The sequence below is a fragment of the Phalangium opilio genome, unplaced genomic scaffold (genome assembly GCF_054372755.1).
Source record: "Phalangium opilio isolate 3A_F unplaced genomic scaffold, DU_Popi_V2 ptg000021l_1, whole genome shotgun sequence".
Classification (NCBI taxonomy): domain Eukaryota; kingdom Metazoa; phylum Arthropoda; class Arachnida; order Opiliones; family Phalangiidae; genus Phalangium; species Phalangium opilio.
Genome location: NW_028324153.1, coordinates 2412732 through 2536989, shown reverse-complemented (window position 1 = coordinate 2536989; position 124258 = coordinate 2412732). Strand labels below are relative to the sequence as shown.

At 41.3% G+C, this 124258-nt stretch overlaps 1 protein-coding gene, 1 long non-coding RNA gene and 37 other non-coding genes across 41 annotated transcripts in view; 38 read left to right on the top strand and 1 right to left on the bottom strand.

Annotated features, from left to right (window-relative positions):
- The first annotated feature begins 40716 nt into the window (after positions 1-40716).
- On the top strand, positions 40717-40800 carry TRNAL-UAA (transfer RNA leucine (anticodon UAA)). Its single transcript has one exon. It is a non-coding gene; the product is annotated as a tRNA-Leu (tRNA).
- Positions 40801-42127: 1327 nt separating this feature from the next.
- Positions 42128-42211, top strand: TRNAL-UAA (transfer RNA leucine (anticodon UAA)). The gene has a single exon. It is a non-coding gene; the product is annotated as a tRNA-Leu (tRNA).
- Positions 42212-42839: 628 nt separating this feature from the next.
- TRNAL-UAA (transfer RNA leucine (anticodon UAA)) lies at positions 42840-42923 on the top strand. The gene has a single exon. It is a non-coding gene; the product is annotated as a tRNA-Leu (tRNA).
- A 1104-nt stretch (positions 42924-44027) lies between these two features.
- On the top strand, positions 44028-44111 carry TRNAL-UAA (transfer RNA leucine (anticodon UAA)). The gene has a single exon. It is a non-coding gene; the product is annotated as a tRNA-Leu (tRNA).
- Positions 44112-44263: 152 nt separating this feature from the next.
- On the top strand, positions 44264-44347 carry TRNAL-UAA (transfer RNA leucine (anticodon UAA)). The gene has a single exon. It is a non-coding gene; the product is annotated as a tRNA-Leu (tRNA).
- A 1102-nt stretch (positions 44348-45449) lies between these two features.
- On the top strand, positions 45450-45533 carry TRNAL-UAA (transfer RNA leucine (anticodon UAA)). Its single transcript has one exon. It is a non-coding gene; the product is annotated as a tRNA-Leu (tRNA).
- Positions 45534-46859: 1326 nt separating this feature from the next.
- On the top strand, positions 46860-46943 carry TRNAL-UAA (transfer RNA leucine (anticodon UAA)). The gene has a single exon. It is a non-coding gene; the product is annotated as a tRNA-Leu (tRNA).
- A 627-nt stretch (positions 46944-47570) lies between these two features.
- TRNAL-UAA (transfer RNA leucine (anticodon UAA)) lies at positions 47571-47654 on the top strand. The gene has a single exon. It is a non-coding gene; the product is annotated as a tRNA-Leu (tRNA).
- A 1563-nt stretch (positions 47655-49217) lies between these two features.
- On the top strand, positions 49218-49301 carry TRNAL-UAA (transfer RNA leucine (anticodon UAA)). The gene has a single exon. It is a non-coding gene; the product is annotated as a tRNA-Leu (tRNA).
- A 627-nt stretch (positions 49302-49928) lies between these two features.
- TRNAL-UAA (transfer RNA leucine (anticodon UAA)) lies at positions 49929-50012 on the top strand. The gene has a single exon. It is a non-coding gene; the product is annotated as a tRNA-Leu (tRNA).
- An 866-nt stretch (positions 50013-50878) lies between these two features.
- Positions 50879-50962, top strand: TRNAL-UAA (transfer RNA leucine (anticodon UAA)). The gene has a single exon. It is a non-coding gene; the product is annotated as a tRNA-Leu (tRNA).
- Positions 50963-52287: 1325 nt separating this feature from the next.
- On the top strand, positions 52288-52371 carry TRNAL-UAA (transfer RNA leucine (anticodon UAA)). Its single transcript has one exon. It is a non-coding gene; the product is annotated as a tRNA-Leu (tRNA).
- Positions 52372-53696: 1325 nt separating this feature from the next.
- TRNAL-UAA (transfer RNA leucine (anticodon UAA)) lies at positions 53697-53780 on the top strand. Its single transcript has one exon. It is a non-coding gene; the product is annotated as a tRNA-Leu (tRNA).
- A 1325-nt stretch (positions 53781-55105) lies between these two features.
- Positions 55106-55189, top strand: TRNAL-UAA (transfer RNA leucine (anticodon UAA)). Its single transcript has one exon. It is a non-coding gene; the product is annotated as a tRNA-Leu (tRNA).
- A 628-nt stretch (positions 55190-55817) lies between these two features.
- Positions 55818-55901, top strand: TRNAF-AAA (transfer RNA phenylalanine (anticodon AAA)). The gene has a single exon. It is a non-coding gene; the product is annotated as a tRNA-Phe (tRNA).
- A 1780-nt stretch (positions 55902-57681) lies between these two features.
- Positions 57682-57765, top strand: TRNAL-UAA (transfer RNA leucine (anticodon UAA)). Its single transcript has one exon. It is a non-coding gene; the product is annotated as a tRNA-Leu (tRNA).
- Positions 57766-58155: 390 nt separating this feature from the next.
- TRNAL-UAA (transfer RNA leucine (anticodon UAA)) lies at positions 58156-58239 on the top strand. Its single transcript has one exon. It is a non-coding gene; the product is annotated as a tRNA-Leu (tRNA).
- An 847-nt stretch (positions 58240-59086) lies between these two features.
- TRNAL-UAA (transfer RNA leucine (anticodon UAA)) lies at positions 59087-59170 on the top strand. Its single transcript has one exon. It is a non-coding gene; the product is annotated as a tRNA-Leu (tRNA).
- Positions 59171-60968: 1798 nt separating this feature from the next.
- Positions 60969-61052, top strand: TRNAL-UAA (transfer RNA leucine (anticodon UAA)). Its single transcript has one exon. It is a non-coding gene; the product is annotated as a tRNA-Leu (tRNA).
- A 611-nt stretch (positions 61053-61663) lies between these two features.
- Positions 61664-61747, top strand: TRNAL-UAA (transfer RNA leucine (anticodon UAA)). The gene has a single exon. It is a non-coding gene; the product is annotated as a tRNA-Leu (tRNA).
- A 152-nt stretch (positions 61748-61899) lies between these two features.
- TRNAL-UAG (transfer RNA leucine (anticodon UAG)) lies at positions 61900-61983 on the top strand. Its single transcript has one exon. It is a non-coding gene; the product is annotated as a tRNA-Leu (tRNA).
- Positions 61984-63772: 1789 nt separating this feature from the next.
- Positions 63773-63856, top strand: TRNAL-UAA (transfer RNA leucine (anticodon UAA)). Its single transcript has one exon. It is a non-coding gene; the product is annotated as a tRNA-Leu (tRNA).
- Positions 63857-65418: 1562 nt separating this feature from the next.
- Positions 65419-65502, top strand: TRNAL-UAA (transfer RNA leucine (anticodon UAA)). Its single transcript has one exon. It is a non-coding gene; the product is annotated as a tRNA-Leu (tRNA).
- Positions 65503-67066: 1564 nt separating this feature from the next.
- Positions 67067-67150, top strand: TRNAL-UAA (transfer RNA leucine (anticodon UAA)). Its single transcript has one exon. It is a non-coding gene; the product is annotated as a tRNA-Leu (tRNA).
- A 612-nt stretch (positions 67151-67762) lies between these two features.
- TRNAL-UAA (transfer RNA leucine (anticodon UAA)) lies at positions 67763-67846 on the top strand. The gene has a single exon. It is a non-coding gene; the product is annotated as a tRNA-Leu (tRNA).
- Positions 67847-67998: 152 nt separating this feature from the next.
- Positions 67999-68082, top strand: TRNAL-UAG (transfer RNA leucine (anticodon UAG)). The gene has a single exon. It is a non-coding gene; the product is annotated as a tRNA-Leu (tRNA).
- Positions 68083-68924: 842 nt separating this feature from the next.
- TRNAL-UAA (transfer RNA leucine (anticodon UAA)) lies at positions 68925-69008 on the top strand. The gene has a single exon. It is a non-coding gene; the product is annotated as a tRNA-Leu (tRNA).
- Positions 69009-69624: 616 nt separating this feature from the next.
- Positions 69625-69708, top strand: TRNAT-UGU (transfer RNA threonine (anticodon UGU)). The gene has a single exon. It is a non-coding gene; the product is annotated as a tRNA-Thr (tRNA).
- Positions 69709-74329: 4621 nt separating this feature from the next.
- Positions 74330-74413, top strand: TRNAL-UAA (transfer RNA leucine (anticodon UAA)). The gene has a single exon. It is a non-coding gene; the product is annotated as a tRNA-Leu (tRNA).
- A 152-nt stretch (positions 74414-74565) lies between these two features.
- On the top strand, positions 74566-74649 carry TRNAL-UAG (transfer RNA leucine (anticodon UAG)). The gene has a single exon. It is a non-coding gene; the product is annotated as a tRNA-Leu (tRNA).
- A 3850-nt stretch (positions 74650-78499) lies between these two features.
- TRNAL-UAA (transfer RNA leucine (anticodon UAA)) lies at positions 78500-78583 on the top strand. The gene has a single exon. It is a non-coding gene; the product is annotated as a tRNA-Leu (tRNA).
- Positions 78584-79199: 616 nt separating this feature from the next.
- Positions 79200-79283, top strand: TRNAT-UGU (transfer RNA threonine (anticodon UGU)). The gene has a single exon. It is a non-coding gene; the product is annotated as a tRNA-Thr (tRNA).
- An 852-nt stretch (positions 79284-80135) lies between these two features.
- Positions 80136-80219, top strand: TRNAF-AAA (transfer RNA phenylalanine (anticodon AAA)). The gene has a single exon. It is a non-coding gene; the product is annotated as a tRNA-Phe (tRNA).
- A 2741-nt stretch (positions 80220-82960) lies between these two features.
- Positions 82961-83044, top strand: TRNAL-UAA (transfer RNA leucine (anticodon UAA)). The gene has a single exon. It is a non-coding gene; the product is annotated as a tRNA-Leu (tRNA).
- Positions 83045-83405: 361 nt separating this feature from the next.
- Positions 83406-83489, top strand: TRNAL-UAA (transfer RNA leucine (anticodon UAA)). Its single transcript has one exon. It is a non-coding gene; the product is annotated as a tRNA-Leu (tRNA).
- Positions 83490-83642: 153 nt separating this feature from the next.
- Positions 83643-83726, top strand: TRNAL-UAG (transfer RNA leucine (anticodon UAG)). The gene has a single exon. It is a non-coding gene; the product is annotated as a tRNA-Leu (tRNA).
- Positions 83727-84105: 379 nt separating this feature from the next.
- TRNAT-UGU (transfer RNA threonine (anticodon UGU)) lies at positions 84106-84189 on the top strand. The gene has a single exon. It is a non-coding gene; the product is annotated as a tRNA-Thr (tRNA).
- Positions 84190-119410: 35221 nt separating this feature from the next.
- Positions 119411-121763, top strand: LOC149696417 (uncharacterized). 3 transcript variants are annotated; one of them, XR_016382414.1, is made up of 3 exons: positions 119411-119957; positions 120047-120152; positions 121451-121763. It is a non-coding gene; the product is annotated as an uncharacterized LOC149696417 (long non-coding RNA). The 3 variants fall into 3 exon arrangements; XR_016382413.1 differs by having other exon boundaries at positions 119917-119948; XR_016382412.1 differs by having other exon boundaries at positions 119411-120152.
- Positions 121764-123638: 1875 nt separating this feature from the next.
- The window catches only part of LOC149696416 (uncharacterized), a 1024-nt gene continuing 404 nt past the window's right edge, over positions 123639-124258 (bottom strand). Inside the window, exons 3-4 of the mRNA XM_089867384.1 lie at positions 124117-124258; positions 123639-124055 (exon numbers count right to left, since the gene is read on the bottom strand). The exon at positions 124117-124258 is cut by the window's right edge and continues 58 nt beyond it. Of these exons, the coding sequence (XP_089723510.1) occupies positions 123639-124055; positions 124117-124258 (559 nt within the window). The remainder of the gene's footprint in view (positions 124056-124116) is intronic.

Sequence of the window (124258 nt, the reverse complement as noted above, 5' to 3'; positions counted from 1 at the left end):
AATGTTGGTTCAGATGATGCCAATGATTTAGATGACCCTGATGTCTTTATTGCATTTCTAAATGATGAAAAATCAACATCAAACGTATTTAGGGAAAATATAGTTTACTATATGAGTGGTTTCGTAGTAAAGAAATTGCAAAAAGAACTAAAATGCAAAATATGCTTAGGCGCCAAAATTGAAAGTGAAATTGAACCAAATAACCCATACAAGCTTTTCTTACATTTGAAAGACAACGGTGGGCTTCGTCATCCCTCAGATGATGTAGTAAAGATTTGTGGTTTAACAGAGAAAGCGTTGCGGTATTTTGGTCCAATTAAAACTGCGGCAAAAAACATTGACTTGAGAATTGAGTGCTTGGTTTTGAGGCAACTCCTCAATACAGACATATTTTCATCATTAGCCGAACATATGTTTGACGATGAATTGGGCTCCCAACATCATATCAACGCTTTAATAAAACGAATTGTCAAAATTTACTTAAAAATTCGTTTACATAAAATCAGCAAAGACATTAACAATGAACTTAAAAAAGAAGCTGTAAGGAAAAAACTTACCAAATTAATCCTTTTTCAAGGGCAGTAAAGTGTTGCAAAGGCTAACAGTTTGTTAAAGAATAAAATATATATTCCTCTCTCTCCCCAGAGAAACACTATTATAGTTGCTTTCCATTGATTTCATTTTTATCTTGAACATAAATATATAAATTAATTCGAAAATTTAATTAAAATAAATAATACCCGGGCCAACAGCATAATTAAACTCCACGTGTTCCAAGATCCGTTTCCTCTCTCCGCATTTTTCGTTCGTGACGCTGGTGCGCATGACTTAAATAAGTTAACCAATCATATTCCAGCATTAAATTAAAAAAATATATTTTAGTTACCGCCGCCGCCGCAGAGTGTCGCATGGCCTTTTTTCCCCATATGACGTAAAATACATAAATGCTGTGACGTCAGCAACAATTGGCCTCAATTGCGGGAATTCAACAGTGACTCTATGTATTTCTATGTTACACGTATTTGAGGCTAAGGCCTAGAGGGCCGTGCACTCGAGCGTAGCGGTTAGCGCTTTCGCCTCGCAGCAAGAGGATCCCGGGTTCGATCCCGGACTGTGGCACCGGGTGAAAATCTGGGAACAAATCCTTCTGCGTAGAGTTTGCAAGTTCTCTCCCCACTTGTTAAAAGGAGTTTTCCTCCGCGGTCTAACCCGGTTTCTCCTTTCCATCAAAACTTGCCGAGGTTAACGGTAATAGTTAGTATAGAGCGCTGTAGGTTAGCTGTGGCATAGGGGCTAGCCACCACTCCTCTATGTATTGTAAAGGGACCCACCTGTAAACAAGCCACAGGCTTAGTGTGGAAATCCCTTCATAGACAAAGCTTAGATTATTATTAAATTCTGAAGATCCTGAAGTTTTTTGTCTCTTTGCGGTTGCTGACAACCGATGTTGTAACAGAGTATATACAGAATACACCACTTTGACATTACCTAGGGCGCCACAGCGGGCTACTGCGAACTAGTACTTATTAAGATGGGCAGGGAAAAACCGCGTGGGGTTGCGCTTTTGCTAGTAGGGATAACAAAGAGCAGTTTCCAGTCTTTCCCCTTGAGGCGCTTCGAGCGCGGGGCATCGGGCATGCGCACAACAGAATGTCGAAGTGGTGTATTAGCTGTCGTTCGAGATAGGGAGTTGCCTATCCTATGGCGTGAAAACTAATTTCCTCACGCGCATTCTTTATCCATGGTCACACTAACAGCTTCTAAAAAAAGGATCCCGTACCTTTGAGAGCAGGGCAATCCCTTATAAAATGCCCTTGTTTTTTACACGAGTAACACACTCGCGGACGCCTCCCCCACGTTTATCAACACCTCCTCGACCGCCGCGACCACCTCGAATTCCATTGTTTGTTACGTAAACGTTACCGCCTATCTTCCAGTTGTCCATTTTCTAAGCCTTGGCCGGTTAACAAGGAATTAAAAAAATCACAATTTAACAACAAAAAGTGCTCCCTATCAATTTTCAAACTAGATCATATAAATAAACTTTTAAGTTGTTAAATATATGATTTAGCTTAAAAACAAATTAAAAACAAAATAATTCTTAAATAAATTTTGGCATAGAACTCACTTTCGCTCCTTAAAATTTGAATGTTGAGACACTGACTATAGCCCACTCGATCACGCACTCCACCGTCGTGGAGCGCGTGATCGAGTGGGCTAGCACTGATAGTGTTAAATAAAAGAGAGGAATAATAATAATAATTAAAAATTTAAATATTTGTGTGAATGCTGAGCTCCATAAAGGAGCCGCCCTGTGTTTTTAAAACTATTATGGGACATTTTAAAATTTTATTGGACAATGTCCAGTGTCCTGTGCTTATTTCCGGCCCAGCCTATAAATGTTCTTGTGCTTATTTTCGGTCCTGTACACAACTGTGTCTTTTTAACTAAGCCATTTTTATGTTAAGCGCCAGTGCGCCACGTTTTCGGGTGCCTTTCGGTGTTTTGGACTTTTGGTACGTATTCTCCAACACATTTTCCTCTGCTACTACTAAGACTTACAATTAATTTCGTTTCTAATTAATCTTTTAAGGGTTAATAACTGCTTTTATTAGTTCCATAACTTTACAACGTCTGTATTAAATTATTTACATTTTTTCTCTTGTTTAATTTTTATTCTTTTTTCCCTTCACGTTAAGCCTAATAATTTTTATTACATTTCACTGTATGTTGTTTTTATTTAAGAGTGTATATAATTGTACTTCTTTGTGGTTCCAAAGGGTTCTTTGTGCAACGCTTTATTGGATTTCTTTCCGGATCAAAGGTGTTCTTTGTGCAAGAGCTAATTCGGGTTCTTTGCAAACACAAGTTGAAAATTGCTGCGTGGAATTAAAATCAGTTTCATAAATACAGAACTGTGTTATATTTCTTTACGAATATTCGAAATGGTTTCTCGAGCAGAACAAAAGAAAATATATAAGCGCTTAGTAATGCGAAAAAAAAGAGCGGAAGGCAAGTTAAAATCGCAAGTTCAGAGTAAATCATTGAAACATGATAAAACTAACAAACTTAAGTGTAAACGGTACTATCTTAAAAACAAGGCGTTGTTTAAGAGAAATAGTGCAAAAAACAATGTGGAGCGTAAATCTCTACTAGAGACAGGGAAAAAACCTAAGAGAACTATGCCGCCAGGTGGAGACGCTAATTTGCGCTCAAAAAATAGAAAACCAAATAAACGGGATAAATTTGTCTTTGCGAAAAGACTCCTTAATGCGGGGATTTTCAAGACGAAAAACAAGAAATTTATAGCCGAAAGTTACAAACGGTTTCTAGTCACACGTTGAACTGAAAGGCTGGCAGTATTGAAGTCTTTTGACGGTGAGACTAGTAAAAGATGCACCAAATTTGTCTCTTACAAGCAAAATGCCAATTGTTAGCTGGTAAAATATTGCATTTGAAAAGACAAATGTATTCGGCATACCACGCCCAACTATCAGGGAAGGTTAGCGAATTTAAGGATTTTGTCAAAAAAAATCAAAGAAATTGGGTCAGTCACTTGTGACAATTTGACGGAAGTTGTGGGTGGGAAAAGGCTTCACAGTAGCCTAAAAGAAGCCTATTTTCATGAAATTACCTATTATGCAATTGGGAATAATGGCAGAATACTGAAAAATGACGAACAGTCACGCTATACCAAAATTTTTAAATTGAATTCTGATGGTAGTGTACGAAAGGTTCTGAGAGACCGTGCTTCCAATTCGACTAAAGAACTGTTAGTTGATGAAATGGGAAATTTCGTTGAAATAAAAAACAATGACAAAACTCATGTCATTGAACGAGTCTTACAAATTAATGAGTCGGGGGTTGTTACGAATCTTTTCAACGTTGTTGAGAATGAGGAGAAGAACCCCAAAGCAAATTTAGTGATCAACGGAGATGGGTTCATTGAAACCCAACCCAAAACAGTTTATTGGGAATGCAGTCATATTTGTAAAGTTAGAAATCAAGCCATTTCAAAAGTACTAGCTTTCGTAAACACAGTTGCGACTGCCAATGAAAAATCTTTGACTAAAATTTTTCAGTCAGATTTGGACCTTTGCGAATTAAGAAAGCAATTTTGCGCAAAATCAAACGTGTCTATACCACCAGATGGGGACGAAATAGTCGTGAAAATAGTTCCGTTTCTAGGACACGCTGCTTACTGCGCTGATACCGAAGAGTGCCAAAGTCATTTGCGTTCTTTCGCTGAACTCGCTCCTCATTATTCGGGAATTAGAAGTATTCTGAATAATATTTATCGCGTCAAAGCGTTGCTCAACGCTTTAACTAAAATTTCAACTGAAATTGAACATGGTGATTACGAGTCTCTGACAAAAGTCATGGCGGAATTGAGAAAAATCCTTGTCACACGTGGAAAAAATTTGAATAAGGAACAAAACGATGCTCCTACAGGAAGCGTTAACGCTCCTCGGCCGAGTCTCGATGAAAGTGAAATCTTGAGTCTTTACGAGAATCAATTCGCTCGGGCAATGCTACATACCAACGAATTTCACGATACACCCTGCGACTGCTGTTTTAGATTACTGAAAAAATCTGATTTAAGAGCGGTAGAAAAACTGGTAAACAGTGCCGTTTTTGATAACGAGGCCTATTTGATTTTAAGAGCTGGTTGGATAATGAATAATTCCGACACGAGAGAAGCAGACATGCTTCTATGTCGTTACTGCGCCACGGATTTGGGAAAGGGTAAAGTTCCCATTAGATGTTATCTGAACAACTTGGCGGTTGACAATCCTCCGCCAGATTTCACCTCTTTGAACATGTTTGAGAAAGTTTTAATTCAGCTTGTGAAGCCGTTCCACACTGTGGTGCGGTTAGGCACCAAAACCAATTCCAACATGCAGTTTGGTACGGTTAAAGCTTTAAAGGGAAGAGTAATTTATCTTCCAATACCCGTGGAGAAAAATTTGAAGATGATTCCTAAGACGTTGCCCACAAATCACGAACTGCATATCTTGGTGAATGGCGTTCCCACTGCGGACTAAAAAGTTTGGCAGCAGGTTGTTTGCCTCGAAAAAGTGTTGAAAGCATTCAAAAAAAAATTAATCCTTTTTACAAAGACATTGATATTTCGGCAATGAATCTGGATTATATTTGTGGGACGCAAAATGTTGATGGCGGAGAAAATTCATTGACTCCCGATGAATTACTGAGCGTGACAGATCCACTAGCGCTGATCAACGATGGCTGTGATGCGGTGCCACGTGCTCCCCCTGCGCTTCCAATGGAAGCGGTGAATAGCGGTTACGACATGCAAGCTGGCCAAAACGCTTCAATTATGGGCGTGCAGGGTGAAAATCACTTGAACCTTGCAGCAGACGACGCCTACGCAATTTTAACGCAGCCCGATGCTTTGTTGCGAAAACTTTCCGAATACGAAGCCAATGATCTGTACGATCCGGTGAACGTCCAACCACCGAAGGATTTATTGGGTACTTACCAAATGAAGCGCGTCGAAGCCGAGCCGGTTAGCACTTGGGACAAAAAACTGGAATACATGAGCTTCGTTCATTTGTTCCCTCGGGGTCGCTTTGGCAAGCACGATGATAGACCATTTGGAAAAATAACGGAAACCGAGTATCGTTTATCCCGTCTTTTGAACAAAAGTCCAATTTTTAGACGAGATTACGCCTATTTGTTTCATTCTTATCAAGAATGCGAAATGAAAGCGATTTCTAGCAGTTTGAACTACATTCTTCGTGTTAAAAAACCCATGCCAATTGGAGTTGGAACTTTGCTCAGTCGGGTTGAATCTGGCGATAAAGAACTTGAAAGTAATTTAGCTACTTTCTTGGGCCATATTCGAGGTACTAAGGACTACTGGTATAAAGTCCTTAGATCCGTTCTAGCGATGATTCGGGAATTTGGCCCTCCCACTTGGCTCTTGACTTTTAATCCGGCCGAATATGATGACGTGGAACTGCACGATCACTTGAGAAAAGTGAATTCAGACGTTCCAGGAGTAGAGTCGATGACGGTGGCTGAATTGTTGAATTTCGATCCACTTAGCGTCAATTTGCACTTTCACAACAAAGTGCGGTCGCTGTTAAACAACTTTGTCTTGTGTAAGCAAAATCCAGTTCTTGGCATGATAGAACATCATTTTTGGCGGGTTGAATACCAATCTCGAGGTTTACCTCACTACCACATGCTTTTGTGGGCCAAGGACGCTCCAAAGATTGGAACTTCTTCGGCCGAGACTATTTTGGATTACGTTCAAAAACACGTCACGTGTTCGATGCCAAGCGCATCGGTGAGTCCGGAGCTGCACCGGCTGGTAAAAAAGTTTCAAACTCACAAATGCACCTCCAGTTGTTATAAGAAAGTGAAAAATTCTAAAAAGGGATCAAAAGTGTGTCGTTACGGTTTCCCTCGAAACGTAACAAACGTTGCCACTATGAATTCCGTCAGATCAGTTACTCGTCATCGTAAGATGAAAAAGGTGCAGAAACGACTGTACGACTTGCCGAGAAAACAGCACGAAGAGTTAATAAATGATTATAATCCCACGCTTCTTTTGGCTTCCAAAGCCAATATGGATTTGCAATTTGTCGCTGACAAATCGGAAATTGTGGCAAACTATGTCACTGCGTACGTGACAAAGGGAGACCGAGCTGACATGGACCAAACTTTTGCCGAGTTAGGGAATGAAAGTTTGTCCAAAAAATTATTTGCCTATAGATTGAAATCTTTGACGTGCAAGCAAATAGGAATTTATGAAGCTCTTGATATGATGCTGGGCCAAGATCTTTACAACAAGTCCGACAGCACTAAATTTATAAACACTAACTTGAAAGAAAACCGATCGAGAATTTTGAAAGGTTACAAGGAACTCGCTCGTTTGAGGGAAACTGACCCCGAAAGCAAGGACACTTGCCAAAAAGGGTTCGTCGACGACAAGTATCCGAATCGTCCTGACAGCTTGGAAAATCTTAGTTTGCGGGAATTTGGTCAGTTTTACGATTACGCGAAGCACTCTGAAGGTGTCGAGAAAAATGCGAATATAATCGAGTTGAAAAACAATCTGGGTTTCATGAGAAAGAGAATTAAGCCCTACATAGTGGAGCACTACATTCACGACCCGATAGAGGAGAAAGAAAATTATTGTCACGCTCTACTGATCCTTTTCAAACCTTGGCGTGACGAAATTGAACTATTAGGCGAGTTTGAAACTTACGCGGATGCTTTCGAAAGCTCGCTTTCGGTGTTAAAAGATATGAGAGAATATCACGAGAAACTCTCGGTTTCCAAAGAAGTTGAAAAGAAACGCGAGGCTTCTAAAAAGGCGAAAGAGCCAGAAACCGTAATTTCGGAAGCAGAAAGTGACGACGATGAAAATGCGTTGCAAGGGAAGGAAATTGTTATTGAAGTTGAGAATGCGATGGCTGATGTAGAAGCTGCCATGGAAATGAATTTCGAGACTGATGTTGACAATGTCGCGTTACTAAACTCGGATCAAAAGAGAATTTATGATCACATAATGGATCACTTCTCCCAAGAGGGAGAAAAATCTGGAAACAAGTGCCTTTTTGTGTCGGGACCTGGTGGCACTGGCAAATCGTTTCTTATCGACACTCTCGCCAACGCCTTAAGGCGACGCTTCCAAAATCCTGCTAGCGTGGCAATTGCCGCGCCAACGGGTTTGGTAGCGTTGAATGTTAATGGCGTAACATTACACAGATTACTAATGTTGCCCGTAGATCATGGGCGTATTGCCGAATACCATTCCCTAAGTTCTGACAATATGAGCATTATGAAAGAAACTTTGGGAAATTTAAAACTGTTAATTATTGATGAAATTTCCATGGTCTCGTCGGTGTTACTGACTTATGTTCACTTGAGGCTGAACGAATTTTGGGAAATGAACCAACCGTTTGGTGGGGTTGTTTTTATCCTTGTTTTGGGAGACTTTTTCCAATTGCCTCCGGTTCAAGGAAATCCCGCTTTCATCAAAATCACTTCCGAAGAAGCCAGACTTAGATTCAATTGCATCGGAGGAAGTGATCTTTGGAAGTTTTTTAAATTCGATGAACTAACGCAAAATGTTAGACAAGCCAACGACCAAAGTTACAGCGACATTCTAAGCAGAGTTAGAATTGGAAATATTTCCGAAGCTGATGTTGCAACCTTAGGAACTAGATTGGTTGAGGGAGGTCAAAACATCGAGGTGGCTATGGACCTTTTCATTAAGCTGTCCAATGAATGGTTTCACCCAATTTGTTTGATGCCTAAATTAGCCATGTGCGTAAAATTCAACTTTGATATGCTGCGAAAAAACGGCCATAAAGTTGAAGTCATTCCTTGCCAGGATAGACGCGCTGACTACGGCAAAAAATGAATAAAAACATTCTCAGGAGACTGCAAAGGCTAGAAAACGAACCGTCCAAAACGGGTGGTTTGGAGAGCAAATTATTTCTGTGCGTTGGCTGCCACATAATGGTCAGAAGGAATATCAGTTTTGAAGAAGGCGTTGTAAATGGTACGATGGGTTTCGTAACTGGATTCAAGAAGGACGAACAAGGAAACGTTATTGGTATTTTTCTCAGAGTGGATCGCGAACCGGATAACGACGACGCTAACTCTGACTTTTTAGTGTAGAAAATTTGCGTAAACTTTTTGCTCATGGCAAACATTTACGTTAAGCGCTCGCAGTTTCCCGTCATCCTGGCGTACGCTATTACGATACACAAAAGCCAAGGAATGAGTTTAAAATGCGCCATTATGGATTTGGGTCCGAATTTATTTGGAACGGGCATGGCGTACGTCGCTTTATCGAGAGTGACGTCCTTAGCCGGACTCCATCTATTACAGTTCGATCCGACTAAAATTAAGGCGGATGGACGAGCCATAATGGAGTATAACAGGCTTGGCAAAAAATATAGGCCAGATCTGCCTGTTTTGGAAATAACGGAGTCGAAAGAAAGGCGCGGTGGGAAAAGAAGTGCGCCTACACTATCTAAAAGCCTTTTAGAAGGCGAGGAAGAGAGATGTGAAGAAACACCGAAGAAGAAAAGGAAAGCCTAACAGAGTTTGAAGAGTTTTCCCTTGAAGGGTTTAGCTAACGATGATCAAGTAACGTGCTATTCTAATAGCGTTTTGCAACTGCTCTTATTAGTGCCGGAATTAAGAGAATTGGTTAAATCTTACAATAGATCGTTCGTTGAAAAACCAGTTTTACGTTGCCTCCATGACACGATAAACGACATCGAGAGTTCTCAAGGAACTTTCAGTCGTAAAGGGTTGGAACTGAGAATGGCTGTTGGAAATCATTTTACGCAAAACGATCAACAAGACGCCAGTGAATTTTTGATGGTGCTCTTGACGACACTAGGTCAAGAAATGGAAGCCGATTACTCTAAGGCTCTAAAAGATATTTTTTGGTCAAAGTCGCGAAACGTTACCAAATGCCCCAAATGTCAAGTTGAACAAAATTCGGAAAATATTGTTGAAAGCAACATTTTCAATCTTCCACTAGAAAACCGAGATAAAATTGATTGGAAATCTCTAGAAAAAAGGATGAGATTAACAGAGATGCGGTGCGTATTTTGTAACAACCCAAAAATACAAGAGCGTGATGTATTGATATCCAGCGGGAAGTACGTATTTTTGTGTCTTCTCCGTGGCGATTACAAAGATGGTCGTCCAGTTAAGATTTCCACCAAAATATCAAGTTTTGAAAATCAAAATGTCACTTTGAGCAAGATGCTTTTTAAAACTAAAGGAGTGATTATTCATAAAGGTCAATCGTTAGCCGAGGGACATTATGTGAACTTTGTGAGAAAAGACAACAGCTGGTACGAGGTCAGTGATGCAATGATCAGAAAAAGGGAGAGATTCGTCAGTAACTTGACTGACGTGACTGTTCTGCTCTTGGAAAGAGTCCAGACACATTAAAGGATCTAACGTGCTTGAAAAATCCATATCAAATTTACCCCGGGTAAAGCGTAAAATTTCAATATTAGTACCAGAAAGGAGCATCATATCTGTCAAGGATATACTAATAGTTTCATATTCCCTTTAAAGTAATTTATGATTGGGTAAAATTGTTAATCCTCGAGCAAGTTAAAGGTTTACAATGGTTCGAGATTAATTTTGAAGTTGCCCAGACTATATTAACTGTAGGGAGGATTGTAGGGCCATGTTATTGTTACGAAAAAGGATGACGATTGTTGCATTAACTTTTGAATTTTCTAATGAAATAATTTTGACGCTGTATTATTCTTGCCCCAATGGTATTTCATGTAAAAACAAGTTAAAAACGTAGCCCCTGTTGGTAATGCCATGTGATTAAAATTAAATCTTTAATAAGCTGGTGAAACTCTTGACACAAACGCATCCTATTAGTTAACATTGAACAGATTTTTTAAGCTGAGATTAAGACACTCGTATTCAAATTTTAAATAAATATTCATTAAAATTAATATATTCGAAGAGTTCTCTAAATATCAGTTTCGCAACTAGCATTTTTTCTCTTTTAAGCGCGTTATATTTTTTTTACATTAAGATGCTTATAAATTTTTTTGTATTAACAATTTCAAATCGTTCCAAAAAATTCACGAGATTTTATGAACTAAATTAATTTAATCTAATATTATACTGTTTTAATTTCAACCCCCTGTAGCGAAGATTTTGTGTTTAAATATTATTTATTAATATAACCTTTTGTTTGTATAACTTATTAATGATGACGCATTCTAATACCACTTACAAAAATATATTTTTAAACTATTTAATAGCCATATGAACTTATTAATTTGTCCCACTAACTAATATCCTACTATTGTTGGAGTATTTGTTTTTATAAAGTTTGAGAATTATTTCCCCAATTGCGGTTACCAAAATATATATATATTACATTACCCTTGTAAATAAAATAACTAAAACATTTTTTTACAATTAATCTTCCAGGAAGTTTTGCATATTCTCTATGTGTTTCTCACCAGCTGGAGTAGTCTGAGTGCCGGGTGGCATTGAGTAAAACCAACAGGGGTAGAATTTGCAAAGCCTTTTGGAATAATTTTTTTTCTTCAAAAGTTTTATAACCTTTTCATTGTCCCTTTGGCAACCCACGCACAAAACAATAATTGTCATGTTCTAGCAGCACTGTTTCCAAACTTAAAGCTAAGAGTTGCCTGACAAAATTTAAAAAAATTGACCCTCAAAATCTCATATTTAAATGAACATATAATAGCCAGTAAATGGTAAAGTTTTCTTTCCCCTCCTCCCCCTCCGCCCTTTACATAACTAATATAACGAAGAACAAAATTATTTCGACATAAATGCTACGAGCAATGCATATTTTCTACTTTGAAACATGCAATTTAAAGACTATTTTCGTACAATTATAAGCGTATTGTATCAACACGTGCCAGCTGCTAAGCTTCAACAGAAAGATAATTCATCATAGCCTTTACCAGTATAATAAAAGGTTAAAACTACACAGCTAAAAATATGATCATCATCATTATAAAAAACAACACCACAAGACTTCGATAGACAGATCAAGAAATAAAATATTCAACTTCTCTGCCGAAACAACAGACACTTTAGACTGGCGTGTTCAAAGAATGACAGCGACTTTGGATTAAAAAAGGAAAGATATCAAAGAAATAACCTTCGTATTGGTTGAGCGAGTGTCTATAGAACGTCAAGCTGTACCAAGGCCAAACAATACATGTCAATTATTTGGTTTCCCTGCATAAATATATAACGGCTTGGCAAGCCTTGCCTTCAAGTTCATCAACACAATAGAAGTTCATAACAGATATGAATTCGCTAAAAAAACTTTTTTGAACAAAAGTTGCTTCAACGTTATTAAAATTTAGAACAGAAATGGTTTGTTACTAAAATTATGTACTTTACTATGTTGGGAGTTTGGGCGCACTCCTGTAAGCCAAGCTTCTGGGCGACAAAGTTTTGAGGGAATAAGGGACTTGTCAGCATGCCTACCCTACAGGAACTGACTACCCCGTGTCCGCGGCTGGTGAAATACCCCAAATCCCCCTCCTTCACCACCCGATTAAACCTCAAGTACTTCACTCGTAACTCTAAAAAACCGAACTGCGATTAACCGCATAATCACCTTGGACTTCAATTTCAATTTCCATCAAAACGGCTTAAAGGTAATATACCATCATTATGAACGTTATTTTACGGACGTTTGCCAAACAAAACAAGCTCGATGGAATTAGTAAAATAAAGCTACCAATTAATGACGTTAAGCAGTAATGCTATCTGAGTTCAAAGGTAATAAATATAAAAAAAATAAAATGGACTGGAGATGTCGCTAAAAACACAAGGCACATCATTAACTCTCTGAACTAAATTGCAGATTCTACATTAACAAAACAAAACCAAGCGCGATGGAACCAGTAAAAAGAGCTACCAATTAATGACATTAACCACTAACGCCATATTAGTTCAATAGTATTAAATATAGAAAAAAAATAAATCGACTGGATTGAAGATGTCACTAACGAAATACAAGGCGCTTCATTAACTCTCTGAGCTAAACTGCAGATTCTACACCAACAAATCACTACCCTTTTTAAAAAGCATCTTTAAGTATATTAGCTGTATTTTATCAAACTCCCCCTTCCCTTTTTTATACCTAAAATAATTTAACAAAAAAACCCATGCTTACTATTTTTCTGGCTATTATATATTCTCAATTTTACAGACCTAGGATTAAATGTGTATAAATATTTTTTCAACATTGAATTATTCACTTGAGAGGTTAACAAAATGATTATTGGTGCTCTAACGTTAATGTTGAACTTTTCACACTTTTTAAATCCAACCTTCACGTATGAGTGTCTTTGAACATTTTTTAATCCCTCTCATGTATTCATAGTGAAACTTACATTTTAGATTCATTAAAATTTGTTGATCCTGGTATTTCCTATATTCAATGATAAATCTAAGCACAGTTCCATTGCCAGACTCCCCTAGTACGCTGGCTAATCATTTATCATCTATCCCAATGGCTAAATCCAATAAAGATTGCACTTAAGGACAGAGCTAAAAATAAAATATGCCAAACTACCACACTGTACGGAATAGAAAATCTTTTTAAGACGCGTTATATTTATATTATATAATTATTATGATATTGCCAGCTTTTCCAAAATACTACAAAACTGTATTTCTTTTCCTCCGAAATATTGCCAAATTATTGCTAGTTGTCTTATTTAGTGTCATTTTTAACAAAAAAAATAACTATTTTAGTTTCTTAAATTAGGTTAAAGTTAATCACAAAAGATGGTAATCTATATGTTGAATCTCGTGTAAAGGTTAAGAGAAATATCCGTTCTGAATAAGATCTTTTTGACAAAATGACATTGAAAATGGGGTTCAAAATTAGCGTGAAAGCAACTGGTATATTCTGGTCTGGGTTCATCACAAATAGTCGAACTAAAATCTTTGTCATGACATCACACCCTCGTATATATCTACGAATTTCATCAGCTCAAATTAAGACTAAAAATATTGATGTGACGTCCCCTTAGCTACTGACTCTCAGTCTATTGAATGACAAACTATGTCCTTTGCTGCAGCTAGCGGGAATGAGCACTGAAATAAATTAATCACCACCGCATGTGCGCAAAATTAATAAAAATTAAGACCGAAGTAACAGATATTAATCAAAACGCGTCTTGGATTTAACCAAGACCTAAAAAGTATCGATAAGAACAACGTAAATCACTTGACTGAATGCGCAGATATTAAAACTTTTTTTTAATTAAAACTTACATGTTTAAGAAAGTAATGTTCCATCACCCTATTCCATTGAATAAACTTATTTTACTGGTAGTAAATTTTTTCCCTCTCAATAATTTTAAAAATTTACTTATCTCGGGTTTTCGAGCACAATTCCATTCCCCGAAAACATTTTATAACTACATTTATTATCACTTTTAAGAGATTTCGTGTGGAAAATACCATATAACTACACGGTAACAATGACAAAACCATTTAGGGTAGTCTGCTTTAGCCTCTGCTGCGCTAGTAGTATAGGGCTACACTTCGTACCTCCGTAGGTGTAGAGTGTAGGTGTAGAATGTCAAGGTCACAGTGTCAATGCCCTCTCGCCACGCCCCCTTGGGAAACTCGCGCACGCCCCCTGGCGGGAAAACTTGCGCGCCCCCGCGCGCCCCCTCGCGGGAAAACTCGCGGGCCCCCGCGCGCCCCCTAGCGGCTGCGCCCCCTGGCGGGAAAACATTGCGCGGGTATCTGGCAGTCCTGTCTACAACTGTATCTGTGACGTCATTGGCGGGAAAACACCTGTCAGTCTCTTCTACAACTGTATTTGTGACGTCATTGATAAGAGACGAGAATTTATTAAACGTACATGGCCAAGGGTTAATGATAGGCTGAAAGTTGCGCAATCCATTGTAATATTTAGTTTGACTCAAAATTTTAACCTTTTTTCAAGGAGTTTATTTTGATTATGGTATTGTTTTTAATGGTAATTAAAAGTCAGTCTCTTCTACAACTGTGACGTCATAGATAAGAGACGATAAAAACTTTAAACGTACATTGCCAAGGCTTAAATCTTCTACAATTGTAGTTGTGACGTCATTGATAAGAGACGAATGGAATCTTTGAACGTGCATTGCCAATGGTTAAATCTTCTACAATTGTAGCTGTGACGTCATTGATAAGAGATGATACGGGTGTAGAGTTACGCTTACAAAAGGAACAAAGATTTGTCAGCCCAAACGGAATCAAATACCAGTACTTAGTTTCAAAATACAATCACAGAAAAGTAAGCGTGTGTAAATAGTCTCCTTTCAAATCTGGCGTATTCAAAGCAATTCACGTCTAATTTTCTATTAGAATGGTACTAAAGCCAAGGTGGAGGCCGAGGCTACCCCGTTTACAGGTCAACACCAAATGGCAGGACTCGTCCTAACGTGTCTAAACCTAACCGCTTAGATCCATTAACGGCTGAAGAAAGTCGCAGAGACCCTTGTAAATCTTTGATAGATAAACTACAGTCAGTCAGAGTTGCGGGTGAAAACTATAGCCATAAAGGGCCGTACCCCAACAACTTATTACGTAAGATGGCGAGAAGAAATTCCCCCCACAGAATTTGTGTAAGTCTTAGACGTCGATATGATGCCCAACTATAACCTCCACGAAATGTTCCTGGAGTATGCCTGAGAAAATAGACTCCTTCAAAACTAAGTTAATCTATACTTGATATTCAAGTAATCTCATCTGTATAAATGTTGATTTAAATATAAAATGTACAAACAACAGCTTCAAAACTAAGTTAATCAATACTTGATATTCAAGTAATCTCAATGTTATTTGTATATGATCTGTATACTTTCTCATTTAATTAAAAAAATGTACAAACAACAAACCTACAATCGTAAATTCATACGCAAAGATAAATTATCACTATGCAGCCAAAGGTAGAAAAACTAGTTGGTTTATATTGAACTAACATTGGGAGAAAAATGTTCAAAAATGGTACACCTACTGTTTCCGTTTTGTCGTGACAGATGTTCGTGGAATGGTTAGTTGATTCAAACGAAAAATATCGTTATAATATTGGATTGCTATTGGGAATGTACAGTTATTATATGTGAAAAACTAAGCAACATTTTATTATTATTTTTAATTTTTTACACAAAGATGATTTTCTCTCATCAGGTAAAGTTTGTCGCATTTGAAGCAACGGTTTTTCGTGTCGCATTTGGTGTTTTTTAAATGCCAAAAAAAACAAATTTTACAGTGTACGGTCGTGGTGCCTCTCGCTTTTATAACGGATTTAGCCGTAAACCGACAAGTTGTGCCTTCTTCGGAACATTCGGCGTTACGAGCGTCCTTCGCTGACGAATACGTACCGCATACTAAACACACTCTATCCGGACTCAAAGGTTGAAATTTTTCTTCTATCGGGTGTATGTGATTATTTTTTGTTACAAAAACAGTGTGATGTCTTAAAGGACAATCGAGATCTCCATCGCAATAAAACGTTTGTCCGGCGTGATCTGGAAACTCAATAAGGCTTCCGCCGCATTGATAACATCCAGTCGGATAAGGTTTCATTTTATCAGTAGACATATTATCAAGAACTAGAACTAAACGATTTTTTCGACTATTGCGTTAGCAAAAACTACATTGGTTATCCAGCAGATATACTTTTCGTCACGGGGGGGGGGAAAGAATCATATTATATTAATAAATCCACGGTACTATAGTCATCAACCGAATACACCCTCAAGTAACATTGGCTCGCTCGTTAACGTATCTGCCTTTAAACTCGTTGTTCTATGTATCACGAGTTCGAATCCCCTTAGCGAGAGTCCTTAACAAGCGAACCAAGGTTACTTTTGTAAAGGATATATTTTTATCTCTTATAATAAACAGTTGCTTTTATAAAGCGAAAACAAAGTTGGTTGACGTCAAAGATAATTGGAAATATATTTTTATATCTTATAATAAACAGTTGCTTTTATAAAGCGAAAACAAAGTTGGTTGACGTCAAAGATAATTGGAAATATATTTTTATATCTTATAACAAACAGTTGCTTTTATAAAGCGAAAACAAGGTTGGTTGACGTCAAAGATAACTCGAAATATACGTATAGAAAATATATTTTGCTCTCTTATAACTAACAGTTAGAGTATTTGGTTAATTTTTACACCATCAGGGACGAATCAAAAGCGTTCTCCGAAACTGACAATACACCGGACACCCCTTCCTAACCTATCTGCTGTAGTGAGGATTGAAGAATGAATTCACCCATTACTTTAGAAGCCGTCGTTAGACGAAACAACTTAAGACGAATTGAAAAATTTGGTGCTATCGGATGGGATAAAGATTACGGAAAATCCGAAAGGACTACAGATCCCGAAACGGGGTATTTACTAATAAACCCCACACCGAATGAAGTCTATAATGTAGCCGATGGTAAAGGTTATATATGGCAATACGTTAATGGCCCTAATATTAATTTTGGATTGAAACACTTGGCAATGTACAGATTACTAACTTCTACAGTGCAATTACCCCCAGGGTCATTAATTGACATGTTTGTTAGACAGTTTCCATGTATCATAAATAACAAGGTACATCAATTCAAATTGGAAGAATTCACTGGGGATAGTATCCACGAATTTACCGTACACCTGACACCGAACAAAATGTATGGAACCACAAATATTTGTCAGTTAGGTAGTTGCCATCCTCGTAATGAGGAGGGATGTAAATTTCGTACATTTTATTATGGAGGATACGAATTTCATTGTCCAAACCAGTACTTAAGAGTTCTTAACTTAGCTCTTCATATGTGTATGTTTATGGTATATAAAACTAACAAAACCATAAGGAAAAATTATAGTGATGAAAACGACACAGCTACGCATTATATATTCAAGGCCATGCAGATTTGCAGGTTAGCCGAGTGTTTGTGTGATAACACTCACAGTTTAATGTTTAATGAAGTTCATGATCACATGAGATCCAATGACGCGAATAATTATTTCGCGAATAAGTATTTCGCAGACTTTCTTTAATTAATAAAACGCTTGTAAGTTCTACATTGTGTAGACGAGGGATAGTGTTTAACAATATTTGTAGAATCCGAATAAAAAGAAAATGTTTGAATGATATGGGTTTCTAATTATTTTACGTAGGTTTAATGTAATTAATATTTTAAGCCCATTTTAAAACCTTATCTTTTCACCATTTAAACAACTGCCTATCTGTATTTTATTGTGGTATAGTGAAGTTTTAGAGGAGTGCTTTATTGTGTTTTACTGTGTTTTATTATAGTTTTATTGTACTTTTAGTATATTTTATTGCAATTTAAATGGTTTATTGTGTTTTTAGTGTATTTTATTCGTTTTATAAAATACTATCAAAATAGCTAGGACCCAAGGATTCGTTATACCTGAAGGTGAATAATATAGCGCCTATACCGTGTTATATTTTACTCCGTTATAACTAACAGTTGTTGGTTATAGACTTCGTTCCATAAAATACTATCAAACTAGCTAGGACCCAAGGATTCGTTATACCTAAAGGTGAATAATATAGCGCCTATATCGTGTTATATTTTGCTTCGTTATAATTAACAGGTGTTTTAATAAAGCGAAAACAAGGTTGGCGTCAAAGGTAATTCGAAATATACGTATGACGTCAAAGTTATAATATATTTTTCGCTCTCATAACTAACAGCTGTTTTTGTAAAACGGAAACAAGATTTTTTTACATCTATGATAGTTCAAAATGTACTTATTTTAACGTGATACGTCGACCGTTTTAGATATAGTATATAACCCCGCAAGTCGCGGCGTACAATCACTTGAGCCAATATCTCTCGACCATAAACTAAATTCTCTCGATGCCTTTAGACATGGTAAGATTTTTTTAATTTTCCACGTTTTTAAAAACTGCATGTCCAAATGTATCATTATTGTCTTTAGACGGCAAATCAAACGTGGGAAACTATCGAAATTAAATTTAACGAGAGCGACAATATCGGTGTAAAATTAGTTAAATTAAACAATAAATTATATATAGACATTAGAAGATACGCTTTTAAAAAACCCCTTATATATGGAATATGTATTTCGATAGGCGTGATAGAAGAAGTTAAAAAAAATTTAAGCAAACCATGCAGTACCATAAAACAGACCCTATGTTTCCCGGGAATGTTGGAACTGGAAAATTTTAAAGATACGGGCTATTTATTAACAAAATATAGGGGGGAAATGCGCGAAAAAAAATTAAATTTAAAGTTTGATGAGGTACCAGAAGTTGTCAGTCTTATAGACAAAGTTTTAAAGAAAATGCCTGTAACTGTATAAGAAATTTGAAAATGTACGCAATAAAGAATTTTTAAAACGTATTTTTAGAAAAATTAATACTTTTTTATTTTAGAACTTGTAGTGTATATTATTTTAGATATTTTAGTTTGTTTCCTAGGTCTACGTCAAGAGTTTTATTTCGAGTCGCGCCTAAGATCAAATAGAAAACATGTCATCATCCGAAGAAGAGCCTTTGGATCTTTCCTATTTCAATCCTAAAAGTTTTTACGAATTATCAAAGGTTAACCAAACTGTCTCTCGAAAGTTCAACTGTTTAGCCTCTGAATATAAAATTATTTTTAAAGACCTTCATATGATCAAATTGACAGAAGTATATGAACAATTGATAAAAATCTTTCAATCCATTATAGAGACAATTTTAGAATCTTCTCCAGGTTACAATAACGTTAGATTTTGTGTTAGGTCTGACTTATTGGAAAATGCTATAAATTTAAATTTTATGGCCCTAAATGAGTTAACGGCGGAAAGATTAATGACTGCCATTAGTCAAGTAAGTCAAAGCCGGTGAAATTTTTTTCTCGAGGGTGATGTCAGGCTCGATGCTATATTTTTAAACGTTAATGTACCAATATCAGGTCGTCGATCTGTTAAAAATAGATCGATGATAGCTCTCGACAAATATATTCAGAAAGGAAGGACATTTTTACCCATAATAAACGATGACGAACTATGCGTATCAAGAGCAATCGTTTGCGGGACGATGGTTGCTGATTTAACATATTTAAAGAAACAAAAGCTTAGTACTTTGACTTTTGATTTTAATCGTTATAGACGTATACAACTAGGTCATAGACCTTTGCAAAAAGAAGAAGCGTTAAAGCTTCATGCCAAGGCTAATGTGCCTATTGGTCCCGTTAGTTTAGACAAAATTGCAATGTTTCAAAAAGTATTGCAACCCGAGTATCAAATAGTTATTTTCAGTGCTAATGATAATTTCAAAAAGGTTTATCAAGGTGAAATGTTTTCGGAGAAAAAAATTTTTCTATTACAAATAGATCAACACATGCACGTCATTAAAAGTTTAGCCAGTATGTTTGGGGCCACGTCGTATTGTAATACGTGTTTAACAACGTTTACTAATTCAAAGAACGCAAAAAAACACAAATGTTTTAATCAAAAAACCAAATGTTGGCGTTGTTACTCTGAGACCTTTCACGAAGACCCTCAGATTGAAATATCTCGCTGTCAAAACTGTAATAGATACTTTAAAGGGCCTGAATGTTTCCAATTTCACATAGAAAATGACACTTGTTTAAAAATTAAACGGTGCTTAAAATGTTGCAAAGAAATTCGCGATGACAAACATAAATGTCTTACAATTTGTTCTAGATGTAAAATTGAGCACCCTCCCAAAGTGTGTTACGTTCAACCCCTTGATGATACTTTTAAAGAAACTAGATTTTGTTATTTTGACTGTGAAACTATTGATATGAATTCTAAACATACCCCAGTTCTATTAGTTTCGGCCATGCAAATTAATGATACCGAATACGATTATCAAATTTTTAGAGGTTTTGATTGTGTTGATAAGTTTATGAAATATCTGACCCAAACAGAAGATGAGACATCTTATACAAGGAACAATAAACGAATAAAAATAAGTAAACCTAAATTTGAGAATTTGACTATAGTGGCCCACAATTTTAAAGGTTTTGATTCGTATTTTATATTAAATTGGTTAATTAATAACCATGTAAAACCAGACGTCATATTCGACGGCTCTAAAATTCTAGCTCTCTTTATTAAAAGTCAAAATTTTAGGTTTTTTGTAGTTATTCCTTCGTGGCCCTTCCTCTGAGAGCCTTTACAGAAACCTTTCAATTGGGTAGTTACAAAAAACAGTTTTTTCCTTATATTTTCTTAAAAGAGGACACTTTAAACTATGAAGGTCCGTTACCTGAAAAGACCGCGTTTCAACCTGAATTTATGAATGAAAAGGACCGACAAGCCTTTGATTTATGGTACAGTGAAAAAGGTAAAAAATCCACGTACAAAATAATGACCGAATTAGAGGAATACGCTGTACAAGATGTAGTAGTTTTACAAAAAGGAATTACAAAATTTAGAGAACTTTACAAAAAAGCATCGGGTCTAGATCCTCTTAATTGCGGAGCTATTACAATATCGGGGGCCTGTACTAACGTGTTTTTACACAAATATTTAGAAAAAAATACATTGGGTGTGGTACCTAGTCCGGGTTATCGTGGGTCATACAACCAAAGTAGTAAAGCAATCAAGTGGTAGAAATACAGACAGCCCTATCTCCTGAAGGAGAAAAAAGAATTGGACCTTATTTAGTTGACGGTTACTCAAAGGATCCTGAAATTATCCTAGAGTTCAATGGTTGCGCGTATCACGGTTGTCCGAAATGTTTTAAAGGTAGTGAATGGAACAGTTTAGTAAATGATACAAATAAAAACTGCTACGAAAAGGATCTGGATAGAATAGAATTTATAAAAAAGTTACACCCCAATGCAAAGTATATAATAATGTGGGAATGCGAGTTTGAAAAGTTGTTAAAGACAAATGTCGCTTGTAGTACCTTTTGCGAGACTGTAGAGGTACCTCCGCCAATATTAGCCAGGTCGGCTTTATACGGTGGAAGGACAGAAGTCTTCAAATTATATCATAAACCGGATGAAGCAAAAAACGAAAAAATTTATTATTACGACCTCATGTCACTCTATCCCGCTGTCAATAAATACGGAATCTACCCAAAAGGACATCCCAAAATTTTAAATAGTAACTTTAACTATGAAAAAAATGCCTATTTTGGTATAATATCGTGTGAACTCTTGCCCCCGACTGATCTATATATCCCAGTTTTACCATATAGGTTTAATGGAAAATTGTTTTTCCCCTCGTGTAAGTCATGTGCCCTTGAATCAAATAATGAAGAGTGTCGACATTCTGACAAGGAACGAATTATTTCGGGTATTTGGCCTTCGCCTGAAATTTACAAAGCCGTAGAAATGGGTTATAAAATTATCAAAATATACGAAGTACATCATTTCGACGAGACATTTCAGTATGAAAAACATGTTAACGATGGACTATTTGGCGGTTATGTTAACAATTTTTTGAAGATAAAACAAGCTAATTCCGGCTATCCGTCTTCCGTTAAAACTGACGAGCAAAAACAAAAATATATTGAATCGATTTACGAATCTGAAGGTATAAGTATCAAGATGGACGAAGTAGTCCATAACCCCGCGCTGAGAGCTATTTCAAAGATTTGTCTCAACAGTCTTTGGGGTCGTTTTGGTATGAATACAAACAAAACCAAAACACTAATTGTTAACGAGTGTACAGAACTTGTACGTATCTTATCTGATGACACAAAGGAATTGGTAGATTTAAGACCAATTAATGAAGAAATGTGCTTATTATCGTACAAAAACAAAGATGATTTTGTACCCACATATTTCAAAGGAAATCCGTATGTGGCCTGTTTCGTTTCGTGCTACGGAAGATTAACCTTATTCGAAACCTTACATAAATTGGGTAGAAGAGCCTTATACACGGATACCGATAGCGTTTTATTTGTGGCGGGGGAAAACGATTTTAAGCCCCCCACGGGTAACAATTTAGGGTGTTGGGTTAACGAACTAGGGGACGCTACAATTACAGAGTTTGTTTCAAATGGTCCCAAGAGTTACGGTTACAGAACTACGGACGGTCAATCTGTCGTGAAGGTTAAAGGAATTTGCCTTAATCGTGTTAACGAGAAAATTATAAACTTTGAAGCTATAGTGAACTCTATAAAAAATAAATCCAAACGTCTAAAAGTGGACGTTCCTTTCAACGTCATTAGAAATAAAACGTCGGCCACTCTTTTAAGTCGAAAACTAGAAAAAAGCTTTGGATTTACGTTTAACAAACGTGTAATTAAAGGTTGGGACACTTTGCCATTTGGTTTTAAAGCGGACCCATGAAAAGTATTTTAGAACTTTGTGTAAAAGAAAAAAATTAGTAATTTTATCTTGTGTAAATAACAAATCAAATAATCATAAAAATTAATAATGTATAGTCTAAAATTAACAAAATAGATCAATGTAAAAAAAAAAGAATATAGGCGATTAAGATAACAGCTTAAAAAACCTCTGCTGTTCTAAGATAAAAAACGGACACGTGACCTATGGGGTCTCGCGTCTCTTGCTAGTGAGCCTCTCAAAAAATCACTCTCGAAATTACCTCCAACGCGAGAAGTTCATTTAATTTTAACCTTGCTAAAATAAACTATTTCCTGCAAATAAAGTCTCAAAGTTTATTCATTTACAAAATTACCAACAAAAGTATATTAAGACTAGTTAATTTTTCAGTCGGTTAATTAGTTCTTCTAGATAATATTAGTTCTCCCAATAACCTAAACACCAACAAGGAGCTATTCGCAACAACTTTACCTGATGAGAGAAAATCATCTTTGTGTAAAAAATAAAAAATTGTTGGTTAGTTTTTCACATATAATAACTGTACATGTAATATCATTGGAAGATCGATATAACATGGAACTATATAATAACATGAGGTTTAAACATCGGATTAAAGAAACTGAAAAACTTTTAAAACCAATTTTCGATAGTTTCCTAAATTGCACGAAATAAAGATATTATGATTTCCAATTGGGTCTTAGAATTTAATAATTAAATATTTTTTAGGTAATTTTAGAAAAATTAAGTAATAAGATAATAAGAACCGAAAATGAGAAATTATACAAAAATCACCCGTCATGGAGAAATTTACCTATTGCACGGGTCAGACCGATGTTGCGTGAAGGTTCGCAGGTGCAACAGGACCCAGATTCACAAATACCCTTCCTTTGGCGTTTGAACGAGCAACAACGTCAATGGCTAAGATCACAACATAGAAGTCAGGGGTTGCCCTTACCATCTGAAGCGGTCTCTACATCCACAACTCCTAACTCTAATAATCATCCTAGTCGCACTTCAAACCTTAACCGTAACCCACCACAATAAAATACACTAAGGTGCAATAAAACATTTATTTTCTGTTTTTCTTTACAATTGAGAAGAGATTGTCATTAAGAATTTGTTTTTCATAGTCTTGTATTTTTTTCCTTTAATGTTTTGTGTCAGTGACAGTTCTTTGCTATCGTGTGACAAGTAGATGGTGTCAACATCCCACGCAACTTCTTCACGATAATCGCGCGTACAAGCGTATACCGTTGAAAAACCTCCACAAACCAGGTCTTTTGATATATACTCTAAAGACATTCGAGGAAATATAGTTTTGAGCGCAGTTCCTAACTGAATGCTCATATGATTAATAACTTCAATCTCGTTGTTAATTGCTTTAAACTTGAAGACTCTATTTTCAATCACTTGGCACAGCTAAATAGTTTGTTCTTTATGTTAAAATCAATTAAAATAATTTACTTTCTACACCCTGAATATCTAAATAGTGGAATGTGTGCTCTATCCATTTTTAAATAAACAAACTATGAATTCAATTTCAATAGGGAATAACAAAATAGGTTCTAGTACCTTGATTGGAACGTTGGTAATAAATATAAACATACGACAGGAGGAAAATGCCTGAAAAACTAGTTATTTCAAAAGGTATGACAATCTAACAGCTCAAATTAAAGTCGAGTCCTTTCAGATTTCGATGGAAAAAACAAATCCCTTAAACATTTATATGTTGGAAGAAATTTTGCTACTATTAAACCATTGCAAGTACGACATCTTTACCAAAATAGTCCGGTTTAGTATAGGTAATTGCTTTCAAACCACTACTAACCTATCGGTGATTTATTTTGAATCAGTGATAACTTCGTTATAACTTGGAGGTAGGTTAGGTTTAGACACGTTAGGACGAGTCCTGGCATTTGGTGTTGACCTGTAAACGGGGTAGCCTCGGCCCCCACCTTGGCTTTAGTACCATTCTAATAGAAAATTAGACGTGAATTGCTTTGAATACGCCAGATTTGAAAGGAGAGTATTTACACACGCTTACTTTTCTGTGATTGTATTTTGAAACTAAGTACTGGTATTTGATTCCGTTTGGGCTGACAAATCTTTGTTCCTTTTGTAAGCGTAACTCTACACCCGTATCATCTCTTATCAATGACGTCACAGCTACAATTGTAGAAGATTTAACCCTTGGCAATGCACGTTCAAAGATTCCATTCGTCTCTTATCAATGACGTCACAACTACAATTGTAGAAGATTTAAGCCTTGGCAATGTACGTTTAAAGTTTTTATCGTCTCTTATCTATGACGTCACAGTTGTAGAAGAGACTGACTTTTAATTACCATTAAAAACAATACCATAATCAAAATAAACTCCTTGAAAAAAGGTTAAAATTTTGAGTCAAACTAAATATTACAATGGATTGCGCAACTTTCAGCCTATCATTAAGCCTTGGCCATGTACGTTTAATAAATTCTCGTCTCTTATCAATGACGTCACAAATACAGTTGTAGAAGAGACTGACAGGTGTTTTCCCGCCAATAACGTCACAGATACAGTTGTAGACAGGACTGCCAGATACCCGCGCAATGTTTTCCCGCCAGGGGGCGCGCGGGGGCCCGCGAGTTTTCCCGCGAGGGGGCGCGAGGGGGCGCGCAAGTTTTCCCGCCAGGGGGCGCGCCAGGTGGCGCGAGTTTCCCAAGGGGGCGTGGCGAGAGGGCATTGACACTGTGACCTTGACATTCTACACCTACACTCTACACCTACACTCTACACCTACATTCTACACCTACGGAGGTACGAAGTGTAGCCCTATACTACTTGCGCTCGATACGAACAAGGAGGATGTATTATGTATAGTTGTATACATCCCCCTTGCTAGAAGTGCGCCTTGTGCCATTCTCATGCCTTGTCTTTCGCTGGCCTCGTCACCAAGGCAATAGCCCACTCAATTACGCGTTAAGCTGCTCGAGAATTTTGTGTGAATAGTACTTTTCAAGGTATTCGTCAGCAAATAGTAATTGTTTTTGAGAGCATTCCTCGCCTTGAAATAGGACAACTACGAAATAATTAGACCAAATTGAAGTTAAAATATTCGAACAAATCTTATTTTATAAATAACTTCTACTATTTCAATTTCTATAAAACTATTCTACCAAATGCTTACAGAGTGCTACCAGAAGTCTCTGGGGCTACTAGAAATAGTACATTTACTATAGGAAGATTCACAGCGACAAGTTTAAAAATCCCATATTCCTTTAAAAACCGTTAATACCAGAAGTAAATGAACTTGATTTACTTCTGTTAATACGGAAGATATACAGACTAAGTAGCAGAGTCGAGCCACAGCGTCGTAGATCACGCGACTCGCTGAACGCAGGCTATATTGCATAATAACCAATTCAGAATTTTCAGGCTACGACCGCGCTTAAGTTAACAATTACAACAAAGAAATTTAAGAAAATCAAAAATTTACGAATATCATGCACGCCCCTACTGCTTGCGAAACATAATATACTGTATCTAAATGGCATTCCCGGCGGCCATTTTCCATCATGGCGGCCAAACTATTTGATGAATGGCTTCAATATTTTACTGTGAGGTTTACACAGCTCTGATTATAATATCCATTAATTTTCATAATTGTCCAACAACATGGTGAAATATACTGTACCTAGTATTCAAGGCGGCCATTTTCCGATATGGCGACCAAATTATCGAACACAGAGCTGTAAAATTTTTCTATGATGCTCATGTGGTCTCAGTCATAATGTGTACCAATTTTCATGATTTTTGAAGAAGAATGTGGAATGCATTGTAGCTGGCATTTCCGGCGGCCATTGTCCAAGACGGCGGCGAAAGCTCGCGCTCTACAGCAGGGGACTTTTAGTATATTTTTTGATGGGTCGAAAATAACACATGTACCAATTTTCATCATTATGTTCAAATGTTCTAGGTCAAACCCTAAAAGTCCTGGGCTAAAAATTAAACGTTGGCCCTGCCCTCATTATGCAGCAGAAAGAAGTCTTGGGTGAGCTTTAAAACTATGCAAATCCCATGTTTGAAGAGGCACATGTCGATAAAGAATCTGTAATGACCTTTTACAACTATCTTTTTGCCTGTAGCCAGATATTTGAAAACGGATTGCTATCACATGATAGGGTTTACTCGACCGACTCTTCTCCAATTAAATCAATGTTAAAAGGTTTAAAGTATTTCGAAGATTGGGCAACCGAAAGACTAAATGAAGGTGGAAAAAATAACAAATAATAAGAAATTCTTCTCCTGGCAAACTTTTGAGCTTCTAAGAATATATGTTTACGGTTTTATCGGTTATGTTGAAGATATGAATTCAAGACTTCCAGGATCGTACTGTTATCCTGTAAAAATTAATGGATCAGCCGTAGAAACAGTTTTCAGCCAAATGAAGTATTATTGTTGTTGTTGAAGGGGGTGACGCGTCGCCGCGTCGAGCACCGATACCTAGGGTATATTGTGCGACCCGAGCTGGTTAGACTGCGAAGAGTCCTGTCGCCTCGATGAAACGGAGAATCCGATTGGCCGAGACAGTAGAGAACTGGTGAGGTTCCATAGTATGCATGTCAAAATGTTCAAACCTCATTTCCGCGAGGTAGTCGCAGCTACAGAGGATATGGGAGGAGGTTTCCTCTACCTCCCGGCAGAACCTACAGAGTGGGTCATCAACGATGCCCAATAAGTGCAGGTGTCTATTCAGCCGGCAGTGTCCAGTGAGGAGACTGGTGACCAGCCTAATTTTGCTTTTGGTAAAGGCAAGCAGTTCCTTTGCCCTAGTAATAAAAGGACCCGGGACAAACTCCTTGGCTTGACTCTGCCCATCCATGTCAAGCCAGAGCTGCAGTTGAAGTGCAGCTCCGGCAGTGAATCCTATGGCGAATGATGCCATGGGGGATGGGAGCCGCAGGCTCAGGTCCGTAGAAATTCGCCACAGCCCCCCCTTTTGGCATACATATCAGCCCTCTCATTACCCAGGTATCCGCAGTGTCCTGGCACCCACAGCAGTTGAACCTTGTTGCGGGCAGCCAAAGAACGCAGCAAATCCAAACAGCTGAGCACCAGTCAAGAATCGACAATGCACTAATTTAGCGCCTTGAGGGCGGCCTGACTATCCGAATAAATCGTCCGTCCGCGGTAGTTTTTCTTTTTGCAGAAATCCGCGCATAAACAAATGGCCATGATTTCCGCTTGAAAAACGCTGGCAAAATTGCCAAGGCTCTCGTAAAAACCAAACTTCTTGGTCACGCAGTAGACCCCGGCACCAACTCCAGAGTCCGTCTTAGAGCCGTCCGTGAACCAGACGGACTCCCCCCCCAGTTCCAAGGACTGGGGTAGTTTCGCAAACAGCGCGACTGGGAAAGTGCACGCTGAAGGGCTTGTCGAATTGGTGTGATATAACAGACTAATCTGAGACCATCACAAGTGATGGCTCAATACTGCTGTACTCACAGAAAAGCTTGGTGTGACTGAAGTCCCAATGCTTGGGCTTCCACCAGCCGAGGCTGTTTAGCCTACAGGCTCCCATAATAGCTTCTTCCTCAATAAAGAGGTGAAGGGGAAGCATATTGAGAAGGATTTCCAGAGAAGATGTAGGGGCTGTCCTCATGGACCCCGTGATACCGATGCACGCCAGCCTTTGAAGCTTGCGTAGTTCATCTTGGGCTGTCTTAAGGCGAACCCTGGGCCACCAGACAAGAGCTCTATAGGAGACCACTGGCCTGATGATCCTAGTATAAATCCAGTTTACAGCGCTAGGGCTTAAACCCCAGGACTTTCTGACTGAACTCCTTAAACGCCAAAATAGAATTTTGGCCTTCTTGATGCTCAGATCTAGATGGGATTTCCAAGTAAGCTTGACATCAAAAGTCACGCCAAGGTATTTGACCTCGATGGACTTTTTTAAAACCTGTCCAAAGAAGGAAATATCGTTGAAGAGGTCATTGGTCCTTTTCCGGGTAAAGGGTATAAGGACAGTCTTGTTGGGATTGACGGTTAGGTTAACTCCCTTACAGCATTCCTCAAGATCATGCAGGACAGATTTCATCAGAGCAGCGATAGTTGCAGGGAACCTCCCTGTAACAATCACTGCGATGTCATCCGCATAGCCAAGGCAGTGACACCTCCCCCCCCCGAGTCGACCCAGCAGCTCATCCATCACCAGGCACCAAAGAAGAGGGGAAAGAACCCCTCCCTGAGGACAGCCACGGTCGGTGGAGATCTCCAAGGATTTCCCGAGAAGAGACGCCGTCACCCTGCGATCCAACGACACAAAAGGTCGTCAATACCAAACCGCTCCGCAGCGCGAAGGATAACTTCACTAGAGACCCTATCAAAGGCTCCCTATATACCAAGGAAGATGGCCAAAAACATCTCCTTGAACTCGATGGACCTGTCAAAGCAGTTCAAAATGCCATGGAGCGCCGTCTCTGTAGATTTGTCTTTCTGATAGGCAAACTGAAAAGTGGACAGGGGTGTGTGGGAAAGGACACCATCCCGCAAATACCTGTCCACCAATTTCTCTAAAGTTTTTAGGAAGAAAGATGTAAGACAGATAGGTCTAAATGCCTTAGCCTCGAGATAGCTCGTCTTCCCAGGTTTGGGAATAAAGATAACCTTCGAGCGCTTCCAAATATCTGGAATATGCGCCAGAGCAATGCAGGCTCTAAATATCCCGCAAAGATAAGGGCCAATGGCGTCTATGCCTTCCTGGAGGAGGGCGGGAAAGACGCCATCTGGGCCAGGGGACTTAAGTCTAGAGTATGTAACTATCTTATTGGCGATGCCCCAGTCCGAACTGTGTGCTCTCCGAAAGTGCACGGGGGAGCGTCGGTGCTTGTGGGGTCAAAAGCCTTGGAGTCCGGAAAGTGTACCTTAAGCATATGCTTTAGGGTATCAGTCCCTGACTTGGTAAACTCACCTTCTGCCACCTTGATGGTGCTGAGCTGGTGGGTGTTATCATGAGCCAGTATCTTCATGATCTTGGCAGTAGCGGGGGCATCAGAGATGCTACCGCAAAAGTCCCTCCAGGAGTTCCTTTTGGCCTCCCGGATGGCTTTATTATACTTGTTGAGCGTCTGTCTATAAACAGTCCAATCCCCAGTCCTCTTGACCCTATTAAAGAGTCTACGAGTGAGCTTGCGAAGCTTGCCAAGTTCCGTATTCCACCAAGGAACGAGCCTTGGCCGGGTGGCAGGCTTCGCCGGACAGTTGTGGTGGTAGGAATTGATAATGGCTTGTTGCATGAGATCAACTGCCAAATCCAATTCCATCACCGAGGAAAGCTGTGGAGCATTACCTCTGAGTAGGAGACAAAGTTCCTCCCTGTAGCCGGACCAGTCGGTCCGACGGGGGTTACGCAGTTCCGTCTTAACCGAAGTTGACTTGACCGCGACCGAGAAGCAGATGTGCCTATGGTCTGAGAGAGACGGTTCATTAGACACATGCCAATTAGAAACCGACAGACTGATATTGTCTGTGGCCAGGGTGACATCAATGACCTCCTTTCTGTTAGAAGTAACGAAGGTTGGCTCATTGTGTCTGTTGAGAATATGCAGGTTCGTACCGACCAGATATTCAAGCAGTTCATCACCACGTCTGTTGCAGTCACTACTGCCCCATGTGACATGGTAAGCATTGGCATCACAGCCCAAAATGAGCCTGTCCCCCCGCCTCTCACAGCGGTCGACAAGAGCGACAACCTCCTGTGGTGAAGGGGAACCCGTGGCATCATGGGGAAAGTAAGCAGACGCCATGATAAGGCCAGTTGCCTCTCCAGAAGAGGAGGGCATTACCTTAATCACAGCAGTATCCCTAGTGAGGTAGTTCGGAAGCGGAAGGATGTCAAGACCCTTCCTGGTCAGAACACACGCCTTGGGGTTGGGTGAGGTAAAGTCATAAGAGAAATTACCTGCATTCTTTAAACCAAGGATTTTACCATTATGAATCCAAGGTTCCTGAATGAGAGCCACATCCAGGCCCTCTAAGGCAAACTTCCGGCATAGAACTGCCGAGGCCGCTTTGCAGTAATGCAGGTTGATCTGGATCACCTTGATGCTCATATCTTAGGAAGAGAGGCGGCCCCGGCTACTGCTTGGCGGTAGCGCGGAGTCCCGATCCAGGACCGGTATCTCCTTCGCCTCCACCAGCAGCACCCTTGGCCCCCAACTCCATCCTACTAACAGGAGCGTAGGTCCTCTCGGTATCAGAGTCCTTCAAAATCTCGGACTCGGGACAGACCGAGCCGAGTGGTCTAAGGCGTCAGATTTAAGCTCTGATCCTCGTATGAGGGCGTGGGTTCGAACCCCACTTCTGACAACGATTTGTTTTACTTTAATAACATGTATCTCATGCTCAGGAAAGGCTTCTCTAGTATGGCAACAAGTGAGTAGCTTTATGGAGCATAGAATTCCGAGAGGTATTTCAGGGTGGTACTATAGCTTCATTTTCACGGAAAACGTTCAAAATCGTGTCAGGAAGGCCGAGTGGTCTAAGGCGTCAGATTTAAGCGGTAATGTTCCGCACCAGAGACCAGATCACTAAAGAGCCGGCGGTGCTGTTCCGGCGCCTAAAGGCCCTTAACGATGGCTTTGCTACCGAATACTGGAAGTGCATTCGGACATACGTGGACAGGGCTGTGCGATACTGGGTACTGTCCATTGATGGCTCCTCGCTGGACGCCATTAAGAATGCTGGCTTCGTGGGCTACACTGGAGTGGACAAGGGTTCCTTCAAACTCCTTCAGAACACGGAAGCCACTAAAACCACTGTAGCCGAGTCTGCGGCAGGGGGTGGGAATAGCGAGATGGGGAATCTCGCTGTGGAGCTCTCTGGCGTCGCTCTAGGCACAGAGGGGGAGGGGGGGCTCATTCGGAAGTTTGTTCTTCCATGGATGAGTCCACCCTACTGGAAGAATCGGATGGGACCCTTCGGGGTTCAGCCGATGAGCGTTCTAGTGGTCCTGGTGAGGGGGAGGATCTTGGGACTGGGAGCTTGCCTGTCAGGGGGGGAGGTGCCACTGGCCCTCTCGGGACTGATGAGGTGTAGCTAGGTCCCTTCTGAACCCCTCTCTTAGGGACCATGGGGACGCTACGTGCGATTCAAATTAATCTGCACCATAGTAAGGCGGCCTCTGCGGTACTCTGCAGGAGGTTTGCTATAGAGGGTCTTGATCTGGCCCTCATACAAGAACCGTGGATATGCCATGGCAAAATCCTCGGTCTTGACGCGGCAGGGTCACTATTTTATGACCATACTGCTGCTAGACCTAGGGCGTGTATTCTGGTTCGGAGGGATCTTTGCTGTATCTCTCTACCGCTGTACACGTCCCAGGACACGGCGGCCGTGAAGCTAGTCCTGGCCACTGGGAATGCCAAGTTGACTATCACGGCCGCCTCTGCTTACTTTGCCCACGACGCGGACTCTCTCCCGACAATTGAGGTGATCAATTTGGTCGATCAATGTGAAAGGAGAGGGGACAAACTAATCATTGGCTGCGACGCCAACGCTCATCACATCACGTGGGGCAGTTCTGACTGCAACAGGAGAGGTGATGATTTACTAGAATATTTAGTTGGTTGTAAACTCCATATTCTTAATCAAAACAATGAACCCACTTTTGTTACTTCTAATAGAAGGGAGGTCATTGACCTCACGCTAGCCACGGAAAACCTCGCGTCTTCCGTGTCTAACTGGCATGTGTCTACTGAGCCATCTCTGTCGGATCATAGGCACATCTGCTTTACTGTCGCGACTACCTCTGTCCCGGCGGGGACGGAGGTACGCAATCCAAAACGGACCAATTGGACCGGCTATAAGGAAGACCTTATCCTACGCTACGGAGATGGTCACACCCCTAAACTCACTTCACCCTACGAACTTGATAGGGCTGCTGGTGACTTAGAGAGCTCTATCATTGAGTCGTTTCACCGGAACTGCCCACTCAAGACCGTTAACCGCTCGAGGCTTGTCCCTTGGTGGAATGCGGATCTCAGCCGGCTTCGGAAATACACGCGCAGGCTCTTCAACAAAGCCAAGCGCACGGGAGACTGGACTGGATACAGGCAGTCCCTTAATACCTACAACAGGGCCATTAGAGCTGCTAAGAAGGACTCTTGGCGGACCTTCTGTGAGCAAGTCTCCAATGTCCCTGCCACGGCTAGGGTCATGAAGATCCTAGCGCACGACAACACACATCGTCTTAACACTATTAAGTTGCAGGAGGGTGTGTACACTAAGTCTGGGGCTGAGACTCTCAAGCATATGCTGGAGGTCCACTTCCCTGACTCCACTCCAATCAATCCAACAAACCCTGACTCTCTATAACCTGCTCTGCACAGGGCGAAGAGAGAGGACTGGCTTGTAGCCAGGCAGGTTGTTACGATTCCCAAGCTTCGTTGGGCTGTCAACTGTTTTGAGCCCTACAAATCTCCGGGACCCGATGGGGTCTTCCCTCGGCTTTTGCAGGAGGGCTTAGACCACATCGCCTCTCCGTTATGCAAAATCTATAGACTTTGCATTGCTCTCGGTCACATACCTTGTGATTGGAAGCGATCTAGGGTCATCTTTATTCCCAAGCCCGGGAAGGTTTCCTACCTCGAGGCGAAGGCATTTAGGCCCATATGCCTGACCTCCTTCTTCCTCAAAATCCTGGAGAAGCTGGTGGACAGGTACATTAGAGACGAGGTACTTTCGGTAACTCCTCTCTCTTCTTCACAATTTGCTTATCAAAAAGGTAAATCAACTGAGACGGCCCTTCACGGCCTCACGAATTGCCTGGACAGGGCATTCGAGTTTCAGGAAATTTCACTGGCCGTCTTCCTCGATATTGAGGGGGCCTTTGACAAGGTCTCTAGCTCGGTTATTACTGAAGCTGTTAAGAGATTTGGCATCAGCGACACTCTTGGCCGTTGGATCAAGTCCATGCTTACCGACCGCGAGGTGTCGGCGTCCCTCCTTGGGGACTCTCTAGGGGTGACTACCAGCCGGGGCTGCCCTCAGGGTGGAGTGCTCTCCCCCCTGTTGTGGTGCCTGGTGGTGGACGAACTCCTGGAGAGGCTCGGGGGTGCTGGGGGCTGTAGCTGCTTCGGGTATGCGGACGATGTAGCAATAGTCTTTACCGGGAAGTTCCCGGATACTGTCACCACACTTATGAGATCTGCTCTCTCTAGCGTGGAGCAATGGTGTCAGGCGGTTAACCTTTCCGTTAATCCTGATAAAACTGTCCTTGTTCCGTTTACGAGGAAGAATACTAAGGATCTGTTCAATGATATCTCCTTCTTTGGCCAGGTCCTGACAAAGTCCTCCGAGGTAAAATACCTGGGGGTGACCTTTGACTGCAGACTCACATGGAAGCCGCATCTTGATTGGTGTATTAAGAAGGCCAAGATGCTTTTCTGGAGGACCAGGAGCTCAGTCGGCCAGACTTGGGGCCTCAACCCCAAGGCTGTACACTGGCTCTATACTGGGTTCATCAGACCCATACTATCTTACGGGGCACTTGTCTGGTGGACAAGGGTCCGGCTGAAGACGGTGCAGGCTGCCCTGCGCAAGCTTCAAAGGCTTGCCTGCATTGGTGTTACAGGGGCCATGAGATCGACCCCAACTGCTTCCCTGGAGGTGCTTCTTGACATGCTACCTCTTCATCTTTTCATTGAGGAGGAGGCTGTCATGGGGGCCTACAGGCTCCACATTAATGGCTGTTGGGTTCCAAGACTTTGGGATTACAGCCATACGAAGCTCTTTCGGGAGTACGCTGCACTTGAGCCGTCGTTAACGATGTGCTCTGACAAAACCGTTACCAGCTTTGATTTCACTAAGCCATTCAGCATCCACTTTCCCAGTCGGGCCGAGTGGACTAACCTGCTGCCTCTTGGCACTGGGGGTGAAACTATTTGGTTCACCGATGGTTCCAAGACTGATTCCGGCGCTGGCGCCGGCTATTACTGCCAAACTACAAGGGTCGGTTTTTCTGCTTGCCTGGGCACCTTTGCTAGTGTGTTCCAAGCGGAAATTGCCGCGATCTGTTATTGCGCAGACTACTGCATTAACAAAGGGTATAACGGACGGACTGTGAGGATCTATTCTGACAGTCAGGCCGCCCTGAATGCGCTGGACCAGTGTCAGATTACCTCTCAACTGGTGCGTAGCTGCCTTGATCTGCTAGCGCAACTGGCGTCCTGCAACAGGGTTCTGTTGTACTGGGTGCCAGGGCATAGCGGTTATTATGGCAATGAGCAAGCCGATAGATTTGCGAAAAGGGGCGCGGAGGCCAAGCTCTTGGGGCCGGAGCCGGCCGTCCCCATCCCCTACGGGCATGTCAAACGGAGCCTGCATGACAGGATGACTGTCATACAAAACCAGCTCTGGCATGACATGGATGGCCAGAGACAGACAAAACAGTTAGTCAATGGTCCCTGCAGGTCTCGTGCTAGAGACCTAATTTCGCTCAGCAGATGGGATATTAGGCTGGCCACCGGTCTTCTGACCGGACACTGTCGGCTAAATAGGCACCTCCATCTGATGGGTCTTGCTGACGACCCCCTCTGCAGGTCGTGCCAGGAGAAGGAAGAAACATCCGCTCACGTACTTTGCGAGTGCGACTTCTTCGCCTCGCTTAGACTAGAACATTTTGATTCACACACTGTGGAGCCCTCGCGGGTCTCCTCTTTTACGGTGGAGCGAATTCTTCGCTACGCTGCGGCTACGGGCCTATTCAAGGCCTGATTATGAGGTTGCACAATATGCCTTTGGCATCGGTGCTAGGGCGTGAGCCCCGCCTCATCAACAATAATAATAATAATAATCATGGGGAAAGTAAGCAGACGCCATGATAAGGCCAGTTGCCTCTCCAGAAGAGGAGGGCATTACCTTAATCACAGCAGTATCCCTAGTGAGGTAGTTCGGAAGCGGAAGGATGTCAAGACCCTTCCTGGTCAGAACACACGCCTTGGGGTTGGGTGAGGTAAAGTCATAAGAGAAATTACCTGCATTCTTTAAACCAAGGATTTTACCATTATGAATCCAAGGTTCCTGAATGAGAGCCACATCCAGGCCCTCTAAGGCAAACTTCCGGCATAGAACTGCCGAGGCCGCTTTGCAGTAATGCAGGTTGATCTGGATCACCTTGATGCTCATATCTTAGGAAGAGAGGCGGCCCCGGCTACTGCTTGGCGGTAGCGCGGAGTCCCGATCCAGGACCGGTATCTCCTTCGCCTCCACCAGCAGCACCCTTGGCCCCCAACTCCATCCTACTAACAGGAGCGTAGGTCCTCTCGGTATCAGAGTCCTTCAAAAACTCGGACTCGGGACAGACCGAGCCGAGTGGTCTAAGGCGTCAGATTTAAGCTCTGATCCTCGTATGAGGGCGTGGGTTCGAACCCCACTTCTGACAACGATTTGTTTTACTTTAATAACATGTATCTCATGCTCAGGAAAGGCTTCTCTAGTATGGCAACAAGTGAGTAGCTTTATGGAGCATAGAATTCCGAGAGGTATTTCGGGGTGGTACTATAGCTTCATTTTCACGGAAAACGTTCAAAATCGTGTCAGGAAGGCCGAGTGGTCTAAGGCGTCAGATTTAAGCTCTGATCCTCGTATGAGGGCGTGGGTTCGAACCCCACTTCTGACAACGATTTGTTTCATTTTAATAACCTGTATCTCATGCTCAGGAAAGGCCTCTCTAGTATGGCAACAAGTGAGTAGCTTTATGGAGCATAGAATTCCGAGAGGTGTTTCGGGGTTGTACTATAGCTTCATTTTCACGGAAAACGTTCAATAGCGTGTCAGGATGGCCGAGTGGTCTAAGGCGTCAGATTTAAGCTCTGATCCTCGTATGAGGGCGTGGGTTCGAACCCCTGTTCTGACAACGATTTGTTTCATTTTAATAACATGTATCTCATGATCAGAAAAGGCTTCTCTAGTATGGCAACAAGTGAGTAGCTCTATGGAGCATAGAGTTCCGAGAGGTATTTTGGTGTTGTACTATAGCTAAATGTTCAAGGTTAACGTTTAAAAGCGTGTTAGGATGGCCGAGTGGTCTAAAGCGTCAGATTTAAGCTCTGATCCTCGTATGAGGGCGTGGGTTCGAACCCGACTTCTGACAACGATTTGTTTCATTTTAATAACATGTATCTCATGCTCAAGAAAGGCTTTTCTAGTATGGCAACATGTGAGTAGCTTTATGGAGCATAGAATTCCGAGAGGTATTTCGGGGTGGTACTATAGCTTCATTTTCACGGAAAACGTTTAAATGCGTGTCAGGATGGCCGAGTGGTCTAAGGCGTCAGATTTAATCTCTGATCCACGTATGAGGGTGTGGGTTCGAACCGCTCTTCTGACTACGATTTGTTTCATTTTAATTACATGGACCTCATGATCAGAAAAGGCAACAAAAGTGTAGCTCTATGGAGCATAGAGTTCCGAGAGGTATTTTGGTGTTGTAATTTAGCTACATTTTCAAGGAAAACCTTGAAAAGCGTGTCAGGATGGCCGAGTGGTCTAAGGCGTCAGATTTAAGCTCTGATCCTCGTGTGAGGACGTGGGTTCGAACCCTTCTTCTGACAACGATTTGTTTCATTTTAATAACATGTATCTCATGCTCAAAAAAGGCTTCTCTAGTATGGCAACATGTGAGTAGTTTTATGGAGCATAGAATTCCGAGAGGTATTTCGGGGTGGTACTATAGCTTCATTTTCACGGAAAACGTTCAAAATCGTGTCAGGATGGCCGAGTGGTCAAAGGCGTCAGATTTTAGCTCTGATCCTCGTATGAGGGCGTGGGTTCGAACCCCACTTCTGACAACGATTTGTTCATTTTAATAACTTGTATCTCATGCTCAGGAAAAGCCTCTCAAGTATGGCAACAAGTGAGTAGCTTTATGGAGCATAGAGTTCCGAGAGGTATTTTGGTGTTGTAATATAGCTACATTTACAAGGAAAACCTTGAAAAGCGTGTCAGGATGGCGGAGTGGTCTAAGGCGTCGGATTTAAGCTCTGATCCTCGTATGAGGGCGTGGGTTCGAACCCTTCTTCTGACAACGATTTGTTTTACTTTAAAAACATATGTATCTCACGCTCAGGAAAGGCTTCTCTTGTATGGCAACATGTGAGTAGCTTTATGGAGCATAGAATTCCTAGAGGTATTTCGGGGTGGTACTATAGCTTCATTTTCAAGGAAAACGTTTAAAAGCGTGTCAGGATGGCCGAGTGGTCTAAGGCGTAAGATTTAAGCTCTGATCCTCGTATGAGGGCGTGGGTTCGAACCCCACTTCTGACAACGATTTGTTTCATTTTAATAACATGTATCTCATGATCAGAAAAGGCTTCTCTAGTATGGCAACAAGTGAGTAGCTCTATGGAGCATATAGTTCCGAGAGGTATTTTGGTGTTGTAATATAGCTACATTTTCAAGGAAAACTTTGAAAAGCGTGTCAGGATGGCCGAGTGGTCTAAGGCGTCAGATTTAAGCTCTGATCCTCGTATGAGGGCGTGGGTTCGAACCGCACTTCTGTCAACGATTTGTTTTACTTTAATAACATGTATCTCATGCTCAGGAAAGGCTTCTCTAGTATGGCAACAAGTGAGTAGCTTTATGGAGCATAGAATTCCGAGAGGTATTTCGGGGTGGTACTATAGCTTCTTTTCAAGGAAAACGTTTAAAGTGTGTCAGGATGGCCGAGTGGTCTAAGGCGTCAGATTTAAGCTCTGATCCGCGTGTGAGGGTGTGGGTTCGAACCCCTCTTCTGTCAACGATTTGATTCATTTTAATTACATGGATCTCATGATCAGAAAAGGCAACAAAAGTGTAGCTCTATGGAGCATAGAGTTCCGAGAGGTATTTTGGTGTTGTAATATAGCTACATTTACAAGGAAAACCTTCAAAAGCGTGTCAGGATGGCGGAGTGGTCTAAGGCGTCGGATTTAAGCTCTGATCCTCGTATGAGGGCGTGGGTTCGAACCCTTCTTCTGACAACGATTTGTTTTACTTTAAAAACATATGTATCTCACGCTCAGGAAAGGCTTCTCTAGTATGGCAACATGTGAGTAGCTTTATGGAGCATAGAATTCCTAGAGGTATTTCGGGGTGGTACTATAGCTTCATTTTCAAGGAAAACGTTTAAAAGCGTGTCAGGATGGCCGAGTGGTCTAAGGCGTAAGATTTAAGCTCTGATCCTCGTATGAGGGCGTGGGTTCGAACCCCACTTCTGACAACGATTTGTTTCATTTTAATAACATGTATCTCTGATCAGAATAGGCTTCTCTAGTATGGCAACAAGTGAGTAGCTTTATGGAGCATAGAGTTCCGAGAGGTATTTTGGTGTTGTACTATAGCTAAATGTTCAAGGAAAACGTTTAAAAGCGTGTCAGGATGGCCGAGTGGTCTAAGGCGTCAGATTTAAGCTCTGATCCGCGTATGAGGGCGTAGGTTCGAACCCCACTTCTGACAACGATTTGTTTCATTTTAATAACATGTATCTCATGCTCAGGAAAAGCCTCTCTAGTATGGCAACAAGTGAGTAGCTTTATGGAGCATAGAATTCCGAGAGGTGTTTCGGGGTGGTACTATAGCTTCATTTTCAAGGAAAACGTTTAAAAGTGTGTCAGGATGGCCGAGTGGTCTAAGGCGTCAGATTTAAGCTCTGATCCGCGTGTGAGGGCGTGGGTTCGAACCCCACTTCTGCCATCGATTTATTTTACTTTAATAACATGAATCTCATGCTCAAGAAAGGCTTCTCTAGTATGGCAACATGTGAGTAGCTTTATGGAGCATAGAATTCCGAGAGGTGTTTCGGGGTGGTACTATAGCTTCATTTTCAAGGAAAACGTTTAAAAGTGTGTCAGGATGGCCGAGTGGTCTAAGGCGTCAGATTTAAGCTCTGATCCTCGTATGTGGGCGTAGGTTCGAACCCCTCTTCTGACAACGATTTGTTTCATTTTAATAACATGTATCTCATGCTCAAAAAAGGCTTCTCTAGTATGGCAACATGTGAGTAGTTTTATGGAGCATAGAATTCCGAGAGGTATTTCGGGGTGGTACTATAGCTTCATTTTCACGGAAAACGTTCAAAATCGTGTCAGGATGGCCGAGTGGTCAAAGGCGTCAGATTTCAGCTCTGATCCTCGTATGAGGGCGTAGGTTCGAACCCCTCTTCTGACAACGATTTGTTTCATTTTAATAACATGTATCTCATGATCAGAAAAGGCTTCTCTAGTATGGCAACAAGTGAGTAGCTCTATGGAGCATAGAGTTCCGTGAGGTATTTTGGTGTTGTACTATAGCTACATTTTCAAGGAAAACCTTGAAAAGCGTGTCAGGATGGCCGAGTGGTCTAAGTCGTCAGATTTAAGCTCTGATCCTCGTATGAGCAGTGCCGTCTTATCCATTGGGCCCGTTGGGCACTGGCCCAGGGGCCCCTCAAGAACAGGGGCCCGATAATTGTCACGTAATACTCATTTTACATTTTTTGTCATAAGAAAATCCAATTGTAAAGGAATTTTCAAGGAAGAAAGTGCGCCAATGTTTCTGATTTTGCGTTGATTGTTTAATTTGTATACTTTTGCTTTGGAGGAAAATTAATTCGTTTTGCATAGGGGATTAGGGGGCCCAATATACTGCACTGCCCAGTGGCCCATAGAACACTTAAGACGGCCCTGCGTATGAGGGCGTGGGTTCGAACCCCACTTCTGCCATCGATTTGTTTTACTTTAATAACATGAATCTCATGCTCAAGAAAGGCTTCTCTAGTATGGCAACATGTGAGTAGCTTTATGGAGCATAGAATTCCGAGAGGTATTTCGGGGTGGTACTATAGCTTCATTTTCACGGAAAACGTTCAAAATCGTGTCAGGATGGCCGAGTGGTCAAAGGCGTCAGATTTAAGCTCTGATCCTCGTATGAGGGCGTGGGTTCGAACCCCACTTCTGACAACGATTTGTTCATTTTAATAACTTGTATCTCATGCTCAGGAAAAGCCTCTCTAGTATGGCAACAAGTGAGTAGCTTTATGGAGCATAGAATTCCGAAAGGTGTTTCGGGGTGGTACTATACCTTCATTTTCAAGGAAAACGTTTAAAAGTGTGTCAGGATGGCCGAGTGGTCTAAGGCGTCAGATTTAAGATCTGATCCGCGTGTGAGGGTGTGGGTTCGAACCCCTCTTCTGACAACGATTTGATTCATTTTAATTACATGGATCTCATAATCAGAAAAGGCAACAAAAGTGTAGCTCTATGGAGCATAGAGTTCCGAGAGGTATTTTGGTGTTGTAATATAGCTACATTTTCAAGGAAAACCTTGAAAAGCGTGTCAGGATGGTGGAGTGGTCTAAGGCGTCAGATTTAAGCTCTGATCCTCGTATGAGGGCGTGGGTTCGAACCCTTCTTCTGACAACGATTTGTTTTACTTTAATAACATATGTATCTCATGCTCAGGAAAGGCTTCTCTAGTATGGCAACATGTGAGTAGCTTTATGGAGCATAGAATTCCTAGAGGCATTTCGGGGTGGTACTATAGCTAAATGTTCAAGGAAAACCTTTAGAAGCGTGTCAGGATGGCCGAGTGGTCTAAGGCGTCAGATTTAAGCTCTGATCCTCGTATGAGGGCGTAGGTTCGAACCCCTCTTCTGACAACGATTTGTTTCATTTTAATAACATGTATCTCATGATCAGAAAAGGCTTCTCTAGTATGGCAACAAGTGAGTAGCTCTATGGAGCATAGAGTTCCGTGAGGTATTTTGGTGTTGTACTATAGCTACATTTTCAAGGAAAACCTTGAAAAGCGTGTCAGGATGGCCGAGTGGTCTAAGGCGTCAGATTTAAGCTCTGATCCTCGGATGAGGGCGTGGGTTCGAACCCCACTTCTGCCATCGATTTGTTTTACTTTAATAACATGTATCTCATGCTCAAGAAAGGCTTCTCTAGTATGGCAACATGTGAGTAGCTTTATGGAGCATAGAATTCCGAGAGGTGTTTCGGGGTTGTACTATAGCTAAATGTTCAAAGAAAACGTTGAAAAGCGTGTCAGGATGGCCGAGTGGTGTAAGGCGTCAGATTTAAGCTCTGATCCTCGTATGAGGGCGTGGGTTCAAACCGCACTTCTGACAACGATTTGTTTTACTTTAATAACATGTGTATCTCATGCTCAGGAAAGGCTTCTCTAGTATGGCAACATGTGAGTAGCTTTATGGAGCATAGAATTCCTAGAGGTATTTCGGGGTGGTACTATAGCTTCATTATCAAGGAAAACGTTTAAAAGTGTGTCAGGATGGCCGAGTGGTCTAAGGCGTCAGATTTAAGCTCTGATCCTCGTATGAGGGCGTGGGTTCGAACCCCACTTCTGACAACGATTTGTTTTACTTTAATAACATGTATCTCATGCTCAGGAAAGGCTTCTCTAGTATGGCAACAAGTGAGTAGCTTTATGGCGCATAGAATTCCGAGAGGTATTTCGGGGTGGTACTATAGCTAAATGTTCAAGGAAAACGTTTAAAAGCGTGTCAGGAAGGCCGAGTGGTCTAAGACGTCAGATTTAAGCTCTGATCCTCGTATGAGGGCGTGGGTTCGAACCCCACTTCTGACAACGATTTGTTCATTTTAATAACTTGTATCTCATGCTCAGGAAAAGCCTCTCTAGTATGGCAACAAGTGAGTAGCTTTATGGAGCATAGAATTCCGAGAGGTGTTTCGGGGTGGTACTATAGCTTCATTTTCAAGGAAAACGTTTAAAAGTGTGTCAGGATGGCCGAGTGGTCCAAGGCGTCAGAATTAAGCTCTGATCCGCGTGTGAGGGTGTGGGTTCGAACCCTTCTTCTGACAACGATTTGTTTTACTTTAAAAACATATGTATCTCACGCTCAGGAAAGGCTTCTCTAGTATGGCAACATGTGAGTAGCTTTATGGAGCATAGAATTCCTAGAGGTATTTCGGGGTGGTACTATAGCTTCATTTTCAAGGAAAACGTTTAAAATCGTGTCAGGATGGCCGAGTGGTCAAAGGCGTCAGATTTAAGCTCTGATCCTCGTATGAGGGCGTGGGTTCGAACCCCACTTCTGACAATGATTTGTTCATTTTATTAACTTGTATCTCATGCTCAGGAAAAGCCTCTCTAGTATGGCAACAAGTGAGTAGCTTTATGGAGCATAGAATTCCGAGAGGTGTTTCGGGGTTGTACTATAGCTTCATTTTCACGGAAAACGTTCAATAGGGTGTCAAGATGGCCGAGTGGTCTAAGGCGTCAGATTTAAGCTGTGATCCTCGTATGAGGGCGTGGGTTCGAACCCCTCTTCTGACAACGATTTGTTTCATTTTAATAACATGTATCTCATGATCAGAAAAGGCTTCTCTAGTATGGCAACAAGTGAGTAGCTCTATGGAGCATGGAGTTCCGAGAGGTATTTTGGTGTTGTACTATAGCTACATTTTCAAGGAAAACTTTGAAAAGCGTGTCAGGATGGCCGAGTGGTCTAAGGCGTCAGATTTAAGCTCTGATCCTCGTATGAGGGCGTGGGTTCGAACCCCTGTTCTGACAACGATTTGTTTTACTTTAATAACATATGTATCTCATGCTCAGGAAAGGCTTCTCTAGTATGGCAACATGTGAGTAGCTTTATGGAGCATAGAATTCCGAGAGGTATTTCGGGGTGGTACTATAGCTTCATTTTCAAGGAAAACGTTTAAAAGCGTGTCAGGATGGCCGAGTGGTCTAAGGCGTCAGATTTAACCTGTGATCCGCGTGTGAGGGTGTGGGTTCGAACCCCTCTTCTGACAACGATTTGATTCATTTTAATAACATGTATTTCATGATCAGAAAAGGCTTCTCTAGTATGGCAACAAGTGAGTAGCTCTATGGAGCATAGAGTTCCGAGAGGTATTTTGGTGTTGTACTATACTTAAATGTTCAAGGAAAACGTTTAAAAGCGTGTCAGTATGGCCGAGTGGTCTAAGGCGTCAGATTTAAGCGCTGATCCTCGTAAGAGGGCGTGGGTTTGAACCGCACTTCTGACAACGATTTGTTTTACTTTAAACACATATGTATCTCATGCTCAGGAAAGGCTTCTCTAGTATGGCTACATGTGAGTAGCTTTATGGAGCATAGAATTCCTGGAGGTATTTCGGGGTGGTACTATAGCTTCATTTTCAAGGAAAACGTGTAAAAGCGTGTCAGGATGGCCGAGTGGTCTAAGGCGTCAGATTTAAGCTCTGATCCTCGTATGAGGGCGTGGGTTCGAACCCCACTTCTGCCATCGATTTGTTTTACTTTAATAACATGTATCTCATGCTCAAGAAAGGCTTCTCTAATATGGCAACATGTGAGTAGCTTTATGGAGCATAGAATTCCGAGATGTATTTCGGGGTGGTACTATAGCTTCCTATCACGGAAAACGTTCAAAATCGTGTCAGGATGGCCGAGTGGTCAAAGGCGTCAGATTTAAGCTCTGATCCTCGTATGAGGGCGTGGGTTCGAACCCCACTTCTGACAATGATTTGTTCATTTTAATAACTTGTATCTCATGCTCAGGAAAAGCCTCTCTAGTATGGCAACAAGTGAGTAGCTCTATGGAGCATAGAGTTCCGAGACGTATTTTGGTGTTGTACTATAGCTAAATGTTCAAGGAAAACGTTTAAAAGCGTGTCAGGATGGCCGAGTGGTCTAAGGCGTCAGATTTAAGCTCTGATCCTCATATGAGGGCGTAGGTTCGAACCCCTCTTCTGAAAACGATTTGTTTCATTTTAGTAACATGTATCTCATGATCAGAAAAGGCTTCTCTAGTATGGCAACAAGTGAGTAGCTCTATGGAGCATAGAATTCCGAGAGGTGTTTCGGGGTTGTACTATAGCTTCATTTTCATGGAAAACGTTCAATAGCGTGTCAAGATGGCTGAGTGGTCTAAGGCGTCAGATTTAAGCTGTGATCCTCGTATGAGGGCGTGGGTTCGAACCCCTCTTCTGACAACGATTTGTTTCATTTTAATAACATGTATCTTATGATCAGAAAAGGCTTCTCTAGTATGGCATTAAGTGAGTAGCTCTATGGAGCATGGAGTTTCGAGAGGTATTTTGGTGTTGTACTATAGCTTCCTTTTCAAGGAAAACTTTGAAAAGCGTGTCAGGATGGCCGAGTGGTCTAAGGCGTCAGATTTAAGCTCTGATCCTCGTATGAGGGCGTGGGTTCGAACCCCTGTTCTAACAACGATTTGTTTTACTTTAATAACATATGTATCTCATGCTCAGGAAAGGCTTCTCTAGTATGGCAACATGTGAGTAGCTTTATGGAGCATAGAATTCCTAGAGGTATTTCGGGGTGGTACTATAGCTTCATTTTCAAGGAAAACGTTTAAAAGCGTGTCAGGATGGCCGAGTGGTCTAAGGCGTCAGATTTAAGCTCTGATCCTCGTATGAGGGCGTGGGTTTGAACCCCACTTCTGCCATCGATTTGTTTTACTTTAATAACATGTATCTCATGCTCAAGAAAGGCTTCTCTAGTATGGCAACATGTGAGTAGCTTTATGGAGCATAGAATTCCGAGAGGTATTTCGGGGTGGTACTATAGCTTCACTTTCACGGAAAACGTTCAAAATCGTGTCAGGATGGCCGAGTGGTCAAAGGCGTCAGATTTAAGCTCTGATCCTCGTATGAGGGCGTGGGTTCGAACCCCACTTCTGACAATGATTTGTTTTACTTTAATAACTTGTATCTCATGCTCAGGAAAAGCCTCTCTAGTATGGCAACAAGTGAGTAGCTTTATGGAGCATAGAATTCCGAGAGGTGTTTCGGGGTTGTACTATAGCTTCATTATCACGGAAAACGTTCAATAGCGTGTCAAGATGGCCGAGTGGTCTAAGGCGTCAGATTTAAGCTGTGATCCTCGTATGAGGGCGTGGGTTCGAACCCCTCTTCTGACAACGATTTGTTTCATTTTAATAACATGTATCTTATGATCAGAAAAGGCTTCTCTAGTATGGCAACAAGTGAGTAGCTCTATGGAGCATGGAGTTTCGAGAGGTATTTTGGTGTTGTACTATAGCTTCATTTTCAAGGAAAACTTTGAAAAGCGTGTCAGGATGGCCGAGTGGTCTAAGGCGTCAGATTTAAGCTCTGATCCTCGTATGAGGGAGTGGGTTTGAACCCCACTTCTGCCATCGATTTGTTTCATTTTAATAACATGTATCTCATGATCAGAAAAGGCTTCTCTAGTATGGCAACATGTGAGTAGCTTTATGGAGCATAGAATTCCGAGAGGTATTTCGGGGTGGTACTATAGCTTCATTTTCAAGGAAAACGTTTAAAAGCGTGTCAGGATGGCCGAGTGGTCTAAGGCGTCAGATTTAACCTCTGATCCTCGTATGAGGGCGTGGGTTCGAACCCCTGTTCTGACAACGATTTGTTTTACTTTAATAACATATGTATCTCATGCTCAGGAAAGGCTTCTCTAGTATGGCAACATGTGAGTAGCTTTATGGAGCATAGAATTCCGAGAGGTATTTCGGGGTGGTACTATAGCTTCATTTTCAAGGAAAACGTTTAAAAGCGTGTCAGGATGGCCGAGTGGTCTAAGGCGTCAGATTTAACCTCTGATCCGCGTGTGAGGGTGTGGGTTCGAACCCCTCTTCTGACAACGATTTGATTCATTTTAATTACATGGATCTCATGATCAGAAAAGGCAACAAAATTGTAGCTCTATGGAGCATAGAGTTCCGAGAGGTATTTTGGTGTTGTAATATAGCTACATTTTCAAGGAAAACCTTGAAAAGAGTGTCAGGATGGCTGAGTGGTCTAAGGCGTCAGATTTAAGCTCTGATCCTCGTATGAGGGCGCGGGTTCGAACCCTTCTTCTGACAACGATTTGTTTCATTTTAATAACATGTATTTCATGATCAGAAAAGGCTTCTCTAGTATGGCAACAAGTGAGTAGCTTTATGGAGCATAGAATTCCGAGAGGTATTTCGGGGTGGTACTATAGCTTCATTTTCACGGAAAACGTTCAAAATCGTGTCAGGATGTCCGAGTGGTCAAAGGCGTCAGATTTAAGCTCTGATCCTCGTATGAGGGCGTGGGTTCGAACCCCACTTCTGACAATGATTTGTTTTACTTTAATAACTTGTATCTCATGCTCAGGAAAAGCCTCTCTAGTATGGCAACAAGTGAGTAGCTTTATGGAGCATAGAATTCCGAGAGGTGTTTCGGGGTTGTACTATAGCTTCATTTTCACGGAAAACGTTCAATAGCGTGTCAAGATGGCCGAGTGGTCTAAGGCGTCAGATTTAAGCTGTGATCCTCGTATGAGGGCGTGGGTTCGAACCCCTCTTCTGACAACGATTTGTTTCATTTTAATAACATGTATCTTATGATCAGAAAAGGCTTCTCTAGTATGGCAACAAGTGAGTAGCTCTATGGAGCATGGAGTTTCGAGAGGTATTTTGGTGTTGTACTATAGCTTCATTTTCAAGGAAAACTTTGAAAAGCGTGTCAGGATGGCCGAGTGGTCTAAGGCGTCAGATTTAAGCTCTGATCCTCGTATGAGGGAGTGGGTTTGAACCCCACTTCTGCCATCGATTTGTTTTACTTTAATAACATGTATCTCATGCTCAAGAAAGGCTTCTCTAGTATGGCAACATGTGAGTAGCTTTATGGAGCATAGAATTCCGAGAGGTATTTCGGGGTGGTACTATAGTTTCATTTTCACGGAAAACGTTCAAAATCGTGTCAGGATGGCCGAGTGGTCAAAGGCGTCAGATTTAAGCTCTGATCCTCGTATGAGGGCGTGGGTTCGAACCCCACTTCTGACAATGATTTGTTTTACTTTAATAACTTGTATCTCATGCTCAGGAAAAGCCTCTCTAGTATGGCAACAAGTGAGTAGCTTTATGGAGCATAGAATTCCGAGAGGTGTTTCGGGGTTGTACTATAGCTTCATTTTCACGGAAAACGTTCAATAGGTTGTCAAGATGGCCGAATGGTCTAAGGCGTCAGATTTAAGCTGTGATCCTCGTATGAGGGCGTGGGTTCGAACCCCTCTTCTGACAACGATTTGTTTCATTTTAATAACATGTATCTCATGATCAGAAAAGGCTTCTCTAGTATGGCAACAAGTGAGTAGCTCTATGGAGCATGGAGTTCCGAGAGGTATTTTGGTGTTGTACTATAGCTACATTTTCAAGGAAAACTCTGAAAAGCGTGTCAGGATGGCCGAGTGGTCTAAGGCGTCAGATTTAAGCTCTGATCCTCGTATGAGGGAGTGGGTTTGAACCCCACTTCTGCCATCGATTTGTTTCATTTTAATAACATGTATCTCATGATCAGAAAAGGCTTCTCTAGTATGGCAACATGTGAGTAGCTTTATGGAGCATAGAATTCCGAGAGGTATTTCGGGGTGGTACTATAGCTTCATTTTCAAGGAAAACGTTTAAAAGCGTGTCAGGATGGCCGAGTGGTCTAAGGCGTCAGATTTAACCTCTGATCCTCGTATGAGGGCGTGGGTTCGAACCCCTGTTCTGACAACGATTTGTTTTACTTTAATAACATATGTATCTCATGCTCAGGAAAGGCTTCTCTAGTATGGCAACATGTGAGTAGCTTTATGGAGCATAGAATTCCGAGAGGTATTTCGGGGTGGTACTATAGCTTCATTTTCAAGGAAAACGTTTAAAAGCGTGTCAGGATGGCCGAGTGGTCTAAGGCGTCAGATTTAACCTCTGATCCGCGTGTGAGGGTGTGGGTTCGAACCCCTCTTCTGACAACGATTTGATTCATTTTAATTACATGGATCTCATGATCAGAAAAGGCAACAAAATTGTAGCTCTATGGAGCATAGAGTTCCGAGAGGTATTTTGGTGTTGTAATATAGCTACATTTTCAAGGAAAACCTTGAAAAGCGTGTCAGGATGGCTGAGTGGTCTAAGGCGTCAGATTTAAGCTCTGATCCTCGTATGAGGGCGCGGGTTCGAACCCTTCTTCTGACAACGATTTGTTTCATTTTAATAACATGTATTTCATGATCAGAAAAGGCTTCTCTAGTATGGCAACAAGTGAGTAGCTCTATGGAGCATAGAGTTCCGAGAGGTATTTTGGTGTTGTACTATAGTTAAATGTTCAAGGAAAACGTTTAAAAGCGTGTCAGGATGGCCGAGTGGTCTAAGGCGTCAGATTTAAGCTCTGATCCTCGTATGAGGGCGTGGGTTTGAACCCCACTTCTGCCATCGATTTGTTTTACTTTAATAACATGTATCTCATGCTCAAGAAAGGCTTCTCTAGTATGGCAACATGTGAGTAGCTTTATGGAGCATAGAATTCCGAGAGGTATTTCGGGGTGGTACTATAGCTTCATTTTCACGGAAAACGTTCAAAATCGTGTCAGGATGTCCGAGTGGTCAAAGGCGTCAGATTTAAGCTCTGATCCTCGTATGAGGGCGTGGGTTCGAACCCCACTTCTGACAATGATTTGTTTTACTTTAATAACTTGTATCTCATGCTCAGGAAAAGCCTCTCTAGTATGGCAACAAGTGAGTAGCTTTATGGAGCATAGAATTCCGAGAGGTGTTTCGGGGTTGTACTATAGCTTCATTTTCACGGAAAACGTTCAATAGCGTGTCAAGATGGCCGAGTGGTCTAAGGCGTCAGATTTAAGCTGTGATCCTCGTATGAGGGCGTGGGTTCGAACCCCTCTTCTGACAACGATTTGTTTCATTTTAATAACATGTATCTTATGATCAGAAAAGGCTTCTCTAGTATGGCAACAAGTGAGTAGCTCTATGGAGCATGGAGTTTCGAGAGGTATTTTGGTGTTGTACTATAGCTTCATTTTCAAGGAAAACTTTGAAAAGCGTGTCAGGATGGCCGAGTGGTCTAAGGCGTCAGATTTAAGCTCTGATCCTCGTATGAGGGAGTGGGTTTGAACCCCACTTCTGCCATCGATTTGTTTTACTTTAATAACATGTATCTCATGCTCAAGAAAGGCTTCTCTAGTATGGCAACATGTGAGTAGCTTTATGGAGCATAGAATTCCGAGAGGTATTTCGGGGTGGTACTATAGTTTCATTTTCACGGAAAACGTTCAAAATCGTGTCAGGATGGCCGAGTGGTCAAAGGCGTCAGATTTAAGCTCTGATCCTCGTATGAGGGCGTGGGTTCGAACCCCACTTCTGACAATGATTTGTTTTACTTTAATAACTTGTATCTCATGCTCAGGAAAAGCCTCTCTAGTATGGCAACAAGTGAGTAGCTTTATGGAGCATAGAATTCCGAGAGGTGTTTCGGGGTTGTACTATAGCTTCATTTTCACGGAAAACGTTCAATAGGTTGTCAAGATGGCCGAATGGTCTAAGGCGTCAGATTTAAGCTGTGATCCTCGTATGAGGGCGTGGGTTCGAACCCCTCTTCTGACAACGATTTGTTTCATTTTAATAACATGTATCTCATGATCAGAAAAGGCTTCTCTAGTATGGCAACAAGTGAGTAGCTCTATGGAGCATGGAGTTCCGAGAGGTATTTTGGTGTTGTACTATAGCTACATTTTCAAGGAAAACTCTGAAAAGCGTGTCAGGATGGCCGAGTGGTCTAAGGCGTCAGATTTAAGCTCTAATCCTCGTATGAGGGCGTGGGTTCGAGCCCCTGTTCTGACAACGATTTGTTTTACTTTAATAACATATGTATCTCATGCTCAGGAAAGGCTTCTCTAGTATGGCAACATGTGAGTAGCTTTATGGAGCATAGAATTCCTAGAGGTATTTCGGGGTGGTACTATAGCTTCATTTTCAAGGAAAACGTTTAAAAGCGTGTCAGGATGGCCGAGTGGTCTAAGGCGTCAGATTTAAGCTCTGATCCTCGTATGAGGGCATGGGTTTGAACCCCACTTCTGCCATCGATTTGTTTTACTTTAATAACATGTATCTCATGCTCAAGAAAGGCTTCTCTAGTATGGCAACATGTGAGTAGCTTTATGGAGCATAGAATTCCGAGAGGTATTTCGGGGTGGTACTATAGCTTCATTTTCACGGAAAACGTTCAAAATCGTGTCAGGATGGCCGAGTGGTCAAAGGCGTCAGATTTAAGCTCTGATCCTCGTATGAGGCCGTGGGTTCGAACCCCACTTCTGACAATGATTTGTTCATTTTAATAACTTGTATCTCATGCTCAAGAAAAGCCTCTCTAGTATGGCAACAAGTGAGTAGCTTTATGGAGCATAGAATTCCGAGAGGTGTTTCGGGGTTGTACTATAGCTTCATTTTCACGGAAAACGTTCAATAAGGTGTCAAGATGGCCGAATGGTCTAAGGCGTCAGATTTAAGCTGTGATCCTCGTATGAGGGCGTGGGTTCGAACCCCTCTTCTGACAACGATTTGTTTCATTTTAATAACATGTATCTCATGATCAGAAAAGGCTTCTCTAGTATGGCAACATGTGAGTAGCTTTATGGAGCATAGAATTCCGAGAGGTATTTCGGGGTGGTACTATAGCTTCATTTTCAAGGAAAACGTTTAAAAGCGTGTCAGGATGGCCGAGTGGTCTAAGGCGTCAGATTTAACCTCTGATCCTCGTATGAGGGCGTGGGTTCGAACCCCTGTTCTGACAACGATTTGTTTTACTTTAATAACATATGTATCTCATGCTCAGGAAAGGCTTCTCTAGTATGGCAACATGTGAGTAGCTTTATGGAGCATAGAATTCCGAGAGGTATTTCGGGGTGGTACTATAGCTTCATTTTCAAGGAAAACGTTTAAAAGCGTGTCAGGATGGCCGAGTGGTCTAAGGCGTCAGATTTAACCTCTGATCCGCGTGTGAGGGTGTGGGTTCGAACCCCTCTTCTGACAACGATTTGATTCATTTTAATTACATGGATCTCATGATCAGAAAAGGCAACAAAATTGTAGCTCTATGGAGCATAGAGTTCCGAGAGGTATTTTGGTGTTGTAATATAGCTACATTTTCAAGGAAAACCTTGAAAAGCGTGTCAGGATGGCTGAGTGGTCTAAGGCGTCAGATTTAAGCTCTGATCCTCGTATGAGGGCGTGGGTTCGAACCCTTCTTCTGACAACGATTTGTTTCATTTTAATAACATGTATTTCATGATCAGAAAAGGCTTCTCTAGTATGGCAACAAGTGAGTAGCTCTATGGAGCATAGAGTTCCGAGAGGTATTTTGGTGTTGTACTATAGTTAAATGTTCAAGGAAAACGTTTAAAAGCGTGTCAGGATGGCCGAGTGGTCTAAGGCGTCAGATTTAAGCTCTGATCCTCGTATGAGGGCGTGGGTTTGAACCCCACTTCTGCCATCGATTTGTTTTACTTTAATAACATGTATCTCATGCTCAAGAAAGGCTTCTCTAGTATGGCAACATGTGAGTAGCTTTATGGAGCATAGAATTCCGAGAGGTATTTCGGGGTGGTACTATAGCTTCATTTTCACGGAAAACGTTCAAAATCGTGTCAGGATGGCCGAGTGGTCAAAGGCGTCAGATTTAAGCTCTGATCCTCGTATGAGGCCGTGGGTTCGAACCCCACTTCTGACAATGATTTGTTCATTTTAATAACTTGTATCTCATGCTCAAGAAAAGCCTCTCTAGTATGGCAACAAGTGAGTAGCTTTATGGAGCATAGAATTCCGAGAGGTGTTTCGGGGTTGTACTATAGCTTCATTTTCACGGAAAACGTTCAATAAGGTGTCAAGATGGCCGAATGGTCTAAGGCGTCAGATTTAAGCTGTGATCCTCGTATGAGGGCGTGGGTTCGAACCCCTCTTCTGACAACGATTTGTTTCATTTTAATAACATGTATCTCATGATCAGAAAAGGCTTCTCTAGTATGGCAACATGTGAGTAGCTTTATGGAGCATAGAATTCCGAGAGGTATTTCGGGGTGGTACTATAGCTTCATTTTCAAGGAAAACGTTTAAAAGCGTGTCAGGATGGCCGAGTGGTCTAAGGCGTCAGATTTAACCTCTGATCCTCGTATGAGGGCGTGGGTTCGAACCCCTGTTCTGACAACGATTTGTTTTACTTTAATAACATATGTATCTCATGCTCAGGAAAGGCTTCTCTAGTATGGCAACATGTGAGTAGCTTTATGGAGCATAGAATTCCGAGAGGTATTTCGGGGTGGTACTATAGCTTCATTTTCAAGGAAAACGTTTAAAAGCGTGTCAGGATGGCCGAGTGGTCTAAGGCGTCAGATTTAACCTCTGATCCGCGTGTGAGGGTGTGGGTTCGAACCCCTCTTCTGACAACGATTTGATTCATTTTAATTACATGGATCTCATGATCAGAAAAGGCAACAAAATTGTAGCTCTATGGAGCATAGAGTTCCGAGAGGTATTTTGGTGTTGTAATATAGCTACATTTTCAAGGAAAACCTTGAAAAGCGTGTCAGGATGGCTGAGTGGTCTAAGGCGTCAGATTTAAGCTCTGATCCTCGTATGAGGGCGTGGGTTCGAACCCTTCTTCTGACAACGATTTGTTTCATTTTAATAACATGTATTTCATGATCAGAAAAGGCTTCTCTAGTATGGCAACAAGTGAGTAGCTCTATGGAGCATAGAGTTCCGAGAGGTATTTTGGTGTTGTACTATAGTTAAATGTTCAAGGAAAACGTTTAAAAGCGTGTCAGGATGGCCGAGTGGTCTAAGGCGTCAGATTTAAGCTCTGATCCTCGTATGAGGGCGTGGGTTTGAACCCCACTTCTGCCATCGATTTGTTTTACTTTAATAACATGTATCTCATGCTCAAGAAAGGCTTCTCTAGTATGGCAACATGTGAGTAGCTTTATGGAGCATAGAATTCCGAGAGGTATTTCGGGGTGGTACTATAGCTTCATTTTCACGGAAAACGTTCAAAATCGTGTCAGGATGGCCGAGTGGTCAAAGGCGTCAGATTTAAGCTCTGATCCTCGTATGAGGGCGTGGGTTCGAACCCCACTTCTGACAATGATTTGTTCATTTTAATAACTTGTATCTCATGCTCAGGAAAAGCCTCTCTAGTATGGCAACAAGTGAGTAGCTTTATGGAGCATAGAATTCCGAGAGGTGTTTCGGGGTTGTACTATAGCTTCATTTTCACGGAAAACGTTCAATAGGGTGTCAAGATGGCCGAATGGTCTAAGGCGTCAGATTTAAGCTGTGATCCTCGTATGAGGGCGTGGGTTCGAACCCCTCTTCTGACAACGATTTGTTTCATTTTATTAACATGTATCTCATGATCAGAAAAGGCTTCTCTAGTATGGCAACAAGTGAGTAGCTCTATGGAGCATGGAGTTCCGAGAGGTATTTTGGTGTTGTACTATAGCTACATTTTCAAGGAAAACTCTGAAAAGCGTGTCAGGATGGCCGAGTGGTCTAAGGCGTCAGATTTAAGCTCTGATCCTCGTATGAGGGCGTGGGTTCGAACCCCTGTTCTGACAACGATTTGTTTTACTTTAATAACATATGTATCTCATGCTCAGGAAAGGCTTCTCTAGTATGGCAACATGTGAGTAGCTTTATGGAGCATAGAATTCCGAGAGGTATTTCGGGGTGGTACTATAGCTTCATTTTCAAGGAAAACGTTTAAAAGCGTGTCAGGATGGCCGAGTGGTCTAAGGCGTCAGATTTAACCTCTGATCCGCGTGTGAGGGTGTGGGTTCAAACCCCTCTTCTGACAACGATTTGATTCATTTTAATTACATGGATCTCATGATCAGAAAAGGCAACAAAATTGTAGCTCTATGGAGCATAGAGTTCCGAGAGGTATTTTGGTGTTGTAATATAGCTACATTTTCAAGGAAAACCTTCAAAAGCGTGTCAGGATGGCTGAGTGGTCTAAGGCGTCAGATTTAAGCTCTGATCCTCGTATGAGGGCGTGGGTTCGAACCCTTCTTCTGACAACGATTTGTTTCATTTTAATAACATGTATTTCATGATCAGAAAAGGCTTCTCTAGTATGGCAACAAGTGAGTAGCTCTATGGAGCATAGAGTTCCGAGAGGTATTTTGGTGTTGTACTATAGTTAAATGTTCAAGGAAAACGTTTAAAAGCGTGTCAGGATGGCCGAGTGGTCTAAGGCGTCAGATTTAAGCTCTGATCCTCGTATGAGGGCGTGGGTTTGAACCCCACTTCTGCCATCGATTTGTTTTACTTTAATAACATGTATCTCATGCTCAAGAAAGGCTTCTCTAGTATGGCAACATGTGAGTAGCTTTATGGAGCATAGAATTCCGAGAGGTATTTCGGGGTGGTACTATAGCTTCATTTTCACGGAAAACGTTCAAAATCGTGTCAGGATGGCCGAGTGGTCAAAGGCGTCAGATTTAAGCTCTGATCCTCATATGAGGGCGTGGGTTCGAACCCCACTTCTGACAATGATTTGTTCATTTTAATAACTTGTATCTCATGCTCAGGAAAAGCCTCTCTAGTATGGCAACAAGTGAGTAGCTTTATGGAGCATAGAATTCCGAGAGGTGTTTCGGGGTTGTACTATAGCTTCATTTTCACGGAAAACGTTCAATAGGGTGTCAAGATGGCCGAATGGTCTAAGGCGTCAGATTTAAGCTGTGATCCTCGTATGAGGGCGTGGGTTCGAACCCCTGTTCTGACAACGATTTGTTTCATTTTAATAACATGTATCTCATGATCAGAAAAGGCTTCTCTAGTATGGCAACAAGTGAGTAGCTCTATGGAGCATGGAGTTCCGAGAGGTATTTTGGTGTTGTACTATAGCTACATTTTCAAGGAAAACTCTGAAAAGCGTGTCAGGATGGCCGAGTGGTCTAAGGCGTCAGATTTAAGCTCTGATCCTCGTATGAGGGCGTGGGTTCGAACCCCTGTTCTGACAACGATTTGTTTTACTTTAATAACATATGTATCTCATGCTCAGGAAAGGCTTCTCTAGTATGGCAACATGTGAGTAGCTTTATGGAGCATAGAATTCCGAGAGGTATTTCGGGGTGGTACTATAGCTTCATTTTCAAGGAAAACGTTTAAAAGCGTGTCAGGATGGCCGAGTGGTCTAAGGCGTCAGATTAAACCTCTGATCCGCGTGTGAGGGTGTGGGTTCGAACCCCTCTTCTGACAACGATTTGATTCATTTTAATTACATGGATCTCATGATCAGAAAAGGCAACAAAATTGTAGCTCTATGGAGCATAGAGTTCCGAGAGGTATTTTGGTGTTGTAATATAGCTACATTTTCAAGGAAAACCTTGAAAAGCGTGTCAGGATGGCTGAGTCGTCTAAGGCGTCAGATTTAAGCTCTGATCCTCGTATGAGGGCGTGGGTTCGAACCCTTCTTCTGACAACGATTTGTTTCATTTTTACCTCTCCGTGTGACGTAGTCCAGGAGAGGTTCTGTAACGGCCGTGTCTGTCTGTGTGTCTGTGTGTGTGTCTGTCTGTCTGTCCGTTGTTACACCCACGTGACCGCGTTCGCAGTTTGCGTATCGGAGCAAACGTGTTCCCAATTTCCGGACCGCATTGACAGTTCACAGAAATTTGGAAAATTGTATTTCTCTCCGTTTGCTACTCTATACTTGAGTACTCACACCACCATGTTTGGTCTTCGTCCATCCCATATGAACACCAGCCTGGTACTTTTCTGGCTTCCACCACCACCATCTTCTATTCTTTGTCAATCCCACATTGACACCAGTCTGCACTTACACTAGCTTCAAACACCACCATCCACTGGTCTTCCGTCTATTCCACATAGACACCAATCTGTATCATTGGCTTCTAACAACACCATCCACTGGTCTTCCGTCCATTCTACATAGACACCAATCTGTATCATTGGCTTCAAACACCACCATCCACTGGTTTTCCGTCTATTCCACATAGACACCAATCTGTATCATTGGCTTCTACTCCATTATCATCGTTTGGTTTTAGGATATACGCGGCGATCAGCTAGGGTTACGAGAAACGTCTAGCCTCCCTAAGGTGGGATCGCCACCAAAGGTTTTCGCAATTGCGCTTTTTCCTTACTATTATAATGGAAACGAATCGTATATATACCCCAAATTTGAAAAAAGCGGGCAAGAGGGGTACCCTTCACTTTAAACGTCAATATTAGCAAAGTTTGATAAGATAATAGGTATAACTTTATTTTAAACGATTTAACTATTATTAATGTTAATTATTGAAGATTAAAATAATTAAAAATAATTATATTTATTTAAATATTAAAGATAAACCTCTCGTGCAAAGAGAGAGATTATCATTGCCTCCTATATCTACCAAGGCCCGTGCATGCGATATATTTCATTCATTGCCTCCTATATCTATCAAGGCCCGTGCATTGTGATATATTTCATTCATTGCCTCCTATATCTATCAAGGCCCGTGCATTGCGATATATTTTTCAAAACAACAACAAAAATGGGAAACCCCAACTCAGAAACATAATAACGTTTTCATTGGATACTTAAGTTTATATAATCTTCTTGACACGGAGAGGTAATATTTTGGTTTTCCCAACTTGTAATAACATGTATTTCATGATCAGAAAAGGCTTCTCTAGTATGGCAACAAGTGAGTAGCTCTATGGAGCATAGAGTTCCGAGAGGTATTTTGGTGTTGTACTATAGTTAAATGTTCAAGGAAAACGTTTAAAAGCGTGTCAGTATGGCCGAGTGGTCTAAGGCGTCAGATTTAAGCGCTGATCCTCGTATGAGGGCGTGGGTTCGTACCGCACTTCTGACAACGATTTGTTTTACTTTAAACAAATATGTATCTCATGCTCAGGAAAGGCTTCTCTAGTATGGCTACATGTGAGTAGCTTTATGGAGCATAGAATTCCTGGAGGTATTTCGGGGTGGTACTATAGCTTCATTTTCAAGGAAAACGTGTAAAAGCGTGTCAGGATGGCCGAGTGGTCTAAGGCGTCAGATTTAAGCTCTGAGCCTCGTATGAGGGCGTGGGTTCGAACCCCACTTGTGACAACGATTTGTTTTACTTTAATAACATGTATCTCATGCTCAGGAAAGGCTTCTCTAGTATGGCAACAAGTGTGTAGCTTTATGGAGCATAGAATTCCGAGAGGTATTTCGGGGTGGTACTATAGCTTCATTTTCAAGGAAAACGTTTAAACGATTGTCAGGATGGCCGAGTGGTCTAAGGCGTCAGATTTAAGCTCTGATCCGCGTATGAGGGTGTGGGTTCGAATCCCTCTTCTGACAACGATTTGTTTTACTTTAATAACATGTATCTCATGCTCAGGAAAGGCTTCTCTAGTATGGCAACAAGTGAGTAGCTTTATGGAGCATAGAATTCCGAGAGGTATTTCGGGGTGGTACTATAGCTTCATTTTCAAGGAAAACGTTTAAAAGCGTGTCAGGATGGCCGAGTGGTCTAAGGCGTCAGATTTAAGCTCTGATCCTCGTATGAGGGCGTGGGTTCGAACCCCACTTCTGACAACGATTTGTTTTACTTTAATAACATGTATCTCATGCTCAGGAATGGCTTCTCTAGTATGGCAACATGTGAGTAGCTTTATGGAGCATAGAATTGCTAGAGGTATTTCGGGGTGGTACTATAGCTTCATTTTCAAGGAAAACCTTTAAAAGCGTGTCAGGATGGCCGAGTGGTCTAAGGCGTCAGATTTAAGCTCTGATCCTCGTATGATGGCGTGGGTTCGAACCCCACGTCTGACAACGATTTGTTTTACTTTAATAACATGTATCTCATGCTCAGGAAAGGCTTTTCTAGTATGGCAACAGGTGAGTAGCTTTATGGATAATAGAATTCCGAGAGGTATTTCGGGGTGGTACTATAGCTTCATTTTCAAAGAAAACGTTTTAAAGCGTGTCAGAATGGCCGAGTGGTCTAAGGCGTCAGATTTAAGCTCTGATCCGCGTATGAGGGTGTGGGTTCGAACCCCTCTTCTGACAACGATTTGTTTCATTTTAATTACATGGATCTCATGATCAGAAAAGGCAACAAAAGTGTAGCTCTATGGAGCAGAGAGTTCCGAGAGGTATTTTGGTGTTGTAATATAGCTCCATTTCAAGGAAAACGTTTAAAAGCGTGTCAGGATGGCCGAGTGGTCTAAGGCGTCAGATTTAAGCTCTGATCCTCGTATGAGGGCGTCGGTTCGAACCCCACTTCTGACAACGATTTGTTCACTTTAATAAATGTATCTCATGCTCAGGAAAAGCCTCTCTAGTATGGCAACATGTGAGTAGCTTTATGGAGCATAGAATTCCGAGAGGTATTTCGGGGTGGTACTATAGCTTCATTTTCACGGAAAACGTTCAAAATCGTGTCAGGATGGCCGAGTGGTCAAAGGCGTCAGATTTAAGCTCTGATCCTCGTATGAGGGCGTGGGTTCGAACCCCACTTCTGACAATGATTTGTTCATTTTAATAACTTGTATCTCATGCTCAGGAAAAGCCTCTCTAGTATGGCAACAAGTGAGTAGCTTTATGGAGCATAGAATTCCGAGAGGTGTTTCGGGGTTGTACTATAGCTTCATTTTCACGGAAAACGTGCAATAGGGTGTCAAGATGGCCGAATGGTCTAAGGCGTCAGATTTAATCTGTGATCCTCGTATGAGGGCGTGGGTTCGAACCCCTCTTCTGACAACGATTTGTTTCATTTTAATAACATGTATCTCATGATCAGAAAAGGCTTCTCTAGTATGGCAACAAGTGAGTAGCTCTATGGAGCATGGAGTTCCGAGAGGTATTTTGGTGTTGTACTATAGCTACATTTTCAAGGAAAACTCTGAAAAGCGTGTCAGGATGGCCGAGTGGTCTAAGGCGTCAGATTTAAGCTCTGATCCTCGTATGAGGGCGTGGGTTCGAACCCCTGTTCTGACAACGATTTGTTATACTTTAATAACATATGTATCTCATGCTCAGGAAAGGCTTCTCTAGTATGGCAACATGTGAGTAGCTTTATGGAGCATAGAATTCCGAGAGGTATTTCGGGGTGGTACTATAGCTTCATTTTCAAGGAAAACGTTTAAAAGCGTGTCAGGATGGCCGAGTGGTCTAAGGCGTCAGATTTAACCTCTGATCCGCGTGTGAGGGTGTGGGTTCGAACCCCTCTTCTGACAACGATTTGATTCATTTTAATTACATGGATCTCATGATCAGAAAAGGCAACAAAATTGTAGCTCTATGGAGCATAGAGTTCCGAGAGGTATTTTGGTGTTGTAATATAGCTACATTTTCAAGGAAAACCTTGAAAAGCGTGTCAGGATGGCTGAGTGGTCTAAGGCGTCAGATTTAAGCTCTGATCCTCGTATGAGGGCGTGGGTTCGAACCCTTCTTCTGACAACGATTTGATTCATTTTAATAACATGTATTTCATGATCAGAAAAGGCTTCTCTAGTATGGCAACAAGTGAGTAGCTCTATGGAGCATAGAGTTCCGAGAGGTATTTTGGTGTTGTACTATAGTTAAATGTTCAAGGAAAACGTTTCAAAGCGTGTCAGTATGGCCGAGTGGTCTAAGGCGTCAGATTTAAGCGCTGATCCTCGTATGAGGGCGTGGGTTCGAACCGCACTTCTGACTACGATTTGTTTTACTTTAAACACATATGTATCTCATGCTCAGGAAAGGCTTCTCTAATATGGCTACATGTGAGTAGCTTTATGGAGCATAGAATTCCTGGAGGTATTTCGGGGTGGTACTATAGCTTCATTTTCAAGGAAAACGTATAAGCGTGTCAGGATGGCCGAGTGGTCTAAGGCGTCAGATTTAAGCTCTGAGCCTCGTATGAGGGCGTGGGTTCGAACCCCACTTGGACAACGATTTGTTTTACTTTAATAACATGTATCTCATGCTCAGGAAAGGCTTCTCCAGTATGGCAACAAGTGAGTAGCTTTATGGAGCATAGAATTCCGAGAGGTATTTCGGGGTGGTACTATAGCTTCATTTTCAAGGAAAACGTTTAAACGATTGTCAGGATGGCCGAGTGGTCTAAGGCGTCAGATTTAAGCTCTGATCCGCGTATGAGGGTGTGGGTTCGAACCCCTCTTCTGACAACGATTTGTTTTACTTTAATAACATGTATCTCATGCTCAGGAAAGGCTTCTCTAGTATGGCAACAAGTGAGTAGCTTTATGGAGCATAGAATTCCGAGAGGTATTTCGGGGTGGTACTATAGCTTCATTTTCAAGGAAAACGTTTAAAAGCGTGTCAGGATGGCCGAGTGGTCTAAGGCGTCAGATTTAAGCTCTGATCCTCGTATGAGGGCGTGGGTTCGAACCCCACTTCTGACAACGATTTGTTTTACTTTAATAACATGTATCTCATGCTCAGGAATGGCTTCTCTAGTATGGCAACATGTGAGTAGCTTTATGGAGCATAGAATTCCTAGAGGTATTTCGGGGTGGTACTATAGCTTCATTTCAAGGAAAACGTTTAAAAGCGTGTCAGGATGGCCGAGTGGTCTAAGGCGTCAGATTTAAGCTCTGATCCTCGTATGATGGCGTGGGTTCGAACCCCACGTCTGACAACGATTTGTTTTACTTTAATAACATGTATCTCATGCTCAGGAAAGGCTTCTCTAGTATGGCAACAGGTGAGTAGCTTTATGGAGCATAGAATTCCGAGAGGTATTTCGGGGTTGTACTATAGCTTCATTTTCAAGGAAAACGTTTAACAGCGTGTCAGAATGGCCGAGTGGTCTAAGGCGTCAGATTTAAACTCTGATCCGCGTATGAGGGTGTGGGTTCGAACCCCTCTTCTGACAACGATTTGTTTCATTTTAATTACATGGATCTCATGATCAGAAAAGGCAACAAAAGTGTAGCTCTATGGAGCAGAGAGTTCCGAGAGGTATTTTGGTGTTGTAATATAGCTACATTTCAAGGAAAACGTTTAAAAGCGTGTCAGGATGGCCGAGTGGTCTAAGGCGTCAGATTTAAGCTCTGATCCTCGTATGAGGGCGTGGGTTCGAACCCCACTTCTGACAACGATTTGTTCACTTTAATAACTTGTATCTCATGCTCAGGAAAAGCCTCTCTAGTATGGCAACAAGTGAGTAGCTTTATGGAGCATAGAATTCCGAGAGGTATTTCGGGGTGGTACTATAGCTTCATTTTCACGGAAAACGTTCAAAATCGTGTCAGGATGGCCGAGTGGTCTAAGGCGTCAGATTTAGGCTCTGATCCGCGTATGAGGGTGCCGGTTCGAACCCCTCTTCTGACAACGATTTGATTCATTTTAATTACATTTCTGATCTCATGATCAGAAAAGGCAACAAATGTGTAGCTCTGTTGAGCATAGAATTCCGAGAGGTATTTTGGTGTTGTAATATAGCTACATTTTCAAGGAAAACTTTGAAAAGCGTGTCAGGATGGCCGAGTGGTCTGTGGCGTCAGATTTGTGCTCTGATCCTCGTATGAGGGAGTGGGTTCGAACCGCACTTCTGACAACGATTTGTTTTACTTTAATAACATGTATCTCATGCTCAGGAAAGGCTTCTCTAGTATGGCAACAAGTGAGTACCTAAATTTATGGAGCATAGAATTACGAGGGGTATTTCGGGGTGGTACTATAGCTTCTTTTCACGGAAAATGTTCAAAATCGTGTCAGGAAGGCCGAGTGGTCTAAGGCGTCAGATTTAAGCTCTGATCCGCGTATGAGGGTGTGGGTTCGAACCCCTCTTCTGACAACGATTTGTTTTACTTTAATAACATGTATCTCATGCTCAGGAAAGGCTTCTCTAGTATGGCAACAAGTGAGTAGCTTTATGGAGCATAGAATTCCGAGAGGTATTTCGGGGTGGTACTATAGCTTCAATTTCTCAAAAAACGTTCAAAATCGAGTCAGGAAGGCCGAGTGGTCTAAGGCGTCAGATTTAACCTCTGATCCGCGTGTGAGGGTGTGGGTTCGAACCCCTCTTCTGACAACGATTTGATTCATTTTAATTACATGGATCTCATGATCAGAAAAGGCAACAAAATTGTAGCTCTATGGAGCATAGAGTTCCGAGAGGTATTTTGGTGTTGTAATATAGCTACATTTTCAAGGAAAACCTTGAAAAGCGTGTCAGGATGGCTGAGTGGTCTAAGGCGTCAGATTTAAGCTCTGATCCTCGTATGAGGGCGTGGGTTCGAACCCTTCTTCTGACAACGATTTGATTCATTTTAATAACATGTATTTCATGATCAGAAAAGGCTTCTCTAGTATGGCAACAAGTGAGTAGCTCTATGGAGCATAGAGTTCCGAGAGGTATTTTGGTGTTGTACTATAGTTAAATGTTCAAGGAAAACGTTTCAAAGCGTGTCAGTATGGCCGAGTGGTCTAAGGAGTCAGTTTTAAGCGCTGATCCTCGTATGAGGGCGTGGGTTCGAACCGCACTTCTGACTACGATTTGTTTTACTTTAAACACATATGTATCTCATGCTCAGGAAAGGCTTCTCTAATATGGCTACATGTGAGTAGCTTTATGGAGCATAGAATTCCTGGAGGTATTTCGGGGTGGTACTATAGCTTCATTTTCAAGGAAAACGTATAAGCGTGTCAGGATGGCCGAGTGGTCTAAGGCGTCAGATTTAAGCTCTGAGCCTCGTATGAGGGCGTGGGTTCGAACCCCACTTGGACAACGATTTGTTTTACTTTAATAACATGTATCTCATGCTCAGGAAAGGCTTCTCCAGTATGGCAACAAGTGAGTAGCTTTATGGAGCATAGAATTCCGAGAGGTATTTCGGGGTGGTACTATAGCTTCATTTTCAAGGAAAACGTTTAAACGATTGTCAGGATGGCCGAGTGGTCTAAGGCGTCATATTTAAGCTCTGATCCGCGTATGAGGGTGTGGGTTCGAACCCCTCTTCTGACAACGATTTGTTTTACTTTAATAACATGTATCTCATGCTCAGGAAAGGCTTCTCTAGTATGGCAACAAGTGAGTAGCTTTATGGAGCATAGAATTCCGAGAGGTATTTCGGGGTGGTACTATAGCTTCATTTTCAAGGAAAACGTTTAAAAGCGTGTCAGGATGGCCGAGTGGTCTAAGGCGTCAGATTTAAGCTCTGATCCTCGTATGAGGGCGTGGGTTCGAACCCCACTTCTGACAACGATTTGTTTTACTTTAATAACATGTATCTCATGCTCAGGAATGGCTTCTCTAGTATGGCAACATGTGAGTAGCTTTATGGAGCATAGAATTCCTAGAGGTATTTCGGGGTGGTACTAAGCTTCATTTTCAAGGAAAACGTTTAAGAGCGTGTCAGGATGGCCGAGTGGTCTAAGGCGTCAGATTTAAGCTCTGATCCTCGTATGATGGCGTGGGTTCGAACCCCACGTCTGACAACGATTTGTTTTACTTTAATAACATGTATCTCATGCTCAGGAAAGGCTTCTCTAGTATGGCAACAAGTGAGTACCTAAATTTATGGAGCATAGAATTACGAGGGGTATTTCGGGGTGGTACTATAGCTTCTTTTCACGGAAAATGTTCAAAATCGTGTCAGGAAGGCCGAGTGGTCTAAGGCGTCAGATTTAACCTCTGATCCGCGTGTGAGGGTGTGGGTTCGAACCCCTCTTCTGACAACGATTTGATTCATTTTAATTACATGGATCTCATGATCAGAAAAGGCAACAAAATTGTAGCTCTATGGAGCATAGAGTTCCGAGAGGTATTTTGGTGTTGTAATATAGCTACATTTTCAAGGAAAACCTTGAAAAGCGTGTCAGGATGGCTGAGTGGTCTAAGGCGTCAGATTTAAGCTCTGATCCTCGTATGAGGGCGTGGGTTCGAACCCTTCTTCTGACAACGATTTGATTCATTTTAATAACATGTATTTCATGATCAGAAAAGGCTTCTCTAGTATGGCAACAAGTGAGTAGCTCTATGGAGCATAGAGTTCCGAGAGGTATTTTGGTGTTGTACTATAGTTAAATGTTCAAGGAAAACGTTTCAAAGCGTGTCAGTATGGCCGAGTGGTCTAAGGAGTCAGATTTAAGCGCTGATCCTCGTATGAGGGCGTGGGTTCGAACCGCACTTCTGACTACGATTTGTTTTACTTTAAACACATATGTATCTCATGCTCAGGAAAGGCTTCTCTAATATGGCTACATGTGAGTAGCTTTATGGAGCATAGAATTCCTGGAGGTATTTCGGGGTGGTACTATAGCTTCATTTTCAAGGAAAACGTATAAGCGTGTCAGGATGGCCGAGTGGTCTAAGGCGTCAGATTTAAGCTCTGAGCCTCGTATGAGGGCGTGGGTTCGAACCCCACTTGGACAACGATTTGTTTTACTTTAATAACATGTATCTCATGCTCAGGAAAGGCTTCTCCAGTATGGCAACAAGTGAGTAGCTTTATGGAGCATAGAATTCCGAGAGGTATTTCGGGGTGGTACTATAGCTTCATTTTCAAGGAAAACGTTTAAACGATTGTCAGGATGGCCGAGTGGTCTAAGGCGTCATATTTAAGCTCTGATCCGCGTATGAGGGTGTGGGTTCGAACCCCTCTTCTGACAACGATTTGTTTTACTTTAATAACATGTATCTCATGCTCAGGAAAGGCTTCTCTAGTATGGCAACAAGTGAGTAGCTTTATGGAGCATAGAATTCCGAGAGGTATTTCGGGGTGGTACTATAGCTTCATTTTCAAGGAAAACGTTTAAAAGCGTGTCAGGATGGCCGAGTGGTCTAAGGCGTCAGATTTAAGCTCTGATCCTCGTATGAGGGCGTGGGTTCGAACCCCACTTCTGACAACGATTTGTTTTTATTTAATAACATGTATCTCATGCTCAGGAATGGCTTCTCTAGTATGGCAACATGTGAGTAGCTTTATGGAGCATAGAATTCCTAGAGGTATTTCGGGGTGGTACTATAGCTTCGTTTCAAGGAAAACGTTTAAGAGCGTGTCAGGATGGCCGAGTGGTCTAAGGCGTCAGATTTAAGCTCTGATCCTCGTATGATGGCGTGGGTTCGAACCCCACGTCTGACAACGATTTGTTTTACTTTAATAACATGTATCTCATGCTCAGGAAAGGCTTCTCTAGTATGGCAACAAGTGAGTACCTAAATTTATGGAGCATAGAATTACGAGGGGTATTTCGGGGTGGTACTATAGCTTCTTTTCACGGAAAATGTTCAAAATCGTGTCAGGAAGGCCGAGTGGTCTAAGGCGTCAGATTTAACCTCTGATCCGCGTGTGAGGGTGTGGGTTCGAACCCCTCTTCTGACAACGATTTGATTCATTTTAATTACATGGATCTCATGATCAGAAAAGGCAACAAAATTGTAGCTCTATGGAGCATAGAGTTCCGAGAGGTATTTTGGTGTTGTAATATAGCTACATTTTCAAGGAAAACCTTGAAAAGCGTGTCAGGATGGCTGAGTGGTCTAAGGCGTCAGATTTAAGCTCTGATCCTCGTATGAGGGCGTGGGTTCGAACCCTTCTTCTGACAACGATTTGATTCATTTTAATAACATGTATTTCATGATCAGAAAAGGCTTCTCTAGTATGGCAACAAGTGAGTAGCTCTATGGAGCATAGAGTTCCGAGAGGTATTTTGGTGTTGTACTATAGTTAAATGTTCAAGGAAAACGTTTCAAAGCGTGTCAGTATGGCCGAGTGGTCTAAGGAGTCAGATTTAAGCGCTGATCCTCGTATGAGGGCGTGGGTTCGAACCGCACTTCTGACTACGATTTGTTTTACTTTAAACACATATGTATCTCATGCTCAGGAAAGGCTTCTCTAATATGGCTACATGTGAGTAGCTTTATGGAGCATAGAATTCCTGGAGGTATTTCGGGGTGGTACTATAGCTTCATTTTCAAGGAAAACGTGTAAAAGCGTGTCAGGATGGCCGAGTGGTCTAAGGCGTCAGATTTAAGCTCTGAGCCTCGTATGAGGGCGTGGGTTCGAACCCCACTTGGACAACGATTTGTTTTACTTTAATAACATGTATCTCATGCTCAGGAAAGGCTTCTCCAGTATGGCAACAAGTGAGTAGCTTTATGGAGCATAGAATTCCGAGAGGTATTTCGGGGTGGTACTATAGCTTCATTTTCAAGGAAAACGTTTAAACGATTGTCAGGATGGCCGAGTGGTCTAAGGCGTCATATTTAAGCTCTGATCCGCGTATGAGGGTGTGGGTTCGAACCCCTCTTCTGACAACGATTTGTTTTACTTTAATAACATGTATCTCATGCTCAGGAAAGGCTTCTCTAGTATGGCAACAAGTGAGTAGCTTTATGGAGCATAGAATTCCGAGAGGTATTTCGGGGTGGTACTATAGCTTCATTTTCAAGGAAAACGTTTAAAAGCGTGTCAGGATGGCCGAGTGGTCTAAGGCGTCAGATTTAAGCTCTGATCCTCGTATGAGGGCGTGGGTTCGAACCCCACTTCTGACAACGATTTGTTTTACTTTAATAACATGTATCTCATGCTCAGGAATGGCTTCTCTAGTATGGCAACATGTGAGTAGCTTTATGGAGCATAGAATTCCTAGAGGTATTTCGGGGTGGTACTATAGCTTCATTTTCAAGGAAAACGTTTAAAAGCGTGTCAGGATGGCCGAGTGGTCTAAGGCGTCAGATTTAAGCTCTGATCCTCGTATGATGGCGTGGGTTCGAGCCCCACGTCTGACAACGATTTGTTTTACTTTAATAACATGTATCTCATGCTCAGGAAAGGCTTCTCTAGTATGGCAACAGGTGAGTAGCTTTATGGAGCATAGAATTCCGAGAGGTATTTCGGGGTGGTACTATAGCTTCATTTTCAAGGAAAACGTTTAACAGCGTGTCAGAATGGCCGAGTGGTCTAAGGCGTCAGATTTAAGCTCTGATCCGCGTATGAGGGTGTGGGTTCGAACCCCTCTTCTGACAACGATTTGTTTCATTTTAATTACATGGATCTCATGATCAGAATAGGCAACAAAAGTGTAGCTCTATGGAGCAGAGAGTTCCGAGAGGTATATTGGTGTTGTAATATAGCTACATTTCAAGGAAAACGTTTAAAAGCGTGTCAGGATGGCCGAGTGGTCTAAGGCGTCAGATTTAAGCTCTGATCCTCGTATGAGGGCGTGGGTTCGAACCCCACTTCTGACAACGATTTGTTCACTTTAATAACTTGTATCTCATGCTCAGGAAAAGCCTCTCTAGTATGGCAACAAGTGAGTAGCTTTATGGAGCATAGAATTCCGAGAGGTATTTCGGGGTGGTACTATAGCTTCATTTTCACGGAAAACGTTCAAAATCGTGTCAGGATGGCCGAGTGGTCTAAGGCGTCAGATTTAGGCTCTGATCCGCGTATGAGGGTGCCGGTTCGAACCCCTCTTCTGACAACGATTTGATTCATTTTAATTACATTTCTGATCTCATGATCAGAAAAGGCAACAAATGTGTAGCTCTGTTGAGCATAGAATTCCGAGAGGTATTTTGGTGTTGTAATATAGCTACATTTTCAAGGAAAACTTTGAAAAGCGTGTCAGGATGGCCGAGTGGTCTGTGGCGTCAGATTTGTGCTCTGATCCTCGTATGAGGGAGTGGGTTCGAACCGCACTTCTGACAACGATTTGTTTTACTTTAATAACATGTATCTCATGCTCAGGAAAGGCTTCTCTAGTATGGCAACAAGTGAGTACCTAAATTTATGGAGCATAGAATTACGAGGGGTATTTCGGGGTGGTACTATAGCTTCTTTTCACGGAAAATGTTCAAAATCGTGTCAGGAAGGCCGAGTGGTCTAAGGCGTCAGATTTAAGCTCTGATCCGCGTATGAGGGTGTGGGTTCGAACCCCTCTTCTGACAACGATTTGTTTTACTTTAATAACATGTATCTCATGCTCAGGAAAGGCTTCTCTAGTATGGCAACAAGTGAGTAGCTTTATGGAGCATAGAATTCCGAGAGGAATTTCGGGGTGGTACTATAGCTTCAATTTCTCAAAAAACGTTCAAAATCGAGTCAGGAAGGCCGAGTGGTCTAAGGCGTCAGATTTAAGCTCTGATCCTCGTATAAGGGCGTGGGTTCGAACTCCTCTTCTGACAACGATTTGTTTCATTTTAATAACATGTCTCTCATGATCAGAAAAGGCTACAAAAGTGTAGCTCTGTGGAGCATAGAATTCCGAGAGGTATTTCGGGGTGGTACTATAGCTTCATTTTCAAGGAAAACGTTTAAAAGCGTGTCAGGATGGCCGAGTGGTCTAAGGCGTCAGATTTAAGCTCTGATCCTCGTAAGACGGCGTGGGTTCGAACCCCACTTCTGACAACGATTTGTTTTACTTTAATAACATGTATCTCATGCTCAGGAAAGGCTTCTCTAGTATGGCAACAAGTGAGTAGCTTTATGGAGCATGGAATTCCGAGAGGTATTTCGGGGTGGTACTATAGCTTCATTTTCACGGAAAACGTTCAAAATCGTGTCAGGATGGCCGAGTGGTCTAAAGCGTCAGATTTAGGCTCTGATCCGCGTATGAGGGTGCCGGTTCGAACCCCTCTTCTGACAACGATTTGATTCATTTTAATTACATTTCTGATCTCATGATCAGAAAAGGCAACAAATGTGTAGCTCTGTTGAGCATAGAATTCCGAGAGGTATTTTGGTGTTGTACTATAGCTAAATGTTCAAGGAAAACGTTTAAGAGCGTGTCAGGATGGCCGAGTGGTATAAGGCGTCAGATTTAAGCTCTGATCCTCGTATGAGTGCTTGGGTTCGAACTCCACTTCTGACAACGATTTGTTTAATTTTAATAACTTGTATCTCATGATCAGAAAAGGCTTCTCTAGTATGGCAACAAGTGAGTAGCTCTATGACGCATAGAGTTCCGAGAGGTATTTTGGTGTTGTAATATAGCTACATTTTCAAGGAAAACTTTGAAAAGCGTGTCAGGATGGCCGAGTGGTCTATGGCGTCAGATTTGTGCTCTGATCCTCGTATGAGGGAGTGGGTTCGAACCGCACTTCTGACAACGATTTGTTTTACTTTAATAACATGTATCTCATGCTCAGGAAAGGCTTCTCTAGTATGGCAACAAGTGAGTAGCTTTATGGAGCATAGAATTCCGAGAGGTATTTCGCGGTGGTACTATAGCTTCAATTTCACGGAAAACGTTCAAAATCGTGTCAGGAAGGCCGAGTGGTCTAAGGCGTCAGATTTAAGCTCTGATCCTCGTATGAGGGCGTGGGTTCGAACCCCTCATCTGACAACGATTTGTTTCATTTTAATAACATGTATCTCATGACCAGAAAAGGCTTCTCTAGTATGGCAACAAGTGAGTAGCTCTATGGAGCATAGAGTTCCGAGAGGTATTTTGGTGTTGTAATATAGCTACATTTTCAAGGAAAACTTTGAAAAGCGTGTCAGGACGGCCGAGTGGTCTAAGGCGTCAGATTTAAGCTCTGATCCTCGTATGAGGTCGTGGGTTCGAACCGCATTTCTGACAACGATTTGTTTTACTTTAATAACATATGTATCTCATGCTCAGGAAAGGCTTCTCTAGTATGGCAACAAGTAAGTAGCTCTATGGAGCATAGAATTCCAAGAGGTGTTTCGGGGTGGTACTATAGCTTCATTTTAACGGAAAACGTTAAAAATCGTGTCAGGAAGGCCGAGTGGTCTAAGGCGTCAGATTTAAGCTCTGATCCTCGCATGAGGGCGTGGGTTCGAACCCCTCTTCTGACAACGATTTGTTTCATTTTAATAACATGTATCTCATGATCAGAAATGGCTTCTCTAGTATGGCAACAAGTGAGTAGCTCTATGGAGCATATAATTCCGAGAGGTGTTTCGGGGTTGTACTAAAGCTTCATTTTCAAGGAACACGGTTAAAAGCGTGTCAGGATGGCCGAGTGGTCTAAGGCGTCAGATTTAAGCTCTGATCCGCGTATGAGGGTGTCGGTTCGAACCCCTCTTCTGACAACGATTTGTTTCATTTTAATTACATGGATCTCATGATCAGAAAAGGCAACAAAAGTGTAGCTCTATGGAGCATAGAGTTCCGAGAGGTATTTTGGTGTTGTAATATAGCTACATTTTCAAGGAAAACCGTGAAAAGCGTGTCAGGATGGCCGAGTGGTCTTAGGTGTCAGATTTAAGCTCTGATCCTCGTATGAGGGCGTGGGTTCGAACCGCACTTCTGACAACGATTTGTTTTACTTTAATAACATGTATCTCATGCTCAGGAAAGGCTTCTCTAGTATGGCAACATGTGAGTAGCTCTATGGAGCATAGAGTTCCGAGAGGTATTTTTGTGTTGTACTATAGGTACATTTTCAAGGAAAACGTTGGAAAGCGTGTCAGGATGGCCGAGTGGTCTAAGGCGTCAGATTTAAGCTAAAATCCTCGTATGAGGGCGTGGGTTCGAACCCCACTTCTGACAACGATTTGTTTTACTTTAATAACATGTATCTCATGCTCAGGAAAGGCTTCTCTAGTATGGCAACAAGTGAGTAGCTCTATGGAGCATAGAATTCCGAGAGGTATTTTGGTGTTGTAATATAGCTTCATTTTCACGGAAAACGTTCAAAATCGTGTCAGGACGGCCGAGTGGTCTAAGGCGTCAGATTTAAGCTCTGATCCTCGTATGAGGTCGTGGGTTCGAACCGCATTTCTGACAACGATTTGTTTTACTTTAATAACATATGTATCTCATGCTCAGGAAAGGCTTCTCTAGTATGGCAACAAGTGAGTAGCTCTATGGAGCATAGAATTCCAAGAGGTGTTTCGGGGTGGTACTATAGCTTCATTTTAACGGAAAACGTTAAAAATCGTGTCAGGAAGGCCGAGTGGTCTAAGGCGTCAGATTTAAGCTCTGATCCTCGCATGAGGGCGTGGGTTCGAACCCCTCTTCTGACAACGATTTGTTTCATTTTAATAACATGTATCTCATGATCAGAAAAGGCTTCTCTAGTATGGCAACAAGTGAGTAGCTCTATGGAGCATATAATTCCGAGAGGTGTTTCGGGGTTGTACTAAAGCTTCATTTTCAAGGAACACGGTTAAAAGCGTGTCAGGATGGCCGAGTGGTCTAAGGCGTCAGATTTAAGCTCTGATCCGCGTATGAGGGTGTCGGTTCGAACCCCTCTTCTGACAACGATTTGTTTCATTTTAATTACATGGATCTCATGATCAGAAAAGGCAACAAAAGTGTAGCTCTATGGAGCATAGAGTTCCGAGAGGTATTTTGGTGTTGTAATATAGCTACATTTTCAAGGAAAACCGTGAAAAGCGTGTCAGGATGGCCGAGTGGTCTTAGGTGTCAGATTTAAGCTCTGATCCTCGTATGAGGGCGTGGGTTCGAACCGCACTTCTGACAACGATTTGTTTTACTTTAATAACATGTATCTCATGCTCAGGAAAGGCTTCTCTAGTATGGCAACATGTGAGTAGCTCTATGGAGCATAGAGTTCCGAGAGGTATTTTTGTGTTGTACTATAGGTACATTTTCAAGGAAAACGTTGGAAAGCGTGTCAGGATGGCCGAGTGGTCTAAGGCGTCAGATTTAAGCTAAAATCCTCGTATGAGGGCGTGGGTTCGAACCCCACTTCTGACAACGATTTGTTTTACTTTAATAACATGTATCTCATGCTCAGGAAAGGCTTCTCTAGTATGGCAACAAGTGAGTAGCTCTATGGAGCATAGAATTCCGAGAGGTATTTTGGTGTTGTAATATAGCTTCATTTTCACGGAAAACGTTCAAAATCGTGTCAGGACGGCCGAGTGGTCTAAGGCGTCAGATTTAAGCTCTGATCCTCGTATGAGGTCGTGGGTTCGAACCGCATTTCTGACAACGATTTGTTTTACTTTAATAACATATGTATCTCATGCTCAGGAAAGGCTTCTCTAGTATGGCAACAAGTGAGTAGCTCTATGGAGCATAGAGTTCCGAGAGGTATTTTTGTGTTGTACTATAGGTACATTTTCAAGGAAAACGTTGGAAAGCGTGTCAGGATGGCCGAGTGGTCTAAGGCGTCAGATTTAAGCTAAAATCCTCGTATGAGGGCGTGGGTTCGAACCCCACTTCTGACAACGATTTGTTTTACTTTAATAACATGTATCTCATGCTCAGGAAAGGCTTCTCTAGTATGGCAACAAGTGAGTAGCTCTATGGAGCATAGAATTCCGAGAGGTATTTTGGTGTTGTAATATAGCTTCAATTTCACGGAAAACGTTCAAAATCGTGTCAGGACGGCCGAGTGGTCTAAGGCGTCAGATTTAAGCTCTGATCCTCGTATGAGATCGTGGGTTCGAACCGCATTTCTGACAACGATTTGTTTTACTTTAATAACATATGTATCTCATGCTCAGGAAAGGCTTCTCTAGTATGGCAACAAGTGAGTAGCTCTATGGAGCATAGAATTCCAAGAGGTGTTTCGGGGTGGTACTATAGCTTCATTTTAACGGAAAACGTTAAAAATCGTGTCAGGAAGGCCGAGTGGTCTAAGGCGTCAGATTTAAGCTCTGATCCTCGCATGAGGGCGTGGGTTCGAACCCCTCTTCTGACAACGATTTGTTTCATTTTAATAACATGTATCTCATGATCAGAAAAGGCTTCTCAAGTATGGCAACAAGTGAGTAGCTTTATGGAGCATAGAATTCCGAGAGGTATTTCGGGGTGGTACTATAGCTTCATTTTCAAGGAAAACGTTTAAAAGCGTGTCAGGATGGCCGAGTGGTCTAAGGCGTCAGATTTAAGCTCTGATCCTCGTATGATGGCGTGGGTTCGAACCCCACGTCTGACAACGATTTGTTTTACTTTAATAACATGTATCTCATGCTCAGGAAAGGCTTCTCTAGTATGGCAACAGGTGAGTAGCTTTATGGAGCATAGAATTCCGAGAGGTATTTCGGGGTGGTACTATAGCTTCATTTTCAAGGAAAACGTTTAACAGCGTGTCAGAATGGCCGAGTGGTCTAAGGCGTCAGATTTAAGCTCTGATCCTCGTATGATGGCGTGGGTTCGAACCCCACGTCTGACAACGATTTGTTTTACTTTAATAACATGTATCTCATGCTCAGGAATGGCTTCTCTAGTATGGCAACATGTGAGTAGCTTTATGGAGCATAGAATTCCTAGAGGTATTTCGGGGTGGTACTATAGCTTCATTTTCAAGGAAAACGTTTAAAAGCGTGTCAGGATGGCCGAGTGGTCTAAGGCGTCAGATTTAAGCTCTGATCCTCGTATGATGGCGTGGGTTCGAACCCCACGTCTGACAACGATTTGTTTTACTTTAATAACATGTATCTCATGCTCAGGAAAGGCTTCTCTAGTATGGCAACAGGTGAGTAGCTTTATGGAGCATAGAATTCCGAGAGGTATTTCGGGGTGGTACTATAGCTTCATTTTCAAGGAAAACGTTTAACAGCGTGTCAGAATGGCCGAGTGGTCTAAGGCGTCAGATTTAAGCTCTGATCCGCGTATGAGGGTGTGGGTTCGAACCCCTCTTCTGACAACGATTTGTTTCATTTTAATTACATGGATCTCATGATCAGAATAGGCAACAAAAGTGTAGCTCTATGGAGCAGAGAGTTCCGAGAGGTATTTTGGTGTTGTAATATAGCTACATTTCAAGGAAAACGTTTAAAAGCGTGTCAGGATGGCCGAGTGGTCTAAGGCGTCAGATTTAAGCTCTGATCCTCGTATGAGGGCGTGGGTTCGAACCCCACTTCTGACAACGATTTGTTCACTTTAATAACTTGTATCTCATGCTCAGGAAAAGCCTCTCTAGTATGGCAACAAGTGAGTAGCTTTATGGAGCATAGAATTCCGAGAGGTATTTCGGGGTGGTACTATAGCTTCATTTTCACGGAAAACGTTCAAAATCGTGTCAGGATGGCCGAGTGGTCTAAGGCGTCAGATTTAGGCTCTGATCCGCGTATGAGGGTGCCGGTTCGAACCCCTCTTCTGACAACGATTTGATTCATTTTAATTACATTTCTGATCTCATGATCAGAAAAGGCAACAAATGTGTAGCTCTGTTGAGCATAGAATTCCGAGAGGTATTTTGGTGTTGTAATATAGCTACATTTTCAAGGAAAACTTTGAAAAGCGTGTCAGGATGGCCGAGTGGTCTGTGGCGTCAGATTTGTGCTCTGATCCTCGTATGAGGGAGTGGGTTCGAACCGCACTTCTGACAACGATTTGTTTTACTTTAATAACATGTATCTCATGCTCAGGAAAGGCTTCTCTAGTATGGCAACAAGTGAGTACCTAAATTTATGGAGCATAGAATTACGAGGGGTATTTCGGGGTGGTACTATAGCTTCTTTTCACGGAAAATGTTCAAAATCGTGTCAGGAAGGCCGAGTGGTCTAAGGCGTCAGATTTAAGCTCTGATCCGCGTATGAGGGTGTGGGTTCGAACCCCTCTTCTGACAACGATTTGTTTTACTTTAATAACATGTATCTCATGCTCAGGAAAGGCTTCTCTAGTATGGCAACAAGTGAGTAGCTTTATGGAGCATAGAATTCCGAGAGGTATTTCGGGGTGGTACTATAGCTTCAATTTCTCAAAAAACGTTCAAAATCGAGTCAGGAAGGCCGAGTGGTCTAAGGCGTCAGATTTAAGCTCTGATCCTCGTATAAGGGCGTGGGTTCGAACTCCTCTTCTGACAACGATTTGTTTCATTTTAATAACATGTCTCTCATGATCAGAAAAGGCTACAAAAGTGTAGCTCTGTGGTAGAGGTGGGAGCCCGCAGTCAAATCTTTGGGTTATCCGTAAAAAACCCAACCCACCCGCGGGTGGATATGGGTGGGTAGAAAAAATTAGCGGGTGGGTATTTCGGGTCTTTTTAGCTGAACATATGTTGCGGGTACCACGTTAGAGGGTGGGTGCTACGGCTACCCAAAATGAAGCGTGTCACATTTCAATAGGACTTTGACGTCATTTTTTGCCTATTGGGGCTCCTCAGTCTACAAATTCTTTACTCAAAACAAAAAAGTTCTTATCAATGGGATGTGTTTTAACTCTTTTAACTACCCCATCTAAACATTAGTATGGTATCTTGTCAGTAGCCGAGATAGCCACCAATTATTTGAGCTCGTGTAATGTGCATGTTTTAAGCGAATGTATCATTTTGCATTACTTAAATTTCATTAACGTATACGTTGTCAGCTTGAGCGACCGCGGTAGTTGTGGTGTCTGTAGGCATGTCGCGAGCACCGGATTTGACTAAGTTGACTAAAAATGACCTTAAGCTATTGATCGAAAACAATTCTGAAACTAGTCGTGTCTCATTTAATGTAAACGAAAGGGGAAAATCGGTGGTTTGGACCTCCTTCGATGTCATTTTCGTGGACGGTAAAGCGGCGGGGTTCGTTCGATGTGTAAAATGTAGTTCAATACTGTCGTGGGACGCAAAGAATGGAACCCACTCCTTGTTAAACCACGTTCAGTCATGCGAAAGGCAGCACCAAATTGTCCGACGCGTCTCGACTTCATCTAGCGTTATTGTCTCAGATGTGCCGCGAAAACCTATCTCAGACCTTGCGAAAGATGACATAAACCAAACTGTCGTAATTGGATTAGCACAAGATCTACGACCACTTTATAGTGTAGAATCGAAAGGCTTCTTACGTATCGTGCAAGCCTTCTCAGACTTTGGAGCTCGCCATGGACACGTTGACGTAAAAAACATCTTGCAACATCGTAAAACGCTAAAAGACAAACATCTCAACTCTGTAGTATCCCATTTGAAAGGTAACATCATGACATCCTTGCAGGGGTCACTGTCCTACCCACGATTCTCATTTACAACGGATATGTGGACCGATCAATACAAACAACGGCACTTTTTATCCCTGAGTATACACTTCATTGATCATACATTTACCTTAAAGAACAGCCTTCTAGCCGTAGAAGAGTTCCCAGATGAAAAGAAATCCACTATAAATATTCGAGGTGAATGTACAAGGATTTTGCAAAGTTATTTTCCCTCTGACGACGCGAGTACAATTATGGATCATTCTACTGCGGTTACCGATGGTGGGTCAAATATGGTTGGAGTTTTCCCACGTCGCTTACCATGTCAATGTCACGTTCTGAATTTGGTGCTTGAGCACTCGTTTAAAGACAAAGCCCTTACCGAACATTTCCCAGCTATTAAGAGCTCGATTGATGGTGTGAAAGCGTTAGTTACTTACTTTAAAAAGGCCGGGTTAAATTCTAAGCTCCCTTATACTTTGAAACAAGACGTCACCACGCGTTGGAACAGCAAATTGATTATGCTCGAGTCATACCAGAAACTGTCCCTACCGGTCAAAGAAATACTTCTAAAAATGCATCAGTTGCATAGAATTACGGGCATCGACGATGACCTGGTTACTGAACTAGTAACAATGTTACGCCACTTTCGAACGTGTTCAGAGAAGCTCAGCGCCGATAAATGCCCAACAATTAACATTGTGGTTATTTGTTACGAAGTCCTACGAGATGAATTATCTCCTAAGGCCGACGATTCAAGAATGTTTGCCAACTTCAAAACATCGGTCCAAGGATGGTTCGACAAGTACTGCCAATCGGATCCCATATACTACGCTGCTTGCATGTTACACCCAAAGTAAAATTCTGAATTCGTTTAATTAAAGGAATCGACAATTGAATACCCGGGGTGACCTATTGAAGCTTGTGTGCGAGTTTTCGTAGGGTTAGCAGTGCACCCTACGAAAACTCGTGCATGGTTAGTAGAGCTCTATGTGATGGAAGGTAAGCTTCAATAGGCCCCGCCCACGGATATACAATTGTCGATCCCTTTAAGTGACCCACAATTACATTTAAGCGTTGTCCGTTATGTTATGCGTTCTTCGCCAAGTCTTCAGTTAAATTGTGGGTTTTATGGTTTTGAATTAGTACTGATTCCACAGTTTCGAGTTTAGATATAAAAAGTTGCAGTTTACTAGTGAAGAAATACGCGAAGCAGCTAAAAAGTTACTAAGAAACTGGATGGATATAGTAACGCCTACTAGTGACATCACGGAGCGCCTCACCTCCATGGCAAAGCAGGATGAAGGTCCACCATCAAAAATGCCCCGAACTTTCCTTGAGAAATTCGAAGATCACGAAGACGAAGACGAAGACGAAGACGAGCTTACCATTTATATTGGACATTCGCTACCACGTTCAGGTTTTCCACCCTAAGTTCAATGTGTCATATAACGAAACAATGATATTACTTTGTCCCTATTAAACAGATGTGGCGGAATTTGATCTCCTGGAATTCTGGAAGAAATCGTTACAATTTCCGACACTACGCAAAGTTGCGTCTTGGGTTTTAGCTATTCCGGCCTCGGAGGCCACAGAAGAAAGAACCTTTTCCAGCACAGGAACAATTTTAAGCCCTAGAAGAACCGAGCTTCATAGCGCGACAATGTCCGATATGACTTTTGTACATAACAATTACCATAATTACTACATTGATCAAAATAAATAAGTACAGGTACTGAATAGTCTAAGAGTATAATTTTCACCTTTCAAGTGCCCTACTAGAACGATGTATATACTTTTGTGTTTACCCATGGTTACCTATGGATAACCCATGGGTGGGTAATCCTTTCAGCGGGTGTACCCGGGCGGGTACGGGTAGGGTTTTTAGTCTTGCGGGTTTGGGTGGGTAATTTCATCATGGGCTAAATAATGCGGGCGGGTACTGGCATATTTGTGGTGAGCGGGTGCCCAACTCTACTCTGTGGAGCATAGAATTCCGAGAGGTATTTCGGGGTGGTACTATAGCTTCATTTTCAAGGAAAACGTTTAAAAGCGTGTCAGGATGGCCGAGTGGTCTAAGGCGTCAGATTTAAGCTCTGATCCTCGTAAGACGGCGTGGGTTCGAACCCCACTTCTGACAACGATTTGTTTTACTTTAATAACATGTATCTCATGCTCAGGAAAGGCTTCTCTAGTATGGCAACAAGTGAGTAGCTTTATGGAGCATGGAATTCCGAGAGGTATTTCGGGGTGGTACTATAGCTTCATTTTCACGGAAAACGTTCAAAATCGTGTCAGGATGGCCGAGTGGTCTAAAGCGTCAGATTTAGGCTCTGATCCGCGTATGAGGGTGCCGGTTCGAACCCCTCTTCTGACAACGATTTGATTCATTTTAATTACATTTCTGATCTCATGATCAGAAAAGGCAACAAATGTGTAGCTCTGTTGAGCATAGAATTCCGAGAGGTATTTTGGTGTTGTACTATAGCTAAATGTTCAAGGAAAACGTTTAAGAGCGTGTCAGGATGGCCGAGTGGTATAAGGCGTCAGATTTAAGCTCTGATCCTCGTATGAGTGCTTGGGTTCGAACTCCACTTCTGACAACGATTTGTTTAATTTTAATAACTTGTATCTCATGATCAGAAAAGGCTTCTCTAGTATGGCAACAAGTGAGTAGCTCTATGACGCATAGAGTTCCGAGAGGTATTTTGGTGTTGTAATATAGCTACATTTTCAAGGAAAACTTTGAAAAGCGTGTCAGGATGGCCGAGTGGTCTATGGCGTCAGATTTGTGCTCTGATCCTCGTATGAGGGAGTGGGTTCGAACCGCACTTCTGACAACGATTTGTTTTACTTTAATAACATGTATCTCATGCTCAGGAAAGGCTTCTCTAGTATGGCAACAAGTGAGTAGCTTTATGGAGCATAGAATTCCGAGAGGTATTTCGCGGTGGTACTATAGCTTCAATTTCACGGAAAACGTTCAAAATCGTGTCAGGAAGGCCGAGTGGTCTAAGGCGTCAGATTTAAGCTCTGATCCTCGTATGAGGGCGTGGGTTCGAACCCCTCATCTGACAACGATTTGTTTCATTTTAATAACATGTATCTCATGACCAGAAAAGGCTTCTCTAGTATGGCAACAAGTGAGTAGCTCTATGGAGCATAGAGTTCCGAGAGGTATTTTGGTGTTGTAATATAGCTACATTTTCAAGGAAAACTTTGAAAAGCGTGTCAGGACGGCCGAGTGGTCTAAGGCGTCAGATTTAAGCTCTGATCCTCGTATGAGGTCGTGGGTTCGAACCGCATTTCTGACAACGATTTGTTTTACTTTAATAACATATGTATCTCATGCTCAGGAAAGGCTTCTCTAGTATGGCAACAAGTAAGTAGCTCTATGGAGCATAGAATTCCAAGAGGTGTTTCGGGGTTGTACTAAAGCTTCATTTTCAAGGAACACGGTTAAAAGCGTGTCAGGATGGCCGAGTGGTCTAAGGCGTCAGATTTAAGCTCTGATCCGCGTATGAGGGTGTCGGTTCGAACCCCTCTTCTGACAACGATTTGTTTCATTTTAATTACATGGATCTCATGATCAGAAAAGGCAACAAAAGTGTAGCTCTATGGAGCATAGAGTTCCGAGAGGTATTTTGGTGTTGTAATATAGCTACATTTTCAAGGAAAACCGTGAAAAGCGTGTCAGGATGGCCGAGTGGTCTTAGGTGTCAGATTAAAGCTCTGATCCTCGTATGAGGGCGTGGGTTCGAACCGCACTTCTGACAACGATTTGTTTTACTTTAATAACATGTATCTCATGCTCAGGAAAGGCTTCTCTAGTATGGCAACATGTGAGTAGCTCTATGGAGCATAGAGTTCCGAGAGGTATTTTTGTGTTGTACTATAGGTACATTTTCAAGGAAAACGTTGGAAAGCGTGTCAGGATGGCCGAGTGGTCTAAGGCGTCAGATTTAAGCTAAAATCCTCGTATGAGGGCGTGGGTTCGAACCCCACTTCTGACAACGATTTGTTTTACTTTAATAACATGTATCTCATGCTCAGGAAAGGCTTCTCTAGTATGGCAACAAGTGAGTAGCTCTATGGAGCATAGAATTCCGAGAGGTATTTTGGTGTTGTAATATAGCTTCATTTTCACGGAAAACGTTCAAAATCGTGTCAGGACGGCCGAGTGGTCTAAGGCGTCAGATTTAAGCTCTGATCCTCGTATGAGGTCGTGGGTTCGAACCGCATTTCTGACAACGATTTGTTTTACTTTAATAACATATGTATCTCATGCTCAGGAAAGGCTTCTCTAGTATGGCAACAAGTGAGTAGCTCTATGGAGCATAGAATTCCAAGAGGTGTTTCGGGGTGGTACTATAGCTTCATTTTAACGGAAAACGTTAAAAATCGTGTCAGGAAGGCCGAGTGGTCTAAGGCGTCAGATTTAAGCTCTGATCCTCGCATGAGGGCGTGGGTTCGAACCCCTCTTCTGACAACGATTTGTTTCATTTTAATAACATGTATCTCATGATCAGAAAAGGCTTCTCTAGTATGGCAACAAGTGAGTAGCTCTATGGAGCATATAATTCCGAGAGGTGTTTCGGGGTTGTACTAAAGCTTCATTTTCAAGGAACACGGTTAAAAGCGTGTCAGGATGGCCGAGTGGTCTTAGGCGTCAGATTTAAGCTCTGATCCGCGTATGAGGGTGTCGGTTCGAACCCCTCTTCTGACAACGATTTGTTTCATTTTAATTACATGGATCTCATGATCAGAAAAGGCAACAAAAGTGTAGCTCTATGGAGCATAGAGTTCCGAGAGGTATTTTGGTGTTGTAATATAGCTACATTTTCAAGGAAAACCGTGAAAAGCGTGTCAGGATGGCCGAGTGGTCTTAGGTGTCAGATTTAAGCTCTGATCCTCGTATGAGGGCGTGGGTTCGAACCGCACTTCTGACAACGATTTGTTTTACTTTAATAACATGTATCTCATGCTCAGGAAAGGCTTCTCTAGTATGGCAACATGTGAGTAGCTCTATGGAGCATAGAGTTCCGAGAGGTATTTTTGTGTTGTACTATAGGTACATTTTCAAGGAAAACGTTGGAAAGCGTGTCAGGATGGCCGAGTGGTCTAAGGCGTCAGATTTAAGCTAAAATCCTCGTATGAGGGCGTGGGTTCGAACCCCACTTCTGACAACGATTTGTTTTACTTTAATAACATGTATCTCATGCTCAGGAAAGGCTTCTCTAGTATGGCAACAAGTGAGTAGCTCTATGGAGCATAGAATTCCGAGAGGTATTTTGGTGTTGTAATATAGCTTCATTTTCACGGAAAACGTTCAAAATCGTGTCAGGACGGCCGAGTGGTCTAAGGCGTCAGATTTAAGCTCTGATCCTCGTATGAGGTCGTGGGTTCGAACCGCATTTCTGACAACGATTTGTTTTACTTTAATAACATATGTATCTCATGCTCAGGAAAGGCTTCTCTAGTATGGCAACAAGTGAGTAGCTCTATGGAGCATAGAGTTCCGAGAGGTATTTTTGTGTTGTACTATAGGTACATTTTCAAGGAAAACGTTGGAAAGCGTGTCAGGATGGCCGAGTGGTCTAAGGCGTCAGATTTAAGCTAAAATCCTCGTATGAGGGCGTGGGTTCGAACCCAACTTCTGACAACGATTTGTTTTACTTTAATAACATGTATCTCATGCTCAGGAAAGGCTTCTCTAGTATGGCAACAAAAGAGTAGCTCTATGGAGCATAGAGTTCCGAGAGGTATTTTGGTGTTGTAATATAGCTACATTTTCAAGGAAAACCTTGAAAAGCGTGTCAGGATGGCCGAGTGGTCTAATGTGTCAGATTTAAGCTCTGATCCTCGTATGAGGGCGTGGGTTCGAACCGCACTTCTGACAACGATTTGTTTTACTTTAATAACATATGTATCTCATGCTCAGGAAAGGCCTCTCTAGTATGGCAACAAGTGAGTAGCTCTATGGAGCATATAATTCCGAGAGGTGTTTCGGGGTTGTACTAAAGCTTCATTTTCACGGAACACGGTTAAAAGCGTGTCAGGATGGCCGAGTGGTCTAAGGCGTCAGATTTAAGCTCTGATCCGCGTATGAGGGTGCCGGTTCGAACCCCTCTTCTGACAACGATTTGATTCATTTTAATTACATTTCTGATCTCATGATCAGAAAAGGCAACAAATGTGTAGCTCTGTTGAGCATAGATTTCCGAGAGGTATTTTGGTGTTGTAATATAGCTACATTTTCAAGGAAAACTTTGAAAAGCGTGTCAGGATGGCCGAGTAGTCTATGGCGTCAGATTTGTGCTCTGATCCTCGTATGAGGGAGTGGGTTCGAACCGCACTTCTGACAACGATTTGTTTTACTTTAATAACATGTATCTCATGCTCAGGAAAGGCTTCTCTAGTATGGCAACAAGTGAGTAGCTTTATGGAGCATAGAATTCCGAGAGGTATTTCGCGGTGGTACTATAGGTTCAATTTCTCAAAAAACGTTCAAAATCGTGTCAGGAAGGCCGAGTGGTCTAAGGCGTCAGATTTAAGCTCTGATCCTCATATGAGGGCGTGGGTTCGAACCCCACTTCTGACAACGATTTTTTCCATTTTAATAACATGTCTCTCATGATCAGAAAAGGCAACAAAAGTGTAGCTCTGTGGAGCATAGAATTCCGAGAGGTATTTTGGTGTTGTACTATAGCTAAATGTTCAAGGAAAATGTTAAAAGTGTGTCAGGATGGCCGAGTGGTCTGAGGCGTCAGATTTAAGCTCTGATCCTCGTATGAGGGCGTGGGTTCGAACTCCTCTTCTGACAACGATTTGTTTCATTTTAATAACATGTCTCTCATGATCAGAAAAGGCAACAAAAGTGTAGCTCTGTGGAGCATAGAATTCCGAGAGGTATTTCGGGGTGGTACTATAGCTTCATTTTCAAGGAAAACGTTTAAAAGCGTGTCAGGATGGCCGAGTGGTCTAAGGCGTCAGATTTAAGCTCTGATCCTCGTAAGACGGCGTGGGTTCGAACCCCACTTCTGACAACGATTTGTTTTACTTTAATAACATGTATCTCATGCTCAGGAAAGGCTTCTCTAGTATGGCAACAAGGGAGTAGCTTTATGGAGCATAGAATTCCGAGAGGTATTTCGGGGTGGTACTATAGCTTCATTTTCACGGAAAACGTCCAAAATCGTGTCAGGATGGCCGAGTGGTCTAAGGCGTCAGATTTAGGCTCTGATCCGCGTATGAGGGTGCCGGTTCGAACCCCTCTTCTGACAACGATTTGATTCATTTTAATTACATTTCTGATCTCATGATCAGAAAAGGCAACAAATGTGTAGCTCTGTTGAGCATAGAATTCCGAGAGGTATTTTGGTGTTGTACTATAGCTAAATGTTCAAGGAAAACGTTTAAGAGCGTGTCAGGATGGCCGAGTGGTATAAGGCGTCAGATTTAAGCTCTGATCCTCGTATGAGTGCGTGGGTTCGAACTCCACTTCTGACAACGATTTGTTTAATTTTAATAACTTGTATCTCATGATCAGAAAAGGCTTCTCTAGTATGGAAACAAGTGAGTAGCTCTATGACGCATATAGTTCCGAGAGGTATTTTGGTGTTGTAATATAGCTACATTTTCAAGGAAAACTTTGAAAAGCGTGTCAGGATGGCCGAGTGGTCTATGGCGTCAGATTTGTGCTCTGATCCTCGTATGAGGGAGTGGGTTCGAACCGCACTTCTGACAACGATTTGTTTTACTTTAATAACATGTATCTCATGCTCAGGAAAGGCTTCTCTAGTATGGCAACAAGTGAGTAGCTTTATGGAGCATAGAATTCCGAGAGGTATTTCGCGGTGGTACTATAGCTTCAATTTCACGGAAAACGTTCAAAATCGTGTCAGGAAGGCCGAGTGGTCTAAGGCGTCAGATTTAAGCTCTGATCCTCGTATGAGGGCGTGGGTTCGAACCCCACTTCTGACAACGATTTTTTCCATTTTAATAACATGTCTCTCATGATCAGAAAAGACAACAAAAGTGTAGCTCTGTGGAGCATAGAATTCCGAGAGGTATTTTGGTGTTGTACTATAGCTAAATGTTCAAGGAAAATGTTAAAAGCGTGTCAGGATGGCCGAGTGGTCTAAGGCGTCAGATTTAAGCTCTGATCCTCGTATGAGGGCGTGGGTTCGAACTCCTCTTCTGACAACGATTTGTTTCATTTTAATAACTTATATCTCATGCTCAGGAAAGGCCTCTCTAGTATGGCAACACGTGAGTAGCTTTATGGAGCATAGAATTCCGAGAGGTGTTTCGGGGTTGTACTATAGCTTCATTTTCACGGAAAACGTTCAATAGCGTATCTATGACTAAGGTAAAATTCGGCCACGTGGATGTACCGCTGACCACTAAGTTTCAGTTGGAATTGAGGGCATGGGATAATTTAAAATCTTATAGCAAAGAATTAGGTGTCCCTCAATACCTTAATTGTATTGACAACATGCAAATATTTTCCGTAATTAGGACAGCTACCACGTCGCCACTAGTGTGAGGTTCATAAAGATATCCTCAACAATAGCGTTAATTCTATAGCCTTCATCCTGAAAATTCATTTGGCATTGAATATGTGCAGCATTGCTTCAAACATTTTTTCTGATGTACTATTTACCATAGAAAAATAAAATAATTCTTCCACAAATTCTTTATCTTCATTTTCACCACAATCCGTAGATTCTAAATGTTTTTCATGCGGCAATGCTTTGCTGTACGTTTTCTATTATTAACATATATTAAATGAAATGATATGTTATGTAATTATATACATATCATTGTTTCATACAATTCCATGTCGGAGATTTTCATTGCTGGTCATGTTTTGCACAACTGATTCTTGTAAATTAATATTAAGAACCTCAGTGTCTTTGAGAGTTCTATTTTTTGGAGTTTCTAAAATCTTCCAATCCGTGAAGTGATCACCACACACGACATCATATTGCTGTGGAGACCAATCTGTTATCTTAATTGCCTTCAAGCAGTTTCGGAAACGAACTGAATTTTTTCAGGAAACCTTAAGTATAATCACGTTTTTAATTTTAAGGGAAAATATTTTTTTGGCATTATTTACTCTTCATACCTATGCCAAGACCCTTTTTTTTCTTTCCGTGTTTTTACACATTGATACGACACATTTTCCACCCATACTGTTTCATGACTTTTTCATTTCAAAGAAGTAAAGCCTGTACATAAGGAACTAACAGTTGAACACAAGGTGCAGTAACAGGAAAACATTTAGCCGGAGCTCCATGTTCTGCTCTGGCTCCTCATGAAAAAGGTAGACCGCAGTGCAAACCTCCATCAGTTGCCTCAGCATGCACTCCGCAAGGACTCAATATTCGATTCTCCGGATCCTTGAATGCTACACCTCCTAAACTCCCAAGCGAATGTTCAGTGATGCCAAACTAAACTTTCTCTTCTAAGCTTGATAATAAAACCAAAGTCCTCCAGACCCAAAACTACCTAGGTTGTTTATCTGTGGAATCTGGGGCATCTTCTTTTTCTCTTACTAAACTCGACTGGCTATAAGTTGAAGGTTCTGCAGAGGGTTCGAAAACTATGGTAATTTTGGGAAAAGGTAAGTTACGCCGTAATTTAACGCGTAAAGTTCCGTCAAATAAATATTATTAATAGTTTTTAAGCTAAATAATGAAAAACGTTTTAATCTAGAGTTACACAACGATGCTTTTTGCAATGCGCCATGCTATTACGAATATGATCCTATGATAACATAAGCCTAACGAAATACACAGCCTCCTTTTTTTCCTCCATATGTACTCTAGTGCACGGGCGTGCGGCTTTATGCACCAGGGAGAGTTCGGCGGGGAGGCGACGGAGCCAACTCAGCGGCCCGATCTATGCCCAGCGTGGCGAGTGCCACACAAGTGACGCGGACCACGGCGGCGTGGCCAGCGGTGGTAAGCGAAAGTAGCCCGTCAAGGGTAACCGAGCGGGCCAACGAGCGAAGCGGGTGGCGGACCGGGGCGGTCGCCGGAAACGTAAGCGGGCAGTCCAGCAGTAGAAGAGCGGCGTCCCCCGGAGTTCCGCACGAGGTATAGAGAGCATCCACGGCAAGTCCAAAACTATGGAAGACCGCAGAGTGGGGACTCGATCGCAATGTAGGCCAGCGAGAAGGGATTTCCCGTGTTGTCCGAGGCGCAAAAAAGGACCGCGTGGCTCCATGAAGTTGGGCGATGGTGGTAGAGGAGGCGGCCGCCAGGATCGGCGGACCAGGCCGAGGCCCAGACACAGAGAGCAGTAGCCCGAAGGACGATGTTTGTCTTGGACGCGGTATATGGGAACGAGGCGGTAATGGTCGGCGGAAGGGAAACCAGAGTCAGGTGGGCGAGCCGGTCAGTGGCCTCGATACCAGGATCCCCACGTGGCTGGGAGTCCAGAGGAATCGGACCGTGCGCCGGGCGCGAGGGAAAAGGTCGATTATTCCGATAACCAAGTTGTACGAAGCTCGGGAAAAGTGCAGGAGAGCGAGAGCGGAATGAGAGTCCTAGCAAATTAGGAGAGGCAGCGAGCTGAATCGAAGGAACCGTCTGTGAAAAGGACAAAGTGGTCCGGTGAGAGGGTTCAAATCAGTCCCCGAAGCGGTGAGCGAGTTAAACCAAAGGATAGGTCCCACGCGGGCGAGAAAGATAATTAGCCTGGACGGTGAAAGGGGCAAGGCAGGTGCACGAGGCGCGTGGTAAATGCGGGTGACGGCGAAGTTCGTTTAATAGCCACGAGACATTATGATAGACGTACATGAGGCTGGTTGCACGGAGGACAAGCGGCCGACGAGGATGAGGATGAAGACCACTGAATAGGCGGAGAGCAAGATGCTGAACCAGTATTGGGAACAAGGGTACCATGAGAGAGATGTTTTTTTACCGGGTTGGCCCCCAAACAGGAGACGAAGGGCCAACCGCTCCGTATTGTGGCTGGGGTGGCAATCCGGTGGCCTGGGTCCATCGTTTTCCTGGTTCCACAATATAATGGGTATATCCATTATAAATGCGGCTTATAAATATTACCCCCAGCCGGAATAGTTCCAAGAAAAAAAGCATTAATATCTTCGGGATGAACCCTATCGTAAAAGATCATTGTTGGGCCAAAGCTGAAGCAGTCATCCTGTAGCATAGCGCATTACCGATAAGGATCCCAAAATACAGACCGATGAAAAAATAGCGAGGGCATTGGTAGTAGAAAACTCACACAGTACGTGAAGAAACCAAGTCATTTAATGAAAAAGTCCATGCTAAATAGGGAATATAACTGTGCCACTAATGAGCCTAAGCTTGTCGTTATATGAAATAAAACCATGTCTATTAGGGTACTATAAATCGAGACTAAGTGCGAATGGATGCATTAGGCCCGAGTTAGGCTTAACAAAAGTACCGAAACACGCAAGAGTTATTACGCAAAGTTTAATAAGAGTCCCCTTATGGGCCACGAATAGTAACGAGCCCTAAAACAGTAACTCAGCTACAACATACATCGTGATATGTTTAATATTATCAAGACAATAAAAAGATGCGTTACATTTCGTGGAGATAATTTCTGATTTATTCCTCTTTCATTGCCGTTCCTGACTGTTGTATTACAACTAAACTTGTGACCGGCGTCGCGACCGTTTATCATGGGAATTATTCACCTCTGCCACCCGATTCAATAACTGCCTTTCCTTCCGCTGCCGTCGCTTTTTTATCCTAACCGAATCTAGGGAAGCAAGGTTCAAGGGCACGAAACTATAGCGCCCTCTCTCGGCCGTTACATTATAACCAGGTGGGTTCTTCTCGTGTTGGCATGGAGTGTTTTGCTTACAAACTCTGCTGATTTGGCCATGTCAGTCACGTTTGAAACGGCAGGCAGAGTCCGTATGGGTGTTCGCACCGCAGCAAAAACAGTCAAAGCGACCTGATGGTGAGACAGGACGCTTTACTTTTATTTACACTGGCTTCCAGCGCGGGTCTACCACGATCAAATTAGAAAATAAGAGTGAGATAAAAGACCCTTCCAATGAAGAGGCTAGCGCCATATATACTTTTGTTTTACAAACATAACATGGCTAAATAACAGGACTTGTGCGAATAGTGGTTTTTCAAACCGAATCGAATACGAATCGAATAGTATTCGAAATCCGAATCAGGTACTCGTTCAAACGAATATTACTCGTTTTTCATAAAATCTAATTCGAGTATTCGTTTTTTTCAAAACGAGTACTCGAAAAATCGATTACTTGGTTTAACCAGACGAATATTCGATTCAAAACGATTAATCGTTTTCAAAACAGACCTAGCAGTGCTAGTTTTTTTCAAATCGAGTACTCAAAACTTTGATTACTCGGTTTATTCTACGATTATTATTTTCAAAACGTTTAATCGTTAAGTAATTACTCATAGCATTCTACAAAACATTGTACTTTCCGCATAGAATGGAATTCTTCAATTCTCTCTGGCTCCCAGGCTAAGACCACGGAAGTGTATTGTAGAACGAATACTGACTCGTAGCTTCCCCTCTGCTAAAAAAGCTAGACCTTATTTGTCCATAAAACGGGGTATAAATTTTGACCCTCCCTCCGATACGAGACGAGCCCTTGTAAACATGAAAGATGGCCCTGAGCCATTGACGTTGAGGATTGTTAAGCCTCAATTTTTGTGTATCGTAGGGATGTCAAATTCCCGAAAAAAAAAACTGGTTTTCGGTTAACCGATTAATTTAAATGGCCGGTTTAACCGCTCCAAAAAACTGGACAAAAAACCGGTTGTCAGAAACCGGTTTTTATCCGGCCGTTCATGATAGATGTTTAACTATGCTTTACTCCAACATAGACTCGAAGACCGAATATTAGTACGAGTAGGTAGTTTCAATAATATTAATCTAATAATCTAATAATCTAAGCTTAGATTATTATTATTATTATTAGTTTACTCAACTCAAGTTGGCTCATCTAGATGAGTCAAAAAGTTGTATCTGCGGGAAAAGGCCTTAAGTTAACTCGACAGTTGGCAATTTTGATATCCATCCGAGACAGAAAACACAACAATAATTAACCATGAAATCAAAATGAAATGGCTTAACTAAGATAACTTGACAGTTGGCAATTTTGAAATCAATAAATAAATAAATATGACAGTTTGAAATCAAGAGTAAGGCTTGTATCTCTTTCTTGATTGGCTGCGTTCAGCGAGAAAACCGACTTTGTAAAAAGGACCATAGCCCACTCGATTCGCGTTCACGGACGCTGCGCTGCTCGCGCTATAGCAATGACCTTTAGCGTGAGCAGCTTGCGTCGTGATGCGCGCGATCGAGTGGGCTATGAAAGGACGAGCAATATTTTTTATAAAGTTAAACTGACATGCAGTTTTTGCAAAACTTCAAATCCCAAAACAAGAGGGTATTTTGCTGCCAATGTTACAAATACTTCTTCTTTGACTTCTTTATCCCGAATATCCAAGCGAAAATAGACTATAGTAGTCTCCAGAATATCATTTCCTTGATTGTTTGAAGAACGCATCACCGGACTCCAGTCTGACATTTTTTGACTAAAATACAAGAATTTAAAATTAATATTATGTTGTATAATTGTAATAAAAAATTCAGAACTTACGGTGATTTATACGGGGAGATTGGGGACATGCTGGAAGTTTGATCGTTAGATTTACAAGTTTGGGCCCATGGTCTTTATGTCAACTAAAAAAAATAATTAATCATATTAAATGATTCATTAATAATTTTGAATTTAAAATTACAGGTTGTAGTTCAAAGTAAAGACTCCATTTCTTTTGACACAAAAAGTTTTCTCAGAGCCCCGCAAATCCTTGCTATAATTCCAAGCATGGTATTGTGCGTATATTGCACTCCTAAAATCGAAACACGCAGTCCCTAGCTTAAGTTGGTGAAAAACTTTCACGAGTATATCTTCCTTCACGCCACTGTATACATGTATATAATTTGGTCCGGCGTGTCTTGATGTTTCAAGAAAATGAACCGCTTAATGTCCTTTGGCCATAAACGTTTTGGACCGATAATACGCTCCATTTCTAGCATAGGGTTTTTAGTGTGTTCGCCATTGTTTGTAGCCATATTTCGGCTAAACCAAATTAAAATTTCATCTTCCAAGTTTAAATTAATAGCATTGAGTTTACGAAGCTCAATCTCGAAGGTTTCGGTGCAGAAATGGGTAGAGGCACTAGAACTTGTAGAAATTTCACAACGGCTTTCAGGGAGCGGCTGGCGGAGAGTAGAGATCATAGCCCGAAGGCTGGTTAAGTGTGACTCCAAAGATTGAAATTTGCCCGAATAATCGGTGTCATCATGGGAGAGAGTAGTCTTCAAATTGGTTATGTCCCCAAGCAGCTCCGAGGAAAGGGAACAGGAGTGTTCCTCTTCAAATTTAGTGTGGATGAGAGTCATTGAAGTTTCGTGATGATTTTGCGTTTCATTAAGACGGTGAGATAAATCGGAGACGGAGATGGATAAGGCTTGCAGGTCAGTTGAAAGAATAGCTTGAGGGCGGTGTTGCTGGATGCCTAGAACGTTGGGAGGATGCTGCGTAACACCCCTCGCGTCGAAAATGGAATCGTCTAACGGTCCCGCGCAAGGCTTACCGGATGCAGAGTTTACAGAACTTACTTCCGAATTTGAGAGATTCGGGTTCGTCGAAATTAAGTTGTTTTCGGGTAAACTGGGGTTTAAATCCGCGTCAGACACAAGAGATAAGTTGGGAGACAAAGTAATACTAGCACAAGATCGCGACAAACGCGAACTCGTAGGAGAGAGCGTGACCACCATCTTGGAGCGTCTAGTTGCATTTGAGGTAGTCTCTATTGTATTTGAAAATTGAGGGAGTGGAAACAATAACAACTCATTTCGGCGCACTCGATCACGCTTCTTCTAAGCGTGTCAAAGCATAGCCAACTCGATCTCGCGCGTCACGACGCAAGCTGAGCGGATAGTGCGGAGCCCGAAACGAGTGGGCTATGGTCAATTTCAAAGCGACTTAAATATGCTTGATCGAGGACTGTTACCAACGGCCTTCTAGCAATCTTTCTTAAGTGTTGCCAGTGGAAAGTGTGAACTGTCAAATGAGCAAGTCAATATTAAAAAATATCCCAGCTAAGTATTATTTAGTTATTTAAACGAGGCTACTTATTACTATTTATTTGTTTGTTTTGTAGTATAGGAGATATAGATTATAGCTAATCGTTCTTAATAAGTATTCATAATTTATATTCCAGCTATATGTTATTTTTTGGTCTAAGCCAGATTACATTTGTTAATTCACTTAAACCAATTGTTGTTCATGTCATGTTATATAAGAAATATATATAGGGGATTATAGCGTAATCATTCTTAAGCCTATGTAGGGTTGTAGATCAAATAATGAGTAATCAAAGCACTTCTGCCTGTCAAAACCCATCAAACTTCACTGATCCTTCAACAAACGAGGGCCGTACAATTAGAGAGAGCCCCTTAACTAATGACGATACTTCAACTTCAAATAACAGTAATGAAATGGTTTCTAACGTGAAAGAGACAATGAAGATAGAATGAAACGATTGCGTCTGGATCCAGAATACAAAGAAAATGAAAAAGCAAGGAGACGAGCGAGATATGCTGAAAAAAAGGGAACTTGCGAATTGTCAATTCACAGCCTATCTACTAGTCAAATCACTTCTGATAGTCGAAACCTATTAACCTTTGCTGGTCCTACAACAAGTGATATCCCCTCAACAAATGACAGTACTTCAGCTTCAATAATAGTTTATTACATAATGGAATGACTGTTAATGTGAATGAGACTGGGAAAGAAAGAATGGAAAGAATGCGTCCGAATCCAGAGTACAGAGAAAAAGAAAATGTGCGAAGACGAGCAAGATATGCTGAAAAAAAACCAAAAACTAGTGAGTTGTCATATACCAGCCTTTCTACTAGTCAAGACCCTATAGCTAGTCAAAACCTTTCAATAAGTGAGGACCCTTCGACTTATGAGGACCCTTCTACTAGTCAAGACCCTTTAGCTACTCAAAACCTTTCAATAAAATAGGACCCTTCGACTAGTGAGGATCCTTCGACTTAAGAGGACTCTTCTACTAGTCAAGACCCTTTAGCTAGTCAAAACCTTTCAATAAGTGAGGACCCTTTGACTTATGAGGACCATTCTACTAGCCAAGGCCCTTTTGCTAGTCAAAACCTTTCAACAAGATCCAACTACTGTGATTCCTTCAATGAATGATTTCTCTTTGACTAATGATGGCCCTTCAACAAGTAACGTCCCAACAACTTGTGGAAGCTTGGAGATAAGAGATCACTATAGTAGAAGTATTAGGAAAGATCAACCGCATTACTATGAAAACACATACAAACAAAATATACTGCAAGGACCCGATCATAAATGTGAATGTTGTTCTGGACAATTTTTCCAAACTTCAGTTAGAAAAATTGAGTCAGCGAAATAATTATTGGTTGACGGAATAAACCAAAGAGCACTTCCATCACACATTTTGTTGTGTGGAACTTAAAACAGCTATGTTTCTCCAAAGAAGGTACCCCCTATTTCCATGGAAAATAGCTTTTGTTTTCCTGACGTACCACCAGAGTTGAGAAATCTTCGGAACTGGAGTGTAGAATGATTTCACCCCAGTTACCATTTATGCAAATAGAAAAATTAGGGGTTTATCAGCAAAGAGGCATTCGGGGTAATGTTGTAAATGTACCGGTTTCCATAAACTCTTCAGTGTGAATTTTACCTCGATATCCTAGTGACACTCAAGTTGTTCAAATTAAACTCAAAAGAAAAAAGGAATATCAACACCACTACATGTTTGAAACAGTTCGTCCAAAAAAATAATGGAGGCTTTAAAGTTTCTCATGGCAACTCCACTTTATTTGAAACATCAAATAACTGTTTCAGCTGATGTGGCATTAGAGTTCAGCCAGTCAAAAAGCATGTATTTCATATCGAATGAAGAAGATAAAGCAAATGAAGTGAACAGCAACAATGAAGACATGGCAACTGAAGTAAGCAACAAGCCCTCTGAATGTACAAATCCACGAGAGAATGCTGTTGCAGAATCAAAATATTCACCTGACAGCGATGATGATTGGGAAGAATGTGATGACGAAACTTCATTTAATAATGGCAATAGAGAAACCTTATTGCTTCTGAAGATCTAATTTAAATGAAGGTAAATTTGTGCTATTGCTTTTTCTGGACCTCTCCAAAGCCCTCGATACGGTCCAGCACCATGTACTATTGTCGAACCTCAGTAGATATGGTGTTGATGGTCCCGCGATGGCATGGTTCCAATCTTATCTCTCTGATAGACAGCATCAAGTTTCAAATGGTGGCTATACTTCTGGTATGCTTCTTGCTAAACATGGGGTTCCCAAGGCAGCGTCCTAGGCCCCCTGTTATTTAATGTCTATACTGCTGGTCTACACCATACCCTTACCCATTCTCAGGCAAATGAGTACGCTGATGACACATCCTTAATTTCGGCTGACCTACACCCTCAGACGTTGATTCTAAACCCCGAAATCGACCTAGAAAACTTAATAACCTCCCTGGAACACAGAGGCCTTATACTTATTAGGAACAAATCCAACTTCATGCTCCTAGCCTATAACCGACAAGCTGTAACTCTAACTAGCACAATTACAACCATGTGTGATTAAAAGGGTCGCTAATTATAAATACCTGGGTATCTGGTTGGATGGCGTAGACAGACAAATTATGTCTCAAAGAAAGTTAATTCCCGCCTCTGGTTACTCCGTCCATTACAAAACCACTTAGACATTGGGACACTTAGAATGCTTTATAAAGCTTGTGTACAGCCAATCTTACAATATGGCAATATTTTTTACTACAATTTTCCAAGAGGCAATCAAGCAAAACTAATCTCTGTACACACCCGTTGCTCAAAGCTAATTGTCAATTTTAGTAAATACTCCTCTGCTACCAAGGCCAGACAAATAGCTAAAATAGTTTCCCCTGCGTTCATGTACCACATGAGCTTGTTAATCTTTATGTTTAAAGTTCATAAAGGCCAGTTACCGGAATACGTATTAAACTGGTTCAAAATCCTAAATTCAAACCGCAAAGTCCAAACTCGTAGCTATGATAAAAATTTTCGAACAGAAACATGTTTAACGAAGTACAGATCTAAGAGACCAGGGTGTTAAGCTCAGGGCAAATTAAAACTATTGAATCACTAAAAACCTATAATAAAGAGGTTACACCTTTTATCAATTAACTGTTAACGACAACGTAAACACCACGTTAATCTTTTAATTAATTTAATTAAATTATCGGACTCTATTGTAAACAAGACAGTAGATGTTCCAAATAAAAAGCAAACTATTATTATTATTATTATTATTATAATTACCCCTGAAATTGAAAGTATTGCTTACGCTCCTGGAGAAGGGCAGAGACCTCAATCACTTCTTTATGATGAAGACTCGGAATATCTCTCTTTCCCGCAAATTTACGTTGGCCTAGGGTTAAAGCTAAAAGCTAACGCGACATTAATGCAACAAATAATAAAACAGCGATAGACGTTGTGCTACCAATATTCCGAAAATACTTTATTCTTATGTTAAATTAGTATCAACAAAACTGCGCAACGCTGTTAACATTCACATGGGACAATCTAAGTCCACAACTGGCCAGCCCTACACAGCGGGAGCATTAAGAGCTCCTGGAAATTTCGATTCTCTGGTGAAACACGATGATGGTTATAAAATTTTGGAAAGCGTAAGATCTTCCTCTGGCTATTTACAACAGCGTGAAAAAGATCTTATGGCTATGGTTCGTCAACTTGGGAATCCTACATGGTTCCTAACTCTGCGTGCGGCTGAATCTAAATGGGAAGATCTTTTGGAGTCCTTGTGCGTAATTGCAGGACACCATCGAGAAACTGCGAAAGAATATGTCAAAACCTTAAGATTTATGGAGAGAGCTAAACTTATCAACGAAGACCCTGTCACCTGCAGTCGGTATTTTGATTATCGTTTGAGAGAATTTTTCAAGTTTCTGTGAAGCAAGAAGCAATGCCGACTCAATTTATAAAGGCCCATGCATTTATTTTCGCTTTTTCGAATTCGCCAAAAAGTGCCGCACAGCGACTTGGCAGAGTATTCAAAATGTTTTCGCGCCGTGGAAGAGCCAATAAGGGTGAGGGAAACTACGGCTATGCAGTTGAGGTGAGAGGGGGAGTATACGACTGTTAGGGACTCTTTGGAAACGGAGTTCTCGCCTGTTTTTGATGTAGAGGAAATAATTTTCGCAAAGGTTAGTAAATTTATTTAGTTTATGTTTAAGTTTCTTATATTATGAAATATAATTAGGGTCGGGATTTAAAAAGTTTAAATGAATGTAGACTAAAGGGGAAGAGTGTGATATTTTTCATTGCGATAACACCGCTTTGTTACAAAATATTAAGTCTGGTTATTAATAAGATATTATAATTTTTGTAATTATATATGTTAATTTCTAGGGTAATTTTTTTTCTTATCATCATTTAGTCGTATTTCCTCTTAATTTGAAAAATTATGCTAGTGAAAACGGATATTTTAGGTATCATGCATTTTGGCGCCAAAATATTTTTGGCACCAACTTTAAATTCATTCAAATATTTATACAACAGAAAGCGCCATCTAGCTCCTGTCCCCTACTCCCGAGGCACCATGCATGGGCCTTAATAAATTGAGTCGGCATTGCAAGAAGTCACCATTTGGAACCATTGATGATTACTACATTAGTATAGAGATCACCACACGCCCATGTTCTACTTTGGAATAAAAATGTCCCACAGTTGCGAAGCGATAACTCCAATCATTAAGAGGTTATCCAATTCATTGATTCAAACATTACATGCTCAAATAGGGATGGAAGTGAAAAATGGAACAACTTGACCAAACTTCAAAGTCATAAGCATTCCAAAACCTGCCGTAAAAAGAATGATAGTGGAGAGTCATCCTGTCGTTTTGGAATACCTTTTCCGCCAATGGGAAGAACTATTATTTACGACCCATCCAATCGTGATGAAAACAAAAATGTCGAAGTGGTTGAAGCTAGAAGCAAATTGGTGCGAAATGCTATCGAAAGTTTGAAAGTTGCAACTGCGCCGGAAACATTTCAAGAATTTATTGAAACGCTGAATATGACTGAAGAGGAATACATTGATGCTGTAACTTATCCAATTCGAAGGTTAACTGTACTTCTGAAAAGATCACCACAGGAATTAAGAATAATTCCATACAACAAAAAGATTTTGGAGTTGTGCAACGCGAACATGGATCTCCAATACGTCTTAGACCCTTACGCCTGTCTGATGTATATCATTTCCTACATCGGTAAAGCCGAAAAGGGAATGTCTCAGCTCCTGAGGGAGGCTATCAAAGAAGCGAAAAACAAATTCAGCGTTATAAAAGAGAGGTTAAAGGTTATTTCTAATAAATTTATTCATTGTGAAGAAATTAGCGCCCAAGAATGCTGCTACATACTACTTTCCATACCAATTTGTCGGAGCAGTCGTGCTCACGTTTTCATAAACACTTCATGCCCAGAAGAAAGGGTGCACATTCTGAAAAGACCATCGAAATTGGAATCATTGCCAGATGATAGTACTGACGTTTTTACTGATGGCATCATCGAGCACTAAATTGTGAGACCGGATGTGCTGGAAAATCTCAGTCTAGCCGTTTCGCCTCATGGTATGAGTTTTCTCGAACGAAACGCCAGAGAAAACCCCAAAATTTGAACGAAGATTAAGACCAACAAAATGAAACGATTTCTGGTGAAACAAATCATGAGCTGAAAGATTCTTCAGGATATGTCAGGAAAAGAAAGCTTCCAAAAGTGATAAGATTCAAAAAGTACAGCATGGTAAAAGATCTCAAAAATTACTGTCGAGTGGAATTGATGTTGTTTTTACCTTGGCGTTCTGAGGAAATCGAATTGCTAGAATCGAATGTCGAAGAAATCTACGAAGCCCATAAGCTGGAAATATCTGAAGCTAGAAAGGAATTTATAAGTGAAGTTGATGATTTGGATCTGGACCAAATGATTCAAGAAGTAAGGGAAAACCAACACCAAAAATGACGTTCAAATCATCCAACCCATCATTGAACATCAAAATGAGCATGATCGAAGTTTCACATTGGATGATTCGCAATATTATGTCAACTCTCTTCAAGAAGCTGTTTGTGACAGAACTTCTGATATTCAACAGTTTACGGCTGCCGATTTCACTCCAACAATTACTCTCGTCAACAATGAAGAATATTACAACATGCTTCGAAAACTGAACCTGAAGCAGCGAGAGATTTTCTATCATGTACTTAATCATTTCAAAACATCTCAAGAAGAGCCTCTGAGGATTCTGATAACAGGTGGTGCTGGTGTTGGAAAAAGTCTTTTGATTCAAGCCATTTTTGAAGCCGTAACCAGGCATGAAAAGAATAAACCCGGTGCCGATCCACGATTATCTGTTCTAAGAACGGCATTCACCGGGAAAGCGGCTTTTAATATTGACGGTGTCACTCTTCACTCTGCCTTTAACTTGCCAACAAATCAATTTTGTGGCAAGATGAATCCTTTGGACAACGACACTTTGAACAGAAAAAGATGTTCACTTTTAGGCCTGAAACTTCTGATAATAGATGAAATATCTATGTGTGGAGCCAAAATCTTCAATTATTTTATGAGAGCGGAAGCTCTCTTAGATAAGACTTCATAACTGACTTAAATGTATAAGGAAGAATTTTTGATTGGATATAACTTTTTTTGTATCGTATTAACTGTTTTGAAACAATTCCACCGGAACAGGAAAATTTGGTCTCGCCGAATTGGTCACGCCATTTTGGTCTCGCCGATTTGGTCTCGAGACTAATTGGTCTCACCGATTTGGTCTCGGTACTATTTGGTCTCGTGATTTTTTGGTCTCGGGACTATTTGGTATCGTGACTTTTTGGTCTCGGGACTATTTGGTATCGTGATTATTTGGTCTCGGGACTATTTGGTATCGTGATTATTTGGTCTCGGGACTATTTGGTATCGTGATTATTTGGTCTCGGGACTATTTGGTATCGTGATTATTTGGTCTCGGGACTATTTGGTATCGTGATTATTTGGTCTCGGGACTATTTGGTATCGTGATTATTTGGTCTCGGGACTATTTGGTATCGTGATTATTTGGTCTCGGGACTATTTGGTATCGTGATTATTTGGTCTCGGGACGGTTTGGTCTCGTGATTATTTGGTCTCGGGACGGTTTGGTCTCGTGATTATTTGGTTACCTAATTAGTTGCCTCCTTTTCCAAAGCAATTGTCCCAATAATTCGTTGCCACCTTTTCCAAAATATTCTCCTATTAATTAATTGCCACCTTTTCCTAAATATTCTCCTATTAATTTATTAAGCTGCCACCTTTCCAAAATATTCTCCTATTAATTAATTGCCACCTTTTCCTAAATATTCTCCTATTAATTTAATTAGCTTCCACCTTTTCCAAAACATTCTCCTACTAATTAGCTGCCACCTTTTCCAAAACATTCTCCTACTAATTAGCTGCCACCTTTTCCAAAACATTCTTATACTAATTAGCTGCCACCTTTTCCAAAACATTCTCCTACTAATTAGGTGCCACCTTTTCCAAAACATTCTCCTACTTATTAGCTGCCACCTTTTCCAAAGCAATCGTCCCAATAATTCGTTGCCACCTTTTCCTAAATATTCTCCTATTAATTAGCTGCCACCTTTCCAAAATATTCTGCTATTAATTACTAGCTGCCACTTTTTCCAAAACATTCTCCAACTAATTAGCTGCCACCTTTTCCAAAACATTCTCCTACTAATTAGCTGCTACCTTTTCCAAAACACTCTCCTACTAATTAGCTGCCGACTTTTCCAAAATATTCTCCAATTAATTAGTTGCCACCTTTTCCAAAGCCATCGTCCCAATAATTCGTTGCCACCTTTTCCAAAATATTCTCCTATTAATTAGTTGCCACCTTTTCCTAAATATTCTCCTATTAATTAGTTGCCACCTTTTCCAAAATATTCTCCAATTAATTAGCTGCCACCTTTTCCAAAACATTCTCCTATTAATTAGCTGTCACCTTTTCCAAAATATTCTCCTATTAATTAGCTGCCACCTTTTCCAAAACATTCTCCTATTAATTAGCTGTCACCTTTTCCAGAACATTCTCCTACTAATTAGCTGCACCTTTTCCAAAACATTCTTATACTAATTAGCTACCACCTTTTTCAAAACATTCTCCTACTAATTAGCTGCCACCTTTTCCAAATATTCTCCAATTAATTAGCTGCCACCTTTTCCAAAATATTCTCCCATTAAATATCTGACATATTTTCCAAAATATTTCTATTATTGCTAATAAGTTGTTCGTGGTAAGAGGTGGGCTTTAAATAATCTTCTTACCTCCAAACAACGTTGGGTTGGGTTAGGTCCAGAGACACATTTGTCCCGAGACCCAATTGTCCCGAGACCCATTTGTCCCGAGATCCAATTGTCCCGAGACCCAATTGTCCCGAGATCCAATCGTCCCGAGACCCAATTGTCCCGAGACCCAATCGTCCCGAGACCCAATCGTCCCGAGACCCAATCGTCTCGAGACCCAATCGTCCCGAGACCCAATCGTCCCGAGGGCCATTTGTCCCGAGACCCATTTGTCCCGAGACCCATTTGTGCCGAGACCCATTTGTGCCGAGACCCATTTGTCCCAAGACCCATTTGTGCCGAGACCCATTTGTCCCGAGACCCATTTGTGCCGAGACCCATTTGTCCCGAGACCCATTTGTCCCGAGACCAAATCGGCGAGACCAAAACGGCGAGACCAAATCGACGAGACCATAACGGCGAGACCAAATTGTCGCGTACCGCAATTCCACAGAACTACAATTCGGCCCCTCATTATATGGTTAAAATTTCAAAGATATCCATTTAATAGTTTATTTTATAAAAAATGAAGTTGCTAAGGGTGGTTTTCATTTCAATAAAAATAATCATAGATTTTGACGAAAACCTTGAAATTTTTCAATAGAAATAACATGGGAAAATATTTTACAAATAATCATTTTGTGGAAGCCGTAAAGCCGCATTTTCATAGAAGCTAGAAGCGTGAAAAAACGCGCTAGAGCGAGAAAATGTCGCTTAAACTCAATCTTGCTTCTAGCTTTGGTATTTTCATTTACGCTGGAAGTATATAATAGAAGCGAGAAAATGACGCTAGATCCGATCTGTCTGAGACAGATATTTCTAGCGTCCCGCTTAGCGAGAAGCGAGACGCTGCTGCCACGTGATGCATTTTTAATGAATCATAAGGAAATAAACAAAGTGGGGTTTTCTTTACTTGGTTTCTTCTTCATTTGGAAGCACGAGTTCTATGTCGGCATGGTGGTGAGAAAGAAAGAGTTAAAAGGATGGTGATATCGAAAATCAAGTGAATTATTTATCGATTATTCTACTAATTATAAGACTAATCAGCCTAGTGAAACATCCAATAAATAACACCGAATGATATAAAAATTCAAATAAGTTTAAAATATAATTTATTATTTTACCAATTGCGTAACGCCCTGCCTTTTTATTAACAAAATTCTCGTGGCACGCTCCATGTCAAATGTTATTTATCGCGAGATTTGATAAAATTTGCGCGCGGTGTAAAAATCGTGGCGCGAGATGTGGAGCGTGCTACGATTTGAAATTAAATTTAAATCTAGGCCTAATTGTAATTTTAAAATCATTCAGTGTTATTTCTTGGATGTTTCTCTATGCAGATTAGTCTAATAATTAGGAGAGGAACAGATAAAAAATCACATGATTTTCCACTTCATCATTATTAGTTAGTTAGTTATTAGACAATTATTAGTTGCATAATAATTAGAGAAGGTTTATGGACAGAAAGTTGAAAGATTATAGAAATAAGGAGATCAACGAAACGTTGTGGGAGGAAGTTCAATAACTATACGGTTGTTTGACTTGAAAACGGTTTTAAACGAAAGCCTGGTATCTAGATTTTCCGCTTTCCAACTTTCATTGATTAAATTTTAGTTTAAGTATGTTTAATTTCAAATTTTCCACACTATTCCAATCTGCGATATTTTAGCATGGGTAAGAGTCAGTTTATGATGTTAGCACCGTTAACGCTTTTTGGTCCCGTTTTCGTGGTGGTTAAAAAACAAGCGGACCTAAGCTTGTGTTAGCTAACAAGTTAAGTTGGAAAATAACCCCACACATAAATATAAAAATACCAACTGCCTTAGAGACAGTAACAAAAAAGGTGATTTTAACAAGATTACCTACGACTGGTAATTAAGCTAGATTACCTACGACTGGTAATTAAGCTAGACTACCGACGACTGGTAATTAAGCTAAACTACCGACGACTGGTAATTAAGCTAGATTACCGACGACTGGTAATAAAGCTAGATTACCGACTACTGGTAATTGAGCCAGATTACCGACGACTGGTAATTAGCCTAGACTACCGACGACTGGTAATTAAGCTAGACTACCGACGACTGGTAATTAAGCTAGATTACCGACGACTGGTAATTAAGCTAGATTACCGACGACTGGTAATTAAGCTAGATTACCGACGACTGGTAATTGAGCCAGATTACCGACGACTTTTAATTAAGCCAGATTACCGACGAGTTACCTTCAAATCCTCTTGAAGTGATTCAAATTCTTTCCATCTGGCAAGCCAGCCATCATAAAATGGTATACGGCAAAAACTAGGTCAGAGGCATAGTCGCCTAATTTATTTAAACCTTTTAAAAAGGCATTGTGGATAACATGGATATTGCAAGTCCCAAGATATTGCAAGTTCCAATGTTCAAAAGTTTTTTCTTCCTCATTAACACCACATGCTCCGTGATCAAACGGTTAACTTTTTTGTTGAAACTAGGTCCATCGCTGCTTATAATAACCAAACTTCGAAGAGCTAAACCAGCATTGTCCTACGAATAAGTAAGTTTCTGTCACAGGTCTTCTCCAGTCGCTTTACCAATAAAGAAAGTGTTTAGATGATGTTCGACAACTTTATCTTGGCTTAAAGACCAGTACGTCACTGAGGTTTGTAGTTGTTTATGACTAGCATTGTTGGTAATTTCATCGTAGCATAATGAACGCTCCTTAAGTTCCTCTCTAAAATATGGTCCCAGGGCATCCGTGATAAGGTACTGAGATTTTGTCCTACCCAATGAAAAACCATCTGGAAAAGCGACGGGAGCTATTTCTATAAAAATGTCTGTAAGGCCTTCACAAGGAATAATAGTTCGGTGCGACTTTCATGCACCAAATCAGTTTAGCTTTGGTAGAACTATCCTTGATATTGCTAAGCTTTAATTTGCCTTGGTCAAGTGTAGAACCTGAAGATTATTCATTACCTTTTTGATCAGATACTGTAGATCCTGCTAGACGAAGTTGATTATCATAGAGTTTTTCTTTGCATGCCTTCAAATGCTTTATCCCTCTAGCAAGGCTTGAGATTTTTTCGACTTTGATCATCTTCTTTTTTGAGCCATAAATAGTTTACAAAACATTTGCCCATGTTGGCAATAATAAACTCCTAAACAAGTGACATAAAAGGGAACATGTAACTAAAAATAAAATACTCTGAAAGTCTTAAATAAGACATTTACAAGACTTAGAAGGCATGAAAAAACTACGGCGTTAACAGATAATTTTCCGCATCAACTATACATTAAGCCTTACTTCTATACATCCTTTATGGTCTTGGGGCTAATTCAATTAGGGAATGGTATTTTATTCGTAAGGGTGGTAACTTGACCTTGAACACTTGCGTTCACGTCAGAAGCATTATGTAGTACCTTCGCTATCGACGCCACATGGAAAGGGGAAGTTGGTATCATTCAAAGTTGCGCGCAGTCTACGATGACGCAGGAAAATCTTGTCTTGGGAAAGGTAAGTACTATAATCTTATTAACAAGCATTATGGTCAAGTTAACGTAATTTATAATCTGTAGGCAAAAAATTCACAAAAATCAAATGGACTCTTACATAATTGGATTTTGCCAGAGAATGTGGCGAGATTAAGCCAGCTCATTGTAATTGTATGGCTGGAATGTTGGAGCGATACTTTTTCACATCAATGCTGGTGTATTTTTGCTGAAAAACCAAGCGTGTACTTCTGGGCTCAACCATTGGCTGGCTCCGTATACTAAAAAAAAGTTCCATTTAAACGTGCTAGAGAAATTAACTTCACTTCAGCCAAACAGAGGGAAACGTATGGATCGTCTATTAATAGGAAGTAACTCACGGATAACAATTAAGGCAAGAAAGAAGGAAGCTCCAGAAGCTACAGATCAGGAGTTCAGTGCATATCTGGAATGCATTGCTTACTCAAAGTCAAACCCAGCCATTCTACCACTTATCCAGGGGCGATCTTTTGGGGTACAGGGGGAGCCTTCTCCCCTAAAAGTTTGTTGAGTTGGCAAAATGAAAAGTTTGATTTTTTGGTTTGTTGGGCTGCTATAGTTTTAATTTGTAGAGAAACTGTTTTTAAAATATTTCTGAAATTTCATTTTGCTAATTTCTCTCTGGCTTTTTTAGTCAAGTTTAAAGTTTCCTACTTCATGACCGTGCGGATGTAGAAGCATTTTTGTCGTTTTCCTCATGGAAAAATGTCTAATGCGCTAAACTACGGGGAATAGGTTGGTTTTTTACATATTCCTGAGAGAGAGGCAACGTCGCCCCGTGAATCTCACGACTCATATCGGAACTGTACTCTTTTGTCGCTTTTAGCTCTTTATTACTTGTTTGCTTCAATAATATCAATGTTTTCGTTACTCTATACCCGCGTAATACATAACCTAAAATGAGTTCGAGTAGCAGGCAAGACAAATCAGTCAATACTAAAACTCGGAATAGTTACCAATAATAAGTACAATCTTTGTGTTGTAAAGCAGTTTTTAACCATGGCTTTAAGAAATCTCACGAAGAAGCTTGTCATTAGAGATAAAATAACTTGTGTACCTTCTAGTCCATTTGACGCTGGCAAACGACGCAAAACCAATAAAGCTTCTCATAAATATTAACATTTGAAGTCTAATCAAATGGTACTACAGAATCACAAAGAGCAACAAACCTTAACACTTTTTCTCAAATTTGGTCGTTTACTTTGGGCCACGGGTAGGCTAATAATCAATAGGCTAAATGTTTTAAGTATTCTAAATTTGTTTCGGGTGTGGCCAATAACTCTTTCCACGTGGATTCGTACATTCGGGTGTCTGGAGCTCTTTCGGGTTTAACTGTCCTTATTTTTTTTAAAGCGGGAAGAGCTACCTCAGCACAGTAGAATTCTACAGATTCTGCTATATTAAACTCTGGTGATTACAATTTATCCTTTATTGAAGTACGCATCACGAAGAAGTTGTAAATATCATCGCTAATGTCTGTTAGTCCCTCCTACTCTTTCCCAGTGTCCAGTTTCCATGTTTTGATATTTTGCTTGAGTTCTACATTGTTTTTCTAACGGTAGTTTTCAAAGGGAGAGGTAGGGTGTTGATCAGGGCTCTAATAACATCACCACCTTCAAAATGAACCGCTTCTGTGTCATGGTCTTCTTCCAAATTATGAATTGTCTCAAAAGATCTATTTGGTTCTTGTTCTTCTATTTCTTTTTGACCTTTTTTAAGGGCCAAGGCTAAAATGAACTTTAATATTCTTATGAGCATGGAAATCAAAAGGTGTCTGAGATCAAGCTTCGTTGTAAAGCTGGGTACAACTTCCTTTGAAAAAAAAAATATCAATTAAGCTTGTTGAACTAATGAATATATTTCTTATGAAAAGTGCTTACTGCTATAATTTCCATGAAATTTTCTTCGAGATCTTTCCTCTTCAATATGGTTTTGGTTTCTACTATGTAGTTTGACCGCGTCAGGTTTGTTAAAAGGGAAAAGCTTACTGCTAGTTCATCTTTAATTTTAATAAAAATCGCCTAATCATCCAGGAATGCTAATTTTTTATTGTAAAGTTGACTTCGTAGCTACTGCCTAGCACCTCCCTTAAATTATGTAATGGATCCTTTATCACAGTTTTTCTATTCCAAAATAGAAATATTAACGTTTTGTGATATGAAGGGGAAATATAAATATAATTTTCGTTTCTTTTGAACTAGTTTCTATAAAGGAACTTTAATCAAATGGCCATTTGTATGAGTACACTTACCGATAATGGATTTTACTAATCTAGACAATTACTGCGTCCTTTAATTAATATTTTATAAATACTACCTGAATATTTTTTTAAATATGAAAGATTATATTTTTATTTCAGATTAATGAATTAAAAAAATTGGTATCCGTGTTTCAGGTAAGCTTTGATATTGACATCGTTTAATTTACGATATCGGCTAACGATCCTAGTCTTTTTATAACATTAAATCGGAACTTCGAGTGTCACTATACAGTATATAACTTCAAAATCGAGAGTTAGGAAATCTAAAACAATCTCAACAGGATATCCGTGGTTAAACTTATCATTATATGTGATAATGTAAGATAATGTGACGAAGCGGCTCAGTAAACATTGGGCAATGGCCTCAGAGTTTTGCTTGCAATGGTCAAGCTAAAATTACTAAATAAACAAGACTTGACGCAATCTTCTAAGGAGCTATTAGTAAAAAATATATTACGAACAAAAATGGTCTCACTTAGACCACAAAAATTATACTTAGCTTGAAAAATTAATATTTAAATCAAAGTAGAAAATTCAGTAAAGCAAAGGCTTAAAGCATTGTCGTCGTAAGTCGGCAATGAAAATACGAGGTTCCCGCGTACATAAAGACTCCCGGTCTCCCGTTTAACCTGCCACTTTTAGAGCAGAGATATCACTTTCGTTTATTCTCAGTATCATCTTAAGGCCCGTTCGCAAAGGCGCTGTTACCTCAAGCTGATTGCTGATAGAACAGAAAGCAGTTCCCGCTTCCGATTTACTCGATAAGCGTCTGCTTTACGCCATCAGCTTCAATTTCCGCGAATTCGTTCACATGAACGCTGGTTTTGTCGCACTGATTCCTGAATCTAATCACTGGCGTTAAGAATATAGAGGAAGAACACAGGGAGCCTAGTAAAATTCCTTTCATGACAAATAGAATTTTATAGGAAAACAAGTTGGGAAAACCAAAATATTACCTCTCCGTGTCGAGAAGATTATATAAACGTCGACCTTTTTGCCCTCATCCTTTCCCGCGCTTCGCGCTTCCGCATTTCTTCCTTACTCTCAACATTATCTTCCTCCATTTTACATACAAAAATCAAATACACACAAAAAGAAGCGGCAAAAACCTGCTGGCTCTTTATAACCACTTAATTTGACTTAATATCCAACTTCCAAACACAAATATTTAGTGGTAGATAAATTGACAACCTACAAGCCAAGAAAAATTATCGAGAATGGCTCCCGCAAATATAAAAGGTCTATTTTCAACAGTTGGACGTATCTGATTAAATAAAAATATATATTTTTGAAATTTTCTTTCTGACTGTTATCTACACCTAGATCGTTTTCAGTCAAACAAACAAGGACTATAAACACAATAGTGGAAGCTTCAGTCTTATTTAAAACATGTAAAACAATTATCATCTCTGCAAATAGCTTACGCATGTCTTTTTTACCAATGCCTAACCGTTTGGATTTTTCTAAACAAATCTTAGCACCAAAAAATATTTTTTGATACAAAATAAATGTTTCATATTCTTAGTAAGAATAAAACAAGAGGATAAAAAAGGTCTGTCCTCTCGTAATTTTTTAAGCTTTTATCATGATTACTCTATACAACAGTAACAAGGAGTATAAACCCATTAGTGGAAGCAGTATTTTTTTCCCGAAACAATCTCGCTTATGTTTATCCTTTCTAGACTTCGCTAAAATCGTATTACTCCTACGTAAAATATTAATAGACAGGCAAAGATTCATACCATTAAAGAAGGAGCGCAATATTATCCATATTTTCCTTTCATATACAGAGAAAAGAAAATATTATGTCTCTGAGAGGAGCTTCCCATTTTGGTTGTTGTTTTGAAAAATGTATGGAAATGCACGGGCCCTGATAGATATAGGAGGCAATGAAGGAAATATATCGCATGCACGGGCCTTGGTAGATATAGGAGGCAAAGATTAATTTCTCTCTTTGCACGAGAGGTTTATATTTAATATTTAAATAAATAGAATCATTTTTAATTATTTTAATCTTCAATAATTAACATTAATAATAGATAAATCGTTTAAAATAAAGTTATACCTATTATCTTCTCAAACTTTGCTTATATTGACGTTTAAATTGAAGCGTAGCCCTCTTAACCGATTCTTTTAAAATTATGGTATATCGTAAATCGTTTCCCTTATAAAAGTAAGGAAAAAGCGCAATTTCGAAAACCTTTGGTGGCCGATCCAACCTTACGGAGGCTTGACGTTTCTCGTAACCCTAGCTGATCGCCGAGTATATCATAAAACCAAACGATGATAATGGAGTAGAAGCCAATGGTACAGATTTTTCTACAGGGTGTTACAAAAAGATATGTCACAAATTCAGGGGCGCATTCTACGGGTCAAAACAAGACTAAGTCGCCAAAGAACTATGGTCCAAAACTGAACACCCGCGGAGATACGGGCCATCAAAGTATCACGTAAAATGCGATGAATTTTCCCTTCAAGTGAAGCGACGAATATGGCTTGGCCATCTTGTTTTCAATTAATTGGTCATAATTGAAAACGATTCGATATTTAAGAAACGATCGATTCTGGGGCAGAGCTAAAAGCATTTTAGACCAAAAAATTAAACATTTAATTTGGTAAAGTGTTTTAATTTGGCCTAAAGTTACAACGGCGTTTTCAGATCGCTGTAGTTGCTGAGTGGCTTGGCTTTTCATTCATTAAAACGATGGCCCATTCAACTTCTTTGTCAAGCCAACGAGTAAAGCGCTTTTACGTGTAAGTAAGAGCGCCTAGTTGTTGGAAAGATGTCGTGACAACGGCATGAACCTAGTAAAACCGGCGTTTTCAACCAGACCGTGGTACCCAATCTCGCATGTCTGTTATCGAACCCCTGTGGAAGTTACGTTTGCCATGGAACATTCGTGGATATCTGTGTCGTGGGACATTCTTCTAAGACAGATTCACTATCGGCCACGTATGCAATAATGACGCATACGGCGACAAACGACCAATGCTATTTCTCACGTGATTGTAATACTGTATGATGCGTAATCCTTCGAAAAGTAGTCGCTTAAGTACATTGCTGCTAGTAATGATTGATAACTACACCTGCTAGTAATGATTGATAACTACACCTGCTAGATCAAATGTCAACTAATACATTACAATGTTTTTTAAAGGGTGCAATGAGCATCGAGGTAGTATTTTATTAATTAAATTTTACAAAAGAAGACCGGCAACAACCGGTAGACACTTGGGGCCTGTAATGTTAAAAATTATTGTCTCCGTTTTGACCATTTCTTGCTATGATATGAAAATTGGATGGTAAAGGGATGTGTTTCACAAAAAAAGGAACACTAAATAGTCAGTATTCTGGGAATGGAGGGGCGACAAAAATTTCCTCCGTAATGTTAAGTATAGGCGGAATGATCGACTTTAGCCACGGATACGACAGCCTTCCCCCACACCGAAACACTCGGAGTTTCGAATTTCTTATACAGAATTGATGTAAGAAAATTGTGGGAAAGGTATATCTTGTAACTGCAAAGGGTACAGCGTCCACGACGAAATAAAATCACTGGAATTTTGGTCTAAAACACTCGGAAAATAGTCCAAACGCTTGTAGAAGTGTTCGACTTCTCGTACACTGCTGCATTGCGGTTCGAGTGACATTCAGGGCACCCAATCTCGCATGTCTGTTATCGAACCCCTGTGGAAGTTACGTTTGCCATCGAACATTCGTGGATATCTGTGTCGTGGGACATTCTTCTAAGACAAATTCACTATCGGCCACATATGCAATAAATGACGCATACGGCGACAAACGACCAATGCTATTTCTCACGTGGTTGTAATACTGTATGACGCGTAATCCTTCGAAAAGTAGTCGCCTAAGTACATTGCTGCTAGTAATGATTGATAACTACACCTGCTAGATCAAATGTCAACCAGTACATTACAATGTTTTTTAAAGGGTCTTAAAGTAGACCAATTAAAAACATTTGTTTTGCTATAAGAAGGGACTCTGCTAGTTTCAATCAGAAAAAACTTATAGTCCAAAAAGCTATGGAAAACTGTTCAAACGAGGAGCTAACCGATATGCACCTTATGTATGAACGAGCATTCGGGAATGCTCTGGAAGCCAGGCGCCTTTACCAAGAGATGTTTCCTCAACGTCGATTGCCGTGTCGTCAAACTTTCGGGGCGGTAGATCGACGTTTGCGAGAGACAGGGCAACTACGGCGAAGGGGTGGAGCTGGAAGACCCCAAGATGTACCCGAAAACTTAGAAAACCAAGTCCTGCAAATCGTACAAAATGATCCCGGAACCAGTACCCGCAAGGTGGAAGATCAACTTGATGTAAATTGTGTAAAGGTTTGGAGAATCCTAAACAATCACGGATTTCACCCGTACCACTACCAGAAGGTTCAGGCTTTAAATCCAGATGACTATCCAAGGAGGCCACAGTTTTCAAACTGGTTTATCCAACCATGTGTTGCGAACCCCCAATTTCCAGGCATGGTCTTAGTGACCGACGAGGCCACGTTTGCCCAGGACGAAATCATCAACTCTCACAACATGCATCAATGGAGCCAAGAGAATCCGCATGCCATCGTGGTAGCAAGTCATCAAGTCAAATTTAGTTTAAATGTTTGGTGCGGTATTGTTGGTAATCTTTTAATCGGACCGCACTTCCTCCCACAAAGACTTAACGGTCAACATTATCTCCAATTTCTAACTGAAACGCTACCGGAACTCTTAGAAGATGTGCCCTTGGCTCAGTGGCGCGACATGTGGTTTATGCACAATGGCGCTCCCGCTCATTTCAGGCGCGACGTTCGGGCACATTTGGACGCCACCTATCCTGGAAGGTGGATCGGTCGTGGAGGACCTGTTGCTTGGCCAGCTCGTTCGCCCGACCTCAACCCTTTGGATTTCTTTCTTTGAGGTCATTTGAAGGACATGGTTTACCAAACGGAAGTTCCAAACATCGAAGAGTTACGTCGACGGATCATTGAGGCATGCGAAACCATCAGAAATACACCAGGAATCTTTGAACGAGTTCGTGGGTCTTCCGTTAAGAGGGCCGAAGCTTGCGTAAGAGCTCAAGGACAACATTTTGAACAAAGAAGACCGGCAAAAACCGGTAGACACTTGGGGCCTGTAATGTTAAAAATTATTGTCTCCGTTTTGACCATTTCTTGCTATGATATGAAAATTGGATGGTAAAGGGATGTGTTTCACAAAAAAAAGAACACTAAATAGTCAGTATTCTGGGAATGGAGGGGCGACAAAAATTTCCTCCGTAATGTTAAGTATAGGCGGAATGATCGACTTTAGCCACGGATACGACAGCCTTCCCCCACACCGAAACACTCGGAGTTTCGAATTTCTTATACAGAATTGATGTAAGAAAATTGTGGGAAAGGTATATCTTGTAACTGCAAAGGGTACAGCGTCCACGACGAAATAAAATCACTGGAATTTTGGTCTAAAACACTCGGAAAATAGTCCAAACGCCTGTAGAAGTGTTCGACTTCTCGTACACTGCTGCATTGCGGTTCGAGTGACATTCAGGGGCTTTGCACAGACTATTTAGTTGACTCATATAGTCTTTGGTTTTGTCAAACGTAACCTTAAACATAGAGAAATAATACCAAAAACGGATGCTGGAGTAGAATTTTTTATTTCAAATCAAATAGTTTACGTTTCTACATTGTTCAACAGTTTAGCATATGTCGGGAAGCCCTTCCAGCTCAGAGGCATCTTCACACACGACACGCAATTTTGACTGGTACCAACTGCCTCGATCGACATGGCGGCGATAACCGAGATACCAGATTACGCTACTAACATGAGCACAAGCGCCTATCGTCAAACATCCACCTTTGCACGTACAGTACCAACCTAGAATGGCATGAATACCATTACCGTTGGGTACATATCGAATGAGGGCTTGATGAACAACTGAGCTGGAAAACTGACTAGGCACACGAATCCGGATTAAATCATGTTCAAGTTTGGAAGCGTCGATGTTGAAAGAGCCCGATTTCTCGACAGTCAATGCGACGTAAGACTCAGCGCGCTTGGTTTTAAAATCGCTCATGATCACCTCGCGTACATCGCTTTCCCTAAGTACCGGAAAATCATCAAAGTCAGTGTCCTCAATTCTTTTCCATAGAGACGGTCTGCGAAGTATATGTTCGCGCTCTACTAGCTCCTTCAGCGGATTTGCGTTCGTCGAAACTGCCACCATTCTTTCGACGGCGTCTTCCCATGTCCCTTTGAGATGTAAGTCTGGATGGTACGCGTTAATCAGGGCGGCTGCAATTTGAAGAAGTTCCGGTACTACTGTTATAATAGGCACTTGTATTCTACTTTGGAACAAACGGAATATATTCTGCAAATGACCATTTCTAACTTCAACCGGCCATCTGACGTAGGTTACCTGTCGGGAACGATTAACCTCTTGGGTGTTTACTTGCTTCTCGCCTTTAGACAGGAACGACGGCATTTGTAGGTCAACACCCAATTCTGTAAGTAAGCTGTTGGAGTCTCGGAAACCTCGGTCCGCCAGTACGACGTCACCAACTTGAAAAAAGGACTTTAGTTCTTCTCTCTTTTTGATAGCATGGTTTAATATTCGAGCGTCATTATTGCGGCCATTAGCAAAGTATGGTCCAATTATATCCAGGATGTAACCAGTAGTTGTAACCATAAGCATTGGCTTGAGGATATGCTGGCCTTTATGCACGCAAAATGATTTTTGAAGAACAGTATAGTCCTTGGATCTTCCAACCTTAATATAGGTACCATCTACAATAGTAATGAGGGAATTAGGCTTGTTTCTGGCAAAGAGGGTTACTGCTGCCTTTGATTGGTGGTTAGTTAGCACATTTTCTCGTGATATATGTTGAAGGCCAAAGTGACTCGGCACGAAACGCTCCACTAAACCCCTGATGCACGCCGCCACTATATTTGATACCGTACGTTCAGTTAAGTGAAATAAAGCGGATAACACTTTATTGGAGACGCCAATTCGTAGTTTCAACAAGAATACTACTAGAGCTGTCTTTGAAGAACAGCATCTGATTATACCAATAACTTCCTCAATTGTAGAATGAACCTCTAGAAAGTCTTTCATAGATAATGAAGTTAACACTTTACAGTCTTCATCACTTCGTATGACGTTGTCAAAGCTCCTCGTCTTTAAGTCCTTAACACACTGTCTAAGGCCCGTAAATAGGTGGTTGATGTCCCTGGATGTCATGAGACTTGATCTACTGGTGCAGTGAATACTATTAATTATTTCAATGGGCAACTCCCCGTCAACAAGATGCGTGGAGCACATGTGGTTGTCCTGGTGAATAAAGATTGCCCGTTCCACAAATATCTTTAACCGATCTCCGGCTTTTACTCTGGTGCGTGTACTGGCGCCACAAATGAAGCAAGTCTTTGAATGTGGCCTGATAAAACTTTGGTTTATGGTAATGGTGTTTGATGCCGTATGACTACGTGTTACTTGCGAAACCGGCTGTTCTTGTGACATCGTTGGTACTGCTTCTTCAAAACCCGTCTGCCTTTGCACTTGTGATGTTGGTTGGATTGGTACTAGCAAAGGTGGTACGTCTGGTACTTGCGAAGCGAATGGTTCTGGTACTTGTGAAGCGAATGGTTCTGGTACTTGTGAAGCGAATGGTTCTGGTACTTGTGAAGCGAATGGTTCTGGTACTTGGAAGTTGGATATTAAGTCAAATTAAGTGGTTATAAAGAGCCAGCAGGTTTTTGCCGCTTCTTTTTGTGTGTATTTGATTTTTGTATGTAAAATGGAGGAAGATAATGTTGACTATTAAGCATTTAGATTTTAGCTTTTACGAATGATCTTACGAGCTTCCTTTATCACAAAACTTATGTCTGTTCGAATGTGGAGATGGCTCCGAACAAATGCTACGCGTGTAATCGAAAGGTTAACAATACTACAAGTAGACGTATAGGTACTCGCGCTGTAGCTAATTTCGCGCGTTTTCTCCGTTTCACTAAGGATTTATTACCACTTGCAATTAACGGCACAACGACAAAGATTTGTTTAAAATGCGCCGGATTATCGCGAAAGTTTCAAACGTTCTTAAATGCTTCCAAATCGTCCTTCAGTAGCGGTCATGGCTCTTCGACATCATTGCCCTCGCCTACACCAACAAAACCGGTAAACCAGGTACCAGAACCATCCACGTCACAAGTACCAGAACCATTCGCTTCACAAGTACCAGAACCATTCGCTTCACAAGTACCAGAACCATTCGCTTCACAAGTACCAGAACCATTCGCTTCACAAGTACCAGAACCATTCGCTTCGCAAGTACCAGACGTACCACCTTTGCTAGTACCAATCCAACCAACATCACAAGTGCAAAGGCAGACGGGTTTTGAAGAAGCAGTACCAACGATGTCACAAGAACAGCCGGTTTCGCAAGTAACACGTAGTCATACGGCATCAAACACCATTACCATAAACCAAAGTTTTATCAGGCCACATTCAAAGACTTGCTTCATTTGTGGCGCCAGTACACGCACCAGAGTAAAAGCCGGAGATCGGTTAAAGATATTTGTGGAACGGGCAATCTTTATTCACCAGGACAACCGCATGTGCTCCACGCATCTTGTTGACGGGGAGTTGCCCATTGAAATAATTAATAGTATTCACTGCACCAGTAGATCAAGTCTCATGACATCCAGGGACATCAACCACCTATTTACGGGCCTTAGACAGTGTGTTAAGGACTTAAAGACGAGGAGCTTTGACAACGTCATACGAAGTGATGAAGACTGTAAAGTGTTAACTTCATTATCTATGAAAGACTTTCTAGAGGTTCATTCTACAATTGAGGAAGTTATTGGTATAATCAGATGCTGTTCTTCAAAGACAGCTCTAGTAGTATTCTTGATGAAACTACGAATGGGCGTCTCCAATAAAGTGTTATCCGCTTTATTTCACTTAACTGAACGTACGGTATCAAATATAGTGGCGGCGTGCATCAGGGGTTTAGTGGAGCGTTTCGTGCCGAGTGACTTTGGCCTTCAACATATATCACGAGAAAATGTGCTAACTAACCACCAATCAAAGGCAGCAGTAACCCTCTTTGCCAGAAACAAGCCTAATTCCCTCATTACTATTGTAGATGGTACCTATATTAAGGTTGGAAGATCCAAGGACTATACTGTTCTTCAAAAATCATTTTGCGTGCATAAAGGCCAGCATATCCTCAAGTTAATTCTTATGGTTACAACTACTGGTTACATCCTGGATATAATTGGACCATACTTTGCTAATGGCCGCAATAATGACGCTCGAATATTAAACCATGCTATCAAAAAGAGAGAAGAACTAAAGTCCTTTTTTCAAGTTGGTGACGTCGTACTGGCGGACCGAGGTTTCCGAGACTCCAACAGCTTACTTACAGAATTGGGTGTTGACCTACAAATGCCGTCGTTCCTGTCTAAAGGCGAGAAGCAAGTAAACACCCAAGAGGTTAATCGTTCCCGACAGGTAACCTACGTCAGATGGCCGATTGAAGTTAGAAATGGTCATTTGCAGAATATATTCCGTTTGTTCCAAAGTAGAATACAAGTGCCTATTACAACAGTAGTACCGGAACTTCTTCAAATTGCAGCCGCCCTGATTAACGCGTACCATCCAGACTTACATCTCAAAGGGACATGGGAAGACGCCGTCGAAAGAATGGTGGCAGTTTCGACGAACGCAAATCCGCTGAAGGAGCTAGTAGAGCGTGAACATATACTTCGCAGACCGTCTCTATGGAAAAGAATTGAGGACACTGACTTTGATGATTTTCCGGTACTTAGGGAAAGCGATGTACGCGAGGTGATCATGAGCGATTTTAAAACCAAGCGCGCTGAGTCTTACGTCGCATTGACTGTCGAGAAATCGGGCTCTTTCAACATCGACGCTTCCAAACTTGAACATGATTTAATCCGGATTCGTGTGCCTAGTCAGTTTTCCAGCTCAGTTGTTCATCAAGCCCTCATTCGATATGTACCCAACGGTAATGGTATTCATGCCATTCTAGGTTGGTACTGTACGTGCAAAGGTGGATGTTTGACGATAGGCGCTTGTGCTCATGTTAGTAGCGTAATCTGGTATCTCGGTTATCGCCGCCATGTCGATCGAGGCAGTTGGTACCAGTCAAAATTGCGTGTCGTGTGTGAAGATGCCTCTGAGCTGGAAGGGCTTCCCGACATATGCTAAACTGTTGAACAATGTAGAAACGTAAACTATTTGATTTGAAATAAAAAATTCTACTCCAGCATCCGTTTTTGGTATTATTTCTCTATGTTTAAGGTTACGTTTGACAAAACCAAAGACTATATGAGTCAACTAAATAGTCTGTGCAAAGCCCCTGAATGTCACTCGAACCGCAATGCAGCAGTGTACGAGAAGTCGAACACTTCTACAGGCGTTTGGACTATTTTCCGAGTGTTTTAGACCAAAATTCCAGTGATTTTATTTCGTCGTGGACGCTGTACCCTTTGCAGTTACAAGATATACCTTTCCCACAATTTTCTTACATCAATTCTGTATAAGAAATTCGAAACTCCGAGTGTTTCGGTGTGGGGGAAGGCTGTCGTATCCGTGGCTAAAGTCGATCATTCCGCCTATACTTAACATTACGGAGGAAATTTTTGTCGCCCCTCCATTCCCAGAATACTGACTATTTAGTGTTCCTTTTTTTGTGAAACACATCCCTTTACCATCCAATTTTCATATCATAGCAAGAAATGGTCAAAACGGAGACAATAATTTTTAACATTACAGGCCCCAAGTGTCTACCGGTTTTTGCCGGTCTTCTTTGTTCAAAATGTTGTCCTTGAGCTCTTACGCAAGCTTCGGCCCTCTTAACGGAAGACCCACGAACTCGTTCAAAGATTCCTGGTGTATTTCTGATGGTTTCGCATGCCTCAATGATCCGTCGACGTAACTCTTCGATGTTTGGAACTTCCGTTTGGTAAACCATGTCCTTCAAATGACCTCAAAGAAAGAAATCCAAAGGGTTGAGGTCGGGTGAACGAGCTGGCCAAGCAACAGGTCCTCCACGACCGATCCACCTTCCAGGATAGGTGGCGTCCAAATGTGCCCGAACGTCGCGCCTGAAATGAGCGGGAGCGCCATTGTGCATAAACCACATGTCGCGCCACTGAGCCAAGGGCACATCTTCTAAGAGTTCCGGTAGCGTTTCAGTTAGAAATTGGAGATAATGTTGACCGTTAAGTCTTTGTGGGAGGAAGTGCGGTCCGATTAAAAGATTACCAACAATACCGCACCAAACATTTAAACTAAATTTGACTTGATGACTTGCTACCACGATGGCATGCGGATTCTCTTGGCTCCATTGATGCATGTTGTGAGAGTTGATGATTTCGTCCTGGGCAAACGTGGCCTCGTCGGTCACTAAGACCATGCCTGGAAATTGGGGGTTCGCAACACATGGTTGGATAAACCAGTTTGAAAACAGTGGCCTCCTTGGATAGTCATCTGGATTTAAAGCCTGAACCTTCTGGTAGTGGTACGGGTGAAATCCGTGATTGTTTAGGATTCTCCAAACCTTTACACAATTTACATCAAGTTGATCTTCCACCTTGCGGGTACTGGTTCCGGGATCATTTTGTACGATTTGCAGGACTTGGTTTTCTAAGTTTTCGGGTACATCTTGGGGTCTTCCAGCTCCACCCCTTCGCCGTAGTTGCCCTGTCTCTCGCAAACGTCGATCTACCGCCCCGAAAGTTTGACGACACGGCAATCGACGTTGAGGAAACATCTCTTGGTAAAGGCGCCTGGCTTCCAGAGCATTCCCGAATGCTCGTTCATACATAAGGTGCATATCGGTTAGCTCCTCGTTTGAACAGTTTTCCATAGCTTTTTGGACTGTAAGTTTTTTCTGATTGAAACTAGCAGAGTCCCTTCTTATAGCAAAACAAATGTTTTTAATTGGTCTACTTTAAGACCCTTTAAAAAACATTGTAATGTACTGGTTGACATTTGATCTAGCAGGTGTAGTTATCAATCATTACTAGCAGCAATGTACTTAGGCGACTACTTTTCGAAGGATTACGCGTCATACAGTATTACAACCACGTGAGAAATAGCATTGGTCGTTTGTCGCCGTATGCGTCATTTATTGCATACGTGGCCGATAGTGAATTTGTCTTAGAAGAATGTACCACGACACAGATATCCACGAATGTTCGATGGCAAACGTAACTTCCACAGGGGTTCGATAACAGACATGCGAGATTGGGTGCCACGGTCTGGTTAAAAACGCCGGTTTTACTAGGTTCATGCCGTTGTCACGACATCTTTCCAATAGCTAGGCGCTCTTACTTACACGTAAAAGCGCTTTACTCGTTGGCTTGACAACAGTTGTGGGCAAATCCTGGAACATCGCTTTTACATTTTTCAGAATATACAAATTGACTCCCGTGACCTTAAGTTTCGGCTTTACGTGAATAAAAGGCCTACGAAGTTTCATCAGTTTACATTTTGTTGTGTAAATTAGGGTAAAATTATCCAGCTATGCAAATAAATTAGTATATCGCGTGTGTTTTGCTCAAATTGCATCATTGATGACGAAATAATTGATATTTCCAAACTTAAATCAGTTCACTGCAAGCGAAGCTGGCTACTAGAACCAAGACTCTTCAATGCGAACAAACATTGCAGATCAAATGATTCACCAGAAGCTTTCTTTTTAACTCGGTAAAGTAAAGCTCTTGGTTTTAAACCTAATGAAATGTTCAAACTCGAAGAGGGAAAACCCGTATTTAGGGGTCAATCCCATTTATTTATCCATTCAAGTCTTTTTACAAAAGTATAATTGTTTTACGAATTATTCGAACCTGTGTAAAAAACATTAATGGAGCGTTCACACTATCCAACTTTAGTCAGCCGACTAGTCTTCCAGACTTCGCGAACCGACTTGTCAGGTCAGCCTTGAGTCAGCCCACCGTTCACACTATCTGACTTGTCAGTCTGATATTTGTTCTTACTCATGCCCCTAATAAACTGATCTGAACTGAACTAAAACTTATTTTCGACTGAATAGTTGTCTGCCACTATTATATTTATCGACTGTTGAGGTAGTATTTGATTGAGCTCCAAGCTGCATTGCGTATTTTAAAGCCTTTATGTAAATGGATCTCCATACCGATCATCGAAGGAAACAAGCAGCTTCGTTGCTGGGAATCAAGATACTAGCCGAAAAGAAACGTAAACGTGAAACAACGAAGCGCAAAATATGGGTGAAAGAATGGATTTCAAGACGAAACGAGAAAGGAGCTTTTAATTTAATTAAAGAACTTAGGCTTGAAGATTCCCTGGATTACAGGAATTATCTTCGAATGTCTCACGAGACCTTTACCTACATTTTAAACGCTGTAAAATTTAGAATTGAAAAACAAGATACATTATTTAGAGAAGCAGTACCAGCAGCAGAGAGACTCGCTGTAACACTGAGATTTCTTGCCACAGATTTGTTACATCCCTTTGCACATTTGGGATTCTTTTGTGGAAATGGGACCAAACTCTTTTGTCTTCATTTAGGAGAAACAATGCATTCCCTTAGCTATCAATTCCGTTTGGGCCTAAGTACTATTCACAACATAGTGTACGAGACCTGTGAAGCTATACAGGGTGTTTCTGAAAAGTCCATCACAAATTAAGGGGCGTGTTTATGGGACCAAACTGAGCGGAAAGTACCAAAGAACATGGGGTGTACAACATTTTGTTACGGAGATATGGCCTTCCAAACATTCGCCCCTAAAACAAGGAAATATCCAAAAATGAGGAGTAACACTTAAGACCGACTAACCAGCTTGTTTAAAATTACTAGACAATTTCAATAGCCTTTAATCGAACAATTGATTTCTACCTTTACTAATCAGAAGCGTATAAATGAGTAGAAGTATGCCTACGGTGGTAATGTAAAATTAATCCCAAGTGACATGATGTTTCAAGATCTTCCCAGCACCAAGTAAAATGGTTCTGATTGAAGGGACTTTTATTAGCACAGCGTAAACAACGTTATTTTCAGGAATTAGTCCAAATGTCCACGGGCGGCATTACAAAAACGAGGCAGTCTTTCGAATGATACTTGGACATGTTGTAAGATCCCTGGCTTGTTCCTGTTATCTCAAACCGTAAAAAGCTACGCAAATCTTCATCATCACGGACAACACTCTTGTACGTTAGGTATGACCTTGAGAAAACCTAAAAGGACATCTCGAATGTATTTGAAAAACCCATCTCCAATTAAGGGGCGTGTTGTTTGTTTCCAACAGAGTAAACTCGCCCAGAGAACAATTACAATGCAGAGCCACGTTTCGGCGTTAATGGCCCACAAAGGTGGTCCCAAACAAAAGAACAAACTTTAATTTGTTTCGTTCAGTAAGTATTTCATGTGTCATAGATAAAACGCCATGATTAATGCACAAAGAAAATGTTATTGACAAGTTTTCGGACCGCGATGCTGAAATGTGGTGGTGCACCATCGTGCATGAACCACATTCTGTTTATTAAACCTAAGGGTACGTCTTCGAGTAGTTCTGGTAAATCGTCCCGTAAGAACTACAAGTAAGCCACACCGTTTAACCTGGGCTCTAGGAAATATGGCCCAATTAAATTGTCACCCACAATACTACACCACACGTTTAAGCTGAATTGTACTTTGTGAATTCTAACACAAGTTGCGTGTGGTTTTTTCTTAATCAGCAAACCAATTGGCGGCTGCTTGTTTTTGGATCGTCCTCGAAAATAGTGAGAACTTCGCCTATTCTTAAAAAACAGAGCACTAAAACAGAGCACTATGTTTTTTAAGAAAGGAATAAAAGAGGTTTCACGTACATGTGTTTGTTTTATTAAACTCATAATTCAACGAAGTCTGTTACAATGCCTTTCTTCACAAATGCCGAATATGCGGATATGCACCTAATGTATGGACTAGCCGAGGGGAATGCCGCTGCAGCTGTACGCTTGTATCAGGAAAGATTTCCGCAGAGGCGACTACCAAATCGACTGACGTTCGAGGCTGTGGACAGACGTTTGAGGCAAGATGGACGAATCCAACCGGCTGGACCTCAACCTAGAGCGAGAGCCATCCCAGAGGCCGTAGAAGACGAAGTTCTCACCATTTTCGAGGACGAGCCTGAATCAAGTACCCGCCAAGTTGGTCGCCGATTAGGCGTAAACCACACGCTCGTGTGGAAAATCCTCAGAAGCCACCGGTTTCATCCTTTCCATGTTCAAAAAGTTCAAGGTTTGAATCCAGCGGACTACCCACGACGCACGGCGTTTTGTCAGTGGTTTCTGGCTAAAGTAAACGATATCGATTTCCCACGGGATTTGTTGGTTACTGACGAAGCTAACTTTTCACGGGATGGTATTATTAACTTACATAATAAACATCAATGGTCCCAGCTAAACCCCCACGCAACTTGCGTTAGAAGTCACCAAGTACAATTCAGTTTAAACGTGTGGTGTGGTATTGTGGGTGACAATTTAATTGGGCCATATTTCCTAGAGCCCAGGTTAAACGGTGTGGCTTACTTGCAGTTCTTACGGGACGATTTACCGGAACTACTCGAAGACGTACCCTTAGGTTTGGTAAACAGAATGTGGTGCACCACCACATTTCAGCATCGCGGTCCGAAATTATCTTAACGCGACCTTCCCTTTGCGGTGGTTAGGTCGAGGTGGACCTGTGGAGTGGCCTGCTCGATCACCCGATCTGAACCCTTGTGATTTCTTTCTTTGGGGCCACCTGAAAGACTTAGTTTATCAGACTGAAGTGCCCGATGTTGAAGAGCTACGTCGACGAATAATTCACGGCTGTCAAACAATTCGCGAAACTCCAGGCATTTTTCAACGTGTAAGGGAATCATTTGTAAGACGTGCTAATGTGTGCCTTAACGCGGGTGGTGAACACTTTGAACAATTTTTGTAACTAGTTGCAATTAAATGTTAAAACTTGTCAATAAATTCATTTTCTTCGTGCATTAATCATGGCGTTTTATCTATGACACATGAAACACTTACTGAACGAAACAAATTAAAGTTTGTTCTTTTGTTTGGGACCACCTTTGTGGGCCATTAACGCCGAAACGTGGCTCTGCATTGTAATTGTTTTCTGGGCGAGTTTACTCTGTTGGAAACAAACAACACGCCCCTTAATTGGAGATGGGTTTTTCAAATACATTCGAGATGTCCTTTTAGGTTTTCTCAAGGTCATACCTAACGTACAAGAGTGTTGTCCGTGATGATGAAGATTTGCGTAGCTTTTTACGGTTTGAGATAACAGGAACAAGCCAGGGATCTTCCAACATGTCCAAGTATCATTCGAAAGACTGCCTCGTTTTTGTAATGCCGCCCGTGGACATTTGGACTAATTCCTGAAAATAACGTTGTTTACGCTGTGCTAATAAAAGTCCCTTCAATCAGAACCATTTTACTTGGTGCTGGGAAGATCTTGAAACATCATGTCACTTGGGATTAATTTTACATTACCACCGTAGGCATACTTCTACTCATTTATACGCTTCTGATTAGTAAAGGTAGAAATCAAAGGCTATTGAAATTGTCTAGTAATTTTAAACAAGCTGGTTAGTCGGTCTTAAGTGTTACTCCTCATTTTTGGATATTTCCTTGTTTTAGGGGCGAATGTTTGGAAGGCCATATCTCCGTAACAAAATGTTGTACACCCCATGTTCTTTGGTACTTTCCGCTCAGTTTGGTCCCATAAACACGCCCCTTAATTTGTGATGGACTTTTCAGAAACACCCTGTATATGATGAACTAGCGCCACTGTAAAGTTAAAGCCACGGGGTTTAAATATCTGGAACTGTTCTTAATTTTGTTTGTTTTGACAGCCACATTCTTTACCCACAATCAACAGAAGACTGGTATAAAATAGCGGAAGACTTCAAAACTAAGTGGCAATTCGATCATTGTATTGGAGCTCTTGATGGCAAACATATAAATGTAACAGCACCACCAAACTCTGGCTCGTATTTTTACAATTATAAGGGCACTTTCAGCGTGATACTTCTAGCTCTTGTAGATGCTAATGCTAAAGTACAACGAACCCCATGTTGTCCAGGGATTGAATGATATTTAAAGTATTATATTCCATTTTAGGCTATATTTGTTGACGTTGGCACTAATGGTCGATGCCATGATAGTGCCACGTTCACAAACACAAAACTCCACGAAGCACTTACCAAAGATAAGGATAAATTACCAAAACCCAAAGCATTAACAGGCCGCAACAAACCTATGCCCTATGTAATTGTTGGGGATGAAGCTTTTACATTAAAACCTAATGTTATGAGACCGTTTTCGAAACACGAGCTGACGTTTCAAAGAAGAGTGTTTAACTACAGGTTAAAACTGAACGTAATGAATTCATTACTATTTCTTTAGTATTTATGTATGTTTAAATGTTTAGGCTTTCAAGAGCCAGAAGGATATCTGAGAATTGTTTTGGGATTCTTGCTAAACGGTTCCGCATTTTGCTGGGAACTATTCAGGCCAGCCCTGAAAACGTAGAAAAGATTGTTCTGTGCATTTGTACATTGCACAATATTTTACGAGAACAATCAAATAATATGTTAGATGATGATATTGGTGATGATGATGTAGAAACCAGCAGGAATAAGAAATCAGATGATTGCAGTTTAAAAGCGTTACAAAATCAAGGGTGCTATGCATCGCAAGCAGCAAAGTCTGTTAGAGATGAATTTACTGCGTATTTCTGTAATGAGGGTGCATATGAAAAACAGTGGGCACGATTGTATAATTATTAATAATTCTATGGCATATGATAATTGTTTAGCGGTTTCTGCTCTTTTAATTAAAAACAAATAAATACATTTTCATTCACATGAACATTTTTTTATGTTTCTTCTCAAAAATTAATTTCATTATTGCTAATTTCAATTCATCGGAGTCTTCCGAGCTCAAAATTCTCAATTGGGTTGCTAAAAACATCGCAAATGTATCGTGTTCGTCTACCACCTCTTTTTTTGGAGGCGTAGACTTGAGGCACTTTAGGGCTTCCTCCATAAAATCATTCTCTAACGAACTATCATCCTTCCTTCTTTTTCGCTTCGGAGACGTTTTTCGCTTTTCATTAGACCTTACATCTGTGGCACTTGAGCTAGAACTTGGCCCTGCCATATTGTCCACTGTCTCGCTGTTGGTTAGCGCTTGCTCCTCAATGTCTGACGGCTCTATTATTTCATCTTCAAAAAATTGAGCATTTTCAACAGAGGATGGATTGGTTTCCTTGACAGCCTTTAAAATGGAAGCATATGTTATGTATCTTAACTACATTCGTAGTCAAAACAACTACTACCAGTTCAGCCATATCCATGTTTGACCGCCCTTTCCTTGGTTGAACAGAGGATCTGATAAATTCCATGTCGTTAAAAAATTCCCATTTTGGTGTGTACACGTCATCAGTTCCAGCGCCACTTGTCTTTGACTGCGTCACTTTG